At 47.2% G+C, this 141,781-nt stretch overlaps 4 protein-coding genes across 10 annotated transcripts; 2 read left to right on the forward strand and 2 right to left on the reverse strand.

The window, feature by feature from the left end:
• The first annotated feature begins 554 nt into the window (after positions 1-554).
• On the forward strand, positions 555-6,239 carry LOC101688284 (complement factor properdin). The gene is made up of 9 exons (XM_004754985.3): positions 555-712; positions 794-944; positions 2,393-2,568; positions 3,019-3,189; positions 3,322-3,513; positions 3,711-3,884; positions 4,091-4,282; positions 4,439-4,550; positions 6,008-6,239. The coding sequence occupies exons 1-9, from the start codon at positions 649-651 to the stop codon at positions 6,171-6,173; spliced, it is 1,398 nt and encodes a 465-aa protein (XP_004755042.1). The 5' UTR covers positions 555-648; the 3' UTR covers positions 6,174-6,239.
• Positions 6,240-10,440: 4,201 nt separating this feature from the next.
• On the forward strand, positions 10,441-57,313 carry SYN1 (synapsin I). 2 transcript variants are annotated; one of them, XM_004754979.3, is made up of 13 exons: positions 10,441-11,007; positions 22,053-22,110; positions 22,216-22,307; positions 25,545-25,701; positions 25,871-25,960; positions 51,549-51,611; positions 52,297-52,439; positions 52,538-52,612; positions 52,719-52,821; positions 53,874-54,020; positions 54,408-54,495; positions 54,590-55,175; positions 56,216-57,313. In XM_004754979.3, the coding sequence occupies exons 1-13, from the start codon at positions 10,631-10,633 to the stop codon at positions 56,349-56,351; spliced, it is 2,115 nt and encodes a 704-aa protein (XP_004755036.1). In that variant the 5' UTR covers positions 10,441-10,630; the 3' UTR covers positions 56,352-57,313. The 2 variants fall into 2 exon arrangements, with proteins under 2 accessions (XP_004755036.1, XP_004755038.1); XM_004754981.3 differs by having other exon boundaries at positions 10,442-11,007; positions 56,254-57,313.
• On the reverse strand, positions 43,726-47,432 carry TIMP1 (TIMP metallopeptidase inhibitor 1). 2 transcript variants are annotated; one of them, XM_004754978.3, is made up of 6 exons: positions 47,302-47,432; positions 46,361-46,502; positions 45,545-45,624; positions 45,266-45,392; positions 44,886-45,010; positions 43,726-44,002 (listed from the first exon to the last, which is right to left on the reverse strand). In XM_004754978.3, exons 2-6 carry the CDS (start codon positions 46,479-46,481, stop codon positions 43,832-43,834), a joined length of 624 nt encoding a protein of 207 aa, XP_004755035.1. In that variant the 5' UTR covers positions 46,482-46,502; positions 47,302-47,432; the 3' UTR covers positions 43,726-43,831. The 2 variants fall into 2 exon arrangements, with proteins under 2 accessions (XP_004755035.1, XP_044924303.1); XM_045068368.1 differs by having other exon boundaries at positions 46,361-46,489; positions 47,302-47,426.
• On the reverse strand, positions 52,051-68,755 carry ARAF (A-Raf proto-oncogene, serine/threonine kinase). 5 transcript variants are annotated; one of them, XM_045068367.1, is made up of 16 exons: positions 68,561-68,755; positions 67,086-67,280; positions 66,822-66,925; positions 65,949-66,051; positions 65,701-65,855; positions 65,494-65,592; positions 62,830-62,989; positions 62,699-62,726; positions 62,463-62,608; positions 62,167-62,369; positions 60,266-60,442; positions 60,115-60,161; positions 59,537-59,655; positions 59,163-59,294; positions 58,070-58,204; positions 52,051-52,433 (listed from the first exon to the last, which is right to left on the reverse strand). In XM_045068367.1, exons 2-16 carry the CDS (start codon positions 67,179-67,181, stop codon positions 52,425-52,427), a joined length of 1,713 nt encoding a protein of 570 aa, XP_044924302.1. In that variant the 5' UTR covers positions 67,182-67,280; positions 68,561-68,755; the 3' UTR covers positions 52,051-52,424. The 5 variants fall into 5 exon arrangements, with proteins under 5 accessions (XP_044924302.1, XP_012913025.1, XP_012913024.1 ...); XM_013057571.2 differs by lacking the exon at positions 52,051-52,433 and adding an exon at positions 57,305-57,885 and having other exon boundaries at positions 67,086-67,240; positions 68,561-68,752; XM_013057570.2 differs by lacking the exon at positions 52,051-52,433 and adding an exon at positions 57,305-57,885 and having other exon boundaries at positions 68,561-68,752.
• Between the last annotated feature and the right edge of the window lie 73,026 nt (positions 68,756-141,781).

Consider the following 141,781-nt stretch of genomic DNA (forward strand, 5'->3'; position numbering starts at 1 on the left):
CTCAAACCCTCTCCCCACACTCTTTTCAGTTCCCCTTCTCACTTCCCCCGCTGCTGACCTGCCCTGCCCTGGCTGACCGAAGGCAACCTCACTCTCAGGAAAGGGGATGAAGCAGTGATCTCGCTGCCTGCCCCACTCAGGAGCACCGCACTGAGCTCCTTTCACCCTTGTGAGGTTGACCCCATCGTGGTAGAGACCGCATTTCCGGGGGGCGGGGGGGAGGTGAGGCTCAGTGAGGTTCAAGCAACTTGCCCAAGGTCACACAGCTGGGAAGTTTATGCTCCATCTCCTCTCAGTAAGAATGTGCCCAGGGGACACTGATTGAGTGCTAAAGATATGGTGCGCAGGGCGTGTTTGCTGGGGATACAGTGACCAGCAAGATCGGACCAAGAGTGAGACAGGAAGTTGGTGGGAAGCAGGAGGCTTCAGGGCAAAGGTGCCAGTAGAAAAGTCGGAACTGCTGGGACCCTGCATGGCGCCCTTCGCACCGCCGCCGCCCCCCCCCCCGCCTCCCCCGCCCCCTCCATTCCCAGCTGCCCTTTACCCGCCCACTTCCTCCTGGTCCAGTTCCTCTTTGCCACGGATCCCAGAGCCAGGTCAGTCTGTACAAAGCCAGGCCTCCTCCCCGGTAGGGTGGCAGTGCTCAACATGAGCATCCGGGGACACGTTCCTCAGCTGCTGCTGCTGCTGCTCATCCTGCTGCCGGCCACAGGTGAGTGCAGGAGGGTCCAGCTGGCCCGCAGGGGCGCCAGGACTCATCACACCGCTGACCATGTCCCCCACCCTATTCCAGACTCAGCCACCGTATTCTGCTACACCGAGTATGAGGAGTCCTCCGGCATGTGCAAGGGCCTCCTGGGGGGAGGTGTCAGTGTGAAAGACTGCTGTCTCAACCCTGCCTATGGCTTCCAGGAGCCTGGCAGCAAGCTTTGTCAGGCATGCAGGTGAGGGGGAGCCTGGGGTACAAGGGCCACCCAGAATTGGGCCCTCTCCTTCTCTGGAGTTTCCAAGGGTGACTCCAAGTCTCCAATTGCCACCAGAGCTTGGGGTTTCTCAGCCTTGGCTCTACTGACATTGAGGGCCAGAAAATTCTTTGTTGTGGGAGCCTGACCTGTGCTTTGCAAAGCCGGTGTTTTGCAGCATCCCTGGCCTCCCATTAGACGCCAGGAGCAACTCCCCCCAAACCGATGGTGACAGCCAAAATCCTCCAGATATTGTCAAATGCCCCCCCCCCGCTCCAGGGCAGAGTCACCCCTGCTTGAGAACCACTGCCATAACTTACATTTACTGAGCCCCTCCTGCCTACTGGAAGCATTGCAGAGGTCAGGCATAGTTGGAGGATTTCTGAGGGTGGCTTTAGGCTCCTAATCATGATGCCAGCCTACATGTAATGAGCCCTTACTGTATGCCAGACATGTTTTCCCACAGCTTAGCATATATCCCAGATACACCATGGGAGTGGGGAGCTTGAGGGTTTTGGAAGGCAGCCCCGGACCCCTAGTAAGGTCAACAGTTGACAGCTATTTAGTATTATGCCGTGCATGGAGCCAGGGAGAGATCTGGAGTATTTCTCTTCTTTTTTTTTTTAATTTTTTAAAAGATTTTATTTATGTATTTGACAGACAGAGATCACAAGTAGGCAGAGGGGCAGGCAAAGAGAGGAGGAAGCAGGCTCCCTGGTGAGCATAGAGCCCGATGTGGGGCTCCATCCCAGGACCTGAGCCAAAGGCAGAGGCTTAACCCACGGAGCCACCCATGCGCCCCTGGAGTATTTCTTTTCTTAAATTTTTTTTTTTTTTTTCTTGAGAGAGAGCAGGAGGAGGGGCAGAGGGAGAGTTTCACATGCTCAGTGTGGAGCCTGATGCGGAACTCCATCCCACGACCCTGAGATCATGACCCGAGCCAAAATCAAGAGTTGGTTGCTCAACTGACTGAGACAGCCACCCCCCGCCGCCCCAGGTGCCCCAGACCTGGGGTATCTCTGACAGGGTCTCTGAGCTCACTGGGACCATGGCTCCTATTAAGAAGTTTCCATTTGCCAGCTACCAATCATGGTGGTGGCCTGGTAGGTTTCTGAAGCAGTTATGGGCCCTTAGTCCTACATTTGCTTACTGCATGTCTGGAACTAGCCTTGGGGGACTTCAAAGGGTTCCAGGTCCCCAATCATGAAGGTCAGTGGTATTATTAAGTACTTACTGTGTGCCCTCCTCTTCCCGTTCGATCCCCAGCATCCCTGAGGGGTAGGTGCTCTGATCAATCCATTCCACGTGCATTTATCCTGCACACCCGCCTATGCCTGCCCTCACCCTGCAGTCCCGTACACCGCCCACCCCCCCACCCCCCACCCTGGCCAGCTCAGGCTAGGGTAGCACACGTGTGCTCCCCTCGACAGGCTCCCACGATGGTCCCAGTGGTCTGCATGGGCCCCCTGCTCGGTGACCTGCACCGAGGGATCCCAGTTGCGGCACCGGCGCTGCATAGGCCACGGTGGGCAGTGTGCTGAGAAGGTGGAGCCTGGAACCCTGGAGTGGCAGCTGCAGGCCTGCAAGGACCAGCCGTGCTGTCCTGGTGAGGAGGCTCAGCGAGGAGGCCGAGCACTGTCAGTTGGCTGGCCCTGGGAATTCACAGTCAGGGCAGGGGCCCAGAGGGTAGGACCGCGCCACCTGACGTTTGCGAAGTGCTGAGGAAGAGGCCGGTGGGGTTGGAGGAGAGCTGTGGGAAGCAAGGTCCAAGGAGAGACCCCCCTCCCCCCTCATCCTTGTGGGCCATGGTGAGGACACTGGCTTTTACTGGGTGCTGGCGGGCAGAAGAGAGATGTGATCTGACTCCAGGTGTGACAGATCCCTCTCACTGTCCGGAGGAGGGCAGATGGTCTGTGGTGAGGGCTGAAGCAACAGGACCCACGGGAAGGCAATGGTGGTGGATTGTGTGTGGTGGAGGACGTGGGGCACACAAGGAAGCAAGGACCCCTGAATGATGGCCCCACTTCCCTCCTGTCCCCTCTCTTCTCTCCCACAGAGATGGGTGGCTGGTCCAACTGGGAGCCCTGGACGCCTTGCTCTGTCACCTGTTCCAAAGGGACCCGGACCCGTCAGCGAGCATGTAATCAACCTGCCCCCAAGTGTGGGGGCCACTGCCCAGGAACGCCACAGGAGTCTGAGGCCTGTGATACTGAGCAGGTCTGCCCCAGTAAGTGAAGGTCACTGATGCAGGCACCGGGGACGGGTCTGGGGGGTTACGGCAGGGAACTTCCAGGGTGGGAGGACTTCAGCACACTGTGACCATACTTGGTGTCTCCCCACACCCCCTATCCCACTACAGTACATGGGGCATGGGCCGCTTGGGGTCCCTGGGGCCCCTGCTCAGGGTCCTGCAATGGCGGACCCAAAGCGCCTACCCAGAGACGAAGCCGCATGTGTTCTGCACCTGAGCCCTCCAAGGAGCCTCCTGGGAAGCCATGCCCAGGGTCGGAGCACGACACCCGGCCCTGCTCCAGCCTGCCACCCTGCCCAGGTACACAGGGATGAGGCCCCTGACACTCTGTTTTTGATTCAGGCACAGATGCTCTGCCGTCTCAGGGGACAGAGATCTTCTAGCATGTGATCATGGAACGCTTCAGTTTGGGGCAGTCTGCTTCAAGGGTCTAGGGGCTGAGGGGGGTGGGGGATGGAGGTGGCCTTTCTTCTCACACCTATCCCCCACCCCCACAGTGGCTGGGGGCTGGGGGGCATGGGGCCCCATGTCCTCCTGCCCTGTGACCTGTGGCCTGGGTCAGACCCTGGAAAGCCGGAAGTGTGATCACCCTGCGCCCCAGCATGGGGGCCTCCCCTGTGCTGGTGAGAACACTCGAACCCACATCTGCAACACAGCCGTGTCCTGCCCTGGTCAGTAGCTCGAGATGTGCCGTCTCTGTGCCTAAGCCCCTCACCCACCCCTGCTGCCCGGTTCCCACTGCTGATGCTTTGTTCCTGCCTCAAATGCCCCCATTCCCAGCCCCAATGCCTTGGCCCCCATCTCTCCTCACTGCCACCCCTTACCCCAGTCATCATTCCTTCCTCCAAATCCCCTCACTGGCTCCCTGTCTCTGCAGTGGATGGAGAGTGGACCTCCTGGGAGGAGTGGAGCCCCTGCACCCGTAGGAGCGTAGGCAGTATAAGCTGTATGGAGATCCCAGGCCAGCAGTCACGCTCGAGGAGCTGCAAGGGCCGTGATTTTGGTGGCCGGCGGTGCCCCGGGGAACAGCAAGACATCCGTCATTGCTATGACATCCAGCGCTGTAGATGTGAGTGCCCCCCACAGACTCCACTGTGAGGATGGGGCCGCCTGTGTAGCGGCGGGGGAGGGGGTTCTGCCTTTCCCTTGAACCCCGTGTCCCTGCCACCTCTTTCCTTCTCCCTCTCACCACCCCACTGAGACCTCTCACTCTGACTCATTGCAGTGAAAGGCTCGTGGTCGGAGTGGAGTTCTTGGGGACTGTGCATGCCTCCGTGTGGACCCAACCCCGTTCGCACCCGCCAGCGCCGCTGCACGGCTGAGCTCCCCAAATTCGCGTGAGTCAGGGGGCAGAATGGGGGCAGAACGTGCCCAGGAAGGGGGTCACGAGATCTGTATGTGAGCAGTGAGGGTGGGAGAGTCAGCTTAGCTCCCCACAACCAGGACATCTGCCACTGGGTCTAAGGTGCCTGCCTTGAGAAGTATCTTTTATCTACCTCCTGCCCAAGAGGAGAGACACTGAAGAAGCAGCCGAGAAGGAGGCTCCTGAGGGGAGAATGGGTGGCCTCTGTGCCCTTCAGGAAGTTTCTCATTCAGTCCCTCAGCCAACACGGCCACTGCATAGTCCTTCCTGTGACTATGCACTCGGCCCTCTTGGTTACCTACACTTCCATTTGCTCCTTTGGTCACTCAGGCCTTGGTCCACTTACTCATTCCTTCAGTCCCGCCGCCTCTCACTCAACGTCTCACCACCCCGAGACGCTTGAGGCCTTTTCCACAACAGTTGCAGACACAGAGAACCCAGGTCCTGTGGGTTCCCTGAGGGCTCCTGGTCAGCAGGGCCCTGCCAGAAGGCAGATGCGGAGAGATGGTACAGGGAAAGGGGGCTGACACCCTGCCCTGGAGTGAGGAAGCTGATCCAGTGTCACCCTGCAGGAAGGGGTCAGGAAAAGCATTCCCAGTGTCAAGACTGTGTGAGCAGAGTCCTGGACCCTGGTGACCATTTCCCAAAGCTGGTTTCCTGGTGGCCCAGGTGTTAGAGAGCAGAAAAACACTCACTCCTCCCTTCTTTATTTCCACATACGTCAAGCCGCTAGATGAAGTGGGAGATTTTAAATTCATGGAAGGTCTGCCATCTGGGAAATAGTCTCCAGCTCTAGGGTTTCTAGTGGGTCCTGAAGAGGAGTTAGAGGTGTTGAGTGGAGGCAGGAAGCACTTGACAGAATAGAGAAATGAATGGATTTGATTGAGGGAACGGGGGTGAGAGTGAATGAATGGAATGCTTGTCTTGTGGGAGGAACAAGCCAGGCACAGACCATTCTGGATGTGGGACTAAGTCTGGATAGAGTGGAAGAGAGAAAGATTGGCTTGGGGCAGGCATGTGGGCCCCAAAACAAGGCCTTGAATACCAGGGCAAGGCATTTTGTTTTGTCTTGTTTTTTTCCCCAGTGGGCAATAGGGCGAGATGTAAAGGGATTTGGAGGTAGGAGAAGGTAGTTCTTGTTAACTAATAACAATTACTAGCATTTATTGAGTACTTAACTGTGTACCAGACACCACCCTGTGCACTTGACCAAAATGAACTCGCTTATCCTCACTTAGCCCAGTAAGCTGGGTCTTATTATTCTTCCAATTATTCCCATTTTTCAGATGAGTACAGGGAAGATAAAGAAATTGCCCAGTATCTCATAGCTAACTAATAGTGTTGGACACAGTAGGCACTCAATAAGAGTTTGTCGAATGCATTCTTGCCTTCCTTGAGTTTCTCCCTTCCATTCCCCTTCTAATGCCCCAGGCCCACCATTACCGTGGTCGAAGGTCAGGGTGAGAAGAACATGACCTTCTGGGGGACACCATTTCCGCGGTGCGAACCTCTGCAGGGACAGAGGTTGGTGGTGGAGGAGGAACGGCCATGTCTACACGTGCCTGCCTGCCAAGATCCTGCGGATGAGAAGCTCTAACACCTCCCTCTCCCACTCTGAAACGCTGCCCTCCCAGACCTCAATAAATGGGCCACTTCCCCAGGAGTGGGACAATAGCATCTTCTAGGCCAAAGGGTACAGCACAAGCAGGGTCACAGTGGCTTGTTGTGGAAAACAGTATTTTCCACTGTGGTCATAGTTTGGCAGAAGTGAAGTGGAGTATCAGTCCCTGTGCCGCTGCCTTAGCTCCAGGGTCTGCCTCCCCCACCCCCACCCCTTGCGCAGCATTGCGGGGCGTCCAGCACGTCCCTCTGCAGAACTCCGGGTCACAGGTTTTCTGGTTGGCTACTCGCCCTGGTGGGCACTTTCTGATTGGCCGGCATGCCTAGGTTCCCACCCGCCGGAGCCCCTTGGCTGGCGGGCTCCGCATCAATCAGGCACCGAGCAGAGGCGGCAGAGGCGTGGCTAGGGTTGGCACCCAGCCGCGTGAACACCTGCACCCACCCACTCCCAACAGCCCAGATCCAATGCCGCAATTAGCGGAGACCGAAATGGGGGTGGCGGTTGGCCGGGGGTGGACCGAGGAAGTGCCTGTGAGGTGCTCTGAGCTGGGGCGGGAGCGAAGAGAAGCCAGAGTCAGCACCTGCCAGAAGGGGCCCCTGAGACAAACCCAGACACAGATTCCTTTAGTATTTGTGCATTCATTCAACACTTTATAGCGTCTACTGTATACTAGGACGAAGTCTGGGCATCTGGGGTGGAGGAGGACTGGTAGAAGGAGAGGACATGTGAGAGAGGGAACAAACTCAGAATATGCGATCCTTTCGTTGAACATTTTTTTCAACACTTATCAACGCCTACTGTATACTAACAATAGTGCTGGACCTCATGGAGAATAGAGGAGTCAGAACAGCACGTGTCTCCACAGTGAAGGGAACAAACCCAGACACTAATGCTGTTAGCATTTGCTCATTCAGTGCTGCACTAATTAGCATTTACCGAACACTTAGCCCCTCATGATGAGACAAATCACAAGAATCATCATAGTTATGGTATTAGCTAATACTTAGAGAGTACTTACTGTGTGCCTGGTAGTGTTTTAGGTTGCACAGCATGAATTCATTTACTCCACAACAAGCCTATGAGGGTCGCTATTATCGTTATTCCCATTTATAGAGGAGTAAACTGAGGCACAGAAAGGTAGCAGGCTGGACACTTGAAGCATGATGTGTGGTGTGAGAGGAGGGACCCCTCTGTGGAAGAGTTCAGTTGGGAGATGAGTGACACCTGGATTCTGTCAGGGTGCTCACTTCTCTGGGTCGATTCCCCCCATAAGATAGGTCAGTTGATGGGTCATCTTGGGAGGAACGAGCTGAAAGGGAGAGGGTACGAGAGGTACATGTCTATAAGACAGTGGAACTTTGGGCATCATGAAACATATCTTTGTGTATGTGTGATATGCAGATCGATAGGTCTGTGCAAGAATTAAGGATGCATTGAGTGTATGTGGAGTGCGTGTAAAGTTACACCTATGTGTGTGCATAACAGTCTGAGTTATAGGTGTGTGTGTGTGTGTGTGCACGTGCCCACATGTACACGTGCATTGAGATGTCATGGACATATATGTGTGTGAGTTATAAACGTGGGTACAATACTGATTACAAACATATGTCAAGGGTGTGTGTTTGAAAGTCATGGTTCACCAATGCACAGCAAAGAAAATCATTCATGGAGCCCCTTCTATTTGTTCATTCCTGCTAGAGAAGATGGAGACAGTGCAGAGAAGCCCTACCTCTGCACCAGAGAGCTGAGACACTCCTAAGGGGAAATCCTCATTCTTCTGCAAAACAATCTCCAAAACATTAATTTCTGGAAACCGAGCCACCTGGAGAAAGGGAACGATGCTGGGGGCCATGAGTCCTAGAAACGTGGGAATAGGAACCCTGAGAAGAGGCATTCTGGAGACAGATTCCTAAAGGGAGCAAGATAGATCTATAAGACTTGCAGATGCTCCTGTGCCCCAGAGAGGGCACCATGGGTCCAGCACAGCTTGTTTACTTCAGTTACTGAGCAAAAAACTGAGAAGCACATACTTCTAAATGTTGGAAAATATGTGATTCATGGGAGTTCCCCATCTGGGCAACACTGGGATGCTGAATGCCTGAGACAGCATCCACGAAAGAGAGGGAAAGAATGGCCAAAGCAAAGGCCTTGGAGGTAGGACTGAAGCTGCCTGGCATGGAGGAGGGAGTAGAGAATGGTTTGTAAGTATTGGACTTGAGGACTGGAGAGGCTAGGGGAAGAGGGTATGGAATCTGAGTCCTGGGGATCCTGGCCAAAGATCATCCTTGAGAGAGAGGTAAAGGACATTACTGGTGGAAGTCACAGCACATGTGAAAATATAAAGGTTGCCTCCTCCCCCCACCCCTCCCACACCCTTAGAGATGGGTCAAGTGATCATCTTAAAAGATGAAACCAAGTCTCAGCGGGGATAAATCACTTTTCCAGGGATATGGTGGAAACCTAGTTTGAACTTTAAATACTCTGACTCTAGACTCCGCACCTTTACTACCTTGTTTAAAAAGGCCAAAGACTTAATGCATAAAGAATGAACAAATGAATAAATGGATGATTCACCTGAAAATCCTGCAGACAGAGAGACTCCAAATCTGCCTTTTTCTTATCGTACCTTCTTTTACCTCACTTGATCCACCAACCTCACTCACTATGGCCCACAAGAACCTGCTCAATGTGGTCCCTGCTAACCTCTCTGACCCCATCTCCTGCCACAACCCCCCCACACACACTCACGTTGTTTCAGCCACACTGACACCACTTTCTAGCACATTCTTTTTTAAAAAAATGCAAGGATCACAAAGTGAACATGACCCTTTGGGAATGAATTGGAGCTCCTGGATTCCTTCATTTGTAAAATGGGAACATTTCCCACCCCATTGTATTGTTGTGAGGGTTGGATGAAATAATACATGTAAACAGCTTAGTTGGGTGCTGTCAACAAATGATTGCTTTTAAATAGATTCACACTTTCATTGTAGTCAGGATCTTAAAGGAGCTGACAGGGTGGCTTCCACAGCCCCCACTGCCTGGACTATCAAGGTCATATGCTCATGTGGCAAACATCATTTGGCACCTACTGTGTGCATACCCTAGGATGGGTCTGCCTCTGTCTGTGGAAAGTTCTCTGGTGCGGGGGAGACAGCCATGGGCACTGATGATACCAGATGGTTATAGTGGGTTTTGGCTTTTCCAGGGCAGAGCAATGAGGGCATATAGAATGAGTCTGTGTGTGTGTAGGGCCTGGATTGGAGGGACAGAGATGGACACACATCAGGTCTGGAGCTTCAGGGAATGTGTCTTTGTGGCAGATCTAGGTTTATCGTGATCATCTGTGGGTATGTGATTTGTCTGGATGTGCATGTTCGTTTGAGTTTCCTTGGGTCTCTGTGTGTAGGTGTGGTGCCTGTGTGTGTGTGTGTGTAGGCATATGCGTGCATGTATGCATGCATGCCCACGTGTGTTACCCTGGGCATTTGTGTAGATACCTAGATCAGTGTGATCTCTGTGTATACGTGCCTCTGTGTTTCTTTACTTTTGTTTGTGTCTATATGTATCTCCACATGTGTGTCCTTCCTCTGTGCCTCCAGGCCCCAGCAACCCAGGGCAAGGCTGTGTACCCCGCCCAGGTGTCCAAGTCTCCCTGTCTGATGCTGTCTATGCCACCCCCACACCCTCTCTCTGCCTAGCTGAGCCCGTAGGATATGGGAAATTGATCTCCCCTTACAGGGTACTGCTTGTGACCCCCATCTGTCGCGGTGAGGAGGTTATTTTTCTACTTTTGATTCTCTGCGTGTGCCTCTATTCCCCCCACACCCCACATGACTTCTGTGGTGAATATCAACACTGGAAACTTGAGTATCTGCAGAGAAACCTGCGTGTGGGTGCGTCTGGGTGTGAAGACCAGAATTGGGCGGCGTGGGGGGGGGTCTTGCATGACCACTCACCCCGACCCTCCCGAGAAATATCTACCCCGCCCCCACCCCCCAAATTGCGCATCCCCAATCGGACGAGGGGGAGGGGAAACAGGATGCGGCGTGGCGCGTGCGCACTGCTGCCTTCAGCACCACGGACAGCTCCTTCGCCCCCGCCTGCCGGCGCGTGCCACCGCCTCCCCAGCACTGAAGGCGCGCTGACGTCACTCACCGTTCCTCCCCAAACTCCCCTTCCCGGTCGCCTTGGTCGCGTCCGCGCCGCCGCCGGCCCAGCTGGACAGCACCACGAGGGGCGCGAGATAGGGGGGTACGGGCGCGACCAACAGCTCTGCGGCGGCGGCGACTCAGCGCTACCTCAGTCTGCAGCGGGCAACCGAAGAGTCGCGTCGTGCCTGAGAGCGCAGCAGTGCTCTTGGGCCCCGCGCGGTCCGCCCCCGCGGCTCCTGATCAGACTGCCCCTAGGACCCCCTGCCCCGCGCCGCAACCATGAACTACCTGCGGCGCCGCCTGTCGGACAGCAACTTCATGGCCAATCTGCCAAATGGGTACATGACAGACCTGCAGCGCCCGCAGCCACCCCCGCCGCCGCCGGCTGCCCCCAGCCCCGGAGCCACGCCCGGTCCCGCGACTGCCAGTGCCGAGAGGGCCTCCGCGTCTGCCCCTGTGGCCTCTCCGGCTGCCCCTAGTCCTGGGTCTTCGGGGGGTGGTGGCTTCTTCTCGTCTCTGTCCAACGCGGTCAAGCAGACCACGGCAGCCGCGGCGGCCACCTTCAGCGAGCAGGTGGGCGGCGGCTCTGGGGGCGCAGGTCGTGGGGGCGCTGCCGCCAGGGTGCTGCTGGTCATCGACGAGCCCCACACCGACTGGTAAGCCACTGCCGCGGACGTCTTCCCGCGGGCCTGGGTCCCCAGATCGTTCCACGACGAGCACTTACCAAGCACGGCTTGTGTAACAGGCACCTGGCCCCCTAGCCTAAACCCTTTTCCTTTAAATTATTATACCGTGTGCATCCTCTGTGCCCCGCCCTTGCCCCCCACCCGGCCTTCTCGATCCATACAGGGAGCAGTTATCCGGCGCCTGCTGTGTAACTCCTTCCCCAAAGACTTGGCTTTAGGATATCCTGTGAGCGTTCGGGAGCCTAATGTGCCTTGCCGCCGCCCCCCCTTCCCCCCCCCCCGCCAACCCTCACCCCAAAGGCCTTGTCCTTTAATGAATCTTGTTAGCATTTTTCAAGTACCTGCAGTGTGCCTTCTCTAGGAATCCTTCCCCAAAGCCTTTGGCTTCCCTGAATTTTGTGAACATTCATTGAGAGTTTGCTCTGTGTCTTGTCCCCCTCAAGTCTTGCCCTAAGGCCTTCTCTCTAACAGATCTTGTGAGCATGTATCCAGAGTGTGGTATGTGCACCATCCCAACCCTCCCCCCAAAGACCTTTCAAGCTATTCAGTGAACGTGGATTGCCTGCTGTGTATCCCATCCCCTCTTCTCCCCGAAAGTGTTGCCTTTAATGGATCCTGTGAGCCTTTATTGAATGCCCTCTGTGTGTCCCAACTCTAAGTCCCCTCTCCAAGAGCTTATTTCTCCAAAGCACCTAGAAAACATTTACTAAGTGCCTGGTGTATGCCCTATCTCCAAACCCCTTTCTCAAACGTGTTTTGCTCAAATGAGTCCCATGAGCATTTTTGAGGCTCTGTGTGTGACTCATCTTCAGACTCTCCCCCAAATCCTTTTCCTCCAATGGATCTAGAAAGCATTTATTAAGGGCCTTGTTTATTCTCCATTCTCAGGCTACTCCAAAGACCCTTCTTTTGGTGAACCCACCTAGAATTTATTCCCTGCCTGCTGCGTGAGCCTACTCGAAAGCTTCTTTCCTCCAGTGTATTCAGCAAGCATTTATTGCCTGCTGTTTACCCCATCCCCAAACCCTTTCCCCAGTGACATCAGTCTGCATGTGTTGAACACCTTCTGCATGACCCAACCTTAGACCTTCTCCATAAAGACTTGTCTCCAGTTAATACAGTGATCAAATATCTAATACTTGGTGTGTGCACCATTTCAGTCCTCTTTCCAGAGGCCTTTTCTTTTTACTCACCCCTTGGAGCGTTTGAGGAGGACCACCGTGTGCCTGATTCTATGCCCTCACCACAAGAGCCTTTCCTTTCATGGATGGAGAATCAAGCTTACATAGATCAGGCTTCTGCAGCCCCATTCCCTTTCCCTGAAGACTTTTCCTCTAGTGGATCCAGTGATTGTATGCTTACCTCTAGCCCACCTTCCAGCAAAGACCTTTTCTTTTAATGGATCCAGTGAGCATCTCTTTTTGTACTGTCTGCCAGGTGCTTGATTCTAATCACCTTCCCCCAGAGACCTTTTCTTCCTATGGCTCCTGTGAGCATTTATGGAGTGCTGTCTGTGTGCTCTATGTTCACACACCTCCTTCCCAAAGTCTTTTTCTTTTAGTGGATCCGGTAAGCACATATGCAGTGCCTGCTGTATGCAGGGAGTAGACATCTCTTCCTTATCCCTAGAAGAAATTGTGCCAGTCATAAAGCCTCTCCCTAGGGTCTTTTTTTTTATTAATCTAGAGCCCAGTTTATAAGGATTACCCTTTTTCCACTCCCCTCAATGTCCGTAGGATTCCCTCTCCCAATCTTAAGTCCATACCCCAAAAGGTCTTTCTTCTACTTAAGCCAGTAAACACTTACTTGAGTTCCTACTATATAAGGGCCATTCTGAATGCCTTCTTTTCCAAGTCTGAAAGTTGCTGTCCTGTTTCAAGACCTCTCTCTCCAGGAGTCTACTTCAACCTAAATTTATTGAGTACCAGCTTTTTACTGTTTAGATCGCTCCTCCCCCGCTGCCTTTACCTAGCAGCCTTTCTCTCTATTCAGAGCCGTTTATTCACTCTATAGGTATTTACTGCATAGTTTCCATGTGTCAGAGTGTGGGAGGTATCCATTTAGCATTACTACATACTAGGAAGATCCCTCCTTCAGTTCCCCTTCCTTTTAACCCCAACTACCGGCTGGATTCTCTACATCTTTTTCTCCATTCAACCCCACAATTGTTTAATAAACACTTACTATATACTAAGGTCCCCATATTCAGTGCCTCTTTCCCTCCCCCTCTTGAAGCTCTAATTCCCCCTTTGACAATCCTCATCTGACCTTTGAGTCTATGCAATCTGGAAAGTTCACAATGTGCACCTACCGTATTCTGGCGAGGTCCCCTCCCTCCCTTCGCAGCCATCTTCCCAGCTGCTTCCCCCCACCAATTAATCCAAAAAGCATTTGTTAATCTCTGACCGTATTCTTTTCAAACAACCACCTCCTTTTCTCCATCAATCCATAAAGCAGTTCTTGAACACTTGCTGTAATTCCTTCACCAGCATCCTCTCACACAGGAGCCCTCTTCTTGGCTAAATTTGCTCCACTGAAGTCAACAAACATTAATGGGGCCCCTGCTGTGTACTGGTAGCCGCTCTCCTTTAGATTTCCCTTCCCCACTCCCGCACTCCAGGAAGTTCCTTTGCTGCATTTTCCTTTCGTCCAGCAAACATTTATTAATTATCTACGGAATACTGACAAGACCCTCCCCCTTTCCATAATTACAACTCCAATGTTTTCCATTGTTTTCGAAGTTGTCTGGCAAGCATTTATTGAGCACCTGTTAAATTCAGTGAAAGATTCTTCCCTTCTCATCCTGCATCTCAGAAACCCCCCTTTATCCAGCTGTTCTAGTCTTTTCTTCTGGTCAATCTAGCAAGTGTTTACTTAGTGTCTACTATAGTTGGGGTGTGATGGACTTGTATACGCACGGCAGGCTCAGCGTGGGGAACAGAGACCTCTGCATCACCTGCCTACAGATACTGCAAATACCATCCAGGCTTTGGGGATTTCAGCCTGGAATAGAGGAGGAGTTGTGCAGACTCCGTAATGGATTGGACTCCTAGATAAGAGTCTGACACCTTTTCCACCAAATCTCACCACTCTCACCCTTTCCTGGGTCTCAGGTCCTCTGTGGTGCACACTTGCAAACTCTGAGTTGAGAATCATCTCCCCCTTTTAAAGAGAAAGTAGCTGAGTGTTTAGTTCAAACTGCAGGTCACCTACTGGCTTATAACCAGGATTTTGTTTTCTTCATGCAGTAGTATAAATGAAAATAGACTCTAACAAGAAATATATTACACATAGTAAGTGGGATTATTACCATTTAGTGGAACTGTTACTCCAGGAAATATAATCAGTAATGTATGCCATGTATTACATGTGGTATATGCTCTATCATACATTTGCTATATAATTGGTTTATAGTACATAATACATATATATATACATATGTGTGTGTTTTTCTTTGTGAAATGGAAGAAAATGGAATAGAAAATATCAGACTCCATTACACATAGTAAAGGTAATCATTTACTGAAAGTTTCATTCCAGTTCTATAGGTATGTTTATGTACCTTCTAGGTACATACATGGTTAGTATGTAATATGTAATATATGATATATTACATAAGGCACACTATATTATATTTGCTGTGTAACAGTAGAGGTGTCATATAACATATATTACATATATAAGGTAGGTTATTATGTATCTATGTATACAGTGGGTTATATAAACTATATCTCTTCTTGTGGCTTCTTTTCTTAGACTTCCCTGGAAGCAGGCCCTGAGACTCTGAGGTTTGTGTGCAGATTTACTGGGGAGAGCTCTTGGGAACAACACCTGTTGCGGGGGAGGAGTGAGGGAAGCAGGATTTAGTGGAGGGAAAGGTTGATCTATGATGCAGCCACAACAGAAGCCTCAGCCAACACTTGGGGGGAGCTAGGGAGCTAGGATGACCCTTCAGAGAGACCTTCATGGGGGGGGGTGTCCAAGCTTTTGTATTCTTACATCAGTCAATCATTAGGCATGGGCTGCCCCCTGGAAGGAGGCCTTTTCTTGGGGAAGGCAGACCCCTGCTGAAGAAGGCAGTTCCCAGTGAGGGACTCCCAGTGAGCACTGAGAGCCTTCAGCAGCAAATCTCCCCGGAAGTTGGGAACTAGATAGGAAGGCTTGAAGGTGAGCGCATGGTGTGGCGGGTGGAGGCGGGGGGGGGGGGTAGAGCAAATGGGAGTGGGGGAAGATCTGAGGGGAGCACAGAGTCCACTCCTTATACTGCTCAGATTCACTTCTTAGATTAAGTTAATCGCCCCATCTGGGCACAGCATCTCCAGGATTGTGATTGGTCAGATTTTCCGGGGAGGTGGGGGAAGCTTGAAAGAGAACGGGTTAGTAGCCTCCACTGCTGCAGAAATAAATGATCTGCTTCTTCCGTTTTCTTCTTCTACCATACATTCTAGATTCCCCTCCCCCTCAGCTAGCGCCTCTCTTGGTCTCTCAAGCTTACCTGATGAGTGATCCATTCCCTCATCCTTGAGGGATCCCTGAGCCCTTGGTCCCCATGCCCTTCTCAGGCTGTGGCCACTGTCCTTGTTCATTTCCCTGCAGAGCTGTGCAAGGAGTACCCACAGACAGCCAAGAAGATCGCCTGTGTGCCAAACATATCTCTCCCCACCCCCCGCTCTTGCCGTGTAATAACAACCCCACCTCCTCCTGATGTTCAAGGCCACGTACCCCTGTGAAGACAGTGATTCATTCCGCTTCATATTCATTGGCGTGTGAAACCTAGGTATCCAGGTGTCATCCGTAGCTTCGAATGTAATAGGATTCTTGCTGTGTCCCCTGGTAGCGGTGTTCCCCCTTGGAGAACCAGGACCTCTAACCTTGCAGAGCCTTGAGGGAGCAGGAAACACCCGTTCCAAAAGTGGATCACTGGGACTGATGGTAAGCTGGGCCCCTCCTACTTTCTCCTCCGAGTTCCCAGACCCGTATGTTCTACCTACTGGAAACACAGCACAAAGAATGGGCCACTGATTTTGGGTGCTTTGGAGGACGGTTCCCCATTCTTTGACAGTATCATGTCCAAGCTAGCATCTTCGCCCTGGCTGCAAGCTGTTCCAGACCAGCAGCTCCTGGGTGCTGTGATGTATAACATCACCAAGCAACTCCAAGGTCATGGGCCCGCTTCAGGACCTCCTTTGCTATCAAGTGTGTCCTTCCATTTGATGCAGTGTTATGAGAGATCTCATACCGGTGGCTCCAACATTGGGTAAGCCCTCGGGCAGTGATACTGGCTATGACCCTGCGGTCGGCAAACCCCCCACATACAATATTTCTGTCAAAATGAATCCTTCATCTTTCCAGGGTGGATGGGGCCCAATGGAGTCAGCTCGCCACCAAGTGGCTAGCTAGGCTTCTTAAGGGATAGGGACAGTGCCGTGTCACAGGCTTGGTGTTGGTCTCTGCTGCTGAAAAATTGGACCTCAAGCAATAATGCCATTGGCCCCACTTAGAGCCACTCTCTCTGCTTGTCCTGCTACTTCATTCATGGGCCCATCTGCTCGCACTGGGGTGGCCGACTTGAGAGGCTGGCTGACATCATCGGGCTGACTCATTCCGTCTACCTGGTTGTTTAGTGCCTCTTCCATTGTGGATGCTGTCTGGTGGGTGTTAACACACAATGCACAAATCTTCGCTCCTCACTTTTTGCCCACTCCCATGTCCACCCACGTTTCTGTGCCCCAGACCTTCTTGTCCTGATCTTCTTTTTTTTTTTTTTAAGCTTTTATTTAAATTCCAGCTAGTTAACACACAGTGTGATATTAGTGTCAGGTCTACAGTCTAGTGAGTCAGCACTTCCTTACGTGGCCCGGTGCCCATCGTCTATTTCACCCTTGCCCTTCCACCCCTGTAACCATCAGTTTGTTCTCTATAGTTAAGAGTCTGTATCTTGGTTTGCCTCCCCCCCTTTTACACTTTGCTCATTTGTTGTGTTTCTTAAATTCCGCCTAGGAGTGAGATCATATGGTATTTGTCTTTCTCCACTGACTTACTTTACTTAGCATAATACTCCTTGTCTTGATCTCCTAATATTTTTCCTTCAAGGCCTCCAATCAGCCAAGCCACCCACCATGGCCCACCGGTGAATGTATATTCTAATGGTGGGCCATTTCCCTTTGCTTGCTAAGTAGATTACCAGGGGCCCAGCCCAAAGCTCTGCCCATTGGGAGCTCTGCCACTGTCTTCCACAATCACCCTGAGTGGGGCTATGACACAGCCTCTGTCCCTTTTTGGCTTCTCCCCACACACCAAACCAGTCCATTTGTGAACCAAGCTGAGGTTTTTTTCTCCCTTCCTTCAGCCACTGGCTGTGAGGGGTCCCCTTGGTGAGTTGAGAGAGACATCCGGGCACCAGGATGGGTGACACGGGCATCGGGATAACCTGTTCAGTTAGCTTGCTCAGTCCTGCTTAAGCCTGATCCCAGCTGCTGGGTCCATGTGACGTTATTATTTGGTGGGCCCGGCCAGACCCAGCTCACGAGGGGCACCCAGAAGCACAATCGCTTGGTGCCCCATAGCCATGCGTTCTGTCTCTTCCAGAGCCTGGTAGGGCACCAGAAAGTGGTTCTCAAGAGTCACGTGATTCTCTGCTGCAGATGGCCTGGCTTTGCTCCAGAACCCCCAAGGGCCTCCCACTCACACTTCCCATAAGCTCCACATTGCATCTTTTCCCACTACTGGCTTATCCAGTATCATAGGATCTGCGGGGTATATGGCCTAAGTGGAAAGATGGCTGGCACCATGGTCTGGCCCTCCTGCCAATCCCTTTCTGCTCTGGCCCCCGTTCAGGGAGGGCAGCCTAATGCTCCCCCTGAAATAGGAATCAGAGTAGTATCTTCAGGTGCGGGATAGGCTGCTTCTAGAAGCTGGTAATGCCTACCAAGTGTGATGCGCTTTTCCTCGTGGCAGGAGGTGCGAGATGTGACGCTTTGTCCTATTATTTGGAGGGGGCTGTCCTGGGCCTGCCTTGGGCTATTGGACCCCTGGAACTTTTACTAATGCTCCGGGCCCCTGAGTCTTTGTAGTGTTCATCTCCTGCCCTCTGGAGAGCATACATCTTAGCCAGACAACGTGCTACTCATCCCTTGCTTGTCTTGCCCAGTCAATAAGATGCCATTGATAAAGTGGTCCAGTGTGACATCCTGGGGGATGTCCACATGGCCCAGTGCCTTTGGACCATAGAATGACACATGGTGAGAAAGACAGCATGACCCCATGGCAAGACCTTCAACAGATATTGCTGTCAGTTCCATGTGAACGTGAAAGGTCACTGATCTTCTTTTCTGGTCAGAATAGAAGAGTGCATTCAGGAAGTCAGTGGCTACCTGCTGGACCCGAGTTCTGCTCTGACAATGGCAGCCTATCCAGTATAGCTGCTTCCCTTAGGGATACTGCTTGGTCGAGCTTTCAAGAGTCTACAGACATTCTCCAGGAGCCGAACTAGTCCATTCAATGGGAGATACGATGGGACTAACACCCCTGCATCCCTTAGATCTTTCAAAGTAGCGCTAGTTTCCACCATCACCCTTGGGATAGATATAATCTTAGCTTGGATTTGCTGATTTGATTGGGGGGGTGAGGGTGTGGTTCTAGAGGCGTCCATTTGGACCTTCCCACCACAATAGCTCTTACCCCACAAGCCAAGGAACCCACGTAGTGGTTCTGACAACTACAGATATGTCCAGTTTAATTATGCATTTGCGGACTGGAGAAGTGGCCGTGGGGTGGACCTGTGGACCCAGGGGACCCACTGTGAACAGGACCTGGGACAGGACTTCAGTTACCACCTTCCCACTTGCCACTCTTACCAGCATATTCCTTATTGATTTTGTGAGTTGGGTAGATCCTCTGGCCCTTCCCATAGAACATAGTCAGCTCATGAGTTTCCTAGACTCATGTAGCATAACTTCTCTAACATGTCTGCTTCTTTGAGTCCTTTGATCCTTTCTTCCACAGTCTGCCATGGAAGATTTGGCATTTCTGCTTCACTTGGTGTGGGCCACTGTTTTTTCCAAGCCTCCACAAGTCATCCAACGGTCCTTGCTAGGGTTTCCAGTTCTGGGTCCTGGGAGAGCGCTCCAACTTCATGTTCCACCTCCTTGTTCCATTGTCCTTAGGACTCAGCTTCTTGCATACTTTTACAGCTCTTGTCAGTACATACTGGCCAGATTTTTCAGCTTCTGTATACTGTTTCCTTCCTTTGCAAATATACCTCTTCAATCAGACGTACTAGGATTTGACCCTGCTTATTGATCTGGTTGCTAAGAGGGGAGGGAGGGAGGTTGTGAAAGGGGCGAGCATTGTTTTAAAAAGCACCTGCTTCCTTCAAGGCCTCTGTATTACCTTCAAGCAGAGGGAAGGTCTATATTTTAACAAGGAGGAGAAGCCTACCTCTGCAGGCCCAATCAGTTCAGGTGAAGCAGTAAGTTTAAGGTATCACATGCATCTTCCCAGATATCCCCATCCCAAGTCTAAGGGCTTCAATCTTGGCCTATTTGGGCCCTGATCATGACATAAGAGATGTGCTAGGCCTGAGAATTCAACCTCCTCTGAAGTTTTGTTACACTTAGGATCATGCCCTAAGTCCCTGGTCTTCCCCAATGCCTGCCCTCCAGTTGCAAAGGATTAGGGTTTCCTTAAATGTAACCAAGGGGATCCTCTGGCTTCCACATTTTGCTTTGGATTAGTGATCACTCACCCTGAACATATCCCATCTTTCTTCAGCTAATCATTGGCGTTTAGCAAACAGTCACTGGAGTCTGCTGACCATTTCCTCCAGGCCTTTAGAGTACCAGGGACATTTCACCAAACTGGTGCACTCCATTCTGCCAGATCTTATTACAGTTGACCTTCAGTAAAAGTTACTGATGGCCCCACACCCCAGGGGATGCCACACTGTAATTCTTATGCTCATGAGAATGAACTCCACACTGCCTCTTTTCCCACCACGGACAAGTCCAGTATCATGGAATGTGCCAGAACATAAGGGTGTGAGTGGTTTCCTGCTGGTACCACAGCGCAGACCTGCCGCAGAGTGTGTTATGTGGCTACAGTATGTGGGTGGCTTTCCGTGCCCCCCAACAAAGGAGGGTTCCTCCTTGCCTGCTGGCTGCTGGGTGACCCAATTCCAGAATGGCATTAGAGTCTTTTTTTGTGGTTTGACATCTCTGGCACACTGGTTTAGGCTGGGTTCTCTGGGATCGGATTTCGAGGTAGGCATTTGTATGCAGGAGGCTTGCGGAGGTGTGCATTTAGGATCAACCCCTGTAAGAAGGGCAGGGTTGGGCAGAGGGGACAGCTGGTCCACAAGGCAGCTGCATCAGAGACTGACCAGGGGGAAGGCCTGCGGGTGGGAGGGTCCTTCAGAGTCAGCCTATACTGAGGCCAAGAGGCTAGCCTTTGTATTCACCCATGGACCAGAGAGAAGACACGGGCTGCCTAAAGTAGGTCTAACCTTGGCCAAGGCAATTCTCTATGAGAGAAGACAGTTCCCAGTGGGACATAGCCCTAAGATGTCACCAGCTGACACTCAGGGTGCATTGGCTGTGAAGAGGCCATCTGAGCAGAGCACCACAGTATTCACTACACTTAGGGTCAAAAAAGTTTGAAATACGGGGCGCCTGGGTGGCTCAGTCAGTTAAGCATCTGCCTTCAGCTCAGGTCATGATTCTGGGGGTCCTGGGATGGAGCCCTGCATGGGGCTCCCTGCTTGGTGGGGAGCCTGCTTCCCCCTCTCCTCCCCACTCTTCTTCTCCTCTCTCTCATTCTCAAATAAATTAAATGAAATCTTTTTCTTAAACTTTGAAATACAGTGATAGAGTCTACACTCATCATTCTTTTATAAATGAAAAAAATGTGCCAGTCTCAGAGAAATTCCCCTCCAACGCTTGTGAGGGGACAGTGTCGGTAATGGAGTGTGCTTGTGAGAGAGAGGGAAGGAGAGGGAGGCGAGAAAATGGCTGTGCTTGGGGTCTTTGGGGTTTGTCCATGAAGTCTGTAGGGCCCGTTTATGTTGGGTGGGTGTCTGTGTCAGAGACAAGCCTGGGAGTGCCTCCTTTCCTCATCCCTCTTGAGTGAGACCCCTGACCAGAGATGATCTTCTGCGTGTAGAGAAGCCTGTTGGGTAGGAATCCTGCGCCTGGGGTAGGATGCCGCTGGAAACCCAGCCAGGCCCAGGGATAAGGAGGTAGGATTTCATGCTGCTCTCCTGGCTGGCTTCCCCTCGCACTGCCCTGGCTGGCTGGCTGCCAGCCACATCCCTCCCTACGCCCGTCATTGCTGCCCTCCCCTCCTCGCCGGTTCTAGTAGAACCACCGCCAGCCTGCACCCCTCGGATCTGCTCCTCTTTTATCTAGTCGCCCACCCACAGTTGGGTCCCTCAAAGCACTCAGGCACACATGGACAAGTGTGATCCTCCACGGGGAAGGGCCAGGGCATGGAAGGATCCTTCAGGACTCACAAGCAGACACAGGCGACTGAGGCATTCCCCAGGCACACTTCATATAGACATATTCTCTGCGGGGTTTTGGTTTTGTTTGTTTGTTTGTTTGTTTGTTTGGGACTTTTAGGTGTTTTGTTTTGTTTTGCTTTGTTTTGTTACCATTTACAAACCTCCATGCAATTCCAAAGTACATTACCACTTGCAGAGTGCACTCCTCCTTTGGCAAGGCTTTTTGAAGAAAAACATTTCTGGGAGCGGTGTGACGAGCAAACAACCCTCTGGGGAATGTCTGCCTGCCGGCTGTGGTTTGAGAACTTCGTTTAGAGTTCACAACGTCCTCTGACATTTACACACCTCCGGAAGGGATCACAACAGAACTTACGGTACCCCAAGCACTGTTGAGCTTTGCAAAGGGTTTCAACAATCACGAAGCACTTTATGGCTCTGAAAGATAAACGGGTCAAAGGAACTGGCCTGGGTTTTGACTTCCTGAGACTGATGGCTGTGCTCTGCTTTTCCTCTCCAGGGCAAAATACTTCAAAGGGAAGAAGATCCATGGAGAAATTGACATTAAAGTAGAACAGGTTAGTTGGGGCAGATGGATCTGGGGGTCGGCTGTCCAGACCGAAACCCGGGTGGTCGTTTTGGTTTGATGTGGGTAAATCACAGATATTTTTTCTCCTTCCTAGGCTGAATTCTCTGATCTCAACCTCGTGGCCCACGCCAATGGTGGATTCTCTGTGGACATGGAAGTTCTTCGGAACGGGGTGAAGGTCGTGCGGTAAGCAGAGAGGTGAACTTGGTGTTATGGGACAGGCATAAGGACTCCCTTAGAGCTGTGGGAGCGTCACCCCCCCCCATTCTCCTGGGAGCAAGAACTTAGGTATGTTACAATAGCCAAGATATGGAAACAATGTAAGTGCCCACTAGTGAATGAATGGATAAAGAAGATGTAGTGTGTAAATACTATGAAATATTTAGGCACGAGAGAGAAGGAAATCCTGCCCTTTGCAACAACGTGAATGGACCTTGAGGACATTATGCTAAGTAAGATAAATCAGAGGGAGAAAGACAAATACTGTATGATATCTCTTGTCTGTGGAATCTAAAAAAAGCCAACTTCATAAAATAGAGAGTAAAATGGTGGTTACCGGGGACTGAGGAGTGATAGCATAAAAGAGATGTTTAGGGGCACCTGGGTGGCTCAGTGCGTTGAGCCTCTGTCTTCGGCTCAGGTCATGATCTCAGTGTCCTGGGATGGAGCCCCGCATCGGGCTCTCTGCTCAGCAGAGAGCCTGCTTCTGCCTCTCTCTAAGCCTGCCTCTCTGCCTACTTGTGATCTCTTTCTCCGTCAAATAAATAAATAAAATCTTAAAAAAAAAAAAGAGAAGAGTTGTTTAAGGGTATAAACCATCAAATAAATAAATAAAATCTTTAAAAAAAAATAGAAGAGTTGTTTAAGGGTATAAACCTATACCTGGAAGATAGGTCCTGGAGATCCAATGTACAGTGTAGTGAATATAGATAACAATATTGTATCTTTTTTTAAGAAGATTTTTATTTATTTATTTGACACAGAGAGAGAGAGCACAAGTAGGCAGAGAGGCAGGCAGAGAGAGGGGAAGCAGGCTTCCCGCTGAGCAGAGAGCCTGATGTGGGGCTTGATCCCAGGACCCTGGAATCATGACCTGAGCCAAAGGCAGAAGCTCAATGCACTGAGCCACCTAGGCACCCCAACTATATTGTATCTTAACTATGGAAGTTATTAAGAGGCCAGATCTTAATTATTCCCACCACAAAAAGGAAGTGATAATTATGTGACATGATAGAAGTGCTAAATAATGCTACAGTGACAATTCTATTACAATATATGTGTGTCTACTTGACATCTTTTTTTTTTTTTAAGATTTTATCCATGGGGTGCCTGGGTGGCTCAGTGGGTTAAAGCCTCTGCCTTCGGCTCAGGTCATGGTCCCAGGGTCCTGGGATTGAGCCCCACATCATCCGGCTCTCTGCTCAGCGGGGAGCCTGCTTCCCTTCCTCTCTCTATGCCTGCCTCTCTGCCTACTTGTGATCCCTGTCAAATAAATAAATAAAATCTAAAAAAAAAGAAAAGATTTTATCCATTCACTTGACAGAGATCACAAGTAGGAAGAGAGGCAGGCAGAGAGAGAGAGAGAGAGAGAAGGAAACAGGCTCCCCGCTGAGCAGAGAGCCCAATGCGCTGGATCCCAGGACCCTGGGATCACGACCTGAGCCAAAGGCAGAGGCTTTAACCCACTGAGCCACCCAGGCGCCCCTAATCCGACATCTTTTATGCCTTAAATTTACACAGTGTTATATGTCAACTTAAAAAGAAATTAGTGGGGGCGGGTTCCTGGGTGGCTTAGTGGGTTAAAGCCTCTGCCTTCGGCTCAGGTCCTGATCCCAGGGTCCTGGGATCGAGCCCCGAATCAGGCTCTCTGCTTGGCGGGGAGCCTGCTTCCCCCTCGCTCTCTGCCTGCCTCTCTGCCTACTTGTGATCTCTGTCAAAAAAAAAAAAAAACTTAAAAAAAAATGAAATTAGGGGGGCACCTAGGTGACTCAGTCGGATAACCATCTGCCTTCGCCTCAGGTCATGATCCCAGAGTCCTGCGATCCAGTCCCATGTCTAGCTCCCTGCCTGGCATGAAGCCTGCTTCTCCCTTCCCCACTTCCCCTGTTTGTGTTCCCTCTCTCACTGTCTCTCTGTGTGTGTCAAATAAATAAATAAAAATCTATATTAAATAAATAAATAAACAAAAAGAAATTAGGGGGGGTGCTTGAGTGGCTCAGTTGGTTAAGCGTCTGCCTTCAGCTCAGTTCATGATCCTGGGTCCTGGGATCGAGTCCTGCATCGGGCTCCCTTCCCAGCCAAGACCTGCTTCTCTCTTTCCCTGCTTGTGCTACTCCCCCTGCTTGTGCTCTCTCATTCTCGTCTCTCTCTGTCATATAAATAAATAAAATCTTTTTTCTTCAAAGATTTTATTTATTTATTTGGCAGACAGAGATCATAAGTAAGCAGAGAGGTAGGCAGAGAGAGGAGGAAACAGGTTCCCTGCTGAGCAGAGAGCCCTATGCGGGGCTGGATCCCAGGACCCTGGGATCATGACCTGAACCGAAGGCAGAGGCTTTAACCCACTGAGCCATCCAGGCGCCCCTAAAAAAAAACCTTAAAAAAAAAAAAACGAGGTACAGAATGTGGGAAGATCGCCTCTCTTCTGCAGAGCCAAGGGTCCTAGAAGACCGCAAGCCAAACTTTTTAGATATTAAATCAGAATATATTACTTGAGCATCTACAGTATGCCAGCTGCTGCCCTCAGCATTTTACATTCAAGAAATATTTACTGAGTGCTGATTGTGCACCTGGACCTGTTGCATGTGCTGAGGACCTGGCAGTTAAGAAAACTGACACCCCCCCCCCCCCCCCCGCAAAGAGCCCCTGCTTCCCCCACCTCAAAAAAACCCCTCTGCCCTCACGGACCATGTGTTCTACTGTGGGATACATGCAATAAACAAATCAGAAAATGTAAAGTTGCTAAGAAAAAATATTTAGCAGCAAAGGGATAAAGGAAACGTTGGATGCTGGAGGGGTCTGCGGTTTGGAGGAGGAAGACCGATAATTGTGAGAGACATTTTTTTAAAGGTTTTGTTTTTTATTTGCTTGTTTGAGAGAGAGAGAGAGAGAGAGAGAGAGAGCCCGCGCAAGCAAGGGGAGAGGCAGAGGCAGAGGGAGAAGCAGATTCCCCGCTGAGCAGAAGCTCGCTGTGGGGCTGGATCCCAGGATCCTGGGATCACCAGAGAGTGGGAAAGTGTGACAAGGGTATTGCTGCGGAAGGAAACAGCTTGCATGTGTGTGCGCGCGCGCAGACCTAAGCAACCACTTTGCAATTTCTAGGAGCTGCAGAGAATTCGAGAGGTGGTTTTTGTTCTAAGGGTGGTGGGGAGCTCTGGGGGAGTGAGGTGAATATCCTCGACACCTCTTCCCCTGCCACCCCAGGTCTCTGAAGCCGGACTTTGTGCTGATTCGCCAGCACGCCTTCAGCATGGCTCGGAACGGAGACTACCGCAGTTTGGTCATCGGGCTGCAGTATGCCGGGATCCCCAGCGTCAACTCTTTGCACTCTGTCTACAACTTCTGCGACAAGCCCTGGGTGGTAAGTGGCGGGAAGGGCGCTGCTGGCAGAGGGACTATCTCCTGTATGCATGCGTGTGGGAGTTCGAAATCCCTGCGATCTTGGAGGGGGGTTACTCAAAGCTCAGAATCCCAGCTTGGAGACTGTCCCCGAGGAGGGCGTGCTGACCCATCTCTCCTGGCTCTCCTAGTTCGCCCAGATGGTTCGACTGCACAAGAAACTGGGAACAGAGGAATTCCCTCTTATCGATCAGACCTTCTACCCCAATCACAAAGAGATGGTGAGTCTGGGGACCGTAGGAAGGGCAGGAGGGGAAAGCGTCGTGCCTACTGCGACCTTATTGCCAGGGGACGCATTATTAGCAATGGCGACGGTGTCAGGGAGCGCAGCCAGTGTGTGTGTGTTGGGGGGGACGGTGAAGTTGCTTCGCGACCGGGTTTATTAATAGCATGAATTTACTGATGGGCTTACAAGTGTGATTGCAGTCATTGATCCTGTTTCTTATAGTATCTTTTCTCACCGGTATTAAAAATCAACTTCTACTGTAAACGAACAGAGCTGATGTAATGAATCAGATTATATTACATATAGAAATCAAGTCATGGCTACTTATATTAGCAAATATGCTTCGTGATAGAAATGTCACCCATGTTGCAAATGAGGATTGACAATGAAAATCATCACTAGCGATGTTACAAATTAAATTGCTTACCAGGAGCAATTGAATTGTGGGTTACTATGATTGTAAAATAAAATCACCAATATTACAACCTATCACTACTACTAAAAATTACTGTCATTGCAGCAAATTATGAGGATCCATGTTATGAATCAAATTGCAGTTCCTTACAGAAATTGAATAATCATTACTAGTGTTATTGAAGATCATAACTATTATTACAAATTATTATCAATATTACAAATTATGTTCTAATATAAATTATAATCTCTGTTTTGAATTATATTATGCTTACTAGAAATTTTATGATCATTACTAATATCAAATATTATAACTAGTATTACAAATTTCTGCCAATGTTACAAATTAAGATTACTAATGTGAATTATGAGTAACTATATTTTGAATTATCTGGTAGCTTCTAATAGAAATCATTATTAATATGGTTTTAACAACTCCAGTTTATATTATGAATAATTACTAATATTAAAGTTACGAGTACTAATATAATTTATGAGTACCACAGTTATGAATCAAATTTCAATTGCAAATAGAAATTGAATCACCATTACTGATGCCATCAAACTTTACAACTAATTTTATAACTTTATAAGTTTTTAACAATGTTATATATTTTGTTTGCTTATATAAATGATAACACCACTTGTGTGAGTTAAATTACAGTTAAATGTCAATATTGACCCAACGTTACCAACTTGGTTAAATAAACATTGGTATCAATATTAAAAATTCTTACCAGCATTACCAATTATAGCCACTGATATAAGTTAACAGTGTTACGAATTAAGTTTTCTTACAGATGAAGATGAAATCATTAGTTCTTAGGAAACCCAATTTGCTTATCATTATTATTATTCAAGTTCTTTGAGAGGACAGAATAGCTGACCGTGGTTGAGAGCGTGGACTCTGGCCAGAATTTCTATATTGGAATCTGACATAGAAAATGTTACTTAATGCTCTGTGCCTCAGTTTACCCACCCACAAAATGGGGGTAATAATAGGTCCTGCCTCCCAGAGTTGGTGTGAGAACTAAATTATTTAATGATTGTAAAGTGGTTAGAACAGTGCGTCTGACATATGTTAACTTCTCCCTCCGTGTTAACAAATTTCCCTTCTATTCCTAATTTGTGGTGTATTATTATCATGAAAGGATGTTGAACTTTGTCAAATGTTTTTTTCTGTATTTACTGATATGATCGTGTGGGTTTTTTTCTTTTATTGTGTGAATATGATGTATTACATTACTTGAGTTCCATGCGAGTTGAGGCGCATTGGCATTCCTGGACCATCTCTCACTTAGTCTGGTGTATAATCCTTTTTAGGATTCAGTTTTTAGTATTTTGTTGAGAATTATGGTATCTATAGTCAGAAAAGATATTGATCTACTGTTTTCTTGCGATGTCTTTGTTTTTGGTATCCAGGTACTAGTAGCCTCACAGAATGAGATGGATAGTGGTCCCTTCTCTTCTATTCTGGGGAAGAGCTGTGGAAGATTAGTGTTTAATCTTTTAAATACTTGTAGAATGTGCAGGTGAAGACATCGACATCTAGTCCTGAGCATTTCTTCTTCTTCTTTTTTTTTAAGATTTTATTTATTTAGGGTGCCTGGGTGGCTTAGTCAGTTAAAGATCTGCCTTCGGTTCAAGTCATGATCCAAGCGTCCAGGGATCGAGCCCCACATCAGGCTCCCTGCTCTCGGGGAGCCTGCTTCTCCCTCTCCCCTCACTTGTGTTCCCTCTCTTGCTGTCTCTCTCTCTCTCTCTGTGTGTCAAGGAAATAAATAAGATCTTATTTATTTATTTTTTAGAGAGAGAGAGAGAACGTGCACAAGTAAGGGGAGGGGCAGAGAGAGAGGCAGAAGCAGGTTCCCCGCTGAGCAGGGAGCCCAACATGGGGCTTCATCCCAAGACCCTGAGATCATGACCCGAGCCAAAGGTAGACGTTTAACCGACTGAGTCACCCAGGCGCCCCTTCCTGGCATTTCTTTGTAGGATGTTGTTGTTGTTATTATTATTATTATTACTGATTTTATAGGATTATTCAGATCTTCTAGTTCTTTTTCAGTCAGTTTTGGTAGTTTGTGTCTTTCTAGGAATTTTGTTGATTTTTTCAAAGAACCACCTTGTGATTTCATTGATTTTCTCTATTGTTCTTCTATTCTCTATTTCATTTATTTCCATTCTAATCTTCATGACTTATTTTTTTCAAGATTTTATTTATTTACTTGACAGAGAGAGAGAGAGAGAGATCACAAGTAGGCAGAAAAGCAGGCAGAGAGAGAGGGAAGCAGGCTCCCTGCTGAGCAGAGAGCCCGATGCAGGGCTTGATCCCAGCACCCTGAGATCAAGACCTGAAAGCAGAAGCTTAACCCTCTGAGCCACCCAGGCGCCATCACCCCTCATTACTTATTTTTTATTGAAGTATAATTAACATGCAGTGTTATATGTTAGTTTCAGATGTATAATATAATGATTCAACAATTCTGTACCTCTCTCGGCGCTCATCAAAGATAACTGTACTCTTAATCTCTTTTATCTATTTTGTTCATCCCCCCCCCAACCCACCTTCTCTCTGGAAACCACCAGTTTCTTCTCTGTATTTAAGAATGTGGGTTTTTAAAAAATTATGAACAATTTTAAAGATTGTATTTATTTATTTGTCAAAGAAAGAAAGAAAAAGGACAAGCAGGGGGAGCGGCAGGCAGAGGGAGAAGCAGACTCCCACCTGAGCAGGGAGCTCAACTCGGGACTCAATCCTAGGACCCTGGGATCAGACCTGAGCCAAAGGCAGATGCTTAAGCAACTGAGCCTCCCAGGCATCACTAGGCATTTTTTTCTATCTCCTTTATTCTTGTTTTGTTTCTTATTTTTATTTAAAATCAATTAATTAACATATAATGTATTATTAGCTTCAGAGGTATAGTTTAGTAATTCATCAGTTGCATATAACACTCAGAGCTCATAACATCAGGGGTCCTCCTTAATCTCCTTAATGCCCATCACCCAGTTACCCCATCCCCACATCCACCTCCCATCTAGCAATCCTGTTTGTTTCCTAGAGTTCAGAGTCTCTTATCATTTGTCTCCCTCTCTGACTTTATCTTCTTTTTCCCTCCCTTCCCCTAAATCCCACATATGAGTGAAATCATATAGTATTTGCCTTTCTCTGACTTATTTCACTTAGCATTATCCGCTCTAGCTCTGTACATGTCTTTGCAAATGGCAAGATTTCATTCTTTTTAATGGTTGAGTAATAGTCCATTGTAAATATACTGCATTTTCTTTATCCATTCATCTATCGATGGACACTTGGGTTGCTTCCATATTTTGGCTATTGCAAATAATGCTGCAATAAGCATAGGGATATATATATATATATATTTTAAAGATTTTATTTATATATTTGATAGACAGAGATTACAAGTAGGCAGAGAGGCAGGCAGGGAGAGAGGAGGAAGCAGGCTTCCTGCTGAGTGCTGAGCAAGAGAGCCCGATGTGGGGTTCGATCCCAGGACCCTGAGACCATGACCTGAGCCAAAGGCAGAGGCTTTAACCCACTGAGCCACCCAGGTGCCCCAGGGATATATATTTTTGAATTAGTGTTTTCCTTTCCTTTGGGTAAATACCCCATAGTGGAATTACTGGATCACATGATGATTCTATTTTTAATTTTTTGAAAAGCCTCCATACTATTTTCCGCAGTGACAGCACCAATATGCATTCCCACCAACAGTACATGAGTGTTCCTTTTTCTCCCCATCCTCGCCAACACTTCTTATTTCTTGTGTTTTTGATTTTAGCCATTCTGACAGGTGTGAGGTGATATCCCATTCTGGTTTTAATTTGCATTTCCCTGATGATTAATGATGTTGAGGATCTTTTCATGTGTCTGTTGGGCATCTGGATGTTTTCTTTGGAGAAATGTCTATTCAAGTCCTCTGCCCATTTTAAATTAGATTATTTGTGGGCTTTTTAGTGTTGAGCTGTATGAGTTCTTTGTATATTTTGGATATAAACCCCTTATCAGATTAACCCCCACTGATTTGAAAATATCTTCTCCCATTCAGTAGGTTGCCTTTTTGTTTAACTGGTGGTTTCTTTTGATGTACCAAAGATTTTTATTTTGGTGTAGCCCCAGTACTCTAATTTTGCTTTTGTTTCCCTTGCCTGAGGAGACATACCTATAAAAATGCTTCCATGGCTGATGTCAAAGAAATTATTGCCAGTGTATGTCTCTAGGAATTTTATGGTTTCGGGACTCATGTTTAGGTCTTCAATCCATTTGAGTTTATTTTTGAGCATGGTGTCCAGCTTCATTCTTTTGCATGTAGTTGTCCAGTTTTTCCAACACCAGTTGTTGAAGAGACTGCCTTTTCCCCATTGTGTATTCTTGTCTCCTTTCTCACCGATTAATTGACTGTATATGTGTGGGTTTACTTCTGGAGTCTTTATTCTTTTCCATTAATCTACATGTCCACTTTTGTGCTGGTAGCATACTGTTTTGATTACTGCAGCTCTGTAATATATCTTCAAATCTGGGATTGTGATACTGTTAGTTTTGTTCTTCTTTTTCAAAATTTCTTTGGCTATTTGGGGTCTCTTGTGGTTCCATACAAATTTTAGGATCATCTGTTCTAGTTTTGTGGAAAATGCTGTTGACATTTTGATGGGGATTACTTAAATCTGTATATTGCTTTGGGTTGTATGGACGTTTTAACAATAATGGTTCTTCCAGTCCATGAGTACAGAATACCTTTCCATTTGTTTGTTTCATTTTCCATTTCTTTCATCAGTGTTTTATGGTTTTCAGAGTATGGGTCTTCCATGTCCTTGGTTACGTTTATTTTATTTTATTTCATTTTATTTTATTTTATCACTTTTGGTGCAGTTGTAAATGGGATTGTTTGTTAATTTCTCTTAATTAGTTTCTTAGTTTCTCTTTCTGCTACTTCATTGTTAGTGTATAGAAATGCAACAGATTTCTGTATATTAATTTTATATCCTGTGACTTTTCTGAATTCAGCAATCAGTTCTAGTAGTTTTTTGGTGGAATATTTAGGGTTTTTTTTATATATAATATCATTTCATCTGCAAACATTGAAAATGTTACTTCTTCCTTACTAATTCAGGTGACTTTTATTTCTTTTTCTTGTCTGATTGCTGTGGCTAGGACTTCCAGTAGTATGTTGAATAAAAGTGGTGAGACGTCCCTATCATGTTCCTGATCTTAGAGGAAAAACTCTCAGTTTTTCCCCATTGAGTAAGATGTTAGTCATGGACTTTTCATGTAAGGCCTTAACTTATGTTGAGGTATGTTCTCTCTCAACCTGCTTTGCTGATGGACCCTGTGCACCTGTTGGGGCCTGCCTTCAATGCTCTGGCAGGCTGTTTGCAATTTTGTCTTAGCCTTTTACTTCCGGTTTTGCAGAGCCTCAAGGTCAGCCAGAGATCCTGAGCATGCACACAGCCTTGGGCATATTTGTGGTTTTCTAGATTCTTGGGAATTTGTCAATGTTTTTCAAAGCCTCCTATGAAGATCTCCTTACCCAACTTTTCCTGTTAGGTTTTATGGTCTGCTTGTAATGTTTGTCCTAGCTATAATCACTGCCTCCAGCACTTGCTATGCTAAACAATTGCTACTGATTGTTTTTGAAAAAACAAAAACAAAAAAACAGGGAAAGCTGTTCACACTAGGTGAACTTTGAGTCAAATCAAATAGACAAGCCCTGTGAATGGAGTTTTCTAGGAAAGTGCCAGATAGGTCAAATGAAGATAGTTCTCTAGGAATGGGACTTTGGGAGGAAATTCCAACCCTGTTCTTCCTCCCGCTCTGGCTGATAGGCTGCTGGTTTTCATCAGGACTACAAGACTGTTGATTTTCAAGGCTGTTGTGGAGGTAGGGAGAAGGTGATGGAAACAGAGAAAGTCCGAATGCCACAAAGCATACTGTTCTTACTGAGATTCAGCCACTTTTCTTGAATAGATACTTCCTGAATTATTATAAGCCTTTGGCCAATTTTTAGAGTTCTGAAAAATTAATTTTGACAATTTTTGCCAGTATTCCCATTGCTTTTATGGAAGAGAAGATTTTTATAGGCCCTTACTCTGGCATTCCACTGACATCACTTCCAGACACACCTTCCTCTTTCCCACCCCAGCCCTAAGATGATAGCATTTCAAAACCAGGGTGTGGAAGCCAGATGTACTCATTGATACTAGAATATCTTTGCTTCTAGGCCTTTCATTATATAGAGCAAAGAAATTTATATATATATATATATATATATATATATATTCACACTGATACCTCTCATTGTAACCCAACACATCACAGGGTCCCATCTAGCTTTCCCCAGTCTATACTTATATTTTTCTTCTATAACAATGGGAACACTAGCTTCCAATATCATCAGTGTGTTTACTCATTTGCTCAGTCCCACGATACACAGAATGTATTTTTAGAATTTCAACATCCACACCACTATGAAAAACAAATTAAAAGCCTGAGATTTGTTTGCCCTTTTTAGATCTTCAGATGAGGATGTATAGTCAAAGTGCTATATTCAAAAGTTTCTTGGTTATTTTATTTTTCATTCAGCACAAATACCTTATTCATTGTATTTTAAATATAATTTCTCTTTCTATTAAATTTTAGTCTTTTCCCTATCTATGACTTAATTGTATATTTTTTCATTTAAGACATTAGCATGATCCAAAAGTCAAAATATTAAAAAGCATACAAATTTTTAAAACCTAGACAGAACGGATAATTTCCTAGGGAAGCACAATTTACCAAAATTGACCCCATTAGAGCTTAAAAGACCAATTTCCATAAAACAAAAGAGAAAATGAGTAAGAAACTGCCTCATAAAAAAGCATCGGGCCCAGATGGTTTCACAGGAGAAGTCTCCAAACTTACAGAGCAGTTAATCCTAATGCCAAATAAATTGTTCCAGAGAACAGAGAATGAAAAGAAATTTCCACATGGTTTTTCTAGAGCAATTATAACGTTTATTGCACTCAAAAAAGCATGAACTATTTTCACTTGTTAATAACAGTGCAATAATCCTAACTGAAATTTCAGCAAATTAATTCAAAACTACATTAAGAAAATAATGTAGCATGACCCAGTAAGTGAGTTTCCTTCTGGGAATGCAAGGATGGTTCTTTATAAGTAATGTGTTAATATCATACAATTTATTAATAGATCTAAAGAGAAAACCATATGATGTTTCCATAGCTATTTAAAAAGACTTTGGCAGAATTCTGATATGATCATTCAAAAATAGAAATCAACTGATAACTTCTTAACATGATAAAATTTGTATACGTCAATCCTAAAGTTATCCTAATGAGACAACATGGAAGGCATTTCCACCAAGTTCAGAAACAAGGCAATGGGGTGCCTGGGTGGCTCAGTGGGTTGGGCCTCTGCCTTCGGCTCAGGTCATGGTCCTGGGGTCCTGGGATCGAGCCCCGCATCAGGCTTTCTGCTTGGCGGGGAGCCTGCTTCCCCCCCCACCTGACTCTCTTCCTACTTGTGATCTCTGTCTGTCAAATAAATAAATAAAATCTTTAAAAAAAAAAAAAAGAAACAAGGCAATACCCTCTGTCTGCACTCCTTTTCAAAGTTGTACTTAAAGGTATTAGACCAATGCAGTTAGACTAAGAAAAATAATTATAGATGTAAGAATGGGTAAAGAAGATATAAAAATATCTCTATTTTTTAAAGATTTTGTTTATTTATTTGAGAGAGAGTGTGTGAGAGAGAGAGCACTAAAGGGGAGGGTCAGAGGGAGAAGCAGACTCCCCACTGAGCAGGGAGACTGTTGCAGGACTCAGATCCTGGGACTCCAGGATAATGACTTGAGCTGAAGGCAGTCACTTAACTGACTGAGCCACCCAAGGTCCCTAAAAATATCTCTGTTTAAGACAATACCAATAGTATACCTGGAAATTTCCAGGAGAACCAATAATAAAGTTAATTCAAGCAATAAAGAATTCAGTAATACAGTAGAATATAAAATCAATATATAGAAATTAGTTTTCACACACACAAAGAACCAGATATATAATATAAGGGAAAACGCTATTTATGATAACAAAAAAGGATAAGATCTGTCATGATAAAGTCAACAAGGAGTAATGCAAACTTATATGAAGAAAAATTTAAAACACTTCCTGAAAGACACAAAGGTAGACTCACACAAAAACAAAGACATTCCTTGTTCTTGGATAGGATGAATTAGTATCATAAAGATGTCAGTTTCCCTTCTCAAGTCTTCATTTATAAATGCAATGTGATCCCCAGAAACATACCTATAAGCTTTTATCTGCAACTGATAAAAGTTGATAGTGAACTTCACATGAAAATGCAAACATGAAAGAATATTCATTAAAAAAAAAAAGAAAAGCAATAATGGGGGTGGGGGGTATTAGCCCTAACAGCCTTGAGGGAGTCTAATGCCTCTGCCAGCAAACATTCTATGAAGGTTTTCTAATTTAAACAATATGATGCTGACACATGAATGGGCAGTCTGGCAGACTAAAAGAAAAATTAAAGTCCAGATATAGATCCATGTACACATGGGAATCTAGTGGATGATAAAAGTGGCAAGCTTTGTTTTTGACATTTAAATCCTTTGTCTGAAATGACTTTTTCCCCTTTTTTTTTAACGCTGTTATGGACATCTCTATTACATGTGTTCTTGAGCACTTCTCTACATGCATTACAGGATGGTCGAAATGTCCATTCACTTATGTAACACTGTTCTTCACATAGCGAAGAAGTAGCACTCTCACAAATGTCTTTATTACGCATGTTCTTTAGAATTGATTTTCCTATACAGGATGAAGTAGGTTGAGATCCACTTTCATATCTTTCCTTTCCTCCCCCACAGATCTGGTATGCCACCTCCACCGTGTACCCAAATCTCATGTGTTAATGGGGGCCAGTTCTGGACTCTGATCCAGTCCATTGGTCACTTTCTTTACACCTGTCCTGGGGCAACCCTAGCTTAATGACTATATTTTCTCATTGACTACTGATACCTAGTAGGGCAGTCCCACCTCCTGGCTGTTCTGTAGCTATACATAGGCAGGAAGAACAGGACCGAAGAGGCCGGGAAGAAGACAGAGCTAATGGCGGGCGATGGATGATGGCGGCTGGATCACATGGGCATGGGACTTCCTGCAGGCTAGCTTGCCACTCACATTTCCTCTTTTGTCCCCCATCTCAGTGTGCAGCATGGAGGGGCATAAGATAGGCCTGGATTTGTGGAAGCTGTCTTCCCCACCCCATACTTTTGAAGCTCTGGTGGGAAGGTTGCCCAACCTCCATCACGTGGTGGGAGGTACCTATGGAGACTCTGACTCCACTACCCCATCTACTCCCGTCCAGGCTGCAGGGCACCAGGAATCATCAGGGTTGCTTCCCCTCCCTTGCTTCCTACACTCCAGGTGATATATGGCTCAGTGAGTATGTATGGAGGGTTCCCAGGAGAACAGGTGGAATCTGATCCCAGGGCTTGTCAAGATCCAGTCCCTTCTCTAGGCCCAGGATTCATGGATTTCGTGCTGTGGGGAAGGAGATGGGTGCTTGGGAGTGTGAGTCAACAGTCAGGCATGTAAGGATTGTGTGAAAAAAGAGAGGGCAGGAGTAAGTAAGGCAGTGAAGGAAGGCACGTGGGAGACGCATCAAGAGGATGGGGAGTTTTCTTTGGAGGGCCCAATCTTACGGAGATATGACAAGTCCAGGAGAGAGGACCCCGTCCCAAGTGTGCAGCTTCTTACATTGTCGCAAAGTGAACGCATTCCTGTTGTTTGTGTCCAGACAAAGAAATATGATGTCATCAGATAGATCCCTAGAACAGGTAGAAGGCGATGGTCTGTGGGAGGCTTGAGGGGCCAGTAGTGGGAAGTTGGTGGGCTTGAGGAGTCTTGCAAGTGAGAAAGGTGGAGAGTCCCTTACTTGCTGTGGCTGAGTAGAAGGCCGGGCTCCAGGCAGAAGGCTGTTGTACCTGAGGGTTCAAGAGCAGATACTGGGTCATCAGGGAAGGCAGCCAAGTTCGTGGCTTCATGCTCTTTTTTTTTTAAGGTTTTATTTATTTGAGAGAGGGCGCAAGAGAGAGCACAAGCAGGGGGGAGGGAAAGAGGGAGAGGGAAAAGCAGACTCCCCGCTGAGCAGGGAGCCCGATGAGGGTCTCGATCCAAGGACCCTGGGATCTTGGATTGTAACCTGAGCCGAAGGCAGCTGCTTAAGCATAATGACTGAGCCACCCAGGCTCTCCTCATGGCTTCATGTTCTTGCCCATGCTCAGATAAGCAGGTGTCCCTCCACAGACACTGTGCAAGGTTGGGACTTACGGATGTGGCTTTGTGGGGGGGGGGGCGCTGCTGGCAGGAAGGCATGTAGAAGTGGTTGGGCAGAGCACCCCTCCTCACACTTCTCATAGCTTTTTGCTCCAAGGAGAGCAGGGTGGTGTGCACAAAGGATGGGCAGAGGGGCCAGGGAAGAGGGAAAGGGAGTAGCTCATGGTGGGGAAGCAGGGAGGAGCAGGGTGGGAAGAAGAGAGCTAGGAGAGGGAGCAGGAGCAGGAGCAGGAGCAGGGAGAGGGGACATGGAGGAGAAGCAGGGGGCAGGGGACACGGGGAACAGGGTGAAGGGGCAGGGGATGCAGGGAGGGAGCGGGGAGCAGAAAGAACAGGGAAGAGTGGCACTGTGGCCACGCACACCTGAGAGACACACTCAACACCCAACCGCCCACCCTGGGGCACCCTTCCCTGTAGATACTGAGGAAGCCTCCCTGACAGGCTCCTCTCAAAGCCCCTTCCGAGGATACACCACTCATTTCCGGAAGTGCAAGTTCCCATCTCTTGCAGAGCCTAGAGAGGACAAATGCCATCCCTGACTCCCGGAGGTCAGTAAGGTGTGACCAGAAGTCCCTTGGCTAGGAATGTGATCCGCTAGTGGTCAATCCCAAAAGCTCAGAACACTATGGTATTGGGATAGAATTTGCTGGGATTAGTCTAAACTGGGGGCACAGTATCCTGGGGGGGCACTTGTGGGAAAAATATCCTGGGCAGGGGGTACGGAGTTCCAGGACTGAGATGGGGAGAAGCCTGAGGATGAGGAGTCCATGCAGGGTAGAGACTCTTCTCATGGGTGTCTCAGCTGTTCTTCATGAGCATGTAAATAAAATGAACCACATTGCTCTTTATATTTGGGTACACTTGTGAACCAGAGGTGCCCCTTTAGGAACCTTGATTGTTTGTGAAACAAGGAAGGAAAGGGAGAGGTACCCTGAGGAGCATTTATGGGGTGAGGGACTGAGGTCTTAGTATTACATCAGTAGCTTTTTGGTCTCAGAGACTCACCCATTTCCTCTGCCAGTGCAGGGTCAGGGACTTATATTTTGGTGGGGAGACAGGTGTGAGGAAGAGGTTGGCAAAGTCTCCCACATGATGGTCCCGCATGAGGAGGACTAGCCCCCGGAATCAAGCCATGAGAACTAGGAATGAGAGAAATGTGTCAGGGAACCCTTTTGGGTTGAGGCAAGATTTCCACCATCCCTAAAACTCCTGAAAAAAAGTTTGCAGAGCACCTCCCCTCCAGGTTCTCTCACCTCAGGGGACTTTACCTCCCCTTCTGGAACCTCACCATGAGCCCCTGTGTTGGAGGCCTCTCCAAGGTCTGGCCAGACTTATCCATGTCTGGGTTATGATAAATAGTATGGGTGTGTGGATGGTAGCATCCAAAGGCTTGCCCAAGGGTGGTCATGGACAGAGCCAGGAGCAAAGCAGGAACCAGCAGGAAGGTGGGACTCATGGCAGGTGCTTGAGAGACATGGGTAGGGGTTAGAGCTGAGAAATGGTCTTTCTCTGGCCCAGCTCACCCCTAAGCAGGAGAAGATTCAGGGAGCACCTCTCTAACACTACTGCTTTTCAGGGTCCTGGGGCCAGGGGGAGGCCCCATGGTGGGGTGAGGGAAGACACAGAGTCTGGGCCTCTGGCCAGCAGCCCCACCTCCATCCATCAGAGCTATAGCTCTCCTCAAAGGTTCAGCAAGAGACCCAAGTTCAGGGGTAGATAAATAGTCAACAAGAGGGGCACCTGGGTGGCTCAATGGGTTAAAGCCCCTGCCTTTGGCTCAGGTCATGATCCCAGGGTCATGGGATCCAGCCCCACACTGGGCTCTCTGCTCAGCAGGGAGCCTGCTTCTCTCCCTCCCCCCCGCCTGCCTCTCTGCTTACTTGTGATCTCTATGTGTCAAATAAATTAAAAAAAAAAAAAACTTTGTAAAAAAAAATAGTCAACAAGAGGAAGGTGTGGCGTGGGTATCCCTGCACACATAAGCTCTCTTTTCTTCTTTCAAGGAAGCGTACCTCCAGCCTTCTAGTGGAGTGGGGAATCAGGAGTTGGGCAGTCTATTTGAGGTTCCAGTGGCCTCTTAAAGAGACTTTCAACTTATCTTTTTTTTTTTTTTCAAAAATCTCCACCTTCATTCCCACACTGAAAGACAACCTGTGTCCTAATTGTTTCCTTTGGAGCAAGCTTTCCGGTGTGATAAGAGTTGGTTTTGGGGTTTTCACTACTGCCATAGAGGAGGCGTCCAGGGCTGGATGGTGAGACCTAGGTGTCCATCATTACTGAGGAAAAGAAAGGGCTGGTCTTATTATAGAAATCTGCTTCTTCATGTAGAACGCCTGGCTGGCTCTGTCAGCACAGTCAGTGGAGCATGAGGCTCTTGATCTCAGGGTTCTGAGTTCAAGCCCCAGGTTGGATGTAGAAATTACTTAAAAAAATTTTTTTTAGGGGCGCCCGGGTGACTCAGTGGGTTAAAGCCTCTGCTTTAGGCTCAGGTCATGATCCCAGGGTCCTGGGATCGAGCCCTGCATCAGGCAGAGTCTCTGCTCAGCAGGGAGCCTGCTTCCTCCTCTCTCTCTCTCTCTCTCTCTCTCTCTCTCTCTGCCTGCCTCTCTGCCTACTTGTGATCTCTGTCTGTCAAATAAATAAATAAAATCTTAAAATTTTTTTTTAAAATCCCCCCCAAAAAAGAAAAGAAATATACCTCTTCATCTGTCATTGGTGGGCTGGGGAGAGATATTTCAACATATATGGTAATACATTGGGAGCTGTTCCAGCAAGGACATTTTTCCAACTGGAGGTATCTAAGAATGGGGAAATTTCAATGAGGGTCGATCAATAGGGGGCTATATGGGGCTCAATGAATGGAAAGATTTTCAAGCAGGCTAATCAATGAGATAGAGATCAGTGGTGGGTATTTCTGAATGGGAAGATTTGACAAGGGGTTTATCAATGGGAGCATTTTTATGGGCCTGTCTGAATGAGGAGATATGTCAGTGGGTAGAGATACAGGAATAGGGTGATTTGTCGATAAAGCTTGTCAGTGGGGGATGGTGACTGGCTGGGTTCAGTAGACAAAGCATGTGACTTTTGATCTCAGGGTTCTAAGTTTGAGCTCCAGGTTGGGTGTAGAGATTTCTTAAAATAAAATCTGTTTTTAAAAAAGATTTTTTTTATTTATTTTTGAGAGAGGGACAGAGAGTGCCTGAGCAGGAGCGGAGGGGGAGGGGCAGAGGGAGAAGCAGGGAGCCTGACCTGGGGCTTGATCCCAGGACCCTGGGATCATGACCTGAACCAGAAGCAGTTGATTAACTGACTGAGTCACCCAGGCATCTCAAAATAAAATCCTTTAAAAAAAAAAAGATTGTCCATGAGAATTATGTCATAAATTGAGAATATACCATTTGCAAATAGATTTGTGAACTGGGTGGTCAGTAGGGGATATTCAGATGATGGGTAATTATGAAGAGAGATATTTGTCCCTGGGATCCCTCAGTGGGTGATAGATTGCTGCCAGGTATTTATAAATGGGGAGATTTGTCAGTGGGGGGTCACCAATGGGGAGATGTCAGTAGGGTATTTATGAATAAGGCAGTAGCTCAACAGAGATATTTGTTATGGGGCTAGTTGTGAAAGAGGGGATTTGTAGAGTGAGAAGAGAGAACTTTTCCAAGAAAAGATTTAGCAAGTACTTAGAAACTGGTCACCTGTGGTCTTGGCAACAGAAGAGATTTGTATGTGCGGTGATTTCGTCACCACAGTGAGGACTTGATAGCAGGGAACATTATCACTGACTTGGGGGCGGTTCCTTAGAAGGCTTTGAAAATGTTGGTGTTTTTCGGTCGGGGAGACTTGCTCACTGGGAAAAAATGTACAAGCTTCAGAGGAATAAGAAAAAACATCCCAAACGAGCATATTAAACATCTATAACATCTCTGGGGAGGTTACCAGGATCTCAAGTTAAACTAAGGTTTTCCGAGTGCATTAAATTATTACTACTGATATTATACATTATTTACAATACTGTAAATAATAGTTACTGATAAGAATGATCACTACTGTTGTTATATGTGAAATTATATTCGGCATACAGCTACTACTAATGATAACTAATACTTGTAAGTGCTACGTATGACCTCATTTATTGCAAACACTGTCCCTGCGAGTTAGGCATTCTTTCTATCCCCATTTTACAGATGTGGAAACTGAGACACAAAGAGATCATGTGATTTCCCCAAGGACATAGGGCTTGTATAGGGAAAGGGCAGGACTGGGATGCAAATGGCCTGGCTCCAGCCTTCATGTTCATGTTCTTATTCACTACACGTCACCTGTCTAGAAACAAAGTCACTGTTAATGATATTACCCATGAAGTTGTTATTTATGAGCGTTTTGTGTTTTGACCTGAAAAAAAATACCCATGGGACGAACGCACGCATTAACCATCCTCCAACCATAGCATGGACCTCAGAAGGATTCATGGGGCGCCTGGGTGGCTCAGTGGGTTAAAGCCTCTGCTTTCGGCTCAGGTCATGATCCCAGGGTCCTGGGATCGAGCCCCACATCGGGCTCTCTGCTCAGCAGGGAGCCTGCTTCCTCCTCTCTCTCTGCCTCTCTGCCTACTTGTGATCTCTGTCTGTCAAGTAAATAAAATCTTTTTTTTTTTTTTTAAAAAGAAGGATTCTGAGTAGGCACCTTGAGGCCTATTTTTTTAGGGAGAATTATTGAGGCTCAGATGAAGTTCAGATGAGGGCCAGCCCCCCGGCCACCTGTTAAGCTGGGACCGCCCCCCCCCAACTCCATCCTGCACACCTCACAGGGCTGTCATCCCCACGTGCTTCCTCTCAGCCATCCGTCTGTTCCGAGCAGAGATTCACACCCAGACACATGGAATGCTGGGGGTGGGGGCGTGTGACTCACTTTACTGGAGAAGCTCAGAAGAGCTATGGGGAGAATGTAGGGACCCCAGGACCATAGAAATCCTGCCAGGGGCTCCTGCTTGGGGAGGTGGCCTAGGATGTTGTTTTGGCCTCCACAGGGCCTGCTGGTCGGCCGGCCTTGAAGCCCTGCCGTCTGGAACCAGGGCACCACCTGCTGGCGGGCAAGGCGGCAGGAGACCGGCCTCCACGCTCGGCTCTGGCCTTTTCCGCTGCCTCGTCCTACCTCACCTTCCTCCCACGGATTCCAGCCCAGCCAAGGGCTCGGAGACTGGGCCCTGGGACCAGGGAACAACAGTGGAAGAATGCAGGGAGCTGCTACTAGGGTTTGGTGAACTGTTGGGAGCAGCTGAGCCCATAGCAATGAGGGCACCAAGGGTCCTTACCGTCACACGCATCAGCCAAGGAGCCATTTGCCCCTTCCAGGGGACGGGGTTCAGAGCCTGCCAAGGCATAACTGAGGTCTCAATGTTGACACAGAAATTTTCGGTGCAGTGGTTGTCCCCGGAGTGGGCAGAGAATCAGGTGCAGAGAGCTCAAAATCTACCCATCCTGATTTAGGACGTATGTTGGACCCTGGGGGCATCTCCCAGGAGTGCAAGAGCAGAGAGCCATAGAGGATCCAGGGGGCCAGCTTGCTGACCCCAGAACTCCCTGGAGGAGATCTGGCTTCTTGTTAGGAGCGGTGGGCAGTCCGATGGGAGGGCATTGGAGGGGGCCTCCTTTCCTTCACCTAAGAAGGTGCACTGGAGCCTTTTTGCAAGCAGGTTCGGATCAAGGGTGATGCTCAAGTGTGCACCAGTCTGAGGTTCTGGGTCCCAGGAGCTCACTTGAATCAGGATCTTTGGGGCATAAGGGACAGAAGCCAGAGACTGGGAAGGGCCGTGCTGGGGAACAAGAAGGCCTGCGGAAGGGAATGTTTGGAGCATCTGTCACTCAGGATTTATGGGGGAAGATGAGCCAGAAAGGTGAGGCTTGGGTCTAGAGGCCCCAGTTTGGATAAGGCAACGTCTGTATGGGAGATACATGGGCAGTGTAGGCTGACATACCTGGCTGGTCTTGATTTTGAACCCTACCTGCACTTCACTGCTGTAGTGCCTTCAGTGGTAGTCAAAGGAGTTAGGGGAGGGGCTCCTGGGTGGCTCAGGTGATGATCCTGGGGTCCTGGGATCAAGCCCCGCCTCGGGCTCCCTGCTGAGCGGGAAGTCTGCTTCTCCCTCTCCCTATGCTCCTTCCTCCCTGCTCCTGCTCTCTCTCCCTCTCCCAAATAAATAAATAAATAAATATTAAAAGGGGGGGGAGTTAGGGAGAAGTAGGGGAAGGGGATGAAGGGCAGAGGTTGGGGATTTCCAGATCACAACTTCTCCTCCTCCCTCCTATTCCTCAAATGGCCACTCTCCCGCAGGCCACAGGTGGGGAGCCCTGACTGCCCCTTCTTCCAGAGGCCCTGGCTGGGTCACGTGGTGAGATGGGACACTGGGGCGCTCTGAGCGACCCCCCCCAGCTTTCCCCTTTCACTTAGGGAAGACTCACAGTAGGAAACCTAAGGGTGGGGATGGCAGTACCACAGATGTGGAGGGAACAGGGCTTCCTCCTGGATGACATTAGGACAGTGCCCAGGGGAAGAGAGCTGTTTGCTGATCAGTCAGACATTTGTTGATGAGCTTGGCGACTGGAGAGGGGCTTGTGAATGGAGGAGGGGTCTGCCAGGGAGGTAGTGATTTGTCAGTAGTGGGATAATTTTCTAGAGGGCCCGGTGCAAACAGGATCAGAAATTAGCCTGGTAAGCTGTTCTTAAGTATCAGGGAAAGCGAGATTATCTGGTACGTTGTGGTGGGTAACGCAGGTGAAATGGCCATTGCTGGTGTGGCCGATCGCGGGTGCCGATGCCGATGCCGACGTGGAGAATGACTCCCAATACCTGAAATTTTAGGCGAAATGCAGATTTCCCATCCCTCACCCCCCTCAGCCTCGGTCCCCTGATGCTGCCACCAGGTCATCAGCGACATGGATTTGTTCCCAGACATGACACGGGGACACTACCTGCTGGATGGTAGTTCTTTATTTCATTGTCTTGTGGGATGAAGACAGACAGGAGTGGGAAGTGGGGTGAACACTGTGCAGGCTCCGGCTTCCGCCGGGGGTGGGATCTAGGCCACCCGAGACCGCAGGGACTGCCAGGTGCAGAGCCCAGGCTCTCTGGGCAGGCAGGCAAGCTGGCGGCTCTGGAAACCCTTGTCCGAGCCGGAGAGGAACTGGTCGGTCCACAAGCAATGAGTGTCACTCTGCAGCTTGCAGGGGAGGGATGAGCAGGGGAACACCTAGTGGAGGGAAGGGAGGCGTGTCTCAGGACTTCTCCCCCTGCCTCTACCTCCCCTACACAGCAGAATCTTCCCCTCCTCAGTTTTCAACACTGAGCTTCTAGGGAGACCTGGTGTTGCCCCACCTGGGGAGAGACTAGAGAACAGCCCCTCCTGCTGGAGGAACAGTCACTGGGCTTGGCCACAGTAATCCAGCCAACTGTGATCAGTTTCCTGGAATACTGGTTGGGGAACAGTTACGAGTGGGGGGCGGTCAGGCAGGCTTCCAAGGGAACTATCCCGAAGGATAGGGAGCAGCTGGCCCAGGGATGGGGGGTGGGGACTTGGGAATAGGAAAGAGCCATGGGGCTCAGACACAGCCACTGGGATCAGAGGACGTTCAGGGCCATAGGGAGAAAGCCTTGGACAGTCAGAAGGGCAACGTAAAACACACCCCTGTGTGTGAGGCAGTCAGAGCAAGAATCGGAGGTGCTGGGGAAAGAGTCAGTGGGTTGGGGGATCAGCACTTTGGGAACTTGGAGAACATTCTAGAGAACCAAGAAACAATCCCGGGGTGGGGGTGGGGGGATCAGGAATAGACAGGGGGACTAGAAAATAGTCACAAGGGGGATTAAGAGGGAAAAGCAGTAGCTCGACAGTCAGGGGAACAGCAGAGTCCTCAGGAATCAGACACAGCTAAGAACAACCAGAATTTTAAGGGAACATTGTCAGGTTCGGGGGAATAACAAGAGAGATCAGGGTCAGCCCTAGGGTTTGGGGAGCAGCCGTACGGACAAGGAATAGCCAGAGGGAGCAAGAAACAAGCCACGGTTTAGAGGAAGAGCCCCGAGGGTCGCTTTCCAGGGGGGGGGGGGGGGGGGGGGGCAGGGCCCAGGCTACTCACCGTGCACTCCTCGCAGCCGGCGGCATAGGTCTTGGTGAAGCCCCGACGCTGAGAGCTACTCAGTCCGTTCCAAGGAGCCACGAAACTGCAGGTGTTGATCTGCAGGTGTCCATTCTGCAGGTTTCCTGGGGTGTTGAGGGGGGGCAATAGGCAGCAGCTGATTGGCTGGGCTGGGGGGGGTGGGCAGGACGGCACCTGATTGGCGTCCCTGGAGCACAGACCCCGGCGGGGGCAAAGCCCCGGCTTTTCTAATAGGCTGAGATCGGGGCGATCCCCATTTCAACTGGGACCAGCCCCTCGGAGCCTCGCCTGGTCCTGGCTGCGGGGCAGCGTCGGAGGGACCGGCTGGCCTGGCACCGGGCGAGGGGGCGGGGCCTCACCGGCGATGAGAAACTCCTCGCTGCGGTTCTGGGACTTGTGGAAGTATCCGCAGACGCTCTCCAGGGCGGGGGTGTCAACGAACCGGATGTCAGAGGCATTCCCCAAGGCGCTGAACCCTTTGAACATCTGTCAACAAGAGTCTGTCTTACTGACAGCCCTCCCACTCCACGCTCTTCCCTGAAGTCCTCTCTAGCATCCTGACATCACAGCTAACTTCCTGGGCTTTGACTTTGACGGGAAGGTGTTAGGAAGTGCTGGGGAAAGGGCGGGAGGGATACCTTGGTCATCTTGATCTCGTAACGCCGGTTTAAGTCGGTCTGGTTGACTTCTGCGGTCCCCACGAACTTGGCCCTGATGACTGCAGGAGGGAGCGAGGGGAAGACGAGTCAAATGGACTGCCTGAGCCAATAAAGTAAAATAATCACAGTCCTAACATTCGCGAAGCCCAGACTTCAGTAGGGATCGCTGGAACACCAGCTGGCACGCCAACTGATGTACACCCTGGGTAATCGATTAATCTCTATATTGAGTGACTACTCTTTGCCAGGAGCTGCTTTAAGCCTTTCTCATATACTCGTCGTGTGTTCATTCGCACCACAGATATTTCAGAGCACACCGTGTGCCAGGCACTGCTATGGGTGTTAGGAACACCACAGTGAACAGAAACCACAGAAGCCCCGCTCCCTTGTGAAGCTCACATTCTAGCCAGGAAGAGACTGAACACAAGCGAAATAAATAAGCGTATGGGAGGTATTCAGTGTGTTGGGGAATTTTAGAGCTGGGATGAGGAGTACTAGGGGATGGGGGTTAAAATTTCGAACAGAGTAGTTGAGGAAGACCATCTGACATCTGGGGCCGCCCCACCCCAAGACCTTCGCAAAACAGTGTCCCAGGAAGAGGAAGCCACCAGTGCAAAGGCCCTGGGGTGGGACTGGGCCTGGAGAAATCAAGGAAGCCTGGGGATGCCAGGGTGTCTAAATCAGTCAGTGCAGGGCTGAGTGGGATTGCTCTAAAGGTAGGAGCCATTGTGAACCTTGCGGGACTGAGGGGAAACCAAAGCACGGAGTGTGGGGGGCAGAGTGGGGTGCACTCACCGATCTGGGAGTTGCAGAAGGCTGTCTGCGGGTGCGGTGGGGCACAGGTACAGGCCCTGCTGGGGGCTGTCAGCCACAGCAATAACAGGATGCAGGAGGCCAGGGGTGCCAAGGGTGCCATGGTGGGTGCTGCGGGTGGTTGCTGCGGGTTGGGGAGGAGTGGTCAGTGGTCCTCTGCCAATGTGTGCAGCACCCCCTCCGACTCCCACTGCCAGCTTGGAAGGCAACTAAGCCACTGCACTCTGGGCTTGAGGGGTTGGAGGTGTGTGGAGATTTTAAGGAAGTTGGGGATTTGGGAGTTGGGAGCCCAGAGGAGCTGAGAGGGCTGGGGGTTGGGAGAGTCTGGGAGTTGAGGTATTTGAGTGGGGAGGGCAGGAGATTGTAGGATTTAAAGATTAAGGGGGCAGAGGGGTTACAGGATTTAGGGACGCTGGAAAGTTGGAAGGTCGAGAAGCTGGGGTGAGGAATTTGGGGTTTGGGGAGCTGGAGGAGTTTGGGGTTTCAGGGTTGTGCATATTAAGATTGGAGGAATGGAGAGAAGCTCAGGAATGGGGAGGACATTGGGGGTTCAGGAAGTTTGGGGACTTAAGGGGGCGGGGTGCCTGAAGGATTTGGGAGCAGAGAACGTTGAGGAGTTGGGGACTTAGGAGTCTGGAGGGTTGGGGGAGCAGAATTTAGGGGAGCTGGTGGCCTGGAAGGCAGCTGTGATATTAGGGGTTCATGGGTTCAGAGGAGTCCGGGGTAGATGTCGGGATTCCAAGGAGTTTGGAGCGTGGGGATGGTGGGGGGGGGGAGCCGGTCCAGCACCCTCCCGCCCTCCTCCCATTGACCAGCCCAGGATCCCAGAGCCCGCCACCGGCCAGGCTGAGCGGCCAGGGGTCTGGCAGGAAAGCTCCAGCCTGGCTCCAGGCCCCGCGGGGCTGCCCAGGGCCCCAGCCTACCTCTGGTGTATCTCTCAGGGGTGCTGGGTCTGCGGCGATGGCGGCAGGGCCTGAGCAGCAGGGGATAAATGTCCACGCGAGGGGCGGGGGTGGGAGTGGTGCGGAAACCACAGGCCTCCAGGCTTCCTGGATGCATTACTCATCCGCCCACCCTCGGTGGAGGCCAAGGGGCGGGCCGAAAAGGAGATGCACCCTCCTCCTCTCCCTCCCTCTGGGCCTCGCCCTGGCCACCCACCCCCATCTCCACATCAGTCACCATCCTTCCAGGCAGCCTCTATGCAGGGCTTAGAGGCAGAACTAGCCCCCCTCCCAAGGCAATTCCCTAAATTCTCCAAACTCTCTCCAAAGTCTACCCAGTCCCCCGCCCAGCTCCCCATGGCTGAAGCCCCAGTGAGTTCATCCCTTTAATAAACATTGCTTGTGCGCCTACTGTGTGCCTAGCACAGCCGAAATCCCTCTCCTGGGAGATCTGACAGTCTGGTGAAGGGCAAGCAAGGCAGAGAGGAAACAAATGGAGTAGAAGCAGGGAAGAGAGATAAGGCAGGTGGGGGGAGCGGACGGAGAAGGGCGTGAGGGTCATGCAAGGCGCCAGCTTTTGCTTTGTCTTCAGCCAGCCTCGTGCTCCCTCATCAAGTGGAAGAGGAATACAAGGTAGGACAACTGAGGTACGGAGGGGTTAAGTGACTTAGCCAAGATCACCGCTAGTAAGTAGCAGAACTGGGATTTGAACTCAGGTGGCCTGAAGCCAGAGCCTGGATCTTAACCCCTCAAAAAAACACAGGAAGGGGCTCCTGGCTGGCTCAGTCCGTGGAGCTGACTATTGATCTCAGGGTTGTGAGTTCCAGCCCCACGTTGGGTGTGGAGATTACTTAAAATAAAATCTTTAAGAAAAGCAAACAAACAAACACAAAGACAAATGATCATAGATCATTTATAGAGCACCAATTGTGTACCAGGCACTCCGCATAACTTTTCTCACTGAAAGCTCACAGTAAAACCTCTGAGATGGGTACTGGTGTTATTCCCATTTTACAGATGAGGAAATAGGAGCATAGAGGGATTGGAGAACTTTCCCAGGATCACAGGACACGGCTGGGATTTGAACCCAGGCTAACCGGTGCTAGGCTCTCACTGAGGTGTGGCACAGCCCTGGCAAGTGGGGAATGTGCCAGTGAATTAGTGAGCATTGGGGGCTGGGGGGGGGTAGTTCACTGGTGGGGAAAGAGGGCAGTGAGTCAGGAGAAAACAGATCCGCTCCCATCCTGCCCTGCCCCTTCCCCACCAACCCTCCCACACCTCTGGAGGGGGGTGGTGGTGAGGCAATCCCTGCCCACCAGCTTCCAGATGCTGCCTGAATCTTCACTGGGGTCCTGGGAAAGGGCTCTAAGGGCTCATTAACGTCCTTTGTTAGTCAGGGAAGGCAGACCAGTAATAATAGTGATGGGAGCGATGCCGGCAGCCACTTACTGAGCGCTGTGCCCTATATTCTTTGTATAAATTCTCCCATTTGGTCTTCATTGCCCCCTTGCTCCTGAAGCTTGCGGAACTCAGGGAGGTAAGCTCCGCCAGCACCACCACCTCCAGCTGTTATGGGTATTAAACCCAGCTGTAAAATCTCGGTGAGTGCTTTGATCCCAGCTGCTTCCTTGTTAATCAATGTTGGCTGCCCCTCCCCCCCCACCACCCCAACCCGTGCTGATAACGGCGCCCCGAGCTTTTTGAGGATGGAGGAGGCTTCCTGTGCGCAAGATAGCGCGCTAAGCACTTTTCCTGAAATAACTAATCTCTTCCTCCCAACTTCCCTGGTAGGCACAGACTTGCGTCTCTCCCTAGGCAGATGAGGAAAATGCGACACACCAAGGGGTCAAGAGCCACCAAGCAAGGAATGAGGATGAAGAAATGACCCTGATGGGGGGAAGGAAAGTAAACCAGGAATTTGGGGAAGCCGGTTGTGAAAGTGGGGAGGGAGAGTGAATGAGGCAGGGGCTGAGTAAGTCAGCGCTTGGCCGGAGGGAACTGCGCAGGAAGGGAAAGCCCCTCACGGACGCTGCTTCCCAAGGCCGGCTCTGACTCCCCAGCCTGAGTCAGCCCCAAGTCGGGCTGCATGTCTACACGTGAGGGGTTCTGGGCTTCTGGTTTGTAGTGCGGGCTTTGAAACCGGGGCGGGGGTGGGGGGGTGGGGGGCGGTGCTGTCAAGGAGGGGTATCCAGGTGTGTGGTCCCCGGGGGGGAGCCCGATGGGTGGTGAAGAAGGACCGTGGGGCCGGCCGGGTGTGCGGAGCAGACGCCCCATCATTGCCCACAGCGTGCCAAGTGCTTTGGGCCTCCGTGGTACCCCTTGTACAGATCAGGAAACTGAGGCCCAGGGAAGGTTCAGCGACCTGCCTGGGGGTGCCATGTGGCCTGAGGAGGAGGAGAGGCCGAGAGTCAAAACGCAGGGCTCTCCGGGGGAATCCTAGAGAGCAAAGCTCCCTGCCCTCCTGCACACATGGGCCAGCACAATCGCGCACCGACACCCGACACCCAGGGCTGTGTTCAGGCTCAGGTCCAGCGCAAACAGGGAATGTTTATGAAAAGAGGGGCCTAGAAACCTGGGGGATTGGCGGTGGGGTGCGGGGGGTGCGTGTGCACTAATGCGCAGCTCTCCTGTGTCTCTGCCTCCAAGAACTGCGTGTGTGCCTTTAGGTGGCGTGTGCCCCTCTGCGTGGTGCAGGCGTGCTCCATGTCACTTCAGGGAGTTGCCCGTCAGCCTCTGCAGAGCGGGGCGAGGTTGCACGTGTAATTGTGGACGTGGTGTTCGGCTCCGAGCTGCGTGTGCGCTGGAGCCTTGCGTCAAGCGCCGCCTCTGCATTGTCACACTGGAATGCTAACTAGAGGATCCCCGTAACCCCTGTCCCAACACCGTGCCTCTCAGGGCCCCGTCATGACGCCAGTCATTTGGGAAATGAGGAAGGTGGGGGTGCGGCGAGAGAGGGTGAGGCCTGAAGGTCAATCGGTCATCCTGAGCCTGCGGGCTTCCTGTGCCTGTCGGGAACTGGGAACCGCTGCCGCCGCCCCCAGCAGCCCCTCCGGGAAAGCCATTTCTGGGGGCGAGAGGGCGAGGGGGCGGTGGTGCAGGGCCCCCGAGTTGGGGGCGCCCGGCCCCGGCCCCTCTCCCCAGCCAGGGTTGCAGGGCACTCGGGGTACCCCCACACTCAAATGCGTGTGTGTGTGTGTGTGTATTTCCGTTTGTATAGATGGCAAGGCATGTTTTGTGTGTGTGTGTGTGTGTCCCTAGATGTACGTTTTGCTCCCCGGGGGGCGTGGTGTGGGTGGTTATGTGACTACCTAGAAAGGTGGGTATCTCTATAGGAGGCATGGGTTCTGTTCTTTGTGCAGATGCCTGGGAGTGTTGCGTGTGTGTCTGTGAGTGTTGAGTCTGTGCCCGGTTGTGTCATGTGTGCCTGTCAGTTGTGTGTGTCTCTGGTGCATTCTGAGGGTCGTCTCTGTATTGCGTGGGTAATCCTCCATGTTGTGTATCCTTCTGTCTGGTAGGTTTGGGTGAGAGGAAAGGGGCTGCACGCATGTGTGTGTGTGTGTGTGTGTGTGTGTGTGTGTGTCTGCTGCTGGGCAAGGAGGCTGGCCGGGAGTGCCTGCCCCAAAGTGCGAGCACCCGGCTGGCTGAACGACTATGTGGATATCTGTAGCCAGAGAGCAGAGTGTGCCCAGAGCCTGTATTGGTTCTGGGTCTTTCCATCTTGCTAGTGTTGACATGTGTGGGAATCTCTGGGTTTGGTTGTGTAGGTCTGAGTTCTGAGGGTTTGTGTGCAGGTCTGTAGGTTGCGTCTGTGTATGACTGATGCTCACACGAGGCCTGGCTGAGGGGTCTGGTTACTGTGTGCTCACCACCACACCCCCGTGCACGCACAAGTACACACTCACTTCTCTATTATCCATTCACTGTCAAAACAAACTTTCCCTTTTCCGGAAAAGTCCCCCACCCCTATCCCATGCCTCTGCCCGGGAAAGCAGAGGCGGAATGTCTGGCACTTGGGGGTAGTGGAGGGAGGGATGGGCAGGCAGGGCTCAGAGTTCGATTCTGGGCTCAGAGACGCTGTGTGACACCCTTGCTGCTGTCTGTCTCTGACTCGCCTCTTCTGGGAAGTGGCTCCTGATGTGGCTCCCGCTAAATGGGCTTCTCTCAGTGCCATCCCCCTGGCGATCAGACCCCCAGCCCTGACCATGCTCTGCCCTCCCCTCCCCAACCAGCTCAGCAGCACGACGTACCCTGTGGTGGTGAAGATGGGGCACGCACACTCCGGGATGGGCAAGGTGAGTCCCCAGACGGGTGTGTGTGTGTGTGTATGGTGCACACTCCTGGCATTGTGCATATATGTGTACATGTATATTGCATAGTCAATGCACCGCAGTCATTCTGTATGCTTGTGTGTCCTGGGGCATCTTTATCAATGTGTATTGTTTCCCTTGCATTCTTAGATTATGGTGGCCCAGTCTCTGTCAGACATTCGGCCAGTTCTGTGTGTCCTGTTCTTTTGTTCGTGCATCCTGCTTCGTGCCTCTGTGTATGCATGCCTCTGGGTTGAACATACAGCATGTGATCTTTCAAGTTCAAGGGTTTCAAGGTCCTGTATGCTTTCCATCCCCCTGACCCTGGCGCTGTGTATGTAGGAAACAGACTTGGGATGTGTATGTTCGTGTCTGTGCTTCTGCGTGCTTTCCTGTTGTGTGGACCACTGACTTTGGGTCTGGGTACTCCATGCACAGCTTTACTGATATAAAAGTCACTGCCCATAACACTTACCCACTTGAAGTGGACAATTCAATCGTTTTCAGTATGTTTCAAGTCGCATCTCCCCACCTGTGTGTCTGTTGCGTCCATGTGAAAACTCTACTCAGCTTCCCGGGCCGTCGGCGTGCATGCCCCCACCCAGAGGCCTCCCCAGGCCCACGGCTGCCCTGACCTCAGCAGGCCCTGATCCCCACCCTGCCCCCACAGGTCAAGGTGGACAACCAGCACGACTTCCAGGACATTGCGAGTGTTGTAGCGCTGACCAAGACGTACGCCACCGCCGAGCCCTTCATCGATGCCAAATATGATGTGCGCGTCCAGAAGATCGGGCAGAACTACAAAGCCTACATGTGAGTGAAGAGACCAGAGCCGGGGTCAGGGTCCCCTTCCCTGGGCAGCCCAGGCTCCCCTGAGCTTCTGTCCTCTCTCCTCTTGCCCCCCACCCCAGGAGGACGTCAGTGTCAGGAAACTGGAAGACCAACACTGGCTCCGCAATGCTCGAGCAGATTGCCATGTCTGACAGGTAGGGGTGGCCCAGGCCTGGCTGGCGGGCAGGTTGGGGGAGGGGGGTAAGCGTGGCGCGCCCCAAGCCAGGCGCTGACAGGCTGCCTTGCTCCCCATCTCGGCAGGTACAAGCTGTGGGTGGATACATGCTCAGAGATTTTTGGGGGACTGGACATCTGCGCAGTGGAAGCACTGCACGGCAAGGACGGAAGGGATCACATCATTGAGGTGGGAGCACCCAGAAAGTGGTGGGAGTAAGGAGGGAGCGGCGGGCGCATGAACCCTGCAGCTCTCCATGGCCCAGCCGGGGGCTACTAAAGCCCTCTGCAAACTGTAAAACACCTTATAAAGCAGGAAATGCCACGGGAACAGCAAAGTGCCTTATAAAACTATTAAAAAAAAAAAAAGGAGCTCTGTAAACTGGGAGGGAGGTCCCTGTTATCGGAGCAAAGCACTTCAACATTCCAGAGTTCTTTATAGACAGCTGTGCCTCTGGGAAACAGTAAAGCCATTTATAAACTCTAAAGCGCCTTGAAAAGTGGAGAGCTTGGTAAACGGTAGGTAGCACTTTATCCGTGGTAAGGCATTTTGTAAACAGTGGTGCCCTTGCAAAGCACTTTCCAAAGTCTAAACACACCATGTATCTCCTAGTCCCTTGAAAAGGATAGCGGCATTGTAAACTGTAAAGCACCATATAAGCCACAGAGTTCTTCGCGAACGAACAAGCACCAAGCACACTGTAAAGCAGGAGTTGGTAAAGGTTTTCTGTCAAGGGCCAGAGAGCGCACATTTCAGGCTTTGTGGGCTGCAAAAGCAGCTGAAGTCAATATGTTAAAAGAAAGTAAGAAAGAAAAAAAAAAAAGGCACGGCTGTGTTCCCCTAAAACTGTATGGACATAGAAATTTAAACTTCATATATTTTCACGGGGCATGGAATCTTCTTGTGGTTTTTTCCTCCCCAACAATTAAAAAATGTAAAACCCAACCCTTAGCTTGCAGGGTCATCCCCAAACGTAGGGGGAGGTGCAGATTTGGTCCCACACTCCACAGGCCTGATTGTGGAACTCTACTCTACGCTGTAGGTCCCCCACGCCCCTTCCTGAGCTGTAAGTTACCTTGTGAACAACAGGCCTTCCTTACACTGCGAAACTGATGCCTCTCAGCCTGAATCTGCTTCCTTGGCAGCAGCCCATGCCTTTCAAAACAAAAGGCGCTTTGTCACTGTCCCCCTCCCAGGGACCTGCCGCCTCTCTCCTCACTGGACCCCATTTCCTTCCCCAGGTGGTGGGCTCCTCCATGCCGCTCATCGGGGACCACCAAGATGAAGACAAGCAGCTCATCGTTGAGCTTGTGGTCAACAAGATGGCCCAGGCCCTGCCCAGGCAGCGGCAGCGGGATGCCTCCCCTGGCCGGGGGTCCCACAGCCAGGTCAGGCCCCCAGTGCTGGGAGAAGGCCAGGCTGGCCCGAGGAGGCTGGTGGCAGGCCAGCCAGCCCCGGTCACACCACCACAGAGCTAATCAGTAGCAGGCAGAGGGCACAGCCATGACCCATGTGTGGCGGCAATGACCAGTGGTTTTAAAAAAAACATGATAAAACAGCTGCTATCCTGCTCCCCCCCACCCGCCCCCGAGTGCCTCACAGCCACCCCCTGGGAACTAGCCCCCCGCCAAACACACACAGCCCCACATCCCCTCAGCTCAGCCACAGACTCGACAACACCCAGCACAGGGGGAGCCCATGTCATTTTGATTGGCTGAGGCTCAGGCTGGCCGGTAACTATTTTGAACCTCTCCTGCTCTGCTCCTCTGCCACAGACTCCGTCCCCAGGGGCCCTGCCCTTGGGCCGCCAGACCTCCCAGCAGCCCTCGGGGCCTCCGGCTCAGCAACGACCCCCACCACAGGGTAAGTGAGGGACCAGCTTCTGGGACCCCTACGGGACTGGCAACCACCCCCCCCCCGCCACGCCTCTCACGTGTGTACTTTTTCTGTCCCTCAGGTGGTCCTCCACAGCCGGGTCCAGGCCCACAACGCCAGGGACCCCCGTTGCAGCAGCGCCCACCCCCACAGGGCCAGCAGCACCTTTCGGGCCTTGGACCCCCAGCTGGCAGTCCCCTGCCCCAGCGCCTACCAAGTCCCACATCAGCACCCCAGCAGCCTGTGTCCCAGACCCCACCGCTGACCCAGGGCCAAGGCCGCCAATCCCGGCCCGTGGCAGGAGGCCCTGGGGCACCTCCAGCAGCCCGCCCCCCTGCTTCCCCATCTCCCCAGCGCCAGGCGGGACCCCCACAGGCTACCCGTCAGACATCCGTCTCTGGTCAGGCTCCACCAAAGGCCTCAGGGGCCCCTCCGAGCGGTCAGCAGCGCCAGGGCCCACCCCAGAAACCCCCGGGCCCTGCCGGCCCCACACGCCAGGCCAGCCAGGCGGGTCCCATGCCCCGCACTGGGCCACCCACCACGCAGCAGCCTCGGCCCAGTGGCCCGGGCCCTGCTGGACGACCCACCAAGCCACAGCTGGCCCAGAAACCCAGCCAGGACGTGCCACCACCCGCCACTGCCGGGGGACCCCCGCACCCCCAGCTCAAGTAAGAGGACCCCACGGCAGCCCTTGCTTTGCTGCTCACAAAACAGGCTCCCGAACCAGGAGAGTAGCCCCAGCTCCCAGGCTCCTCGGACCCAGGCCCTATACAGGAAGTCCCGAGAGTTCCATCTCCAGTCTGAGCAGAACCCTCCTCCGAGCTATCCACCCCCCAACCTTGCCCCAGTTCCTGGGGGGGCCTGCCCTCCATCCCAGAGATTTGTTCCAGAATTCCAGAGAAACTTGTTTTTCTTTTTGTCCTCCCAATAGGCCCCTGGGAAAGCCCCCTCCCCCAGCCCCTCTAGGCCCAACCCAGGCGCCTTGCTGACCCTCCCTAAGTATCTCCCAGCCCAACAGATCTTCCTCCCCGCCTGTCTGGAGCCTTCCCAGCAAAACGCACCCTTCTCCTGCCCAAACAGACTCCTCCCAGGCAAACCCCCAAACTCCTCCCAGCCCAATTCACAGTCCTCCAATCGCTTCGTGCTCTTCCCAGCTGCCCTCATGCTTTCCCTAGGCTCCTTTCTGGGCCATCTCAGTCTCCCCCCAAATCATCACACCAACCTCTCTACCTCTTCTGGTCTGCTCCAGACCTCCCCCGCACCTTAGCTTGAAAGTCCTCTGTGCCACACACAACCACTCCCCTAAGGGAGACCCCCACCCCCCACCAGCCTGTCCTGGGTGCAAACCCCACCGCCCTCCCTCCAGGACTCCTCACCCAGACTGGAAATATCCTGGCCTGTCTTCACCTGCCACTCCTCCCAGTCCAGCCTAGAATGTGGAGGCGGTTCAGCCCAGGGCTCTTCCCATTAAGCCCTGACTTCCCCCTAGAGCCAAGTCCTCCCAGCCTGGCCCAGGGCTCCCCCACTCCACCTGAGGATCCATCAGGGTCCAGGCCTGTGATGGTGGTGGTGGGGGGCGGGTCACAGGCACAGCCCCAGGACTAGAGGGGCAGGGCTGGGCTGGGCCTGGGGTAACATTGTGTTTCTCTCCCCTTCCTCCCTTCCTCCCCCCCCCTTCCTCCCATGCCTCCACCTTGTCTCTCTCTAGCAAATCCCAGTCTCTGACCAATGCCTTCAACCTTCCAGAACCAGCCCCGCCCAGGCCCAGCCTTAGCCAGGACGAGGTGAAAGCTGAGACCATCCGCAGCCTGAGGAAGTCTTTCGCCAGCCTCTTCTCCGACTGACACCCCACCCTGAGAACCCTTAATTCTTCCTGGGCAACCCCTCTCTGGGCCCTGAATCCATTTCTCACTTTTGGAGTCTCCAAATCCCTTGAGAAGCCCTCTCCTGGTCCGAGACCCCTCTTCTCACTCCGCTGAATGCCCTACTCCCTGGGGAAACCTCACTCTTGGTCCTAACTCCAACTCCCACTTTTGGAATCCCCAAGTCCCTTTAAAAGCCCAGTCCCTACCACCTCAAGACTTTTCAGTTTTAGAACCTCCAAATTCCTGAAGACCTCTACTCCTGGCCTCCCAGAGGGCACTTTCCTTCCCAGAAGCTCCCAAATACCAGGCAACCCATTCTGGTCCTCACACCACTCAGTCCCCTTCCAGAACCCTGGAATTCTCAGAAAACCATATTCCTGGTCCTGGATCTCTCAAGTATGCCTTGTTCCCCATCAGAATTTCCAAAATCCTTAAGAAACCCCTGCCCTGGAGCCCCTCCATGAATGTCCCATCTCTGGAGAGCCGCCTCATCAGATGCCACTATCCAGCCCCACAAAGATTTCTCCTACCCGCCCCCAGCCCCTTTCCGACACACTGGGAGGTCCCCCACTGCTAGGACCCTTCTGTTCCCCAGGGACCCATACTCCCACTTTCCTGCCTCTGACAGCTATCTTTAAATATGCAAACTCTAACCATCCTCCCAGAATCCTTTGCACATGGAGGGCCAGTGGTCCTCCACTTCCCCACCTTTGCCGTGATGTCTGTGTCTGTGACTGATGTGGCCTCCTCTTGTGCCGTGCTTGGCATATGTGGTCTTCGTTCATCGTGCCGCCTGTGGTGATGCGTGCAGTGGCGCTGTTTGTGTGGTCCGCACTCCCCCCCCAACCACTCCTTGCCTGGACTTACCCCCACCCTTCAGCGGCTCTGAACCCCATGAGAAGAGTCGGGAAGCAAAATAAACAAGCAAAGGCCCAGCAGAATTCTGTGCTTCTTGGTGAAGAGGGGAGTCCTTGAATGGTGGGGAAGACACAGAGGGGACCCCCCTAAATCCACAGGGGGTGCTGGGGACCCCAAAATCCAGTGGAAGGCACATCAGGCACAAATTCCAGAGAGGTTCTGAGTGGAACCCCTGCCACAAATCCCAGCCATTGCAGATGGAGGAGCTCCCAAATTTAGAAGTATCCCCAAAGCCAAGAGGAAATCAAATTACAGAGGAAGCAGGGGTGTTGGTCTTTGGGGGTTCCCCCAATTCCAGAGGAGCTGGAAAAGCACATGGGGACACCCTCATCTCCCGGGATGGGGATGGGGGGGGTCCTGAGGCAGTTATCAGAGCAGAAACAGAACACTGGCTGGCTGGTGGGCAGGGCTCCTTGGCGTGGCAGGCTGAGATGGGTTCCCTGGCCGCTGGGGGCAGGGCCTAAGGCACGAGACGGGCAGCGCTGAGGAGGCAGGCAGGCAACTCATCAGCCTGGGTGCGGTGCAAGGAGGGTTCAGAGGCACTCCGCTCGATCTTGGGGAGTGACCGCTGCAGCAGCTCAATCGTGGCCAGGATCTGGGGGCAGGGGCAGGTTGGGGGGGTGTCCAGAGCTATGCAGGCACCCCGACAGCCACAAACCCCAGCCTACAGGGGAAGCACACATGCATGCGCACACACACAATTCCCGCGGACACCTCAGAGTCGTCCTCCTCCTCACACTCCCCCTCCCCAGTGTGTCCAACCCTCCTGCCCAGCCCACCTGGGGGAAGAGGGGACGTTCCTCCCGCTGGAACTTGAGGCAGTCAGACAGCAGGCGCCGCATGGCCTTGGGGCAGTTGCTGGAGATTTTGCTGAGGTCCGGGGACAGATAGCCACGGCCCACCATAAAGATGATCTGGAGGGACAGGAATGGGGTGGTATGGAGGTGTGGGCTGGGAGGCTGAGGGAATTGTGGCTCTAAAGGGGCTTTGGGGGCTCCTTTTGGGGGAAACTAGGGCACTCTGGGTATTGGGATCTGGAGTGCTATGGGGATCCAGTGGATCCAAGGACACTGGGTCTCTGAGCACAGGGCTTCTCTGCAGAACAGAGGGATTGAAGCTTGGGGGAAATCCAAAATTACAGGTATCCCTGACCTCACAGGTTTCTGGGGGCTTACAAGCCTACTGAGTCAGGGGAAACATGAAGTTCTGGGTCTGGGAGGAGCCAGGGGAGTCAAAACCTCAGGGGCCTATATTTCTGCAGGGGTCTGGGGCCTAGAGAACTATGGGTCCATGTGGCCTGTAGGATTGTGAGTGCTTGGTTCTTAGAGCCTAGAGGACCCCAGGTTTCTGAGGGCCTGGAAGATTCCAGGTTGAAGAACCTGGAGAACTCGGGAGAGCCTGGGGCCCAGAGTACCATGGGTTCCAGGGCCCCAAAAGCCTGGCAGATACCCAAGGCCTGAATGACTGTGGTTATCTGTGAGTAGTCCAGAAGCACAGGTGGTTTCTGTCATTAGGAGAAATGGGATGCTGGGCTTTGGGACTTGGGAGATTTGGGGTACTGCAGGCACTGGAGGACTGTAGGTATCCCGAGCCCCAGAGGGCTTCTGGGTGTTTGGGGGCCATGGCGGGTTCTGGATAGACGGGATTCCGGGGGTTCTGGACCTCAAGGACCCAGAGGATTGTCGATGTGTAGGGAAGGAGGGGATTCTAGGTAGGGAAGACCAGAGGATTCTGAGAGTTCTCAGCCCAGAAGATTTTGGGTTTCTGGGGGCAAGTGTGGCATTCCTGGTCTTTACAAAGGAGGAAGTCTAGGCTTTGGAGGCTGAAAGGAATCCTCTGCCTGGGAGACTGTGGGTGACGCGTGGGACTCACCTGGTCACGGCTGCCAATGTGGCTGTAAGGCAGCGAGCCGGTCATGAGCTCATAGAGCACAACCCCATAGGCGTAGACATCCGACTGGAAGCTGTAGGGGTTCGGGTCCTGCATACGGATCACCTCAGCCGCCTTCAATGGGGCAGACCAGACCAGGCAGGGGGACCACGGAGGTCAGCCAATGGCCAGCCGCACTCCCAGATCCCACCAGCCACACTGGGTACAACTCAGATCACCGATGTGAGGCAAAGCACGAGCAGTCTAGACACCCCCATCTGGCACAAGCATTCCCATCCCCACTCAGCTCCCCACATCCCACCCCAGTCACCCAAGCTCCTACCCAGATGGCCCCAGTCCAGCCTGGCCCAACTCACCATCCATAGCACGGAGCCCGAGGGCTGCTCCAAGGGCTGGGCCCCACTCCACCGTGTCTTCACTGTGGCCAGGCCAAAGTCACCAATCTTCACTGTGAGCCCCTCATGTAGGAAGATGTCCACCAGGGTCAAGGGCCACTACAGGAGCTCCCAACAGCCACATCTCCCATCCTGACTGGGTGGTTCCCACTCATGCCCCCACACCAGTCTTGCCCCTGACCCTGACCAGAAGCCCTCCATATCATACAAACTAGCTACAATCTTGACTTGGGTAGGGAACTCCCAATTATTGCCCCTTATGCTACCCCCCCACCCCATGACTCCTGACCAGGAAGCACCTCGCGTGGGACTTCAGACTTGCATGGTTCACCAAACCTTGGACCCCGTCCAAAGTCCCCAACAACAGTACCGAAACCAGCCACAGCCTTGAGCCTGACCAAGAGACTCCCCCTGCCTTAGAGGACCTATTAAGCCACATGCCATGTGACCCTTCCATGCATCCCCAGAAGGCCCCCAACAAAAGCCACCCCGCTAAGCCCCCACCCCGGCCCAGCCTGCGCACAGGGACAGGCAGATACTGTTAGACTTGAGATCTCGATGAATGATGTTCTTGGCGTGGAGGTAGCTGTAGGGGTGGAAGTGGAAGGCAGATTGGCCGGGGGGTTACCTCCTCTCCCCACCCCAAGCCTCCCACCGCCCCCCATTTTGTCCCCAGGCCGGGAGGCTCACTCCATGCCCTGGGCAGTCTGCCGGGCCACATCGATGAGCTGGACCATGTCGAAGCGAGTGTCGGCCACGTGCAGGTGGTGGTAGAGGCTGGAGCCCTCACACCACTGCGTGATGATGGCAAATCCCGGCCGGGTCATGAAGCCCATGAACAGCAAGATGTTGACGTGACGGGTCTTCCTACAGGCAGCGAGGGCAGTACCAGGACAGGAAGGAAAAAGAGCAACAATCACTCACTTCTGGAGCATCAGGAACAGGGCTATTCACTGCTGCCCTCTGTCAGCACTTCTGCCCTTTCAGGAGGCTCAGGGCCAGACTGCCGCCAGACTCAGTGCATTTGTGAGATACACTTGATGGGCAGGGATTCCCTCCTGGTGGGGGTGGCGTATGTCCCCAGCTTCCTCAGCCGAGTCTCTCAACAGAAGCAGGAGAGACTACTGCCCCCTCCCCGCCCCTCTATCGACCAGTGGCTCTATGTCATCAACACCTGCCAACCTCCAATCTTGACCGTGACCTGGGCCTGTGACCATTTTATAGACAAGAGAGTGGAATGCCAACCTTCTTCATTGATACAGCAGCCTGATACTGACATGCCAGTAAAGATACCCAGTAATGTGTGGCTATTTCCTGTTAATTGCCACAAGAGGCTCAGAAGTATAGAGCTTGGAGTTAACACTTGGATTAGATCCTGTGTTCCAATCCAGGCTTCCCCAGGTACTCACTGTGCAACCTCAGGGATGACACTTAACCTCTCGGTGCCTCACCTTTGTCAACTGCAAAACTATGATCATTATACTAGCTACCTTATAGGGAATGTTGGCAAGAATGGGTACCAAATGATCTGTAAGGCACTTGGAACAGCACCTACCAGAGCACCCCGAAAATGTCACTGTCCTCGTTATTGCCACTGGGTGCCTGAGTCTACCTCAAAGAAACTGAGACACGGTGAACAGACGCCACCGCTCTAGTTTAGGAGGACACCTTCCCTCCTTACAAAAGGAGTCACCATGGGTATAATGGCAACACAAATGCGAACACCAACAGTGCTCTGCGATTTTGCTCATGTCACAGTGGGTAACGGAGGACAGGAGTGCTCTTCACAGTGGTCCAATTACAGTTAAAATATTAACATGATACAGGCTAGCAGTGGGCTCAAATCATTTCACAGAGAGGAAGAGAATAAAAGTTTTCTTACTGCGGTGTCCATAATGAGGATAAATGTTAAAATGGCACAAGAAATTATGAGAACATCAACTCTGTAATGTACCTGTACCCATTGGTCAGAGGGCACGCCCATGTCAGCAAGCCCAGGACTGGTAGGTAGTAACCAGAGCGGCAGAAGAGGAACACCAGGGCTTCTCAGGGCAAATGAACTGATATAGTATGAGGGGCTTATTAAGCAGAGAATTACAACTGTTAATGAAAACAAGGACTAAATCCTAAGTGAAACAACACCCACGGTTCTTTAAATCATGGCATGACTGTGATTAGTAACAGGAATCCAGTAGGATAAACCTACTGCTAACAATGTAACACAAGCAGAGGGGAAGGAGAGGCCCAAGCTTCCTGGCAATGTGCTTAACATCAAGCTATGAATGTGAGGGCACGTGGTAACGTGGCCGGCCTCGGCCATATCCACTTCAGTGCCAGGCAAATAAGAAGATGCACGTTTTGGAGGCGGAGACATTAGTTAATATCAGTATCAACCGGAACACAAACAGTATCATCATCAGAGGGCCTTGAAACGAAGCCATTTCCCAGAGGAGAAAGGGATATTCCCTGATTGAGAAAGAGCTCATTAACACAACGCAAACGTGGCTGACCTGCGGGAAGCGCCCCAGCTTGGCCCTTCCCCGGGGAGGTGCCCCGTCCCTCTGCCCCACCCCACACACGTGTCATCTCACCTGAGCACCTGCATCTCGTTCTTGAAGGCCTGGGCCTGCTCAGCTGTGGGTTGGGCCACCTTGAGCACCTTCACGGCCACATCGCCATGCCACCGCCCGCGAAACACGGTGCCGAACGAGCCTGTCCCGATCCTCTTCAGCAGCTGCACCTCGCTGGGCGGTACCTCCCAGTAATAGCCCGAGTCCCGGTACCCCAGATTCTTCTGTGGGCCACATGGGCGGCATTTCAGGGGCCTGCCCGCTTCCCTCATCACTCAGCCTGTGGCGCCCCCATCAGAGGCTCCCCTGGAGCTTACCACTTTCTTCTTGTCATCGGCCAAGGACTTCCGCTCCCGCTGCTCCGACGGGGACTTGGAATGGGGGGACTTCCTCCCCGAGGGCACGCTGGCTGGGCTGGGGCTCCCCCGGGGGGCTCCATCACCACCACCTCTACTACCGGCAGCTGCGATCATTGTGGGGGAGGTGTGAGCAGAGGTGGCACAGGGGTGAGGGGGTGTGATGCAGGGGCATGGGGTGGGCGGGGTGGACTCACCATCAGTGCCGAAACTCTGGGTAGTGAGCTGGAAGAAGAGGGCCAGGAGTCAGAGAGGGCACACGGGAGCCAAGAGGAACGGCCCTCTTCTCAGCCCGGTGCCCTCAGGCAATGACCCCCTTGCCACCAACCTGGATGAGGCTGGAGTCCGTGGCGGCTGTGGTGCTGACCATGTGGACATTAGGAGTGGATGTGGAGCGGATGCGCTGGAGCGGGGCATTGGCCGGCGCGGGGAAGGGAAAGTGCTCGGGGTCTCGGTGCGGGGCGCAGGAGCTGGAGGGGGGGTAAAGGCTGGGAAATCACTGTGGGATGAACGCAAGAACAAGGAAAGCTGCCCCCCTAGCCCTGTAAACGTATGTGTAGACCAGAGTCACCATCTACTGTTACTATTGCCATTCGTTTCCTCAAGAGCCACTTACTGGGGGCCTGCCCACTGGCAGAAAGCATTCTAGGTAGTGGAAATAAAACCATGGGCAAAATGAAAATAAGTTCCTGCCCTCATGGGGCTCATTTTCCAGTGAGGAGAGCGCCCCCCCCCGCAAAAAAAAAGAAGAATATTTAATATGTCCATTGGTGACAGGTACAATAAAGAAAAAAAAACGAAGCAACACAAAGAGAGAGAAAGTATCATGGGTGATATCTGGAAAGGCTTCCCCAAGGGGACATCTGAGTAAAGACCTAAAGGAGGAACAGCAAGCCACACAATATAGGGGGGAAGAAAGTAATATGTAATATCTTCTAACTGTGTGCACTATTCAAATATGTTGTTATATAATATATAACACATTATCTGTATTAAGATACCAATGTTTCCAAATATGTGTACTGCAGTAACATTACACAGCGGACCCTTGAACAATGTAGGAATTAGGGGCACCACCGACCCCTGCCCAGGTGAACGTCCATGTATAACTTCTGACTCCCCAAAAACTTAACCACTAAGAGCCTACTACTGACCAGAAGCCTTAGTGATAACATAAACAGTCGATTAAGCACGTATTTTGTATGTTTTATGTATTATATACTGTATGTTTACAATAAGAGTAAGCTAAAGAAAATGTTTCTAAAAAAATCATAAGAGAAAATACATTTATAATACTGCACGTAAAAAATCCACGTGTAAGGTGGACGCAAGCAGGTTAAGCCCATGCTGTTCAAGGGTCAACTGTGTATGTTATATGTAGATGTAAATACATAAAGATACATGTTATATATATTTTGATGTCACAAATGCATTTTTATTTTGAATTTTTATTATATCTATTTTTTAAAGATTTTATTTATTTATTTGACGAGAGAGAGATGGCAAGAGCAGGAACACAAGCAGGGGGACTGGGAGAGGGAGAAGCAAGCTTCCCGATGAGTAGGGACCCCAATGTGGGACTCGATCCCAGGACCCTGGGATCATGACCTGAACCGAAGGCAGACACTTAACAACTGAGTGACCCAAAAGCCCCACAAATGTATTTTCACTATCCTGAAATGAAATGCATAGGTAATCCACATATACCCATAATTAAAAGTAACATAATGCCCTACACTATTTTATGTTGCATAAAAATGTGTTTTATATTATAGAGTGTACATAGAACACATGATATATTAATATAATGTACCATATGAATACATCCTACAATATACAGACAAATACAATGTATATCTTATAAATTTGTGCTATCTTAGAGCAATAATATACTTTAATATAGAAATACTACAGTATTGGAGCGCCTGGGTAGCTCAGTCGGTTAAGCGTTTGGCTTTGGCTCGGGTTGTGATCCCAAGTTCCTGGGATTGAGCCCTGCATCAGGTTCCCTGCTCGGCGGGAAGCCTGCTTCTCCCTCTCCCGCTCCCCCTGCTTGTGTTCTCTCTTGCTGTCTCTCTCTATCAAATAAATAAAAAAAATCTTAAAAAAAAAGAAATACTACAGTATTATAATACTGAACATAAAAGAGAAATAAAAGGGAATTTATGATAAAAATAATATGTATTGGGCGCCTGGGTGGCTCAGTGGGTTAAGCCGCTGCCTTCGGCTCAGGTCATGATCTCAGGATCCTGGGATCGAGTCCCGCATCCCCGCATCGGGCTCTCTGCTCAGCAGGGAGCCTGTTTCCTCCTCTCTCTCTCTCTGCCTGCCTCTCTGCCTACTTGTGATCTCTTTCTGTCAAATAAATAAATAAAATCTTTAAAAATAATAATAATAATAATATGTATTTCAAAATGGAAAGACTTGAGCATGATTATACTGTAAGAATTAACGAAATAGTTAGATGCTTATATATATGTCCTTGTAATTAATAAGGACTTTTTTTAAAGATTTTATTTATTTATTCGACACACAGAGAGAGATCACAAAGTAGGCACAACAGCAGGCAGAGAGAGAGGGGGAAGCAGGCTTCCTGCTGAGCAGAGAGCCTGATGCGGGGCTCAATCCCAGGACCCCGGGATCATGACCTGAGCTGAAGGCAGAGGCTTAACCCACTGAGCCACCCAGGCGCCCCTTAATAGGGACTTCTTATTCTCTACCAGATCTCGTTCTAAGTACTGGATACACCTCAACACATTTAAATTCTCACCAGAACGCTATGTGGTAAAAAGTATTATTATCCCCTCTTTGTAGACAAGAAAGCTGTGGCCCAGAAAGATTAGGTGACTTGCCAGATGTCCTACAGCTCCACACCTATAGGTGCTCAATAAATGTATGCAAATAAACAAATGAATGAAGTACGGCTTGTGATCTACAAAGGCCTCCAGATCTTTTTCTCCTAACAACAGGCCTTCAGCTAAGGCATCCCTACCTGGGACCCTGAGGGGTTAGCGGCTCATTCAGGGGACGGTTCGAGGGAACTTCGTGCTGCCTGGAGCCTCCGGACAAATCCTGGACACTGTGGTAGAACCTTGAGAGCATTTAAGAGGATGGAGCAAGAGGACAAGGGTCAGCTATCTGTAAGAACCCTGTGGTGTCTGTCATCCCCATTCCCCCACCCACCATAGGCCAGGCTCACTGTCGGCAGTTGGTGCTCATGTCAACACAGACTGTGGGGACTTTAGAGGAACAATGCTGGTGGAACTTGTAGCCACAGGTTTGGCAGCGGAAGCCGTGGAACAGAAACTTAAGGCAGAAGTCACAGAATGCCAGGCTGAAGAATGTCTTCCGTACCTGCTGCCACAGAGCAGGGAAAGTTGAGGCCTGGTCAAGGAACCTCCCCACACCATGCCCACAGTCTGCCCCGACTCTCCACTCCACACTCACAAAATTGTGCATGGTCAGTGGAACATCTTCGAGGACCTCTACAATGAGTTCCTCTCCATCCAGGGGGGCAATGGCCGTGTCCCAGGCGGTGACTGTCTTTCGCCTGTACGAAGCATGGAAGGCAGTGAGTGAGAGGGTGGACAGAGACTGTGGGAGGAAGGGAACCCCTAAAAGTCCCTCCACGCCCACCATCCATGGAGCAACATCTGACGTGTTTCATTTTCATCACAGCAACTTTAGGAACTAGTTACTATCCTTGCCCCCATTTTACAGATGAGGAAACGGAGGCTCAGAGGGATTCAAGTCACTGGCCCAAGGCCACAAAGGACTGTGACTGGCTGGTCCGTGTCAAGAGTCCATGCTCTTAACCACAAGGTGAGGGGGAATAAGCCACGAAATCCCAGAAGCACTCAGCAAGCCCCTGAAAAAGTGGCCGACTGGCACTGAGACAACAAATAAAAAACCATGTGGGCATGGAATAAAACAGTTCAGGAAGCCCAGGACAGAGGAATAAATGGAAGGCCGGCATGGCCCAGCTCAGCAGACCAACCAAGAATGAGGAAGCGGAGGACGCAGAGAGCTGGCAAACAGATGAAATCGTGAAAGAACACCACAGACGAACTCCCACATGGGGTGCAGGAGCTGGGCAAGGACCTGAGGGCCAAGGAGAGACGAGCTGCTGGCCTCAAAGGCCGGTGAACAAATGATGTTATGAAACAAAAGCTGCATGCACTCGTGGATTCACTGAGCTTAAGGAAAGACTAACGGGACACTGCACCACAGAGGGAAGGAGTCAGGGGCCTCCGAGGAGGGGATGGGAGGCTGGGGAGCCCAGTAGAGGGAGGCGAAGTGGCAGGGTGGGGGCACACTTACCCCTCGATGAGCCGGTAGACCACACAGCAATCCTGATTGAGACCCCGTACCTTGAGGGCCTTGTCTAGAGAGTCGTAGACACTCATGCCATCCCGGACAGTCACCTATGCATTTGTGTGTGCACACGGGGGATGGAAGGGGTGGTCAGTGCCCAACATGGACCCCAGCTGACTCTGCCTGGCCTCTGTAGAAGCCTCCTCCCCCCACCCCCAGTCATAACTGGATCTGCCCCGACCTCCTGCCAGCTTTGCCCGTCAGACTCACCACCGTGCGTTGCTTGTTGGGCAGATATACTTTGACAGTGCCCACTGCCCGGGACGGCTCGGCCCCGTTGGCAGGGGGGCCCCGTGGTGGCTCCATGGAGCCTAGGACTTTGTCAAGACGGGTTGAGGTGGGGCTGAGCAGGTGCCATGGGGCTCCTAGAACACAGGAGGAATTCAGAGGTCCAGTAATGACAGTCTGGAAGCAAAGTGGCAGGGACAAAAAAAATTTCAATGTCCAGGCTCCACATCACCCCCTCCCCGCTGTTGCCCAATCTACACACAAAGGCCAAGGGATCTTGTAAACACCTCGAACTCATCCAGTCTCTCCTCTGCTCAGGCTGCTCTCCTGTTGTTTGTCTCACTATTTTAAGGGCCAAGGTCTAGGATTCACTGCATAGGGTGGGGGCAGAGGAGAGGGGAGTAACGAACAAGGAGAGGCAGCACATACTGTCCTGGAGGGCACAGGCGTACCCAGTCTCTGTGCTGGGGGGTTAACAAGGAAGTCAAACCACACTGCAGTTGGGCGTGTTACGTCCATAAAGGACATGAACAGGCTGTCCTGGCTTTTTAATGGAGAAAGGGTGGTTACCAGATACTGTGGTGAGGGAGGAGTCACAGACAGGATGATGGGAAAGAAATGGAAGAGATCATCAGATACTGCCCTTAGTTGGGGGGAAATGGGAGCCGCACCAAACGGTGTTCTTAGGGGCACTGGGGGAATCCCTAAGCCCTGGGCTGTAACGATAGCAGGCTCTCAAACACTGTTAGGTGGCTAATGGCTGTCATCAGACTATGATGGGGACTTCATAGGGCCTCAGCAGAAACTGTGCTGAAGGGACTGTAGTGGGGAGAAGTATGGATAATGGACATCACCAGACACTGTCATGGGGGAATGGAGGGACATGGTGCATTACCAAACACTACTGAGGTGAGATAAACAGTTTGAAAGCGAGGGTGGAGGGGTCCAAACTCTACCCTAACTAATGAAGGGGTCACAGACCTATTACTGCTGACAATGGAAGGAGGCTGGGTAGGGTTAAAGAGGAGTAACGGAGAAATCCTCAAACGTTCGCCCAGTTCGCGACTAGTAAACCACAGCTCCACGCACTCCCCATTGCCGGCAAGGCAGGGTCATCAAGACATCTCAAGGAGGTTTAGAGGGAGTCCGGGCACACCACAGCCCAGGCCCCATTCAGCCCGGCCCCGCCTACCGAGGGCTTTCCAGCTCTGCGCAGGCGCACTGCCACACGCGACGGGCGAAACCATCCCCCGCAGCCTTGCACCCCTATTCCTGTCTACCCACCCCACCCCCGCTGTCGACGATGGTCTCGCCCCAGGTCAAACCACTCCTCCGGTTCCGGGCGGGGGGCGCCGGCGTCCAGGCGAAGCCATCCTGGAGCTAAACTTTCGGTCCCGGCTCCCTGCCCGTGCCCGGCGGTCGCTCCAGAAACCTAACCCCGCCGGACCCGCCCTCACCTGTCACGCCGCTACGGCCACCGCCGCCTCCATCTTGGGCCTGTCTTCTTGTTTCCTCGCTGAGTCCGCCTCCACCGCCCCTCGGACTTTCACCATTGGCTCCGCCGGATTCACCTCTCCATCCTTATTGGGTTAGGGTCACGCCTGTCAAAGCAGGACCGGCGGAATGTGGGTCGTGTTCCGGATTAGGAGGGACTGCCTGAAACGTCAGGGTCTGAGGGAAATTCGCCTGTCCGGACTCGCGCAGGCGCAGTTGGGTGGAGAGCGCCGCGCGTTGGACTTTAACCCACATCGTGCCGAGCTGGAGTAAAGCTGAAATTTTTTTCAACAACTTGGGGCTGACTCTAGGGGTTCTTGAATCTGGGAGGGGAATCTTTAAGTGCCCTTTTTTGGGCCAGTGACCCGAAGCCCTAGGTAGCCATTTGGACTTTCCCTGTGTCTCGGTTTTACCATATTTGAAGTGAGTTGCCATCAGACCGCAGAACTGCAACGTTTGCCAGTTCTAAGAAATTTGTAGTCATAGCTTTTGATAACAGCGGGTCTCAGGTCGGGCCGGGGCCGGGGTGTCTGGCCCTAGCAGAAGCATCCTGCCCCATTCTGTGCAGCTTACTTGAGGAATGGCTTTGGTAAGGATTTGGGGGGAGATTAGTCATAGGTGACCATGTTAAAGAGGGGAGGGGAAGTGTGGACCTGGAATGGGGCACAGAGCAGGGGAAAGACCTTGTAGGGTGAAGAACTTTTCAAAAGCCGAATTTTCCCTGGTGTCAAAAGTGAATGAGGCTTTCCATCCTCCTTTTTCTTAGAGCTTTTCCTTTAGAAAACTTGTAGAAGTTTTTCCTTCTCCCTTCCAGATGTATGTAAATCTTGTAAAAAGCTAAATAGGCCTCCTGTCCATATCATTACCCAGGAATGTTGTTCTCAAGGGCCTTGGAGCCATCTCTTTGAAGTGTAAACATCAGCGAGTCTAGTACCCTTATCTTCACGTCTGGGTAGGAATTTGACCTAGGCTCTTGGCCCCATGTTGTTAACCTGCTTGTCAAAGAGATAGGTGTTTTATTTTTCCTTTGAGTAAGGGCAGATGGCGACCCCGATCTCCAGGTGGATTGGAGATAAACTATGGATAGCAAACAGTGCTGTCAAGTTTTCTTGCTGGAGGACAAATTGCCATTCTTGAGAACGTGTATATAACGGGTCAGAGCTGCTCGGCTGCATAGAAGATGTTTCTTTCTGTCTTCCAAAGCTTTTTTTTAAAAGGTCTTTAAAAAAATTTTTTTTAATTCTTTCTTAAAGATTTTATTTATTTGGCAGAGAGATATCACAAGTAGGCTCCCCGCTGAGCAGAGAGCCCGATGCGGGGCTCCATCCCAGGACCTTGAGATCACGACCTGAGCGGAACGCAGAGGCTTAACCTGCTGAGCCACCCAAGCGCCCCTCTTCCAAAGCTTTTTAGCACATTGCTTGAGTTGCACGTTGCCATCTGGTTTAATGTTTATTCAATAATAAAACTATTTCAATCTTTTCTACCTTTGTGGAAGGGATTCACAAGCAAGCACAATATTTTTATTTTCTAATTATTTCCCCAACAGTGTGAATTCTGTGGTGTTTGAACTGGCTACATTCTCCTGTTTGGAGCCTCAGCTTCCTTATGTGGTAAAATGGAAAAGAGCAAGAGAAAAGTCAGTAGGTGCGGAGACAGCAACATGCTTCAGTGTGTATTTAACGTTTCTCTGCCTATAAAGAGAGAGACAAGTTTGGCTTACTGGGCTGACATAGAACCTCCATTTTTCCACCGCCCCATTCTATTTTGGGATTTTCACCATTCAGTGGCAAAAATTAAAGACTGACAATAGGGGTGGCTGGGTGGCTCAGTGGGTTAAAGCCTCTGCCTTTGGCTCAGGTCATGATCCCAGGGTCCTGAGATCGAGTCGCACATCGGGCTCTCTGCTCAGCGGGGAACCTACTTCCCCCTCTCTCTCTGCCTATTTGTGATCTCTGTGTGTCAAATAAATTAATAAAATCTTTAAAAAAAATAAAAAGACTGACAATAAAGACCACATGTCATTGAGAATGTGGAGCAACTGGAACTTTCATGCATTGCTATTTGGGAGTGTAAAAATGGTGACCCACTTTGGAAAGAGATCGAAAGCTTCCTATAAAGGTAAACACACACAATCCAGCAATCTGACTCCTAGGTATTCAAAGAAATAAGAGCTTATGTCCAGTGATGTGCTGGTAGATGTTCAACAACCAGCTCTCCAGGAAAAAAAAAACCCTCTAATTTGTAGCATTTGCCAACTATGGTGTAAACACTCCCACCATGACTTATTTCAAGCTAGGAATATGACATCGCTTAACCACAGTTGAGATTTGAAAAATTAGCTCAGTGAGCCATCCACAGCATGCAATTGCAATATGTGCATACAAAAACTTGCATGCAGATGGCCATATTAGCTTTATTCATAATAACAAAAAACTGGAAACATCCCAGGTGTCCAGTAACAGAAGAACTGACAAGAAACTCAATAGTGGGATCATGGAATACTACTCAGTAATGAAACAGACTACTTCCTATGTCTCTGAATCTTGTAGACATAAGGTTCAGTGAAAGAATCCAGAATCAGGGGCGCCTGAGTGGTTCAGTGGGTTTAGCTGCTGCCTTTGGCTTGGGTCATGATCTCAGGGTCCTGGGATCGAGCCCTGCATTGGGCTCTCTGCTCAGCAGGGAGGCTGCTTCCTCCTCTCTCTCTGCCTGCCTTTCTGCCTGTTTGTCATCTCTCTCTGTCAAATAAATTAAAAAAATCTTTAAAAAAAAAAAAGAGAGAGAAAATCCAGAATCAAAGAAGAAATATTGTATTATTCCTTTTGCATGAAATTCTAAGTCAGGCAAAACTAATCTACAGTGAGGGATTTTCAGACTAGTTGTTATCTTAGGGGAGAAGAACTCGGAAGCATATGAGGAAACTTTTGGAGGTGATTGGGCTGTTCAGTATGAATCTGTCCAAACCACTGAACTCTGTACTGAAACTGGGGACATTTTATTTTATGTAAAGCATACCTCATAAAAAAACACATGGCAAAGAAATGGCTTCAAACATAATTCCAAACATCGTGATTTCTTGCAAATTCTTACTGGTTAGAGAATTTTTTTAAAAATTCTCTTTTCTGAAATTGAATCCCTGGACCCCAAATTTCCATTTCTCAGTCCAAGAGCCCTGGCGCCCACCTCAGCACCACATGGGGTCAGGAACAACTACTGGAGCTCAGCAAAGGGCTCCAAAATACTCCGACTAAGAATAATTTCCAGGGTCGGGGAGATACATTTTAAATTCCAATTCACTGAAATATTATTCAGTTATATATTATTAAATTTGTTTAAAATTTTTAATTTCTAGGCAGTATTTGAAGACAGACTTCCTGATTGTTGCTCGACCATTGCAAAGAAAATCCCTCCATGAAATCACTGCACAGGTGCCAGGGGGTGCGGTGGCAGGAAGGAATGGATGGTTCTCTCCCGAGGACTCATAGACTCACTTCAAACCTATCCTAACTGGCACGACTTTAGCCAAGTGTCTCACAGGTACCTAACAAAATATGGAGGCCTTTAGAGTGACTGGGGGGGGGGGGGAGCCTGGGTGGGTCAGTCGTTAAGCGTCTGCCTTTGGCCCAGGTCATGATCCCAGGGTCCTGGCTTCGAGCCCCACATCAGGATCCCTGTTCTCCCACTCCCCCTGCTTGTGATCCCTCCCTCTCTGTCTCTGTCTCTGTCAAATAAATAAATAAAATCTTTAAAAAAATTAAAGTGATTTGGGTTTTTAACATCACTGTCTTCATACATTTAAAACCATCAGAAGCACCATGTATTAAAACAAAAATTAAAACCGGAACTAGCTGATAACGATTTTTTCAAAATTACCCACCTAGAAATTTTAAACGATTTAAAAGTGGTTGTTGGTTTTTCTTATTGTTGATTTAAAAGCCTTAGAAACGTGTCTAAAAACAAAATTACAGGGCGTCTGGGTGGCTCAGTCTGTTAAGTGTCTGCCTTCTGCTTAGGTCATAATCCCAGGGTCCTGGAATCTAATCCCACCTGGGGCTCTCTGCTCATCCGGGAGTCGGCTTCTCCCTCTCACTTTCCCTCTGTGCTCTCCCTCTCTCCCTCAAATAAATAAATAAATCTAAAAAAAAAAAAAAAAAAGTGTTCCCTGACTGCTGTTGCAATGCTACCCATTTTTCAGATGAGCAAACCGAGATTCAGGGTGCCCTAACTGGAGGGAGAGAGAAGAGAGCTCAGTCCAGGAATTCAAGTTTGATAAAACTGTTTAACAAGGGTGGAGGCCAGGGACACCTCCTTAAGGAATCTTGGATCCACACCAGCAGTCCAGACTCCCTGAAGCCCGCCTCCAGAACCTGCTACACCCATTTCCCTAAGCCAACGCCCTGACTCCCGCCGCCGCCGCCGCCCTGAGAATGACATCTTTGAGACCTGATCGCAATGCCTCCCTCTCAGCTAACCATTTTCGGAAGAGATGACCGCGCATATATACATTTCACTGAGGAGGGAGACTTGGCTGGGCGCCCCTCACGCTTTACTCAGGACCCTCACCTATCGACTCCGCTAGGCCACTCCGCCCTCCAGCCCTCGACAGGCGTCGAGATCAGCCAATAGCAATGGAGAGGAGGGTGGACTTTGGGATGCCGCGGGCATTGATAGGTTCTACCTCAATCCCTGGTGTTTAAGAATGAGAAGGGAGGGGACGTCGGGACGCTGAGGAGCCACTGACAAACCAATAGGTACGCACAGGAGGTGGGCTTTGGGCCATCCCAGCCAATGGGAGGTGATGCAAGCCTGAGACTTACTACAAACCAGCAACTTAACGTTAACTTTTAAATTAATGGCAATTGTCCGTAATCGGGTCCCTCTAAAGCAGAGCGTGGAAGTTTCCACTTCTGAATATTCCTGGAAGAGATTTTTAATATACAACCCAGGGGTAAGAAGTGTGAGGAATTCACATGTGAACCAAAACATTACTTTTAACATAAATTTTCCTCATTATAAAGTCTAACAAAATGCTTTGAGCAGGAATTTGAATTTGCTATCCCTATGATCCAAATGGATGAGAAACACCATTAAACCAACACGGGATTCTTTTGTTTTTAAAAAAAAAAATTATGTTCATTATATGCTACATATGGCATTCCCATGCTTTCATAAAATTAAACAAACGTGCTGGTTTATTATGTATTTTCAATTTCCAAAGGATCAGAGGAGTAAAAAAAAAAAAGTCAATTATTCCTCAATAAAGAGGGGGAAAATAATTAAACCAAATAACAGTCCTGTAATTGTTATTAAAAATTTCCTCTGGTGGGGGGCCTGGGTGGCTCAGTGGGTTAAAGCCTCTGCCTTCAGCTCAGGTCATGATCCCAGAGTCCTGGGATCAAGCCCTGCATCGGGCTCTCTGCTCAGCAGGGGGCCTGCTCCCCACCCCCCCACTCTGCCTGCCTCTATGCCTACTTGTGATCTCTATCAAATAAATACATAAAATCTTTAAAAAAATTTCCTCTGGTGATGGAATCCTTTGGTCAGTGTGTTTATTTTTTAGAAATAAAACAAAGAAGTATTTTCAAGTATGAAAATATTTAATACTCGGGCAAAAGAATCAAAAAAACCCTACAAACAGCAATGGATCGACCTTTGATGTGCCATAAACAGTAACATTCACCTCTGGTCCTCCTTGGTAGCTTCCTAGGTAGGAACCACTATTTAATATGGTTGGCAATTATTTTTAAATTTTTAATTAACTGAACAGCAAACAAAAAATAATTTCCCCAAAGAAAATGATTCAGGGGACACCTGGGTGGCTCAGTGGGTTAGGCTTCTGCCTTCGGCTCAGGTCATGATCTCAGGTCCTGGGATTGAGCCTGGCTTTGGGCTGTCTGCTCGGCGGGGAGCCTGCTTCCTTCTCTCTCTCTGCCTGCCTCTCTGCCTACTTGTGACCTCTGTCTGTCAAATAAATAAATAAAATCTTTTTAAAAAAGTGATTCAGAAGGGTCTACTTTGGATTTCATCAGAAATGCATCTGGTAAAATTTTTCTTAAGGTTAACAGATTTATTTCAAGCACATATACACTGACCTACAGACCCATCATAGGTGAAAGAAAAAGTTTAGTATCTGTTGGTTTACATCTCACATACTTAATAAATTTCTAGTCAACATCTAAAACCGTTGTAAATGAGATTTCACGCCAATGTACTTCAAGTAAGTTTTCATTATTTCATTCATTAAATGACCCACATGTTGTCTTTTCTATACCATTCCTGATACAATATGCATATTATATGTAGTCCTTTGTATATGTAAAAGAATTCCTCATAGTTTTTATGCCACTTAAGTCAATGTTATGTATGGTCACGTGGTTTGAGAAAATCAATTCTAGATTACCTAGAATGCCTTAGGATTTGACCACTTGTCTAGTTAGTGTGCAGGTATCCACATGTCCTGCTCTGTAACTGTGTGACCTTGGACAAGTTGATTCCTCTCTCCACGTGTCTCAGCCTTATCTTAATATTATCTTAATATTTCCTAAGTACTGATGTCATTTAAGGACTTCCGTAATACTCTGTGAACTAATCTATATCAAACTTTACACAGTGCCTGATACACAGTGACTAAGCAGGAATTATTAGCTTTTCCCGTTATCACTATCATCACCATCAGTATTGTTAAAGTATTAGAGCAATGATCTATGGCCCCTGGCAGAACTTGGTATGACCCAAGTTCAAGGACGCTGACAGGATTATAGAAGGTTAAACATTCCAAAGAACCCAATATGAAGACTAGTTTCATTTCAGAAGGCTCAGTACCCATTAACAGATGTGTGAGCCATTCTGGGTTACCAGCCTGTAACCAGCTCAGCCTGTGCTAGGGTCTTGAGAAGGTCTTCCATTTCTTCTTTCCTTTTCCTTTTCAAAGATACCCTCTAGAAGGTTGATAAAGTTCCCTTTTATGCTAATATTCTGGGAGTTTTTATCAAAATGAGTGTTAGATTTTGTGAAATGCTTTTCTGCCATATGGTTTTCTCCTCTAGTTTGTTATTGTTATTGTGGTGCATTCTGTTCAATGATTTTCAAATGCTAAGCTAATGCTACATTTTTAGGGTAAACCCTACTTGGTCATAATGTATTATCATTTTAATAAATTATAGAATTTGATTTGCCAAAATTTTGTTTAGAATTTTTGCATCTATGTTACTGAAGGATATTGGTCCATAGTTTTTTTTTTTTTTCTTTTCTGTTAATGTTTTTGTCTGATTTTGGTGTGAGGGTAATGCCAGCCTCATAGGATGAGTTGGGAGGTATTGCCACCTCTCCAGTTTTGGGGATGAGTTTGTGTAGAATCATTATTTCCTTTTTTTTTTAAGATTTTTATTTATTTATTTGATAGAGAGATCACAAGTAGACAGAGAGGAGGGGGTGGGGGAGCAGGCTCCCCGCTAAGCAGAGAGCTGGATGCAGGGCTCTATCCCAGGACCCTGGGATCAAGACCTGAGCCGAAGACAGAGGCTTTAGCCCACTGAGCCACCCAGGCACCCCTCCTCTTTAATATTTGATAGACTCACCAGTGAAGCAACCAGCACCTGAAATTTTCCTTGTAGGAACATTTTAGATTTTTTAGAGATTTATTTATTTATTTATTTGAGAGAGTGACAGAGAGCAAATGAGGGGAGGTCTGGGGACAGATAGCCAGTCCCCACCATAGAGATAATCTGGAGGGACAGGAATGGGTTGATCTGGGGGTCTGGGCTGGGAGGCTGAGGGAATTCTGGGTCTCAAGGGGCTTTGGAGACTCCTTTTTGGGTAAACTGGGGTACTCTGGGTATTGGGACCTGGAGGACTGTGGGGATCTTGTGGATTCAAGGATTCAGGGTCTCTGAGGACTTGCAACTCGGGTTCTAAGGATAAGAGTTCTCTGCTTGCAGAACAGAAGGCTTGAAGCTTGAGAGAAGTCAAGAATTATAGGTATCCTTGGCCTCACAGGTTTCTAGGGGGCTTACAAGCCTAGAAAGTACTGAATCAGGGGAAACATGAAGTTGTGGGTCTGGAGTTTGACTGGGGGGCTCAATCCCATGGCCTGTGAGTTCATGACCTGAGCTGGACCCTTAACCAGGTGTCCCACATTGAGTATATTTTCAAAGATTTTTTAATTTATTTTAGAAAAGGAGAGAGAGAGAGAGAGAGAGAGAGAAAGAGTGAGCAGGGGGAGAGGCAGAGGGTTAGAAAGAGAGAATCTACAAGTAGACTCCCCACTGAGCACAGAGCCTGATACTGGGTTTGATCCCAGGACCCTGAGATCACGACCTGAGCCGAAACCAAGAGTTGGCAGCTTAACCGACTGACCCACCCAGGCGCCCTGTGGATTGCATATTTTTATGATGATTCCATGTATCTCCTTGAGGGTTTTTGTGGTTGCTTTAGGCTTTATAATAAACATACTTAACTTACTAAAGTCTGCCTCTGAGGGACAATATACCACTTCATAGGTAGTACAAGAACCTCACAACAGTATACTTCTATTGCTTCCCTCTTGAGATTTATGCTCTTGTTGTCATGCATTATATTTTCACATTAAAATCCCCATAACACGTTATTATGATTATTTTTAAGCAAGCAAGTATCTTTTAAAGCTATTTAAGTAGGGGCGCCTGGGTGGCTCAGTCGGTTAAATGTCTGCCTTCAGTTCAGGTCATGATCCCAGGGTCCTAGGATGGAGCCCAGAGTCAGGCTCCCTGCTCAGCAGGGAGCCTGCTTCTGCCTCTCCTCACCCACTCCAACCCCCATCCCCAGTCCAACAAATAAATAAAATCTTAAAAAAATAAAATAAAGAGATTTAAGTAACATCTTAAAAAAGATTTAACTATATGAAATCTTGTTTATTTACCGATACAACTATTACTTCTCTTGTTCTTCTTTCCTTTATGTAGGTCTTGATTTCTATCTGGTATCATTTGCTTTCTGCCTGAAGGATATCCTTTAGCAGTTCTTATACTGAAGGTCTGCTGGTGATCCATTCTTTCAGCTTTTGTATATCTGAAAGCAACTTTATTTCTCCTACCTTTTTTAGAAAAGATTATTTATTTATTTATTTGACAGGCAGATCATAAGTGGGCAGAGAGGCAGGCAGAGATCGGAAGGGAAGGAGGCTCCCTGCTAAGCAGAGAGCTCGATGTGAGGCTGATCCCAGGACCCTGGGTTCATGACCCCAGCTGAAGGCAGAGGCTTTAACCCACTGAGCCACCCAGGCGCCCCTTCTCCTACTTTTTAAAGGAATTTGTTCGTTTATTTATTTATTTGAGAGAGAGAGAGCACAGGCAGGGGGTGGGTGGCAGAGAGAGAAGCAGACTTCCCGCTGAGCAGGGAGCCCGACGACTCAGGGCTCAACCCAGGACCCTGAGATCATGACTTGAGCCTAAGGCAGATGCTCAACCACTCAACCAAATGAGCCACCCAGACATCCCTCTCCCACTTTCAAAGTTAAGGGTTTTGGTTTTTTTTTTTTTTAAGGTTTTGCATTTTGAGATAATGGTAGATTCACATGCATCTATAAGAAATAATACAGAGAGGGACGCCTGGGTGGCTCAGTTGGTTAAGCAGCTGCCTTTGGCTCAGGTCATGATCCCAGCGTCCTGGGATCGAGTCCCACGTCGAGTCCCACGTCGGGCTCCTTGCTCGGCAGGGAGCCTGCTTCTCCCTCTGCCTCTGCCTGCCATTCTGTCTGCCTGTGCTCACTCTCTCCCCCTCTCTCTCTCTGATAAATAAATAAAATAAAATAAAATTTTAAAAAAGAAATAATACAGAGAGATCTCTGTTCCATTTTCCAAATTTTCCCCAGTGGTAACATCTTGCAAAACTATAGCGTGCGATCATACTATAGCATGCTATCACAGCCAGGAGCTCTCCTCAACTCAGGGAGTCCACTGGGCTCCATCTCATTCGTTGGTCCTTTGCTGGGTCTAGAAACTCTAAAGACAGTAAGCTGGGGCAATCACAGGGCTGATCTTGTTTATTTTCCATTTCTCAGGTATCATGGTCCTTCAGTGCGTGATGTCCAGTATCTTAAAAACCATTGTTTTATTTATATTGTCTGGGATTTTTTGGTTCTTTTGGATGGGAGGTTATATTTATTCCCTCTTACTTCATCTTGGTTGGAAACAGAAGTGTTTACTCCCTTTCTTAATGACTCCACACAATCCCCAAAACCAAGACCTTGGGTGTTTTTTCCAAAAGAATGATATTACTGGCCAAAGTTTCTTTAAAAGCTGCTGCTTCCCCGAAACTGTGTGTTGTTTTGTTTTGTTTTGTTTTGTTTCTCCTCACACTGGCAGAGTTTCTTCCTCTTGAGAAGATTCATCTGTCATCCCCAGGATTTAATTCTGAGCTCACAGTTAAATGCGTGTTCTAGAAATAATCTGGGAGCACCTGTCTGGCTCAGTCAGTGGAGGGTACAGCTCTTGATCTCAGGGTTGTAAATTTGAGCCTCTCGTTGAGTGTAGAGGTTACTTGAACATAAAATCTTAAAAAAAAAGGAAAGAAAAAATAGGTATACAATATGCCTCCACACAATATTTCTGTCCAACAGCTATTTTGAAAAACAAATACCTTTGGGCATAGGATGAATATTCTCTGAACCTTCTGAAAAAAATTTTCCATGTTGTGGAATTCCATCATCAACCTTAACATTGAAAGAGATTTATCAATATATATATATGGGAAACCAGCACATCTAGTACATCCAGCTTATTTATGGAAGAGAACGTGGACAGCCTCACTGTATGTTACGGACTGAATACTGTGTCCCCTCAAAATTCCTGTGTTCAAGCCCTAACCCCCAGTGTGGCTGTATTTGGATATGGGGCCTCTAAGGAAATAATTAAGGTTAAGCAAGGTCATTAGAGTGGGGCACTGATGTGATGGATTAGTGTTCTTATAGGAAGAAAGAAACACCAGAGAACACTCAGGTACTCTCTTCTCCAGCCCTCACCCTTCTTTCTCTCTTCCTCCCTCCCTTCCTGCCTCCTTCTCTCCCCTCACAAACAAGAGGTTCTGTGAGCTCACAGTGAGTTGGTTGCCATCTACAAGCCAAAAGAAGAGGTGTTGGGATGAAACCTATCTTGCCAACACTTTGACCTTGGACTTCCAGCCTTCAGAACAGTGAGAGATACATTTTCATTGTTGAATTCCCCCAGCGTGGTATTTTGTTATGGCAGCTCGGGAAGACTGATACACCCTATTTCTCACCCAAGGATGGGGATTTGGGAACATTTCTTTCCTCTAGATTACACAGTTCTGTTTCAGAGTCATGTTCCCAATACCTATATGAGCAAAGACAACATTATGAAAAGGCATGGAAGGAAACTATTCAAAAATGCCTTTTTATCAGTGATTCTTTTGGGAAATCACTAACAGAGTGACAAGTTCTTGGTACTCACAAATGCACACACATTTGAAGATCTTTACAATTTTATAGATGATGCCTATTTTTCTAGTCTAAATATCATGCTATCTCATGGGCACCCTTTTGCAGTACAGAAGGAAAAGGGATATCTCATGGCATTAATTTAGTGAGGTGTCCAAACTGGCGATCAGTCCAGGCAGAGGCTGGCAAAGATAAGTGAGAAAATCAGACCCCTCTTCTTCCTTCCTTGTTCCCAAGGATGAGGAAGCTGAACTTGCCAGGGACAGAATGAGGGGACCTAGAGCTGCCTTTTCCAGCAGGGCCTAGCCTAGGTCTCGAAACTTGGGTCCCTTCCTTTATTCCCAGTATTACTCCTAACATAATGTAATTTGCATTGTAATATGAGAAGAATTTTAATTGAGACTGAAGACAAATGGTGCCAGAGCTTCCAAGAATGCCTCAGAAGGGTGAGTTTCTCTCAAAACTTTCTCTTCAAAAAAGTTTGTGTTTCCCCATCATGGAACAGTGGGTGGGAATGCAAACTGGGGCAGCCAGTGTGGAAAACAGTATGGCGATTCCTCTGAAAGTTAAAAATAGAACTCCTCTACAATTGAGCAATCACACTGCTGGGTATTTACCCAAAGAATACAAAAACACTAATTCAAAAGGATCCATGGCCCCCTGGTGTTTACAGCAGCATTGGCTATTTACAATAGCCAAGATATCGTAGACAATGGAATATTACTCAACCATACAAGAGAAGGAAGTCTTTCCATTTGTAACAACATGGATGCAGCTACAGAATATAATGTTAAGTGAGATAAGAATGATGTCACTCACATGTGGAATTTAAGAAACAAAACAAATGAGCAAAGGGGGAAAGAGAGAGAGACAAATCGAGAAACAGACTCTTAAAGACAGAGAACCAACAGATGGGCACCAGAGGGGAGTTGGGTGAGGGGATGGGTGAAATAGGAGACAGGGATAAAAGAGGGCACTCCTAGCCAGGAACACTGGGTGCGGTTTGGACCTGTTGACTCACTTGGAACTAATATAACACTCTATGTGACCGACATGGGCATTAAAAGAAAAAAATATAAAAAATTTTTAAAAAGTACAATTAGGAAAGTCCAGAAGGGGGGCGCCTGTATGGCTCAGTCGGTGAAGTGTCTGCCGTTGGCTCAGGCCATGATCTCAGGGTCCTGGCCTCAAGCCCTGCCTTCGGCTCCCTGCTCAGCGGGGAGTCTGCTTCTCCCTCTCCCTCTCCCCCTTCCCCTGCACCGGCTTATGCATTTCCTATCTTTCTCTCTGTCTCAAATAAATAAATAAATAAATAAATAAATAAAATTTTTAAAAGCTTTTAAGGCTCTTAAAACCAGCAGTTGTTAAACCTAGCAAGTTCTCTGGTACCAAGTGTTTGCTGCTCTGTAGGCCCTCTAGTGGCACTATTGAAAGATTTCTACAGAGACTCGCACTAAAAATTTATAATTTTATAAATATCTATTTATATTCCACGAGATGGGTCATTTATATTGCACTAAAATACTATTTCAAGAAGATTCAAGTATTTTATTCTGATATTAAATGTCTCTATTCAGAATAATTTTAAATTTTATGTCATATAAAAGAATAAGAAACAAAAAAGACTAAGGTGGTGAAAATTACTTTCAGCCTCAAAATGAGGGTTTTTTCTTTTTTTTTTTTTAAGATTTGATTTATTTATTTGACACAGAGAGAGAGAGAGAGAGCACAAACAGAGGGAAGCGGCAGAGGGAAAAGGAGAAGCAGACTCCCCACCGGACACAGGGCTCCATCCCAGGACCCCGAGATCATGACCTGAACCAGAGGCAGATGCTTAACCAACCGAATCACTCAGGTGTCCTAAGAGTTTTTTCTTAAAGATTTTATTTGTCAGTAATCTCTACACTCAATGTGGGCCTTGAACTCATGACCCCGAGATCAAGAGTCCCATGCTCCACCAGCTGAGCCAGCCAGGCACCCCCACCACCCAGTATGAGGTTTTAATTCGTATAAAAACCCTTACATTTCTAGAGCACTGATGTTCTTCACAATTAGCAGGCAAATTTTCATGGTTTTTTTTTTTTTAAGATTTTATTTATTTATTTGTTAGAGAGAGTGAGCACAGGCAGACAGAATGGCAGGCAGAGGCAGAGGGAGAAGCAGGCTCCCTGCCGAGCAAGGAGCCCGACGTGGGACTTGATCCCAGGACACTGGGATCATGACCCAAGCCGAAGGCAGCTGCTTAACCAACTGAGCCACCCAGGCGTCCCAAATTTTCATGTTTAATCCAAGACTCTGTGTGCCTTAGTATTTGTACAAACGAACAGAAATCTGAGCTGGGTTAAAGGATATTTTCCATTTTTATCTTTGTTCAAAATGCCCCTATTTCACAGTAGGCTGAAGCTTTGTGGCTTGAGGCACAATCTAGATACACAGTATTAACTATATTATATACAGAAGTTTATTGAAACCATATACCTTGAAGCCAAAGACTAGTCCATCTGCTCTGGTAGTCACAATGTCTGTCATTTCCTTTAAAATCTGACAGCAGAGGCCTCAAGATTGAAAGGTGACTGTGCAAGTTGGGTTTTCTAATAAACAGGCCCTGTGGTGGAGTTTAGTTCATGGACTGTTTATTCGGGAATGTTCTTGGCATCGGTGCACATGGAAACAATGGGAGAGGCTGGATTGGACTGACGGACAAGGAGAGCTCTTATGTGCAGTGCCTTGGACAGCCTTGGCTGATCACGCAGAATAGCTCTAGATGGAGGGTGGCCCATCAGAGATTTCCAGAGCAGGGCCGAGATAGCCAGGCCTTTCTACCCCCTTATTAGTCAGTAACTGGGTGTGGACTGCCCTGGGGAGGGCATAGCCTTGTGCAAAGTGGCTCTCTGCAGCCATAAGCACCCTTCCGGGGTTTGATGGCTAAGGACTGTGTTCTCAGTGCTCCCAGCAGCTGGGGCCACGAGTTCTTGCTTGAAGGGGCATCTAAGTGCCACATCAGAGTATCCCACCATAGCTGGGTTGGGGACTTTTTCTAGCTTTATTGAGGTATAATTGACCATAAAAATTATATATATTTAAAATGGACAAGGTGGGTGCCTGGGTGGCTCAGTCGTTAAGCATCTGCTTTCGGCTCACGTTATGACTCCAGGGTCCTGGGATCGAGTCCCGAATCGGGCTCTCTGCGCAGCGGGAGCCTGCTTCTCCCTCTCCCGCTCCCCCTGCTTGTGTTCCCTCTCTCATTTTCTCTTCTCTCTGTCAAATAAATAAAATCTCAAAATGGGAAAGGTAATGGTTTGATATACCTATATGTTACAAAATGATTACCACAACCAAGGTGACATAAGCCATCACTTTCCATAATCGCCATCTTTTTTTGGAGGGGGGTTGTATTACAGAGACAGAGCATGAGTGAGGAAGAGTGGGGACAGAGAGAGAGAGAAAGAATCCCAGGCAGGCTCCACCCTCAGCATGGAGCCTGACGTGGGGCTCCATCTCATGACCCCCAGATCATGACCTGAGCCAAAACCAAGAGTCGGATGCCTAACTGACTGAGCCACCGAGACACCCCCTTATCGAGATCTATAATGCCTTGTTAGTTGATGTTTCGTAGATAGTGTGAAATAAAGAACCAATTTCAGTTTTTTTCCATATAGATACACAACTGGCCCAGGACCATTTATTGAAAAGGCCCACCTTCCCCCAATGCTCTGTAGTAGCACCTGGATCATAGATCAAGGTTCTGTGCTGGGCGAGTTGCCATGCTTTCCATTCAGCTAAATTTATTTGCTTGTCTATTCCTGTTTCATTACCACATTGCCCTAATTTATAGACATTCTGACACCTGGTGGAAAAAAGTCTTCCAAACTTGCTCTTCTTCGAGAAGAACATCTATACAGCCCAACACTCCCTCCCAGCAGGTCCTAAAGCGAAAACACAAACACAGGCCAATTGGGTAGTTGAAAGTTATAAGTCAATCAGAGAAAGATAATTATCATGTGGTTTTACTCATATGTGGGATATAAGAAACAGCACAGAGGATCATAGGGGATGGGGTGGGAGCACTGAATGGAAAGTCAACAGAGAGGGAGACAAACCACGAGAGACTCTTAACTCTAGGAAACAAACTGAGGGTTGCTGGAAGGGAGGTGGGTGGGGAGACAGGGTAACTGGGTGACGGGCATGAAGGAGGGCACTGACGGGATGAGGCCTGGGTGTTGTACGAACCTGATAAACTGCTGAACACTGCGTCTGAAACTAACAATGTACTGTATGTCGGCTAGTTGAATTTAAATTAAAAAAATAAAAAGTTATAAGGCAAATTAAAAATCTAAATAAATATGCAAGAATAATCAATGAATACTAAGCGGGAGGGAGGATTTTGGTCTACAAAACGTCCTACCCTAGGGCACCTGGGTGGCTCAGTGGGTTAAAGCCTCTGCCTTGTGCTCGGGTCATGATCTCAGGGTCCTGGGATTGAGCCCTGCATTAGGCTCTCTGCTCGGCAGGGAGCCTGCTTCCTCCTCTCTCTCTGCCTGCCTCTCTGTTTACTTGTGATCTCTGTCTGTCAAATAAATAAATAAATCTTTAAAAAAAAGAACCCTACCCTCATCAAAGTGTCTATGTACCATTCTTGCAAGTTTTCTGTTAAATTTAAAAACATTTCAAAATAAACATTTAAAAATGTAAAATAGGGCCATGCACCTAGGTGGCTCAGTCGGTTAGGCATCTGCCTTCGGCTCAGGTCATGATCTCGGGGTCCTGGGATCGAACCCCACATCGGGCTCCCTGCTCAGTAGGGAGTCTGCTTCTCCCTCTCCCTCTGGCCCTCTCCTGACTTGTTTCCTCTCTCTCTCTCTCAAATAAATAAATAAAACATTTCTAAAAATGTAAAAGAAAATATGGTGGGAAAGAGAAGAAATACCCTATCTTGGAACTAGAGAATGCGTACAAACCTACTTATTCCATAAGTACAGCCCACTCAGGCATACATGGCATTTCCATGTCCGCAGGTTTGGCTCCAGGGTTTCCTGGCCTTCCTTCTTGATGCCCACAGTTAAGCAGAAGACCTGGTGTCTGCAAGGAGTTTGAGGAAGGTGCCCATCCAGGGGTACAAGAGAAAGCAAATGCCTGAAGGGCAGAAGCCAGCTGCGATGGGAGACATGAGAAGGTCTCCCTGAAGCGCAGCTGAAGAACTAAGGAATGAAGGGGCCTTGGCCAAGTGACAGCTGGGCTTTCGGAGAGAGAAGATCTACCAGAGGGAATGAAAATGGTAACAGTGCTGGTTTCCTGAGATGTAGGGCTTGCAATCTACATCAGTCAGGGAAGTCTTTTGGGGGGTGGGGTGGGGAGAGAATTAATGGAATGATAAGCGCCTAGTACCTCAAAGGAATTTGTAAATATTTGTGGAAAAAAATAAATAAATGATCTCTTAATTCAAAACACACTTTAACGACAGAGAGTCATTGGACAGTTTCTTCCCCCCTCCTTGAAATCAAGATAAAATTTCTTTGGTGAGTGCTGTGAAGTGTGTAAACCTGGTGATTCACAGACCTGTACCCCTGGGGATAAAAATATATGTTTATAAAAATAAAAAAATTAAAAAAAAAAAAAAAAAAAAAAAAAAAAAAACAAAATAAAAAAAAAAAAAAAATTTCTTCCTGGAAAAGTGATCCATGCCGTCTTCACATAAGTACATTCTTCCACTTTTTTGCTGAAAGGATAAAAATGACCAATGAGTGGCGCCTGAGTGGCTCAGTCGGTTAAGTGGCTGACTCTTTAGTTTCTGCTCAGGTCATGATGTCAGGGTCCTGGGATGGAGCTGGGTGGGGCTCTGTGCTCAGCACGGAGTCCACTTGTCCCTCTCCCTCTGTATCCCTCTCTGTCTCTCTGCCAAATAAATAAAAATTTTGAAATACATAAATAACAAAAAATCAAAAATTAAAAAATTAAAAATTAAAAAATGACCAATTAGGTAAAGGCTGAATGAGTCACTCTCATGCACATTTTAGACTGTTCTAAAAAATGTTCTTAATAAAAATTTTAAAAAGTTGGTCCAAATGTCTTGAATTTTTTAATTTTAATTGAATTGAATTATTATTTTTGAAGCAGGCTCCTTGCCCAATGTGGGGCTTGAACTGATGGCCTTGAGATTAAGGGTCCCGGGCTCTACTGACTGAGACAGAGAGGCACCCCTTGAATTGTTTTGATAGGCATGTATTTACTTCCTGTCTCTTGATGTTCCCTTTTGTGTTTTCTCTTTTTGAAAACGGAATATTCCAAACCAAAAAAAAAAAAAAAAAGTGCTATGTTTAAAATCAGGAAAATAAAAGAATGCGGCAAAATCAGCCATAATCTCTTCAGGAAGACATTGTGATGTCTTCCTTTTTAATGCATTTTTCCTAAGCATTCATATTATGCGTCTAGATATCTTTCAAATACATTTTCAAATGCGGCTAGGAGCCCTAGGGGAATAAAAGCTGCAGTATAAAATACTTGCATGGTAATTCACATAATAGGGATATTTTCCCAAGCTGGTAGTTATTCTTAGAAACCATTTCTTCTGCCTCCTTGATTAAAAGGAAGCTCAGAAGCCATCTGTTGTTAGCCAAACGGCTGTAACTGGAAACTGATGAGCCTGTGGGTGGAGTGTGGGAGGTTGGAAGCCCTCATTCCTCATTTCCTAACTGGTCTCTGCAGTCTTAAATACGTGCCTGATTGTGGCTCAGAACACAGGGCCCTCTACTGGGCTACGTGCAAAATCCCATCCAGGGAATTTTCTGGAAGGAAACAGGCCATGGCCAGTATAAGGGAAAAATTCTGAGAACCAAAGAAAACAAAGAGGTATTCGTTTGATTTTGTACACATTTTGAAAACTGCTTAGAGGATACAATATTTAGACCATAAAGTAGCTGCTTTTCCCTCTCTCCTTCTGGTTAACAACACCTGACCTGTACTGATGTGTTGTTCATTTTTTTTTCAAGTTAATGACTAAAATGGTACACTTTTATCATCACTCTGGAAAGCAAAACTTTGTAATTTTCCAACCTTTGTAACTTTATGGTCTTCAGAATCTTAATTACTATTTTTTTTAATATTAAAATTCATATCTACCTGAGAGGTGGTGAAAAAATATATATGTTCTGTGACTCAGCATTTTGTTTTTCCAGAATCCTTTATCTCTAGTTACACACTGGAGCAGAGGATGTCAGAAAACCTTTGGATTAGGTCCTTTGAAACCCTTTGATAAGATTCTCTGGGCATTATAAATATCGCTGTGGGCTTATTTGTTGCTTCTCCTGTAACCTAGTTAGTTAAGATATTAACAAAAGAGGAGAATATGAAAGAGAATACATTCTCAGTTCCAATGTAATGAGATACTTCTACATCCATTAAAACAAAGGCACTAACTTGGAAAGATGCCATTATTCCATTGCCAAGTGAATAAAAATAAGTTGCAAAGCAATAAGCATTCACTGCTCTCATTTTTTTTTTAAATTATATTGGTACAAGAATAGCAAAATGCTCAGAAACATCCATAATTATATTTTTAGGAGGCTAATTGAGCCATTTTTTTTCTTTCATGACAGCTGATTTGTCAGTTATAAAAATTTTCGCGTGTGTTTTAATTTAATAGTTCCAATGTGTTTTTCTTTTTCTTTAGGCTTGTCTGGGTCGTTTTGTTTTGTTTTCAGCATTTAAAGCTTCTATCCTAACGGCATTTATTTTGGTATGAAGCATAGGATAGATCTCGAGTTTTCTTTTTTTTTCTTCTCCAAAATAACTACTAGATACCCTGGAAATGTCTGAAATTTCTTGGAACCGGTCAGGAAAATAGCATGTAGGGAAAATAGTGAAAACTTTCAATCGAAACATTTCAGAGCACTTTGAATTTCTGCTGTTTTACAAACAGTGAGATGTAGAGGAAGAAAGGCCACAGAACGGGTAATTCAACTAATCACCTCCCGAAACAGAAACATGTCAGGGTATTACCTGAGGAGGGAAAAGCCACAGCACTTGGAAATACATGCCCTTTTGGCATCAAAATCTCCAAGCTGGTAAGGCAGAAAAACGCCTTCATCTTGAGGTCTGTAAGAGAAGAGTCATTTAAAAATAATTAACAGTTGGGGCACCTGGGTGGCTCAGTCATTGAGTGTCTGCCTTTGACTCAGGTCATGATTCCAGAGTCCTGGGATCGAGCCCAGCATCAGGCTCCCTGCTCTGCAGGAAGCCTGCTTCTCTCTCCTGCTTCCCCTGCTTGTGTTCCTTCTCTCGCTGCCGTCTCTCTCTCTGTCAAACAGATAAATACAATCTTTAAAAAAATAAAAATAATTAATAGTCCAAGTAAGTTTTGCTCTCTGGCTATGAGCCCACAGAATGTAAGGCAGCTAACTGTAATATGTGTTTCCTTTACCCATTTGTGAGGTAAAACTGTTGGGTAAAGAAAATATTGCTGGACATACATCACTCACCAAAATGAACTCGAAATGGATTAAAGACTTAAATTTAAGACCCAAACCCATAAAACTCGCATAAGAAAACACCAGGAAAAAGCTCCTTGATGTTGGTCAGCAGTGGTTTCCTGGATGTGACCCTAAAAGCACAGACAACACAAGGAAAAATAAACAAGGAGAACCACATCAAATTAAAAAGCTTTTGCATAGCAAGAGGGACCACCAAACATGAAAAGGCAACCTAAGGGTATGGGAGAACATATTTGTGAATTGTGTATTTGATGAGGGGTTAATGTTTAAAACATATAGAACTCCTATAACTCAAAAGGGGAAAATGAACAATCCAATTTAAATTGTGGGCAGAGGATCTGAAGAGACATTTTTCCAGCAAAGACTTACAGTGGGCAATGGGTACGTGAAAATTGTTCAGCATCACTCATCATCAGAGAAATGTGGGAAAACCACAATGAGAGATTACCTCCCACCTGTTAGAGTGGCTATTCTCAGCAAAGATGAGAAAGAACAAGTGTTGGCGAGACTGTGGAGAAAAGGGAACCCTCGTGCACTGTTGATGGGAATGAAAGTTGGTGCAGCTGTTGTGGAAAACAGTATGGAGGCTCCTCAAAAAATTAAAAATAGAACTAGCATATGATCTACCAATTGCACTGTTGGGTATTTATCTTAAGGAAATGAAAGCACCAACTCTAAAAGATTTATGCACCCCTGTGTTTATGGCAGGGTTATTTATAACACGTAGAATTAACCTAAGTGTCCATCAATGGATGAAAAGATCAAGAAAAAAATAGATAAACACACACACAATGAAGTATTTACTCAGCCATATAAAAAGAAGGAATTCCTGCCATTTGCAACAGCCTGGATGGACCTAGAGGTTACTAGGCTAAGTGAAATAAATCAGACAGAGAAAGACAAATACTGTTGTGATATCACTGATATGTGGACTCTAAACAAAGACAGAGAAATGGAGTAGAGTGTTAATTACAGGGGTAGAGAGGTGAGGGTAATGGGGAGACATTGGTCAATGGGTAAAACTTCCAGTTATAAGATTAACAGTTGGGGGATCTAAGGTACAGCATAGTGCTTCAAGCTGATGACACTGTATCATATATATATATATATATATATATATTTTTTTTAAGGATTTTATTCACTGATTTGATGGAGAGAGACACACAGCGGGAGAGGGAACACAAGCAGGGTTAGTGGGAAAGGGAGAGCAGGCTTCCCATTGAGCAGGGAGCCTGATGCGGGTCTCTATCCCAGGACCCTGAGATCATGACCTAAGCCAAAGGCCCACTGAACCACCCAGGTGCCCCTTTATATCAACTTTTATATGTCAATATTGTCAATTGCCTGTTTCAATTTCTTGTTCATTTTTCTATGTAGTTGTCCAACGACTTTCTCTTTTTTCTTTTTTAAGGATTTTTCAAAAAGATTGTTTATTTTTTTATTTGACAGAGATCACAAGTAGGCAGAGAGGCAGGCAGAGAGAGGAGGAAGCAGGTTCCCTGCTGAACAGAGAGCCCAACGTGGGGCTCGATCCCAGGACCCTGGGATCATGACCCGATCGGAAGGCAGAGGCTTTAACCCACTGAACCACCCAGGTGCCCCAATACATGCTCTCCTTAATACCCATCGTCGGGCTCACCATCCCCTCCCCCCAACACTCGTACTTTCTAATCCTCAGACCCCGTCAGTGTTCACCTCTTGTTCCAACAGTGTTCAGTTATGTTTAGTGTTGAGTGTTCGTGTCTCTTTAGTGTTATTCAATCAAGATTAGTTCTCCAGGGCACCTGGGTGGCTCAGTGGGTTAAAGCCTCTGCTTTCAGCTCAGGTCATAATCCCAGGGTCCTGGGATCGAGCCCCACATCGGGTTCTCTGCTCCGCGGGGAGCCTGCTTCCCCCCCTCTCTCGGCCTGCCTCTCTGCCTACTTGTTATCTCTGTCTGTCAAATAAAGAAATAAAATCTTTCAAAAAAAAAAAAGATTAGTTCTTCAGTCTGCCTTTGTCTTTCATAAACTTTTGAAGATTGCAGGGCAGTTATTTTGTAGAATGTTCCTCAGTTTGAATTTGTCTGATGTTTCCTCATGGTGAGGTTCAGGTTATGTATCTTTGCTAGGGATAGAACAGAAGTGATGCTGTGTCCCAAGGGCATCCAATTAGGTGGCACATAATGTCAATTTCTCCCCTTACCAGTAATATTCATTGTAATTGCTTGATTGAAGTATATCTGCCAGGCTTCTCCCCTGTAAAGTTACTCTATCCCCCTTTGTAATTAACATGTAATTTATGGAGAGTCCCCTTGAGATCATGCAGATATCCTCTCCCTCATCAAATATTTAATTTATTCATGGCTTTATATCAGGATGCACTCACAATGCCCTGTTTTAGTCTATGGGCTATAAGTTACTATTATTATTTATTTTTATTTTTTAAATTTAATGTTGTTTTTATTATACAAATTAGGATAAAGGTGGAGAAGAATGGAGTAATACAAAAAGAAGACAGCAAGTCTGAACAGTCACACAAATGGGTACATATAGTATACGTTAGTTATCCCCAGAATAATGAAATTTTCATAAGTTAAATATTCATCTGATGTAGTTTTACGGTACTTTTTTAAGATATCAACCTAGCATTTTTTTAGTGCGCTGGGGAATCAATGTCAGAAGTTGAGCATTATCCTTCCTAGGTGAAATAATAGAAATAATAAGAAATCCTTGAGTGCTAACTATGTATCAGGTGCTGTTCTAAGTGATTTATACATATTAACTCATCTACATTTTATAGATGAGGAAACTGAGGCACGGAGGAAGGGAGTTAATAGCCAGGGCTGTAGAACAAGTATGTGGCAGACTCAAGATTCTAGCCCAGGCAACGTGACCCCTGCCACCACATGCTTGCTTGTTTTCTCTGTTGTTTCCAGAAGATTCCTGCCTTCCCTACTTTATTCTCATCACCCTCTGGTGACTACTTTGTAGCCATGATCTAAACCAGAGATATATGACCATCAAATGTGAGCTATGCATTTTTAAAAATAAAACTTATTTTGAGATCATTATAGATTTACCTGCAATTGCAAAAAATAATACAGAAAGATCCTTTATCCAATTTCCTCCAATAGTACACCTTTCAAAACCATAGTATGATATCACAACCAGGGGATTGACATTGATATAATTCACAGGATCTCTCCTGCTGCCCTTTAATAACCACATCCGCTACCTTTTCACCCTCCATCCTCACTTCCATGTCCCTGTTCCCTGACATGAATCTGTTCTCTGTATCTATCATTTTGTGACTTCAAGACTGTTACACAAATGGAACCATAGAGCATATGACCATTTGGGTTTGGCTCCTTTCACCCAGCATCATTCCCTGGAGGTTTACTCAAGTTGCGTGTTCCTTTTGGAACATTTCATTCCATTTTATTGCTCTGTAGTGTTCCATAATATGGATGTACCACAGTTTATTTACGTGTTCGCTGGTCGAAGGAATCTAAATTGTTTCCACATTTTCACTATTACTAATAAAGCTTCTGTGAACATTTGTGTACAATCTCTTCATTTGAACATAAGTTTTTATTTCTCTGGAATAAATGCCGAAGAGTATAAGTGTTGAGTCATATGGTAATTACGTTTAGTTTATAAGAAACTGCCCTACTGTTTTTCACAGTGCTTGTACTTTTTCACCTTCCCACCTGCCATGTATGAGTTATCCAGTTTCTCTGCATGCTTGCTAGCATTTGGTATTACTATTTTTATTTTAGTCATTCTGTTAGGAGTGCATGGTGAAAGCTCATTCTGGTTTTAATATTCATTTCCCTAGGGATAACAGCGTTGAACAACTTCTCATGTGTGTATTTGCCACTGCATATCCCATTCAGTGAAATGTCTCTTCATACCTTTTGTTCAGTTTCTAATGGGATTTTTTTTTTACAGTTGAGGTTTTTTTGTTTGTTTGTTTTGTTTTGTTTTTAGTAGGCTCCATGCCCAGTGTGGAGCCCAACACAGGGCTCAAACTCATGACCCTGAGACGAAGACCTGAGCTGAGATTAAGAGTCAGACAATTAGAGCACCTGGGTGGCTCAGTTGGTTAGGCATCTGACTCTTGATTTTGGCTTGGGTCATGATCTCAGGTTCATAAGATTGAGCCCTGCAATGGGTTCACTCTCAGTGCAGAGTCTGCTTTCCCTCTCCCTCTCCTCTTCCCCTCACTTGCTCGCACTCTCACATGCACTTTCTTTCTCTCTCTCTTTAAAATAAACAAATTTTTAAAATCTTTAAAAAAAAAGAGTTGGACAGTTAACCAACTGAGCCACCCAAGTGGCCCTTTACTGTTGAGTTTTGAGAGTTCTTTATGTATTCTAGCATGTTATCTGATCATGTTTTTTTTTAATTTTTTTTATTTATCTATTTGACAGACAGAGATCACAAGCAGGCAGAAAGGCAGGCAGAGAGAGAGGAAGGGAAGCAGGTTCCCTGCCGAGCAGAGAGCCCGATGCGGGGCTCGATCCCAGGGCCCTGTGATCATGACTTGAGCCGAAGGCAGATGCTTTAAGCCACTGAGCAACCCAGGCGCCCCTATCTGATCATGTTTTTAATCCACTCTGCCAATCTCTCTTAATTGATGAACTTAGATCATTTACATTTAAGGCCATTATAGATATATTACAGTTTAAGTCTGCCATGTTAATATGTTTTTTGTATGTTTTCTCCTTCTTATTTCTTTCTCTTATTTTCCTGTGGGTTATTCGAACATGTTTTAGAATCCCAACTTGATTTATTTATAGTGTTTTGAGTATATCTCTTTGTATAGATTTCTTAGTGGTTGCTCTAAGTAACAAGTAGATACACATAACTCATCTGTCAGTATAAGCATTTACTAATTTGAATGAAGTATAGACACCTTACTTCTTTCACCCTTCCCCCTTTTTATTTTTTATTATTTATTTAATTTATTTGAGAGAGAGCAAGCACAAAGAGAAAGAGAAGCAGACTCACTGAGCAGAGAGCCCAATGTATGGCTTGATCCCCGGACCCTGAGGTCACGACCTGAGCTGAAGGCAGACGCTTAACCAACTGAGCCATCCAGGTGCCTCCCCTTTCCCACTTTTTAAATATAATTCTCTTAAATCTTTTTTTTAACATTTTATTTATTTATTTGAGAGAGAGAGTATGAGTGGGAGGAAGGGCAGAGAGAGAGAGAGGGGGACAAGCAGACTCCCCATGGAACAGGGAGCCTGATGCAGGGCTTGATTCTAGAACCCCAGGATCATGACTTGAGCTGAAGGCAGTCGCTTAACTAACTGAGACACCCAGGCGCCCCTTAAATCTTTTTTTTTTTAAGATCTTATGCATTTACTCAATGGAGAGAGAGAGAGAGATCACAAGTAGGCAGAGAGGCAGGCAGAGAGAGAGGGGAAAGCAGGTTCCCTGCTGAGCGGAGAGTCCAATGTGGGACTAGATCCCAAGACACTGAGATCATGACCTGAGCTGAAGGCAGAGGCTTGACCCTGAGCCTCCCAGGTGCTCCAAATTAATGTTTTCTTTTTTTAAGATTTTATTTATTTATTTATCTATTTATTTATTTATTTATCAGGGAGAGAGAGCACACAAGCAGGCAGAATGGCAGGCAGAGGCAGAGAGAGGAGGCTCCCCGCTGAGCCAATGTGGGACTCAATCCCAGGACTCCGGGATCATGACCTGAGTCGAAGGCAGCAGCTTAACTGACTGAGCCACCCAGGCATCCTTATATCTTTTTTTAAAAAAATATTTTATTTATTTATTTGACAGAGAGACAGCGGGAGAGGGAACAAAAGCAGGCCAGTGGGAGAAGCAGGCTCCCGGGGGGGGGGGCAGAGAGCCTGACATGGGGTTTGATTCCAGAACCCTGGGGTCATGGCAGACGTTGAAGGACTGAGCCACCCAGGTGCCCCTTAAATCTTCTCTCTACTTACACTGAGCACCATATCAGATATTATCTTCAAGAAATTCACCGCAAACACAATGACATAATTAGATTGAAAGTAAAAGAATGGAAAAAGATATGCCATGCAAACATTAACTTTCTTAAAAAGTAGTGGCTGTATTAATATCAGATTAATAAAACCTTAATAAAAACAAAGAGGGATATTGCATAATGATGAAAGGATCAATATACTATCCTAAATATGCAAGTACCAAACAAAAGAGCCTCCAAGTACATAAAGCAAAAACTGATGCCCACCAGTCAGAATGGCTAGTATCAAAACCACAAGAAATAACTAGTGTTGTCATACATTACTGGTGGGAATGTGAATTAGTGCAGCCACTATGGAGATTTCTTTAAAAATTAGAAAACAGGGGCACCTGGGTGGCTCAGTCGTCAAGCATCTGCCTTTGGCTGAGGTCATGGGATCGAGCCCTGAATGGGGCTCCCTGCTCCACAGGGAGCCTGCTTCTCCCTGCTTCTCTTACTGGCCCTGCTTGTGTTCCCTCTCTTGCAGTGACTCTCTCTCTGTCAAATAAACAAAACTCTTTAAAAAATTAAAAATTAAAAACAGAAATACCATATGATCCAGTAATTACTACTGGGTATTTATCCAAAGAAAACAAAAGCACTAATTCAAAAAGATACATGCACCCCTATGTTCACTGCAGCATTATTGTCAATAGCCAAGATATGGAAGCAGCCCAAATGTCAGTCCATAGATGAATGGATAAAGCAGATGTGATATACATACTCAAAATGAAATATTACTCAGCCATAAAAAATGAAATCTTGCCACTCACAAAAAGATGGATAGGCCCAAAGGGTGTTAGGTTACGTGAACTATGTCAGACAGAGAAAATCAAATACCATATAATTTCATTTATATGTGGGATCTAAAAAACAAAACAAAAGAAACAACAACAACAAACAAAAAAGGACTCAGAAATACAAAGAAGAAATTGGCGGTTGCCAGAGAGGAAGAAGGGCTGGGGAGATGATTGAAAGGTGAAGGGGATTAAGAACTACAAACTTCCAGTTATAAAATAAATAAGTCATAATGTTGAAAAGAACAGCATAGACAATATAGTCAATAATACTGTGATAACACTGTATGCTGACAGACGGTAGCTACATTGTTTGTGCTGAGCCCTGCATAACGTATAGAATTGTCAAATCGCTCTGTCACACCCGAAAGTAATGTAACATTGTATGTCAACTGTACTTCCAACAGTATTTTAAAAATCAATGGAGGGGCACCTGGGTGGCTCAGTGGGTTAAAGCCTCTGCCTTTGGCTCAGGTCATAATCCCAGGGTCCTGGGATCGAGCCCCACATCGGGCTTTCTGCTCTGCGGGGAGCCTGCTTCCCTCCTCTCTCTCTCTCTGCCTGCCTCTCTGCCTACTTGTGATCTCTGTCTGTCAAACAAATAAATAAAATCTTTTAAAAAAATAAATAAAAATCAATGGAGCTGAAAGGAAAAATAAACAAACACATTGTTATAGTTGAGGACTTCAGCACCCGCTCTTATCAACTGATAAAACTACTAGACAAAAACTCAGCAAGTATATGGAAGCTGTGACCCGCCCAACACCTGTAGAATGCGCATTTCTTTCCAAGTGCCCCGCGAAGACGGAGCGCTTATTCACACTGCCTCCTTCTACTGCAGGTGCAGTGGAAACTCATCTCCTCCCCCAGCAAGAAATTTGCCCCCAGCAAAATTAGGGCCCAGACAGGCACCACCCCCTTATCTCTGTGTGGGATTGTGAGCTCATCTGCCTGCTGGGTCCTGTTCACACCGGAGGTGAAGGGAATGTGGAATCCAGCTTAGAGCCCTCTCTCATCTGTTCACGTGGCTGGGGGTAGAGACTCAGTTCACTTCCTCCTGCTGAGGGGTGGGGTGGAGCAGGAGCGCCACATGCCCCTGATGAAATGATGAAATCTGGCTGTTGTGAGGGGAGCAGTGCTGTGGATTTTCCATTGTGTTTGGCCTTGCAGGGCTGGTATTATCTAAAAACATTTCTGTTGTCAGTCCACCTGTTTTCCCAGACCTATGGCTAAGGGGAACAGGCTTTCTTTGTAGCCTTTCATTTTTTTATATCTCTTCGGTGTCTTTCGGTGGTTGGGAATTGGAGGCTTCTGGAGCCCCTGTCCAGGATGCACAGGTAGCAATCGGAAGCTGAGGAAATTCACTGTTGTGTCCCTAGGAGTCCTGGAGTCCCTAGGAAGTTTGTCTTCTTTCCACCTTTTGGAGCCTTCCCATGTTTGTTGTTAATTACAGGGGTTTTTAGTTGTAAGAGGGAGGGCTTGGGAGGAATGGGGCTACTCCAACTTGGTGGGAACTAGAAGTCCTATTATTATTTATTTTGGTGCTTACATGGTCCAGATTTGACCCAGTGAGGCCCCCTTTGATCTATTTCCCACATCATTCTGATATGTCCCCATCATTCCTGAGCATTCCCTTACTTTCTGGTGCAAGATGCTGCAAGCTTATCTTATACTTCCCTTGCTCAGCCCTAGAATAAGCGATTTCTCCAAAGGGCCCTGTATCCTTTTGTGGAGAGTAGCATTTAGAAACCACTGATGAGGTTAGCAGATATCCCCTTCATCCCCCTGGGGCTCCAACACATTTTTTTCCAGATATAAGGTGTGGGAAGGCCAAGGTTAAATGTAAATACTCCTCTTGCAGCCCCTGAGCACCGACCCCCAACCGGCTCTCCAACTCCATTCGCCCTGGCATTGGTCGCTAAGGAGGTATGGCTTTGATTCTGGGGGTGACCTTGTGTTTGGCCAACCCCAGACATACCTGGAGGGTTCTGGAAAGATCTAAGCGTTGAACGAATGAATGCCTTAGTTTGTTCAGGGGCGGGGTTAGGTTACGCAATGGGCAAGGAGGCTGCTTCATCCAGAGATTGGTGCTTTTCTAGTGTTTCCCTCCCTGGAGCCTTGTCGCCGCCCCCTCCAGCATACACCCCCACCTCCACCCCCCACCCCCGCGCCTCTCTGGCCTCCTTGAGCACCTCGGGGCGGGCTGTTCACGTCCCACCCAGCCCCTCCTTTCTAGGTTTCTAGGTCTCCCCCAGCCCTTCGCGATCCACCCCCCCCCCTCCACCTTTGTGTCGTTCATTGGTGCGGGCGGCGCCGCTGCGGGGACGGGCTGCGCTGCCCACTGCCCAGGAGGCACATCTGACGCACCTGTGCCCTTGGCGACAGGGGCAGCGCTTGGCTTGTCGGGGCTGCAGGGAGCCTCGCGGACGGAGAGTTAACCCTTATCCCCTAGGTAATACGCAAGACAGTATTGATTGCTTCCTGAGCACCAGCCACCTCGGACGCAGCGGATACAAGTTTAAAACCTCACAAAGTCTCATGTATTTACCCTTCTTTTTTTTTAAGCTTTATTGAGGTAGAATCGATATACAAAATATTGCACATATTCAACCTACACACCTTGATGAGTTTGGACGTGTGCCATTGGACCTGATGCCATTGTTTTCCAGCAAGATGCTAAAAATATCCATCGCCTCCCAGAATTCCCTTGTGTTCTTTTGTGTGTGTGTCTGTGTGTTTTTCTTTGGGTGATAAGACTATTCAACGTGAAATCCTGCCTCTTAATATATTTTAAAGTGCCCAATAGCTTTTTGTTAACTAGAGATGGCCTATATAGTTACCTATATGGAGATACTATGTTGCACCACCGATCTCTAGAACTTATTCCTCTTTGCATAACTGAAATTTTATAGCCTTTAGGCAACACCTGCCCATTTCTTCCTCCTCCTCACCACCCGCTGGCAGCTCCTGACCAGCACCATTCTACTCTCTGCTTCAATGAGCTTAACTATTTTAGGTTACTCATATAGGTGTAGTCACACAGTCCTTGTCTTTCTGTGACTTGCTTATTTCACTTAGCGTAATGTCCTCTAGGTTCATCGTGTGGTTGCAAATGGCAGGATTTTCTTCTTTCCAAAGGCTGAATGATATTCCATTGTATGTATGTATCACATTTTTGTATTTTTTTTTAAAAAGATTTTATTTATTTGACAGTGAGAGAGCATACACTAGCAGGGGGAGCAGCAAAGAGAGAGAGGGAGAAGCAGTCTCCCGCTAAGCAGGGAGCCCGATGCAGGACTGGATCCCAGGATCCTGGGATTGTGACCTGAGTGGAAGGCAGATGCTTAACAGACTGAGCCACCCAGGCGCCCCCAAACTACCCGCTTATACCACATTTTCCTTACGTACTCATCTGTCCGTGGATATTTAGGTTGTATCCCTAAGTTGGCTATTGTGAATAATGTGAACATAGGAGTGCAGAAATCTCTTGAAGATCCTAGTTTCCATTCTTTTAGATAAAACCCAGAAATGGGGTTGCTGGATCATATGGTAGTTGTGTTTTTTTATTTTTTGAGGAGCCTCCGTACTGTTTTCCAGAGTGGCTACAATTTACAATCCCACCAATAGTGCACAAGGGGTCAACTTCTCCACATCCTCACTGATACTTGTTATTTTTTTTTAATAATAGTCATCCTGACAGGTGTGAATTGATATCTTATTATGGTTTTGATTTGCATTTCCATAATGATGTACGATATTGAGCATCTTTTCGTGCGCCTGTTGGTCATTTCTATGTCTTTAGACAGATATCTGTTCAAGTCCTGCCCATTTTTACATTGGGTTATTTGGGGGTTTTTTGCTATTGAATTGTAGGAAATTCTTTTTTTTTTTTTTTTTGAAAAAATTTTTTATAGATTCTGTTTATTTGAGAGAGAACGAGGGCAAGACACACACACACACACACACACACACACACACACGAGGACGAGTGTGGGGCGGGGGCAGTGAGGGTGAGGGACAAAGGGAGGGAAAAGCAGACTCCTTGATGAACTCTATCGCAGGGCCCTGAGATCACGATCTGAGCCAAAGGCACGTGCTTAACTGACTGAGCCACCCAGTTGCCCCCTCCTTTTTAAAATTTTTTTGGATATTAACCCCTTCTCAGATAGATAGTTTGCAAATATTTTCTGCCACTCCATAGGTTGCCTTTTCACTCTGTTGGTTGTTTCTCTTGTTGTGCGGAAGCTTTTTAGTCTGATGGAGTACCACTTGTCTACTTTTGCTTTTGTTGCCTGTGCTTTTGGTGTCAAATCTAGGAAATCCTTGCCAACACCAGTGTCCAGGAGCCTCTCCCCTATGTCTTCTTTGAGGAATTGTACAGTTTTACATCTTCCGTGTAAGTCTTTAAACCATTTTGAGTTCATTTTCGTGGATGGGGTAAGATAGAGGCCTAATTGCATTCTTTTGCATGTGGCATTTATTTCAAAATGAAGGGTCTGGCTCAAGGATTTGGTCAAATTGACCAAATTGAGCCACATTGACCTCACTGAGAGCAAAGAGAACTGGGAAACCCCAGCCTCTGCTTTGCTCCGTTCTGTCCTCTCCTATTCTCTCCCCATCCAGTCCAGGAAAACCAATTGTTGTATCTTTGGGGCACCCTCTCCCGATCCAGGCTTTGCCAGGATCTGTGGGACTTTGACCTATAACTAACATCATACTTAATAGTGAGAGACTATCAGGAACAACACTAGGATGTCAACTCTCACCACTCTTATTCAATACAGTAATGAAAATTCTTGCCAGTGCAATGAGGCAAGAAAAAAGAACAAAAGGCATAGAAATTGAAGAGGAAGAAATAAAACTGACCCTACTTGCAGGTAACATGATGGTCCAGATAGAAAATCCCTAAGACCCTACACAAAAACTTCTAGAAGAAGGGCCGCCTGGGTGGCTCAGTAGATTAAACATTTGTCTTCAGCTCAGGTCATGATCCCTGATCCCATGGAAGGGATCACATGGAAGTCTCAAGTGAAATGGATTCAGGGTCCTGGGATGGAGCCTCACATGGGACATTCAGCGGGGACCCTGCTTTCTCTCTCCCTCTGTCCCTCACCCCTACTCATGCTTGCTCCTGCTCTCTCAAATAAATAAAATCTTTAAAAAAGAGAAATTCTTTTTTTTACCCTAAGTTTATAAAGTTATTCCCTTACCATCTCTGATTTTTAGAGTTTTGGGTTTCACATTTATGTTTCAATCCCTGTACGACTGATTTGCATGTTGGATTGTATATGGATACCGGATTGTCCCAACTGTTAATTAAGATATCCATTCTTTCCCCACTGATCTGCTGTCTGGCTCTGTCATAAATCAAATGGCTCTAATCAGTTCTGTTTCTGGGCACTGTTCTTTATTTGGGATGTTTGTGTTTCCTTTCAACACTATCACACTGCCTTGGTTACTACAGTGTTTACAATCTTGAAATCTGTTGGGCAATTTCCCCATATCATTCTTCTTTTTAAGACTGTCTGAGGTCATTACACTTCCATGTAAATTTTAAAGTCTGCTTGTAAAGGTCCTCAGGAAACTTTTTTCCTTTTCACGTTGTTAAATTCAAGTTTGTTAACATATAGCATCATGTTAGTTTCAGGGGTAGAATTCAGTGGTACATCACTTACCTGCAACACTCAGTGCTCATCACAACAAGTGCCCTCCTTAATCCCCATCACCCATTTAATCCATCCCCCCACCTACCTCCCCTCCAGCAGCCCTCAGTGTGTTCTCTATCGTTAAGAGTCTGTTTCCTGCTTTGCCTCTCTTTTTCCCCCTCTGTATTCATCTATTTTGTTTCTTAAATTCCACATGGGAGTGAAATCATATGGTGTTTCTCTTTCTCTGACTGATTCATTTCACTTAGCATAATTCTCTAGCTCCATCCATGTTATCGCAAATGACAAGAGTTCATTCTTTTTGATGGCTGCATAATAGTCCATCAAAGATATACACTTCTTCTTTATCTGTTCATCATTTTATTTACCTGATGGATACACAAATTATGGAAAGAGTCCAAAATGTCCTCAGGCAAACTTTTTAAGCTTTTGCCTGAACGTGCATTGAATATGAGATTAATTTGGGAACTCTCAACATCTTATTGACGTCGAGTCTCCCTGTGGATAAATGTAGTATGACTCTTCATTTCTTTCAGTCTCCTTTTCTGTCTTGCTATAAAATGTCATAATTTGGCCATCAAAGTTGACTCTGCAGACTGTTGCATGAATCAAGATCCTGACTCTGCTCAGTTGTTCGACTGTGGGAAGGTTGCTTAACCTCAATGCTATGGCGCCCTCATCTGCAAATTGGGGATAACATTACTTATGCCATAGGACTGCGTTAAGGATTAGATGCGTATATAAAGTACTTGCTATCGTGCAGAGCACGCAGTAATTGCTGTAATTATTTTTACAATTCTTCCTATATTTATTTTTTTTTAAGATTTTATTTATTTATTTGACAGAGAGAGAGAGAGAGATCACAAGGAGGCAGAGAGGCAGGAGGCAGAGTGGGGAGCAGGCTCCCTGCTGAGCAGAGAGCCCGATGCGGGGCTCGATCCCAGGACCCTGAGATCATGACCTGAGCCGAAGGCAGAGGCTTTAACCCACTGAACCCCCCAGTGCCCCTCTTCCTATATTTATTTATAGGTTTTTTTTATATTTGGGGCTGCTATTGAAGATGCTATGTATGTTTTTTGTTTTTTTATTTTATTTTTAAAAGAGTTTATTTATTTATTTGACACAGAGAGAAAGAGAGAGCAAACACAAGCAGGGGGAGTGGTAGAGGGAGAGGGAAAAGCAGGCTCCTCACCCAGCAGAGAGCCCGACGCGGGGCTCAATCCCAGGACCCTGGGATCATGACCTGAGCCAAAAGCAGACGCTTAACTGACTGAGCCACCTGGGTGCCCTGCTATATATATTTTTAATAGACTTTATTTTTTTAGTGAAGTTTTAGGTTCACAGTAAAACTGAGGAGAAAGCACAGAAAATTCCCCTATAGCCCTCTGTCCCCCTCCCCCCCCCACAGCCTCTCTCCCTATCAACATGCCCCCACTGGAGAGGTACGTGCTCCGTGCTCCGATCAGTAAACCTACATGGACACATCATTATCATCCCAAGTCCATAGTTTATATTAGGGTTCATTCTTGGCCTTGTACATTCTATGGGTTTTGAGAAATGTATAATGACATATATCCACCACTGAATGGAAGAGCTGTCTTTCAGAGCACCTGGACCATTTTGCATTCCCACCAGCAATGTATGAAAGTTCTAGTTGTTGCACATGTCTGCCAGCATTTGGTATGTCGTTCTGAATTTTCACCATTCTGATAGGTGTGCAGTGGTATCCCATCACATTCATTTGTAATTCTCCCAGGACGTGTGATGTGGCAGCATCTTTTCATATCCTGATTCGCCACCCATGTCTTCACAGCTGAGATGTCTGTTTGGATCTCTTGCTCATGTTTTAATCGGGACGTTCATTTTCTTATTGTTGAGATTATATACTTTGGACAGCAGTCTTTTATCAGATAGATAGGTTTTATTTAAGATTGTATTTATTTATTTGACAGAGATCAGAAGTAGGCAGAGAGGCAGGCAGAGAGGAAGGGAAGCAGGCTCCCTGCTGAGCAGAGAGCCCCGTGGGGCTTAATCCCAGGACCCTGGGATCACAACCTGAGCCTAAGGCAGAGGCTTTAACCCGCTGAGCCACCCAGGGGCCCCCGATAGATGGTTTTTGCAAATATTTTCTCCCAGTCTGTTGGGGAAGTTCATGGAAGAGACACAAGTGCCAGTCAACCCATCTGTGGGCTCTGCTTAACTTTCCCTCTCCCAGAGGCTGCTCTAAGGACACAGGCTTGAGATAGTGATGTTGTGTTGACACCCCCTGCAATAGCATATGTGAATGAACCTACTTAAGGCCTCTGCATAAATTTTTAAGATTTGTGGGGGGTGGGGATGGGGTGCCTGAGTGGTTCAGTCGATTGAGCGTCCTGGGATGGAACCCTGGGTCGGGCTCCCTGATCCACAAAAGTCTGCTTCTCCCTCTCCCTCTGCCCCTCCTCAAAACTTGTGTTCTCTCTCTCAAATAAATAAATAAATAAAATCTTAAAAAAAAAAAAGATTTGGCAGGTGGGTGCAGGGATTCATTCATTTGCGGCCACCCAAGACAAGCCTGATCCATAAGCTGCTTTTGCTTATTAAACCTGTTACCTACCTGGAGGGTAGGTCCTATCTGGAGGGGCCTGCCTCTTTCTTCCATCTCTCCCTGCCCCATTTGGGGGCCAATTTCCAGTCACACCTGGGAACCTCCCAAGGAGCTTATAAACCAACAGTTGTTGAGTCATCCAGGAAACCAAAGAAATGGGTCTCGGGAATGAGGCATCCCCAGAGGGGAAATACTGAATTGGCCATTGATCTCTACGTGGGGGAGCCAGGGGTCATATGTCCGTCGCTGTGGACCGCCGCCTGAGCACAAGGTCACCCCGAAAATGCCGACTATTTTAAGGGGTTTGTTTGAGGAACTGCGCAGAGCACACAGCAGCGAAGAAGGGAAATGCATGGTTGCCACAGTGGGCTGGGCTCTCCTGTGGGCAGTCGAGCTGGCCACCGACGCCCAGCTAAAGGCAGAAGCTCAGGTTAGAAAGTTAGAAGAGCTGAGTTAGAGAACAACCCATGGTTGTGCACTGCTCTACCAGCTTTGGGGCTGGCAGAGCAGGATGGGGAAAAGAATCATGAGTCAGAGGTCTTTTTCTTTTTTTAAGTAATCTCTGCACTCAACATGAAGGTTGAAAATTCACCACCCTAAGATCAAGAGTCACACGCTCCACCCTCTCAGCCAGCCAGGCGCCCCAACTTAGAGGTCTTATTGTGTGACTTTGGCAAAGCTAGGAGAGCCTAACATTGGCTCAGATTACGATCTGGGTACTTGGGACAAAGCCTGATGAGGATGTTAAGAGGTGGAATCCCTGAGAAAGTTTGGAAAGAGAGAAGGAGGATGTCGTGGTGATTGATGCTGAAATGCATGAACTGCCCCACGCCTTCTGACCCCTCATACTAAGGAACATTTTAAATAGCAATTACCCCAACACTCCTAGGAGAAAACTTGCGTTCTTCCTCTGTCCCAAGAAGTTGTAAATCGCATGTCTTTGAAACATAAACACCCCAGGAGACAACAAAAACATTGACGAGAGACCAGAGAAAAACAAACGGGGAAGCTTTTTTTTTTTTTTTTTTTAAATACTGACTGTTGCAAGAGTTCCCTTGCCCCAAATCCAGCCCACAGCCTCCATAAGATCACAGATATCAATAAAAAGCCCTAGCCCTGTGAGTGTGTACCTGATTCATTAGTTTTGGGGTGAAAGCTGAATGGGTAGAAAGTTGTAGAAGGTCTATGGAAAAGGAATACAGTGAAAGGAATTTTATGGGTAGTCAAGCTGAGAGGTTGGAATGGACTTACGTAGGAGTTGAAATGAACTTACACAAATTAAAAAGAAAAAATAAGAGAGTTTTAATATCAAAAGTACACTGTTGCCAGATTAGAATTTTATTTTCTCTCTGTTAAGAAGACAGTTTTCTTGGATTATTGGCCTCTTCTTAATAAGAAATTGTAGGGGCACCTGGGTGGCTTAGTTAAGCATCCGACTCTTGATTTCGGCTCAGGTCGTGGTCTCAAGGTCATAGAATAGAGCTCTGTGCTCAGCATGGAGTTTGCTTGAAATTCTTTTCCTCTGCACCCCCGCCCCAGCTCGCATGCTATCTCTCTAAAATAGTTTAGATAAATAAAGTCATTAAAAAAGGAAACCATAAACAATGGTTTTTCTTTACTTTTACTGTAATCTGCCTGAAAAACAAAGTTTGTTTTGTTTTTATCTGGTCTTTGACTACTTAAAAAACAGAGTTGTCTCTATTCAAAGAGCTAATTTTTTTATGACTATGCAGCTTTTTGTATATGCTACATTTCATGGGAAGCTTGTCAAAAAAGGGTGCTGAAAAATGTATTTGTATGAAATTCCTAAGATCAGATATGTCCTGGTATGTTATCAGTCATAATTTTAAAATGTATGTCACAGAAATACCCAAATTCTTTTGTCAATTGCATTGTCATGGACTCTCACCAGATCTTTGACCATGGCCATGTTAAGTCTCTTGTCACTTTCAGATAGTTACTGTTTTACTCTGAGGCTTTGGCAGAAAGCATTTTTGCAAAAGTGCTTCATGTTGGGGCACCTGGGTGGCTCAGTCGTTAAGCATCTGCCTTAGGCTCAGGTCGTGATCCCAGGGTCCTGGGATCGGGCCCCGCATGGGCTCCCTGCTCTGCGGGAAACCTGCTTCTCCCTCTCCCAGTTCCCCTGCTTATGCTCCTTCTCTTGCTGTGTCTCTCTCTGTCAAATAAATAATAATCTTTAAAATAAAAACAGTGCTTTATTTTAAAAGAGATTCATGGAAAAGACTTTGACAAGTTTCTGATAACTAGGCTCAATGTGCCTTCATGTGGGAAGGAGACTAATGAACCTTCCAAGTCTTCCCCCAAGGTCACCCGCACAGCCCACAGTATGTCATGAGATGGTAGCCCGAGACCTGTCCTTGCTCTTCTTCCCCACATCTGTAATATGGGTCCATTATGTTGATGATATAATGTTAACATGTGAAGATTTGCTTCTGCCACAGGACACACGGAAGGCTTTGCTGGAGCATCTGTGAGGGAGAGGGTAGGAAGTGAACCCACAGAAAATTCAAGGCACAGACACTGCTGTAAGGTTTTGGGTGTCTAGTTATGTTAAGGTCTAGTTAAGTCTCATGTTGTTAAGTCTAGTTAAAACTCATGTTGTTCCCAAAGCTATGATTAATAAAGTCCAGGTCTCTGTAGGGATCTGGGGGTCTGGGAAGATTTTCATTCCCCTTCTGGCAGGGTGCCTCCATCCCTTATACCTCCTGGTAAAGAAAGAGCACACGTGGGGATCAGTGGTAAGCTGCCTTTGAGAAGGGAAAAATACCAGGGAAAGAGATTAAAGCTCTGGGCATCTCCCAAGCAGGGTGACCATTTGAATTACATGTGTCTGTGACTCGAGAGGGTTTGGGTCAGGCACTATGGCTCAGAATACCCCTAGGATTTTGATCCCAGCTCTGGAAGGGGGCAGAAACGCCATATACCCCACCGAGCAGCAACTCCTAGCAGGGAGACCCCCCTCACAAGGCAGTCAGTGCAGCAGACAATGGGTTGGCCTTGGAGCGGTTTGTCTGCCGATTACTCTTGACCTCTGCCCATTAACTCTTTGCCCTGACAGTTGGACTGTTCTAAAGGAATTAATTCTATGGCTTGGATAGTGGAAAACCAAGGGGGTAAATAATCATAAATAAGCCCTTGTGGGGTCAGGGTGTATGTGAAAAGATATCTGAATTTGCCTTCAGGAGCCTGAAACAGCCTTCCCTTTTTCATGGCTCAGCTCATAAGGCACTGGCAGCCCACCGGCAATGAGAAAGCTGGGATGCTAAACGCGGGGATGAACCTTAGCTACTGAGTTTTCAGTGGTTACGGCAGACCGGGTGCATATAAAGAGTGGCCACCACAGGGCCGGAGTAGGATGGCACATTGCCAAGGGCGCCAGACTGCCCTTGAAGTATGGTGACTTGGTTAAACCAGTGAGAGATTAGCAAATGATTATATTGCCCCCCCCCATCGCCCCAAGTAAGGGTTCTAAATATGCCTTGGTTTGTTGTGGACAATTCATCTGGCCCAATCCACATTTTCCCCTATTGCCAGGCAAACCAGACTACGGCCATTAGGAGATTAAAAAACAAACAAACAAACAAACAAAAAACACGAAACTATGTAAAGATACCATCATTGTGGGGCACCTGGGTAGCTCAGTCATTAAGCGGCTGCCTTCAGCTCAGGTCATAATCCCAGTGTCCTGTGATCGAGCCCCAAATTAGGCTCCCTCTCCAGCTCCCCCGAGCTCGTGTTCTCTCTCTTGTTATCTCTCCCTGTCGAATACATAAATAGAATCTTTTAAAAAAAGGATTAAAATGGACTAAACAGCGATTGGGAGTCCTGTTTCAAATGTCATGACATACAAGACTGGGCATAGAACATGACCTTGAGAGGCACCTAGGTGGCCCAGTCACTTAAGTGTCCCACTCTTGGTTTTGGCTCAGGTCATGATCTCAGGGTCATGAGATGAAACCCTACATTGGGCTCTGCACTAGGTGTGGAGTCTGCTTAAGATTCTCTCTCTCTCTCCCCCTTTCCCTCTGCCCCTTCCCCTTCAAGCACACCTGCTGTCTCTCTCTCTCTTTCTCAAAAAAAAAAAAAAAAGAAGAAGAACATGACACTGAGCAGAGGTTCCATCTCTCCTGCAACCAACAAACAAACAGCAGGGTTGGTGAAAAGGAAGGATGAAATATTAAAACGACAGATTAAATTATTAACAGGTAAAACCACCTTGGTCAGGTGGATTAAAGTACTGACCCAGGCTTTAATACATTTGGATGACCAACCAGTAGGACCTATTGCCCCATATGCCAGACTAGGGTCCCCTGTCGAAACACCCAACACCTTAAAGTTGCGGGAGTCTTGGAGAACAACCATTACCTCGACTCTCACTATGGATCAACGTGCTGTGCTGCTGAGAACACTAAGTCCCATCAAAGCTGGAAAACGCATTATCTGCTGGGATTTACAATGGACATCCCACCAGGATGGGTGAGTTACTCTGCACCCCTGCATGGGGGGGAACTACTCAATCTCCCCTGGGATCCCATTGTCTTGCTGCAAGCCAGAACCATTGGAATGGATTGTACCTGAAATGGAGAACGCACCATTGAATGAGAGGAGAAGATGGAGACCCTGGTCTGACTTATCCCATCCCCAGTCCATCTCCTCACACTGGATAGTGCTGCCTCCCCACGCCAACACGTATGGTGTGCTCAACCTGGTCACATTCCTAAAGTTGCCATCTCCCTCTCCTCAAGGCCAGATGGACACATCCTGTTTTCCATGGGTCCATTTGGCCACCTTCTTTGTCCCCACCATTGGAATGGCCGATATTACAGCACACCTAGAAACCTTCACCCAGCAAGCCTTAAATGATAGCCAACAAAGCCTGAACACTTGAAATGTGTCTGGTGAAAAAAACTGTCCTCCAAAACAGGATGGCCTTAGATATTATTACTGCCTTATAAGGAGGCACCTGTGCCATTATCCCAACAGAATGTTGTGTGTTCAACCTGATGAGTCTGCTAATGTGTCATCTTTAATAAATCTCACGAGGCCACGAGTAAACGCCTTGAGTGATCCAATCCCCAGTCTAGGGGACTTAATAAATCAGTGGTTCAGATAATGGAGCTCTCATGGAAAAAGTTGTCACTGATTTTGGTATCGGTCTTTTTTTAAAGATTTTTATTTGTTTATCTGAGAAAGAGAGGAAGAGAGAGTGTGAGCAGGGGGAGTGGCAGAGGGAGAAGTAGCCTCTCCGCTGAGCAGGGATCCCAACGTGGAGCCCGACATGGAGCCCGATCCCGGGACTCTGGAATCATAACCTGGGCCCAAGGCAGATGCTTAACTGACTGAGCCACACAGGGGCACCTGGAATCATTGTCTTAATCGGTGTTTTCTCTTACATTTACTTACATTGTTGTGTGGCATTTGCCTCTAATGCAGCCAAAGAGATTGTAAGAGCCTGCTGTGATGGGTAGAGTGTTGGGGAAGGTCATGGACAAGACATGATAGCTGACTGACCCATGAGCTGGACCTGGGCACTCAGAGGCTCCTCACCACCTCCCCTGTCCTTGGAACATGGGTTCTGCTTGCTTTTCCCTCTTCCAGAGACTGGTCCAAGGGCAGAGCCTTGAGATAGTGATGGGGTGTTGTGAACTCCTACACAGTATATGTGATTGAACCCAGTGAAGGCCTCTATCTACATAAACTTTTCGGATTTAGCAGGTGGGTATAGGGATCCACTTGTCTGCTGCTGCCCAAGACAAGCCTCGTATATGAGCTCCCTTTGCTTGTTAAACCTGCCACCTGAGACACCTGGGAAGCTCAGTCTGCTAAGCATCTACCTTTGGCGCAGGTTATGATCTCAGGGTCCTGGAATTGAGCTGCTGGTCTGGCTTCCTACACAGCGGGGAGTCTGTTTCCCCTTCTCCTCCCTCTGCCCTCTCCACCTCCCAGTTTCAGAGTCTACCTGGAAAGCTCTCCAGGAGCTTATAAACCAAAACAGCCTGTGGCTCATCATCTTATTCTCTTGAGATAATATTTTTCAGTTATGTTTTCTAAATGTTTATATCTAGTGTACAGAAATGGGATGGATTTTGGTATGTCTAGCCAATATTACATCAAATTAGCTGTCTATCACTACTTCTTCTTATTACTATTTCTTATTCTTCTGATCATCATTATTTTTATTATTTCTCATTCTTTCTCTGTAGTCTTGGAATAAACAATCATATGTGCTCATAATGACAATACTTTTTCTTTTTTCTTTGTTCTTCCACACACATAAAAAAAAAATATATTTTAGTAATCTCTACACTCAACAGGGTTCTTGAATGCATGACCCTGAGATCACAAGTTGTGTGCTTAACCAACTATGTCAGCCGCATGCCCCGTTCTCACACATATTATATCCCCCTTTTTTCTTCTTGACCTAGTTAAGACCTCCAGTAGAATACTGGATAGAAGCAGGTGGTAACGGTTACCCACATGTTTGCCAATTTCTTCTTCATCATTTTTCCTTTCATCTCCAACCTTTCTTGTAGTATTACTCTCACTCTTCTTCATCACTTAGAAGGTAGTTTAGTAATAGTCTGTTGGTAATAAACTTGCTCTGACTTTATTTTCTGAAGTGTCCTTATTTTGCTTGCATTTTTAGTTAGGTAAGCACCCTTTAAAAATAACGTCTTTATTGAGGTAGACTTGGCATATAATAAATTGCACATATTTAAGGTATTTAATTCAATAAGTTTGAGGTGTACACTAGTGAAACCATCACCACGGTCAGGAGAGTGAACATACCAGCCTTCACAAGAGTTTCTCTTGCCCCTTATTTATTTATTAATTTAAAGATTTTTATTTTTAAGTAATCTATACCCCCAACACGGGACTCGAACTCACAACCCTGAGATCGAAAGGTGTGTGCTGGGGGCACCTGGGTGACTCAGTCCATTAAGCCTCTGCTTTCAGCTCAAGTCATGATCCCAGGGACCTGGGACGGAGCCCAAAGTCAACTCCCTGCTCAGCAGGGAGTGTCCCACTCCCCCTACCTCTCCCTGGGCTCATACTTTCTCTCTCTCAAATAAATAAATAAATAAAGTAAAGTCTTAAAAAAAAAAAAAAGAGTTGCGTGCTCTACTGACTGAACCAGCCAGGTGCCTCTTGCCCCTTTTTAATTATTCCCTTTTGCTCCTCCCTGTCCCCACAACCACCACCCCTAACCAGACAGCCACTAATCTGATTTCTGCCACCATAGATTAGTTTGCATTTTCTAGAATTTTATATACACGGAATCCTACAATATGTATCCTTTCTTGTGTACCCTCTTTCATGCAGCAGTATTATTTTGAGATCCATCAATGCCATTGTGTGTACCAATATCCATTCTTTGTATTGCTGAGCACTGTTCAGTGCATGGCTATTCCATAATTTGTTTTTTCATTCATCTGTTGATGGGTGTTTGGTTCATTTCCAGGTTTTGTCTGTTACAAAGTCTCATGGGGTGTAGAGACTACTTAAATAAATAAACTTTAAAAAAGAAACCTTTTACAAATAACTCATATTTGAAAGTCACTAAAGTCAATAACCTAGAAGTGTATTTTTAGTTTTTGTTCATTTTAATAAACCATTTTTTGAAGATTTTATTTATTTATTTGACAGAAAGAGAAAGAGAGCACAATTCAGGGGAGGAGCAGAAAGAGAGGGAGAAACAGCTTCCCTGCTAAGACCGGACGCTGACACAGGGTTCTATCCCAGGACCCTGGGACCATGACCTGAGGCCAAGGCAGATGCTTAAGCCACTGAGCCACCCAGGCACCCCATATGAGCATTTTTGAAGTTAGGTATGGTAGAGGAAACAGAATCACTCCCAAGGCTCTGGGGGCACCGAGCTCTTGATTTTTCATACATTTCTCAGTACCTTATTCAAAACTTCATTCATCAAATAATTATTGGAAAGCTGCTCTGTATCAGGCACTGTTCTAGGGAGTTAAATACATAGCAGCAAGCAAGTCAGACACAGTCTGTTTTCTCATGCATCCAACATTCCCATGGAAGGTAGCTTTCCCTGGAATTTTTGATAAATTCATACTAATCTTTATACTTGTGGGTTTCTGAGCCTTCTGTTTTTGACCTTTCGTTTTTTTTCTCTACATGCTTTCCTTAGGCAATCACATCCTTGCTCATTGTTTTAAACTTCAACCTACATGCATCTCACTACCAAGTGTAGTCTCCAGCTCTGATCTCACTCCTGCTTGACTCATGGGAATGTCCCATAGATCTTTCAAGCCCGAGAGATCTAGAATGATCTTGTCACCTTACAGCCTGACCCCCCTCTACTCCCTTCCCCATCCTCCTCTGATACTAATACACAAATCACTCTGAAGTGGAAGTATTCCAAATCTGGAAGCTGAATTCTCCTTGCTTCACATTTCAAAAACCAGCAAGACCTGTGGTTCTTACATCCACAGGTGAATTGTGTTCCAGTCCCTCCTTTTTTGTCTGTCCCTCCATGGCTCTAGTTCAAGTCCTAGGCTGTTAATCTATCTCTCCTCTTGGTATGGGCTGAATTGTGTCCCTGGAAAATTCACATGTTGAAGCCCTAACCCCCAGTACCTCGGAATGTAACAGTATTTGGAGATAGGGTCTTTACAGAGATAATCACCTTTCTTTTTCCTTTTTCTTCGTTTATTTATTTATTTTTTAATAATCTCTACACCCAACATGGGGATTGAACTCGCGACCCCGAGATCAAGAGTCTCATGTTCTGACTAAGCCAGCCAGGAACCCCTGGGGTTAATCAAGTTTAAATGAGGTCAATAGGGGGCGCCTGATTGGCTCCGTAGGTTAAGCAGCTGCCTTGGGCTCAGGTCATGATGCCAGGGTCCTGGGACCAAGCCCCAAGTCAGACTCCGTGCTCAGTGGGGAGGCTGGTTCTCCCTCTCCCTCTGTCCCTCACCCTGCTCGTGCTCTCTCTCTCAAGTAAATAAATAAAATCTTTAACAAATACATGAGGTCATTAGGGTGGACTCTAATCCAATATGATGTCTTTATAAAAAGGGGCCATTTGGACACAGAGAAACACACATGGAAGAACACCATGTGAAGATGAAGCTAGAGTTTGGGTGATGCTTACACAAACCAAGGAACACCAAAGACTGCCAGCAAGCCACCAGAAGTTGGGCAAGAGGCATGGAATAGATCCTTCCTCACAACCTCAGAAGGCACCAACCCTGCTGACACCTTGATCTTGGACTTCCAGACTCCAGAAGTGAGACAACGCATTTCTGTCGCTAGGCAACCCAATGTGTAGTACACCACTACATTAGCCCTAGCAAACTAATATGCCCTTCTATTTGGGGATCCCTCTCCTATTTATGCTCAACACTGCAGCTGAGGGAATCAGAGCTCAAGACAGATATTCCCATATCATTCTCCCACTAAAAGCCATCCAGTTTAGTTCTTCCTCCTCCCCCAAAAGTGGTCCAGGCTCCTTTAAGTAGAGCCCAACACCATTCATATTCTGCCCCCTCCTAGCCCCAACTGCCTCATCTTTCAAGCCCTTCTGCCCTCCCACCTTAGCCCCCAGCTGGTGGGCCTTCTCTACCTAGTACTGCTTTGTGCCCCTGGACCTTTATTCCTGCTGTTCTTTCTGTCTGTGAATTCTTCCATGTTTTCTTCTATTGGTTCATTCTTTTTTTTTTTTTAAGATTTTATTTATCTATTTGACAGAGAGAGAGAGCGCGTGCGTACAAGCAGGGGGAGCAGCAGGCAGAGGGAGAGGAAGAAGCAGGCTTTCCATGGAACAGGAGCGTGATGTGGGGCTCTATCTCAGGGTCCTGGGATCATGACCTGAATCGAAGGCAGATGCTTCCCCCGCTGAGTCACCCGGGTGCCCTGGCTCATTCTTATTTTGTCTGTACCTGGCTCCAGTATTTTCTTTCCAGGGAATGTGCTCCCTTTCCCTGTGCTTGATGCAAACCTTAATCTTATTACAGTATTAAAATGATCTCATTAGGAGCCCTGTTCTCCCATGAAGCCTGTCGTCCAAAGGGTTCCACATGTGTTAGCTTCATCTCTACACCAGACTGACCCCCCACCTGTTTCTGGATAACACAAAATAGGAACTCATTAAAAGCTCATTTAACAGAACTTAAAAAAAAAAAAAAAAAAGAAACACCAGTAGATGCCCCAAATTAAAGTGCCAAAGGGTCTGAGCAAAGAAACGAGTATTGGACCATGAGAAAAACATTCATCTCACTAGTGGAAACAGAAATGAAAATGAACACCACCAGAAAACAATCATTTTCAAATACCAAAGTAGCATTAATTAGAAACAATAATATTTGGGACTGAGGATGGAGATAACGAGGGTTGGGAGTATCAAACCACTCCCTTAGAAAGAAATAAATGATTCTCTAGGCAGAAAGAAATGATTCTAGACAGATAAATAAGAAACCTTAAGGGATCTTGTGCCCTTGGGCCCGGTAATTCTTCTGTGGCTATCAAGCTTAGGGAAAAATGGAAACACAGGAAAACCTTTCCACATGCAAGCAGTTCGCTCCTACTGTTCACAGAGACCTCAGCGCTCCTGTCCTAGCCTGGCCCCGGGCCATCCCGACCCAAGGCCTCAGGCACAGAGAAACTGAACTGTTCCTTCCCTGTGATTCTGAGAGTTGGAGGGCAGAGCCCCAGAGAGAGGTATGGGACTGAGCTCAGGGGCCAAAAGAGCCTGACCCCCGGCGGGGGGAGAGGGGGCGGCTAACGAAAGGAGCTCAGGATGACCCCACAGAGGGACTGCCTTGTCTGTGGGCCATGAGGAGAGCGCCTGGAATGGGAGTCACGCCAAATGTTGCCTCAGCCTTCTCCATTACACAGTGGGCCAGGGAATATATGTGGGGTAGTGGGGGGAACTTTCTGTTTGGTTGTGGGGGGCTGAGTAGGGAAGAACTGAGGAGAGAGGCCCAGGAGGAAGTGACCCAAGTCCCTTCCAAGTTATGCGGAGCTGTGAACTCTGGGTCGAGTAGCATCAGAAGCTTCCACGTGGATGGGACTTGCTGTCCTTCCTGATGGGGGAAGGAGGCCACTGATTTATGGGGACTCTCCTCCTCCTTGCAGAGACACCTGGCTTCTTTGGGGCCTTAATCCCCCTGACCGGCCTGACAAGACCAGACCGTTCCCATGCGGTTCTCCCCCCATGTTCTCCTCCGAGGACATGGCTGTCTGCTGCGTGGGACGCTGACGCCATCTGACTGTCAGCCAGGGGACTGCCAGCCCCTTGAAGGTCTGGGCCGCTCTTTTTGCGGGAGGACGCTTCTGAACAAGTCACTGTGACCTGCACGGAGCAAACAACCAGGACATGACGCTAAAGAAATGTCTGTGCTCCCAGAATGTTTTTAAATGTAATAAAATCACATTAAATCATATTCCAGGGCTAAGAAAAATGAAAGAAGAAATGTCTCTGGGATAGGGGCCATCATTTTTCAGTGGAAGTTGCCCTGGATGGGAAGGTGTGTGTGGTAGGGGCAGTGGGGCTGGGCGGGTGGATTATGACGGGTCTCTGACGAAGCCCCTTACTCCCTGTACTTGCACTTCCCTGAAGAGATGCTTAGGTCACTGAGGGGTCATGGCTGAATCCAGAAGGAGAACTGAGCTACAGGCCCAAGAACCTCCCTCAGCCTCCCTCTCCTCTGAGACCCCTCTGGAAAATCTTCCCTCCCTTTCTCTTCCCTCCTCTCCCTCTGTCCTTTCTCAATGAAAGGCTACAGCGCTCCTTCTGCCCCACAGATAGCTCTAGGTTGCATTGCTCTGTGAAAGGCGATGGTCGGGCTGAGATGACAACACTTGAGTTATGGGATATTACAGCCTTCGCCTCCCATTTCTTGGCATCCACGTCCCTCCCTGTGTTGTGAAACCCAGGCCCGCATGAAACTTTTTCTGGGAAGGGTGGGTGGCGGGTTGGCTGAATTTGAGATGGACAGGTGGTTAGTTAGGAGAATGCCCAGAGAGGGCGAGAGGTCATTGGGGCAGGATGATGGGAATCTGAGGTCTCCGAGAGCGTGTGGAGGGTCCCCATGGTTTCGCCCACCCTTGGATTGAGCCCTGAATGGCAGAAGACAAATCACCTCACTAGCTTGGAAGGAAGGCTGCTTGGGAAGGGGGTGTGCGCTTGGCTAACTGGGTCATCTGCTGCACTACTTCACTTCCAGAATCCCCCCCAGAGCTGAAAAGAACATGGTGTCCCTTTGGAATCCCAACACTGCCAGGGGCCAGATCAAGGCTTTCCTCCTGGCCTATACTGCAGGGTCTGTTTTCTGACAGAATTCTCCCACAGAGAGAGAGGACCACAGCCCAGCCCTTACTCGATGTATCTACTGGACGCCCAGGCACCATGGGGGCTGTATTCTCCCTGGCCCAACCTGATTTGAAGCTCCCAGGAAGCTCGCGAGGGGAGTTATGTTTATCGGCCTTCCCACACTTCCTGTCTCAGTTCCTTCACCCCTCCTCACCTGGATTACAATTTGTATTTCCCAAACTGTTCTCTCTGCTTCCAGACTTTGGTTCGGTTCTGTGTGTTTGTCTTTATAGACCTAGTTACATTTCAAACTTTATTCAAACACACCAGTGGTGGCCAAGAGCGCTGACAAGTGACAGCCATGGTACCCAACGCCTCGATCCAAGACGCTGAGGGAGCCTGTGAGCGCCTACCAGCCCCTGCCCCTTCCATAGTGCTCCTCCTTCCTCTCTGATACCTGTTGTTTCCTTTGAGGTTGGTTAAACCTGTACAGGAAACCAAGGTGCGTTCAAGGAGCCTGGGCTGCTCCCCATGACCAAGAAGTACCTCAGGTTCTGAGAAAAAGCGGCAACTGGAGACGCCAACCCGCCTCCTTCCGGCACCTGGCCTGCTTCATCCCCAGCCCCATGATTTCTCTGGGCCCTGGCTGGGGCTGGGACTCAACAGAGGAAAAGACAGGAAAACACTCTGCACTCAGTGGCACTAAGAAGCTGGAGAGATTGTGTCATGGATTAAGATGATATTCCTAAACCTACAGGCAGAATTCCAGGTAGTTCCCAGTCTTTTCTGGGGGAGGAAATCCTCAATTTATATCTGAAAAGTAAATTCTACACCCGACCTTGGGCTCGAACTAATGACCTCGAAATCGAGAGTCACATGCTCTAGGACTGAGTCAGCCAGGCGCCCCTTTTTGGTGAGGTGGGGCAGGGAAGGAAAGGAGGAAATCGTTAAAGAGAGAATGCCAACTTTATTCACAGATGACTTGGGTCCAATACTTTCACAGAAATCCTAGCAAATGACTCATCGGCAGATTCCTGGCATGTTGGAATTTTTAAAGGTTGTCGCTGGTGATTTTTTTTTTTCACCCAGTGTTAATGTTTGTTTTTTCCCTTCAAAGAGTATTAAAACCATGACTGTGTTATCAAAATGATAACTGACTACCCTCAAAAAAGAATCCACATAAACCCACTTATAATCTGTAAGTTGCCTTTGGACAGAACCAATAAAGAGGTTGCAATATGCTGAAAAAAATGAAATAAAAGTTGTCACTGGGGGTGGCAGTGAGAGGGGAAACTTGGTGAAAATCAGTCCTCTAAAGGCAGAAAGATGACCTAGGTCTGCTTGTCAGGATGTTAGGTTCAATACCAATACCAGTCCTAGCATCCCCCCTTTCCAATCTTGCTACCCTAGATGCCCCTCCACACCGCCAGTGGTCAACCTGCCCAATCCAAGTCCAACACACTTCCTCTAATCCTTGTGCTGCCCTCCGTGTTCAAGCTAGTGCCCCCCTTGTCCACCTCCCCTGCTCTGGGGCAGACTTGGTCATGTGAGCAGGGACCTGGGGCCACAGGATCCCTGCTTCTTTTGCCAAGAGACCCCAGCCTTCCTTGCTTGGTCTACTTGGCAAATCCCTGCTCAGCTCACTGCTCACAGCTTAGTTCTGAGGTGACCTCTTGGGAGCCGCATTTTCTGCCTCCCTTCTGACCGGTTCTTCCAAGTTTCCCCTGCACAAGCTCCCTGAGTGCCCTTGGCCGTAATACCATCTTCCCTCCTTCACCCTCAGAGCTCCTTCTGGAAGGAGCTATGCTCCTCAGGCAGCTGGAAGCTCTACAGATACTTGGTGAATGTATGGACAGAAGAATATAGGGGAAAAAGGTGTGGCGATCCTGAGTCTTTGTAAGACTGGCCCACGTGTGTAAGCTTGGTGCTCCAAGATGTGTGACACGAATCAAGCTTCGTGTCTGACTACTGGGAATCATCCCCGGCCTGCAAACCATGCTTAGGTGGGTTGGGTCAGGCCATGCAATCCCTGGTCTGGGACAGCAGGAGCGATAACCCCGGTCCAAACACAGGAGGCTTAGAGAGGCACGTAAATGGGGATTTCAGGTGACATAGGATGCTAATTGAACCTCATGTGGAGATATTTGACCCTGGCTTTGTGGAGGGTCACTAAGACGCCTTCTGGCCCCACGTGGTTTAAGTCTGGAGGCTGGACCATGAGAAGTTCTTCAGGCCAGGAGCCTGGCTGGAATTCAAGAGTGGGTGGGGCCCCCCATGGCCAGAATCCCTCATACCCAATCACCCTCAATATATGATCAGGCTCCTCAGGCTCCACCAGCCCTGCCCAGTGAGGGGTGATCACCTAGCCTGCCCTCAGCAAGAACCGTCACAGGTCCGTTTAGCGGGAGTCCTCCTGACCCTGCTATTTCTTCTTAATAATGTTCATCCACAGACACACCCCCTCCTCGTTCCTTGGCTGTGCATTGCCACTGGCCGAAACCGTATTCAGAACTGAGGCCGGTTAACTGCCGAAGTTTCTTTTCCCCTATTGCCATAGTCCTAAGTAAAATCTGTTTTCACCACTCTAACTACTCTCCAGCTCTGGCTTTTCTTCGACGATGGGAGGTCCCGGCCCCTGACACCCCCAGGCCTCTGGCTTTCCTGTCCGATTTCCTCTGCCCGAAGTGGGGGCCCTGCAGGGACAAGGCTGTGCAGTCCCTACAGCAGCTGGGTTCGGTCCCTTCCAGCACCTCCACCCGGGACCACAGAGACTGAGAGACCAGGATCTGCAAGGAGGGGCCCCAGGCCCCGGCAGCTAGGGGCGACAGTTCAAGATCAGCCACAAAATGCCGGGAGGGGAACTGGACCCCGGCCGAGTCGCCAGCCGGCCCGCCCGGGCCCCCTCTCGGCCGGCTCATTCCCTTGGGTCTAACAAGCAGCCAGGTCCGCAAGCTCCTCGGGCTGGAACCCCCACATTAACAAGCGGACGGCTGGAGAGAGACAAGGGAGAGAGGGGTGAAGGAAGAAGCTGCGGCAAAATGGAGGAGGCGGCGGTGAAAAGCAGAGGAAGAGCAGCCGCCCCTTCCAAGTTTACGGCGAGAACGGCAGGGGGCGCCAGAGACCGCCGAGGCCAAGGCCAGGTGCCACTGCGGCAAAGGCGCCCGCCCGGTTCTCCGCAGTGTGGAGGGCTGGCCTCCGCCTTCGGACGCTGGTCGCTCCGCCCCGTTCCGCAGCCTCGGCGCGGTGACTGTCGTGCTCACTCCTGGCTCCGCTCCCCGCGACCAGGGTTCCTAACGTGAAGCAATGGTCCTCCTCCCTTCGTCCTCCCTCTCCTCCCACGCCTCCTCCATCTTCTCGTCCATCTTTTTCCTCCATCTTCTCGACCGTATTCACCTGCCTTCGATACATAGATGGTAGATAAAGAGATAGGTGCGTGCGTGCGTGTGTGTGTGTGTGTGTGTGTGTGTGTATACACAGGTAGCTATCCTATACATAGATGGTAGATAAAGAGATAGGTGCGTGCGTGCGTGTGTGTGTGTGTGTGTGTGTATACACAGGTAGCTATCCTATACATAGATGGTAGATAAAGAGATAGGTGTGTGTGTGTGTGTGTGTGTGTGTATGTGTGTGTGTGCGCGCGCGCGTGCGTGTATACAGGTAGCTATCCAGGCTTTATTTGTAAAAACGGAAACATTGAAATCACAGTTGAACAGTAATGAACTAAGGAACCCAGGGCAGACTGCCTCTCTAAAGATTCTATGAAACCATTTAAAATACAGTTTCTCAAGACTGTGTAACATGACTGGAAAATGATTTTTCATGCAATAGTAAAGCAAAAAATGCAAGAAAATACGTGGATTTCCATGTAAAAAAATGTTTACTTGAAGAAAAGGAATGACAACAAATATTCCCCCCCCACACACAAAATATGAATAATGGTTTTCTGGAAGTATAGTAATGCTCTTCCAGAGCTTACACATTTATAGAGTATGTATGAATTTGTACTAAAATAAAAGGAAGTCTTCTCTCTTTGCAAATAGAGGAAGCAGGCTGCATCAGGGCTATGGCTGGGCGGGAGAGGGAGCCTGGGCAGGGTGTGAGTAGGACACCGGGTCTCCTGAGCAAAACCGTGGCTGCTGTCCTCCACACCCTGGGGTCTACCCCATACATCTCTAAAACCCGCAGTTCTCAGGGCCCTCTTCCTCTGTGTGCAGGTATCTCATCCTTAAGACCCACCCCCCACACACACGCATATACAAACCCACCCACACAAACCCAGAACATTGCTCTAGAAGCTTCTCGAAGTAACCTGTTAACATTTCTCTGCTCAAAATAGTTTTAAAATCTTTTCATTGACCTAATGAATTGAAGAAGTCTATCCATGTCTGGCATTAGAAGCATTAGCACATTTGGCCCTGATTTATAGTTTCCTGGTAACTGCAATTTTCCCCATAGGTATATGTATCAGACAAAGGAGGCAAGTGGCCATTCCTGAATCCTCCTCACCTTGCCAAAGGTACTTAGGGCCATCTATGCCCCTGAGCCCTGGGCTCAGAGCCCTAACGGGGAGCTCAGAGCCCCAGGGTGTGTTGTCTTGGCCCCAGGGAGTCTTGAGTCTAACGGATGGGATTGAAATGAAAAGACAGGTAACACTTCCTGTTACAGATCTGGCCCCTGCCTTCAGCAACTAGGCAGGTGGTTGGGCGGAGAACACTGGCAAACAGCAAAGCAAGATTTTAAAATAAGCATTTCATTTCCACGCGTATGATACACTTTATAGTCATGTTCAGGCCCCACCCAGGCCCCTAAAAGTAATTTTCACTCGAGTATATTGGGCCCAGGATGGCAAGTAAGGAATTTGAAAACGGCCCTGATCTACTGCTTCCCGCGGAGGCGCAAGAGGACAAACTTGGCCTCTTCTGTGTGTATAAGAAGGGGCTCTGTGTCTTCCGCCTTCCTAACTCACTGGGACAGGCAAAGAATGGTTTCACACTGAGCCTGTGATCTTGATTTGCCGCTCTGGCTACGGTGGAGCTGAAATACAGCTTCTGATAAACTGCTACGGGGTCGGCCAACTTTTTGCCCAAAGTACACCTGCCCGCTAGGCTGGGGCTCCCTGGGGGATGGAGCAGAAAAGGCTGTGCTCCCCTTCTCCCTAGTCACACCCTTTCTTCCTGTGTTCTCTGCACCTGACGTGTCCCTTCTCTTCCAGCTTGTCACCATGACTGGAATAAATGAAGGGATGAGTCAGGACCTGGCAGTGATGGAGGAGTTGGAGGGGAGGGGCTGGTCCTCGGGCTCTAACACTTCCTGTTACAAATCTGGCCCCTGCCTTCAGCAACTAGGCATGTGGTTGGGCCGAGAGGATTGAGGCACCAGGAGTTGACACTGGTCATTTTTTGCCCCTCCTCCTCCCAACTTTCTTTGGCTGTTTTTTCTGCTTTATGTCCCAGATCGACCTGACATTCAGTTGCACTGCTCCAGGCACCCTTTCAGGACCTCAGTCCCCACCCTGTTCACTGTACATCAAATTCGGATCCACAATATTTTTAGGATGCGATGTGTGTGTGTAATATATATATATATATATATCAGAAAGAAGAACACATGGTGTTTCTCTAATTGTCAGAATTAAGAATTAAGGTTCAAATGGCATTTTTGATGAGCACCTGGGTAGCTCAGTTGGTTAAGCATCCAACTTTTGATTTTGACTCAGATCATGATCTCAAGGTCATGAGATGGAGCCCCATGCCAGGCTTGCGCTGGGTGTGAAACCTGTTTAGGATTCTCTCTTCCTCTCCTTTGCCCCTAGCACCCCCCCCCACCAAAAAAAAAAAAAAAGGAAGGGAGGAAGGAAGGAAGGAAGGGCATTTTTGAGTCCCATCTATTAAAGAGAAGATATCTGACATGAATCTGGTCCTTGTTATACCCTTCTCTATTCTAGTTTTTTGTTTTTAATTAATCTATGGGTTATGACTCACATAGTTATCAATGTGTTATTTTAGATAATCTTTTAAAAATTTTTTGAAGATTTTATTTATTTGAGAGACAGAGAGAGTGAGAGAGAGAGAGAGAGATCACAAGGGACGGGAGGGATACAGAGGGAGAGAGAGAAGCAGGTCCCCCTCTGAGCAGAGAGCCCAATGCAGAACTCCACCCCAGGACCCTGGGATCATGACCTGAGCCAAAGGCAGATGCTTAACTGACTGAGCCACCCTGGTGCCCCTACATGTGGAATTTCAATGATTCAGTATGAAAACAGAATACAGTATCTCATTAATATTCTCAGATCCATTGCATGTCGAAATGGTAATGACTTAGGATGTGTTTGGTTAATTGAGATACATTCTTTGAATTAATTTCACTTGTATACTTCTACATTTTATAAAGTGGCTGCAAGAAATTTAAAGTTACTTATATGGCTTGCATTATATTCCTATGGGACAAAGTGCTGGTCCTGGTGGGGTCTGGCCAGTGAAGCTTGAAGCTGGTTAGACACAATCATGGTTTATAAAAGTCTAAATCCAGTTATAAAACTGAATGTCAAAATATGATCAGAAGATTATTTTATAGGGGCGCCTGGGTGGCTCAGTCAGTTAAGCATCTGCCTTTGGCTCAGGTCATGATCCCAGGGTCCTGGGGTGGAGTTCTGCATTGGGCTCTCTGCTCAGAGGGGGACCTGCTTCTCTCTCTCCCTCTGTATCCCTCCCGTCCCTTGTGATCTCTCTCTCTCTCTCTCACTCTCTCTGTCTCTCAAATAAATAAAATCTTCAAAAAATTTTTAAAAGATTATCTAAAATAACACATTGATAACTGTTTCCTGCTCAGCAGGAAGCCTGCTTCTCCCTCTTCCAGTCCCCCTGCTCGTCTTCCTTCTCTCGCCATCCCTCTCTCTGTCAAATAAATAAGTAAAATCTCTTTGAAAAATCCCACGTGTATTTTACATATCTCAATTCTTGTTGGCCAGCAGCTGCTATATTAAACACTGCAAGTCTATGAACCTCCATCCCTTTGTAGGCAGGATGAGGAATCAACAGAACTGAATTTGAAGATGAAATTCTAGCCTGTCATTTTCAACTATGTCATGTTAGGGAATAAGCACAGCCAGTCGCAGTCAAAATACTTGCAATTCTCTTTAGTTCAACGACTTAGCGTGTTGAAACAGAAAGAAAAGTAGCAGAGATTTATCTACTATAGCTAATTGTTTTATTATTCATTTTAATAATGATGACCATTTTTTAAGCACTCACCTCATGCCTGCTCGTGTGTGTTTTATGGACCTTCTGGAAGCATCCTGTTAAGCACGTGGGGTTCTGGAGCAGACTGCCTATGGATTAATCTTGATTTGATCCTTTATTAGCTGTGTGCCTTTGAATAAGGACATTGAATAAGGACAATCCTGTTTTCTCAGGATAATAATGCCTAATGCACTGTTGACATGAGGATTAAATGAGGTAATTCTCGATAAGACCTTACTCCACTGGGGTGCCCGAGGGGCTCAGTCAGTTACGCATCTGCCTTCGGCTCAGGTCATGATTCCAGAGTCCTGGGATCGAGCTCAATGTCGGGCTCCCTGCTCAGGGGAGAGCCTGTTTCTCCCTCTCCCTCTGCCCTCCACCCCAGCTCATGCTCACTTTCTCTGTCAAATAAATAAATGAATAGAATTAAAAAAAAAAAAAAAGACCTTACCCCATTGCCTGGCTCGTAGGAGTTCCCCAGTGAATGTTCACCTGCTACCATTAGTGTCCTACTCAACCCTTAGGACAATCAAGTCTATTTGAGGGATAAGGAACCTTGGCTTAAGTGGCTTTCCAGGGGTTACAGGAGCTGTTAGATGACTATGGAACTGGTCTTTAAGTCTTTGTTACCCTGCCCCAGAATCCAGGGGGTTTTAATTCCCACGATACTCCTGGTCTCTACTCTCATCATCAGCTTCATAACCAGAGGAATTGGTTGCATATGATTTGGAATCTATCCAATACAAAGTCTACTTTTTTAAAGTTTTATTTTTTAAATTTTTAAAAAGATTTTATTTATTTATTTGACAGAGATCACAAGTAGGGAGAGAGGCAGGCAGAGAGAGAGGAGGAAGCAGGCTCCCTGTTGAGCAGAGTGCCCAATGCGGGGCTCCATCCAGGGACCCTGAGATCATGACCTGAGCTGAAGGCAGAGGTTTAATCCACTGAGCCACCCAGGTGCGCCCCCACCTTTTTAAAAAAGATTTATTTATTTATTTATTTGACACACACACAGAGAGAGAGAGAGAGAGAGATCACAAGTAGGCAGAGAGGCAGAGAGAGAGGGGAAAGTAGGCTCCCCACTGAGCAGAGAATCTGATGCAGGGCTGAATCCCAGGACCCTGAGATCATGACCAGAGCCGAAGGCAGAGGCTTAACCCACTGAGCCACCCAGGTGCCCCCAATACAAAGCCTTCTCATGGGATTTCCAGGCAACAATGAAGAAAAGCAATTGCAGAACCTTAGGGGAGTAACAATCCAGAAATGAAATAGAAAAATTATATATAAGTCATTTTTATTGGCGGGACTTCAGGGTACAATTTTTCTTACATGTGAACAGCCATACAACTTTTTCTATTCATAGATCATTGTCCATTCATTATAAACATTCAGAGTAAACAGAACAACAGAAAACATTTTTAACAGGAATCTGTATTCTCACTACCACAATAAAATCACCAGGCTTCTTTTTTCTATATATTTGTTAGGCCAACCACAGAGAAACAAACCAATGGTACAGGTACATATAAAGATGGAACTGAACAGAGAGGGAGAGAGAGAGAGTGCGCGTGCGCGTGTTCGCTTGCGTGCACATGACACTGATCTCATCAGGTTTGGAGTTATATTAAGCAGCAGGAGATGCTGGAAGCTAGAGGGTTAGCTTGGGATGGGCAGCTGATGGGAATGGGAGGGCAAGACCATTTGGGTCTGGCTAGGAAGCAAGTGGTGCTTGAGAGCCCCATGTGCCCTTTGCTATCTGGGGACATCAGGTCCCTGGGGAGTGACACGTGCTTCATGTGTTCACATTCCCAGTTCCTGGCAGGCCCCCCATGGCTCTGTCTGTCTCCCCTCCGCACTCCAATCCCTCAGCTGGTCCTTAATGGTTCTGTGTTTTCCAATCCAAGATATATACACCCTCTCGTGGCTTCTTACCTCCGCCCACACTTTTGCCATTTTCTTAGACCCTTCTCATCACCCAGTTTGAGGGTGCCATCTGTTTTCTGCCAGGACCCTGACTGGCAGGATAGAAATAGCCCAAAAGTATTTTTCTTACTTATATTCCCTTCCCATTTGCATTTCGCATACCTATTTTCGTATACTGTGTTGTCGAGATGTAACTGTTCTTTTTTTTTTTTCAGGTTCCACATTTTCTATTGCGTTGTTTAATGTATGTGTTCTGAAAGTGTGCCGTGTGTCAATAATGTGCCCCATCCCCCACTGTCTGGAGAGTGCGATCCTCATGGCCTTGGCCTTTGAGAAGTATTTGAGTCTGGGCATGTGAGAGCAACTGATAGGAGTACAGGGCCTTTTGCTGGGACATCTTATAGGAGAACCACAAGATTATGACCTTTTGGGGCACCTGGTGGCTCAGTCAGTGAAGCGTCTGCCTTCCTCTCAGATCATGGTCCCAGGGTCCTGGCATTGAGCCCCACATTGGGGTCCCTGCTCAGCAGAGAGCCTGCTCCCCCTGCTTGTGTTCTCTCGTTCCCTGTCTCTGTCAAATAAATTAATTAAATAAATAAAAATAGATAGTGGCCTCTTGTGTTCAGACCAGCTCTGAGTCAATAGTTGAGAATTTTGCAAGACAATGAGGTGATGTCATCTCCTTCCATGTTTTAATTGGCATCTCTCTACCAGCCATCACAAGATTTACAATTGCGGCCCAGACCTTTCTTGTCAGCTTCGGTCTCCTGGGTATTGTTCTTTGAACATTTTGCTGTTTTTAAAGGTACCTAAAAACTCAATATTAACCTCATCTGGCTCCTAGGATGTAAGCCTAGGAGCAGGGCAGGGACTTCATTTCTGTTTGTTGTTTTACTCCTGTACGGTCAACGCCATATGGCAGTTACTCAATAAAAATTTGTTCAGTTCTGAAAAAAATAAATGTATTATTCCTTTTACTTATTTTTTATTTAAAGATTTTAATTTATTTACTTATTTTGAAAGAGAGAGAGCATGAGTGGGGGGAGAGGCATAGGCAGAAGGAGAGGAGGAAGCAGAAGGGGAGGGAGAAGCCGGCTTCCCACTAAGTAGGGAGACTGACGCAGGGCTCCATCCCAAGAATTTGGGATCATGACCTGAGCCAAAGGTAGATGTTTAACCGACTGAGCCACCCAGGAGCCCCTGTATTATTCTTTTCAGCCAAACTCTATCAAAGCATACGGCCATAACACAATTTATTTAAAAAGGTATATAGAGCGTTTTCCATATTTCAGGGTCTCTTGTAAACAATAATTCCCTAAGTTTTATACTTGTGATTTTTAGTGGTGTTAAGTCATTTCTAAAGGATAAATTATGAAACATGAGGCTAACGTGCTAAAAGCTGTGAACATTTGTATGGTAAATGATATGTATGATCAAATTTTTTTCCCAATGGGGATTAGGAAAAAAACACCAGAGCAATGCTAGACTAAAACGGGTGAGTTTTAAAATATGTTTTTAAAATATCCCCATTAATAGAATCAGCATACCATCTTGTTTCCATTTTCTCCTTCCTTCCTTCCCCCCCCCTCTTTCTTTCTTTCTTTCTTTTTTTTTTTTTTAAAGATTTTATTTATTTATTTGACAGAGAGATCACAAGTCGGCAGAGAGTCAGGCAGAGAGAGAGAGAGAAGCAGGCTCCCGCTGAGCAAAGAGCCCGATGCGGGGCTCGATCCCAGGACACTGAGATCATGACCTGAGCCGAAGGCAGCGGCTTAATCCACTGAGCCACCCAGGCGCCCCTCTTTCTTTCTTTCTTGTCTTTTTTTTTTTTTTTCCTAGAAAAAGACTGGCTGGTCAGGTATTTGAGATGTCAGAGTAAATGGTCATCTATTCTGGAACCAAACAATAAACAAATGAAAACACAAAACCCTAGAGTTAAAACTTATGCTTAGATGTCTAAAATGCCTAAGATCTCTCCAAAGAGAATTTCAGACAGTTCATCCCTGAACCTGTAAGTAACTAGTGTCTCAGAGATTTGAGAAAAGGAATCCATGTCACTGTGAAATTTACCAGTAGCAGGAAACAGTCACAACAATGTGTAAGCTCTTGTCACAACAAACAGCAACTATACCAGTGGTTCAGAGAGGGTAAGGATAGAGGGTAAGGATCTGAAGAAGTCCAATATGTCTCCCTTCCAGACTGGATTACTGGTAGATTTTAACATCAAAAGGTATCTACATTATACTGATGAGCAAAGCAAAAGTTTCAATACCCAAGGTCACTGGTCAATATTGGTATCATGAAAAGGAAAACAATGCTGTGTCATGTGTGTATCCGTAAGTACAATTAAAAAAATGCACATCTCCTATGAAGTATTCTTATCAAAATATAACACGTGAATCTGATCAAGCTTCTAACATCTGTTCACAGGAACTTGAGGGGATAGAGGTACACATTATAGGCCACAAGGAAGATGCGGTAAGCTAAATCCAGAATGTGAAAAATTCCAGGCCAAGGCAACAGGATGCTTTCACAAGTAAAACACAAGGATAAAAGAAAAGGAGGGGGCCCCTGGGTGGCTCAGTGGGTTAAGCCTCTGCCTTCGGCTCAGGTCATGATCTTAGGGTCCTGGGATCGAGTCCCGCATCAGGCTCTCTGTTTGGCAGGGAGCCTGCTTCCTCCTCTCTCTCTCTACCTGCCTCTCTGCCTACATGTGATCTCTCTCTGTCAAATAAATAAATATAATCTTAAAAAAAAAAGAAAAGAAGGGAATGTGTTATTGATTAAAAGACACTTAAGAGGCATATTGACGACATGCTATGTGGACATTAGGTTCTTATTGGAACAACCCAGTTGTAAATAAGAGACTTAAGAGACAATCAGGGAAACCTGAACACTGATAATATTAAGGGATTTTTGATAGATTTTGGAGTGTGTTAATGGCATTGTGGCAATGTTATTAAAACAAAGAGTCCTTGCGCTTTAGGACGCATAATATAGTATTTATTTATTTATTTTTCTATAATGTGGTATTTATTGACAAACTGTTACAGTGTCTGGGACTTACTCTTCAATAGTCAACAGTGGAGTTGAAGCCCAGAGAAAACAAGTTACACGTTGATAGTTGTTGAAGCTGGGTGACAATAAACAAGGGATTATTTTACTAGTATTTTCTCTTTCTTAAATTAAAAAAAATTATTTTAAAGTGGGCTCCACACCCACTGTGGGGCTCGAATTCACGACTCTGGGATTAAGAGTCCCATGCTCTACCAACTGAGCCATCAGGTGCCCCTAGCATTTTCTCTTTTATATAAGTATTAAGGTACCTATAATAAAAATAATAAGCGCTTTTGGGGTGCCCAAGTGGATCAATTGGTTGAATGTCTGACTCTTGATTTCGAACCCGAGTCCAAGTCCAGCTCTATGCTCAGTGTGGAGTCTGTTAGAGATTCTTTCTATCTGACCCCTCTCAAATAAATAAGTAAATAAATCTCTAAAAAATAATAAACACTTGTAAGAGTAGGTTTCAAAATAATGCATAATATTAGAGATTTTTGGAATAATGTTGGGTCTTTAGGCAAAAGACAGTCTGGGAAGATACATACAAAAACAATAACGGGGGCATCTGGGTGGTTCAGTTGGTTAAGCATCCGATTCTTGATTTCAGCTCAGGTCACAACCTCATGGTTGTGAGATGGAGCCCCACCTTGGGCTCCACACTGGGCCTGGAGCTTGCTTAAGATTCTTTCTCTCTCCCTCTTTCTTTGCCCCTCTACTCCTCTAAAAAATATTAAAATAAATATATATATATATATATATATATATATATATATATATATATATACCAGCCAGAAAAAAAAGAGAAATAAATAAGAGGCATCCAAATAGGAAGAAGTAAAATCATCTTTGTTTGCAGATGATATGATCTTATATAGAGAAAATCCTAAAGACTCCACACACACACACACACAAACCTGCTAAAACTAATCAATAAATTTAGTGAAGTTGCAGGATACAATATCAACATACTGAAAAGAATTGTGTTTCTATACGCTAGTAATGAAACCCCTGAAAAAGAAATAAAGAAAAAAATTTTATTCACAGTAGCATCAAAAACAACAAAATACTTAGGAATAAATCTAACCAAGGAAGTGAAGGACCTTTACGATGAAAACTCCAAGACTTTGATGAAAGAAATGGAAGAAGATACGAATAGAAAGATATCCTGTGTTCGTGGATCAGAAGAATTAATGTTGTGAAAGTGCCCATATTACCCAAAGCAATCTACAAATTCAATGCAATCCCTATCAAAATTCCAATGTCATTTTTTCACAGAATTAGAACAAACAATCCTAAAATTTGTATGGAGCCGCCAAAGACCCCGAATAGCCAAAGCAACCTTGAGAAAGAACAAAGCTGGAGGCATTACACTTCCTGATTTTAAACTATAGTACAAGCCTGTAGTAATCAAAAAAGTATGGTAGTGGCATAAAAATAGACACTTAGACCAATGGAACAGAATAGAGAGCTTAGAAATAAACCTGTGCATGAACAATCAACTAATATTTGTCAACGGAACTGAGTACTCAAGGGGGAAGGAGAGTCACTTTAATCAGTGGTGCCAAGAAAACTGGATACCCACATGCAGAAAAATGAAAGTGGACCCCTGTCTTCCACTGTGACAATAATTAACTTGAAATGAATTAAAGATTTAAATTTAAGACCTGAAACAGTAAAACTCCTAGAAGAAAATATAGGGTAAAAACTCCTTGACATTGGTTTCCCCAAGAATCTTCTGGATATAACAGCAAAAACACGATCAACAAAAGCAAAAATGAAGAAAGGCATTATATCACACTAAATATCTTCTGCACAGCAAAGTAAACAATTGAATAACACTAAAAGGCAACCTCGGGGAGCCTAGCTGGTTCAGTCGTTAAGTGTCTGTTTGCCTTCCGCTCAGGTCATGATCTCAGGGTCCTGGGATAGAGCCCCGCATCAGGGCTCCCTGCTCATTGGGAAGACTGCTTCCCCCTCTCCGGTTGCCCCCCCCCCGTGTGTTCCCCCTCTCCCACTGTCTCTCTGTCAAATAAATAAAATCTTTTAAAAAAAAGAAAAGACAACCTCAGAAATAGAAAAAAACATTTGCAAATGATATATCTGATAAGGGGTTGGTACCCAAACTATATTCAAGAACTCATACAACTTAATGGCAAAAAACCTAACATCCCAATTACAAAGTGGACAGAGGAACCGAGGAGACAGTTTTCCACAGAGGATCTACAGATGGCCAACAGGTATATGAAAAGGTGCTTGACATTACTCATCATCAGAGAAATGCAAACCAAAACCAATGAGATATCACCTCCCACTAGTCAGAATGGCTGTCATCAAGAAGACAAGGGATAAGCGTGGGCGAAGATGCGGCAAAAAGGGAAGCCTCACGCACTGTCAGTGGGAATGGAAACTGGCACAGCCTATAGCAAGCAGCACAGAGGTTCCTCAAAAAATAAGAAATAGCACTACCATATGAGCTAGCAATCCCACTTCTGGGTATATATCCAAAGGAACTGAAATCAGAATCTTGTAGAGAGACATCTGCTCCCCACGTGCTTTGCAACATTATTCGTAATAGCCGAGACACGGAAACAACCTAAGTGTCCATCAGTGGATGAATGGATAAAGAAAGTGTGGTATATCTATAGATGTATCTACATCCATATATGATATATAATGGAATACTATTCAGCCACGAGAAAGAGGGAAATCTTGCCACCTGCAGCAACATGGGATGAAATTCAAGGGCATTGTGCTAAGACAGAGGAAGGCAGCTAGTGTATGATCTCACTTGTATGAGGAATCTAAAAAAGCCGAACTCATAGAACCAGAGAGTAGAATGGTGGTTACCAGAGGCTGGAGGGGTGAGGGAAATGGAGTGATATTGGTCAAAAGGTACACTCTCCCAGTTAGAAAATGAACAAATTCTGGGGATCCAATGTATGGCATGGTGATTCTGGCTAATGATACTGTATCATGTACTTTAATGTTGCTCAGGGCATAGACCTTAAAAGTTCTCACCACAAAAAAGAAATGGTAACTATGTGATGGAATGGAGGTTGTAGATATTGCTATGATGGCGATCATTTTGCAACATGTAAATATATCGAGTCAATGTGCCCTACACCCACCCTAAACATATACAGTGTAATGTGTCAATTACGTCAAAGCGGGGGCGGGGGGGGTAAAAATCACCTAGGATAGGAATAGTCTTTCTTAAAGAAAATCACAAAAGTACAGTTTATAAGGCAAAAATTTGGTAAATATCTACTTCAGAGGAATTTCTGCTCAATTAAGGGGCCCATAGACAAAGTTAATAGACCAATGAAAAATTGGAAGTCAATATTTAAATGTCTAACACCAACCAAGGACAATATCTACTATATATCAAGGAACTTCCTCAAATCAGTAACCACAATGAAAAGGTAGGAACTCTAATCGAAAAATGGGCAAAACATGACAGGCAGTTCCTAAGCCTGATGCCAAGAAACATATGAAGCAATATTTGAACTTTTTAATAGTTAGAGAAGGGTAAGTTGAAACAACTACGATATAGAGGCTCCAAGGTGGCTCAGTCATGATCTCGGGTTCCTGGGATCGATTCCCATGTCGGTGTCCTTGCTCATCGAGGAGTCTGCTTCTCCCTCTCCCTCTGTACCTCCCTCTACTTGTTCTCTCTCTCTCAAATAAATAAATAAAATCTTTTTTTAAAAAAAACTATGATATGTTATTTATACCCATGAGGTTATCATAAATTGGAGAGTTGGATCATGCCACATTTTGGCAGGGATGAGGGGACAGATGAACTCCACGCCCAGTGGGTGACAGCAGCCCTTTGAGAATGCCATCTGACAGTCCTCATTTAAGTATAGCTAAGTCCTATGACTTAGAAATCTGAGACCTAGGCAGAAATCCCCGGGCAAATCCTGTCCTCACAGTGGACATAGATGAGGACATAGGTTGCTTGCTAGGGGGCAGTACGGGTGTCTGACCCTGGTGGAGAAGCACCACAAGGGACTAAGTAACATTGGTGAATCCTGAAAACACACGCTTCACAAAACAGAAATTATCCAACCAACCGCATGACCAATACCATCTCTTTCATTTTTTAACTTAATAAACTATGTTTTTAGAGTAGTTTCAGGTTCGCATAAAATCGGTCAGATAGGGCAGAGTTCCCGTACGCCCCCTCTCCCCACAGCTCACAGGTTCTCTTGCTAGTAACATCTCGCCTTTGCGTGACACATTTGTTACAACTCATAAGATAATGTTAATACCTGATTATTAACTGAAGTTCATGGTTTACATTATGGCTGACTCTTGGTTTTGTACAGTTTTAGGAATTTTCACAAATGGTCATGACATGTATCCACAATCACAGTGTCATACAGAATAATTTCATGGCTCTCAACCTCCCCTTGTCCCACCTGTTCACCCTTCCCCCTCTCCCCATGAAACTCTGGCAACTGCTGATCTTTTTACAGTTTTCATCATTTTTTAAAATGTTTTTTATTGCGGAAGGCCTGGGTGGCTCATTCGGTTAGGTGTCTGCCTTCAGCTCAGGTCATGGTCATGGGGTCCTGAGATTGAGCCCCGCCTGGGGGGGGCGGGATCCCAGCTCAGGGGAGAGTTGACTTCTCCCTCTCCCTTTGCCCCTCCCCCTGCTTGTGCGCGCGCTCTCTCTCTCTCTCTCTCTCAAATAAGTAAAATCTTAAGTAAAATAAAATAAAGTGGTTTTTATGGTGGCAAAAGATATGTCACATAAAATTTACCGTTGTAACCATTTCAGGGGCACAGTTCAGGGGCTCTAAGTAGATCCACAATGTAGGGCAACAGAGCTCAAGAACCTTTTCATCTCACAAAACCGAAACTCAGCCCTCATTAGACAACAGCTCCTCATGGCCTCCTCCTCCAGCTTCTGGTAACCACCATTCTGCTTTCTGTTTCTATGAGTTTGACTACTTTAGATCCTCCATGAAAGTGGAATCATACAGTATGTGCATTTTTGTGACTGATTTATTTCACTTAGCAGAATGTCGTCAAGGTTCACACACACTGGAGCCTGTGCCATAATTTCTTTCCTTTTTAAAGCCGAATAATGTCCCATTATATGTAAATACCACATTTGGTTTATCCACTCATCCATTCGTGGCATCTGCCTTGTTTCTACCTCTTAGAGAATAATGCAGCTACGAACATGGGTATACATGTCTCTACTTTTTTTTTTCCAGAATGTCAAAAAGTTGGGACCATATGGTATGTAACCTTTGCAGATTGGGCCTCTTCCACTAAGCAATGTGTATTTAAAGTTCCTTCATGTAGGGGCGCCTGGATGGCTTGGTTGGTTAAGGGCCCAACTCTTGATTTCATCTCAGTTCATGATCCCAGGGTCTTGAGGTCAAGACCGGCATTAAGTCCTGCATCAGGCTCTGCACTGGATGTGAAGAGCCTGCTTGGGATTCTCTCTCTCTCAGTATCCCTCTGGTCCCTCCCCCACCTCTAAAAAAAATTAAATAAAAAACAGAAATCAATTTTAAAAAGAAAAGAAAGTTCCTCCATGTCTTTTCATGGTTTGATAGCTTGGTTTATTATTATTATTAATAATTGAATAATATTCCATTGTGTGGATGTGCCACGTTGGTTTTTTTTTTCATTCACCCTTTGAAGGACATTTTGGTTACTTCCAGTTCTCAGCAATGGTGATGAAAGTACTATAGACGTTCCTGTCTAGGTTTTAGCGTGGACATGATTTTCAGCTCATTTGGGTTACTACCTGGGAGCACAGTGCCTAGGTCATATGGTGAGCTTACATATAACATTGTAAGGAAGTGCCAAATACTTCCAATAAGGTTATACCATTTTTCACTCCCATCAGCAATAAATGAGAGCTCCCACTGCTCCGTATCTTCACCAAGATTTGGTGCTGTCAGTTTTGTGGATTTTAGCCATTCTAATGGGTATGTAATAGACTTTCACTGTGGTTTTAATTTGCAATTCCCTAAGGAGGTATGGCATGGAGCATCTTTTCATGTGCTTGCTTGCCAACTGTATATCTTCCTTCGTGGTTAATTTTCTGTGGGGGATCAGAGATGGACTCTGTGGCTGTCAGTGATCAGTGGACTTCAGAGCACACTGTGTAAGAATCTATGCAACTATTCGTTGTCTGTTGAGTCCGAGGTAGAAGTCCCTGGATGTCACGTTTTGGGTGTCTCTTGGATCAGTGATTTGGGATCGGTTGATATCAAGGGCTGGAGATCCGCGAGGGCCAAGAAAACAGAGCTCTGTTGCTTAAAGCAACCGAGGGCCTGTGAGAGTTGTTGGCTGGGGTGGGGGTGATGTGTAGGTGAGTAATTGGGAGGCCTATGGGTTAGTGAGTGTGGTTGTCTGCAAGTAGTGATTGGGGGCCATCGGGGGTGTGGGTGCTCTCGTGGTCGATTATTAGGAGCTCTACGTTCTGTGGGGTCTGTGTGGGACCAGTCTTATCAAATATATGTCTCTTAGTGATTAATAGTCAGTAATTAGGAGGTTTGGGGGTCACATAAGTGGGTTTCCTGGGGTACCTAGATGGAGGCAATTCCTATTTTGAAAGATTTTATTTATTTATTTATTTGGTAGAGATCACAAGCAGGCAGAGAGGCAGGCAGAGAGAGAAGTGGGGAAGGAGGCTCCCCGCCGAGTAGAGAGCCCAGTGTGGGGGCAATCCCAGGACCCTGAGATCATGACCTGAGCCAAAGGTAGAGGCTTAACCCACTGAGCCACCCAGGCGCCCCTACGGAGGCAATTCTAAGATCGTAGTTTTCAGCCAACACCAGATTCTGGGGGTAGCAATGCTGAGCATATGATGAGGTGATTAGGAGGCTTTGGAAGTCAACAGATGGAACATTCCTGGAGGTCATTTTCTGGGTGTGTAATGGGTCAGTGATTCACAGCCCAGCAATGTCCATGACTGCATCCCAATGATATAGTTACTGAGAAATCAAATCTATAATCCCCCAAACATGAACAACTTCTGTGTTGCAGGGGACCATACGGTGCATTGTAGGCTGTTTACCAGCATCTCTGGACTCTCCCTTTTACACCCCAGAAGCACAATCACTACCTAATTGGAAAAACTAAAGCGTCTCCAGACATTGCCAATGTCCTTGACGGGGTGTGTATTGCAAAACTGGCCCCTGTTGAGAATCACTGGTCTAGAAACAAGGCCCAGAGAATCACGCTGACTATAAATGATTCACCTCATCCCTCATAATGATAGAGAATCTCAGAATGAGATATGGTTATATTCGATTGACAGTGGGAACGTTCAGTGTGAAATGGGAAAGTTGGGAAGGCTAAGAAGGATGAAGTGTTGTGTAAGCCTGTTGGGTCTGGTTACACAGCTCGCTGTTGGCCCGCACGTTCTAATTTGGGAAAGTGACTGGCTTTCTAGAGGTTAAAAGTCCATGGAAATTCAGTTCTGAAGTTCAGAGGAAGGTAATGGTGGGGGTGTAGTTGTATTCGGGATAAGCGTGTGGTTGATGGGAAAGTGTGGGGTCTTGATCTTGCTGTCAGCAGGCACTAGATGTTTTGTTTTGAGGATGTCTGTGATAAGACCAGCTTCCTGCCCCTGTGGACTGCCTCCATCATAATTTAAAGTTTCGGTCTCGGTGGCAGGCATGCTGCTTTCTGCTATTATTTTTGCTTATAAAACTCTTGAGGGAGATGTTGATTCTGGCAGGATCGAGCTGATGAATTCTCTTCCCAAAAAGCAACTCTAAAAGCTGGAGGGAAAGAAATGGTCAAAACAAACCAACCAACTGACAAAAAACAAACAAAAAAGCCCCAAAACAACCACTTGGGTCCCCCCAGAATTAGACTAAATGCATACTACAAATTGAGAAGTGGTTTTTTTAAGGATTTTATTTATCTATTTGGCAGAGAGAGACCCAGCAAGAGAGGGAACACAAGCAGAGAGAGTGGGAGAGGGAGAAGCAGGCTTCCCACGGAGCAGGGAGCCTGATGCGGGGCTCAATCCCAGGACCCCAGGATCATGACCTGAGCTAAAGGCAGACGCTTAATGACTGAGTCATCCAGGCTCCCCGAGAAGTGTTTTATTCATCAAAACTGTTCAACTGTGTCTCAGAGCAGGATAGTTTGTGGGTTTTTTTCCCAGGGGGGTCCCATCCTTCAAAAGTCATTCAAGCAGGGCAAAGCAGACTGGGAAAACACGTTTCACAGTGGCTTCTGGAGCTGGCTAGAGTGATGTGGAGTCTGGCCAGCTTAAGAGACTCTCTCAGCAGCAAGCAAAGGGAGGGGGCCAGCAGTGCCATTTATCAGACCTGACAGCCTGTTGGGGGCTATCAATGGACTGATCTGCTGGGAATTGAACTTGGTGGTCTGGGAGGTAGGACATCCATAGGAGACCAGTTGTCTTGGGCAGACTGGAGCCCCGTAGGCATGGGCAGCTGAGCTGGGAGCATACCCAAATCACCCACATAGTGTGCTCAGGGTGGGTCATGGGGGGAGACACGAGCAAGCCCCATGGCGGGGAAAGAGTAGCCAGGGAAGATCTGCACGCACTCTCCAGCCGTAAAGCGAAGTCTAACACGGCCTGACCTGTTTTCACACAACCTCTGATCAGTCTTTGGCTGTACGCTACGCTGTACAGACAGGGGGTGACCTTCAAAAGTCACCTTAAGTACAAAACAAAACAAAACAAAAAACCCAGCGGAGACATCCATGGCTGCACATTGCTGGATTTAGCTTGGCAATAAAACCTGAGTGAAATGCATGGACCAGCCATTGGAGAGTTCTGAAAAGTACACAGAGCAGGAACCCCGAGTTTGAGGTGCTGTTGAAATGGCGCTGAGCTTACCATTTTTTATTTCCTCCTCCAGGATGCCCTGGCTTGAACTAAATGCAATTGAAATGGGAAATGAAGGCTGTGCTATAGAAAGATCGGGAGAAGCCCTTTAGTTCTGGGGCGAGGAATAGAAAAGAGAATGCCTAATGCTCGGAGAGGGCATGGAAAGCCCCCCACCATTTCATTTTTATTTTTATTTTCTCTGCTCTCCTGTGCCCAGGCCTGGAAGCAACATCACGGTGTCTGTCATCAGAGTGGCCAAAGGAGCCAGAACCCGGAGGGAGGGGCTCCTTCCTTTCCAGCAGGTGGAGCTGTGGGCCCAGGAGGGCGGGACCGCCCTCCCACCGCAGAGGGAAGAACTCGGTAAACCCCATAAAATGATTTATGAACTCCAGAGGTCAGTAAACTTGTTCTGTAAAGGGCCAAGCAGTAAATATTTTAGACTTGGTGCACCACACAGGTTCTATCACAACTACCCCTCTCTGCCATTATACCGGAAAAGCAACCGGTACAGGAAGAAACGAGTGTGTCTGGTTCAAATAAAACTTTATTTCCAAACACAAGCAGCAGCCTGGTTTTGGCTCACAGGCTGCAGTTTGCTGGCCTCTGCCATAGAGGAGTGAAGACTTACGTGCACACCAAATAAGAATGCTGATCACAGCCCTATCCATACTTGTCCCAAACTGGAAACAACCCCAAAGGTCCTTCAATGAGTAAATGTGTAAACAAGTAGGATACATTCATACAATAGAACATACAAACTATGCTGAGTGTACTCAGCAATAAAAAGAAATGAACAGGGCGCCTGGGTGGCTCAGTTGGCTAAGAAGCTGCCTTCGGCTTGGGTCATGATCCCAGGGTCTTGGGATCCAGCCCCACATCAGGTTTCCTGCTAGGTGAGAAGCCTGCTTCTTCCTCTCCCTCTGCCTGAGGCTCCACCAGCTTATGCCTTCACTCTCTGTCAAATAAATAAATAAAATCTTAAAAAACCTGAACATGCATACATGCATCGACATGGATGAATTTTAAATATTAAGTTGAGTGAAAGAAACCAGGCTTAAAACGTTAGGTACCGTAACCTGAACGAATATTCCTGATGATTCCATTACATGGCATTCTGGTAAAAACAAAATGATAGGGACGGAGACACATCAGTGGTTGCCAAGGGTTGCCAAGGATGAGGGAGAGGTTTGATTATAAAGGAGAAGCATGAGGGAATTTTTCAAGATAGGAAACCGTTGTGTATACCGATTTCAGTGGTGAATCAATATATGGGTTAAAACTCATTGAACTGGGGGCACCTGGGTGGCTCAGACAGTTAAGCAGTTGCCTGCAGCTCAGGTCATGATCCCAGGGTCCTGGGATCAAGCCCTGCATCAGGATCCCTGCTCAGTGGGAAGCCTGCTTCTCCCTTTCCCACTCCCCCTGCTTGTGTTCCTTCTCTCACTGTCTCTGTCAAATAAATAAATTGATTAAATCTTCAAAAAAAACCTCATTGAGCTGTACAATGGAATACATCAATTTTACTGCATGCAAATTTTAAAACAATCATATCCTTGCATAAGAAAAATTAAACTACACTCCAGGTGGGCAAAAATGCTGGCTATAAAAATGTTGGATGACAATATAGAACATTACTAAATAATTTCAGTTTGCAGAAGGATTTTTACACTAAGATATAAAATATAAAAGCCAGAAGGAAAACTATTGACAAATATTACCACATCTAAGTTCAAAACTCCTGCAAAATAGAAGATCGTAAATAACATCGAAAGATAAGTCACGAGGCACCTGGGTGGCTCAGTGGGTTAAGCCTCTGCCTTCCGCTCGGGTCATGGTCTCAGGGTCCTGGGATTGAGCCCCACATCGGGCTCTCTGCTCTGCCGGGAGCCTGCTTCCCCCCACTCTCTGACTGCCTCTCTGCCTACTGGTGATCTCTCTCTGTGTCAAATAAATAAATTTTAAAATCTTAAAAAAAAAAGAAAGGATAAATCTCAAAAGGAGAATGAGGTTTAATATCTAAAACTCAGGAATTCCAACCAACCAATGGGAAAAAGTTTTTTGTTTAAAACCCATAAAAAATGGGTATGTTATGTGAACAAGCGATTTATAGAAAAAGAAATACAAATGTCCAGTTAATTTAGAAAATTTGCTCCACAATAGAGAAGTGCAAAGGTATTTAGAGACACGCAAAGTAAAACCAATATATGATTTAGTTTTGCTTGAGCTAAGGAGTGATTGCATCCAACGTTGGAGATAGAGTGCATAATTAGCAGAAACTTCCACTCATAAACATTGCTGATTCTACCTTTTGTTGGATAATTTGGCTGTTTTTTAAAATAAAAATTTATTTAGTTTAGAGGTGGGGAGAGGCGGAGGGAGAGAAGCCTCTCCAAGCAGATTCCCCACTGAGCACGGAGCCCCGCATGTGGGGCTGGAGCTCACAACCCTGAGATCACGACCTGAGACAAAATCAGGAGTCAGACGCTCAACCCAGCGGGCCACCCAGGAGCTCCTAATTTGGCAATTTTATTACAATTAGTAGTGACCATCTTTGTCCTAGGAATTCTATTTCTAGATATCCCTTCTCCTAATAAAAGATTCACATGAATACCCACAGAATTGTGCACCAGGGAATCTGACGAGCATTCAAGTGAAAACTTAAGAGTGACCTACAAGTTCACGGGTAGGGAAATGGCAGAGCAAACAGTGGCATTCCCCTACTATGGAGTAATGACAGAGTAGCAGTTCAAAATGATGAGGTAGTAAGTATATTCACTTCCTTTTGCTGCTGTAACAAATTACCACAAAGTCTGTGGTTTACAACAGCATGAAGTTATCATCTTAACAGTTTTGGATGTGGAAAGTTCTAAATGGGTCTCACTGGGCTAAAATCAAATTGTTTGCCAGGCTGCATTCCTTCCGCGGGCTCTAGGAAAAATTCATCTTCTTGCCCTTTCTATCTTCTAGAGGTCACCTACATTCCTTGGCTTATGATCCCATTTTTCATCTTCAAAAGATCTGCATAGAAATCCACCCCCACCCCGCCCACAGCCCTTCTGCTTCTCTGTCTTTTAAAAAAAATTTTTTTCTATTTCTTTGCTGAGAATGCCTGGGGTTTTGGGTTGGTTTTTTTTGTTTTGTTTTGTTTCTTGTTTGTTTTTTTTAAGTTTACTTATTTTTTTCAGTTATCTATATGCCCAATGTGGGGCTTGATCTCACGACCCTGAGATCAAAAGCTGCACACTCCACCAACTGAGCCAGCCACGCCCACTGCTTATAAGGACCCTTGTGATTATACTGGGACCAGCCAGATAAGCCAGAATAATCTCCTTGTTTTAGAAGATAATTAATCTAATCATACTGCAAGTCTCTTTTGCCTCGTAAGGTCACACGTTGCTAGGTTCCAGGGATTTTGATGTGGGTATCTTTTTTTTTTTTTTTAAGATTTTATTTATTTATTTGACAGAGAGAAATCACAAGTAGATGGAAAGGCAGGCAGAGAGAGACAGAGGGAAGCAGGCTCCCTGCTGAGCAGAGAGCCCGATGCAGGACTCGATCCCAGGACCCTGAGATCATGACCTGAGCCAAAGGCAGCGGCTTAACCCACTGAGCCACCCAGGCGCCCCATTGATGTGGGTATCTTTGAAGGCATCATTATTCTGAATACCACAGATAGCTTTATGTGTATCAATATGGAAAACTCTCTGATCCATATTCAACCTAGATTTTTATTTTTTTATTTTTATTTTTTTAAAGATTTTATTTATTTATTTGACAGAGATCACAAATAGGCAGAGAGGCAGGCAGAGAGAGAGGAAGGAAAGCAGACTCCCTGTTGAGCAGAGAGTCCAATGTGGGGCTGGATCCCAGGACCCTGGGACCATGACCTGAGCCGAAGGCAGAGGCTTTAACCCACTGAGCCACTCAGGTGCCCCTCAACCTACATTTTTAATTGGAAAAGCAATTGGCAAAAAAAAACAAGAATATCCCCAGAAAAGGAAAAACACAAACTATATATATGTGTGTGTGTGTGTGTGTGTTATATGTAAATGCACAGAAAATGGTCTGGAAGGACACCCAGGAAGCTGACCCACAGCAGTGACCTCACTAGATTCTAGCATTGGAGTGGGCGGCCAAGTGTAGGACAATGAGCTCAGACTGGGGCAGGTTAGAAAGCTGCAGAAGAGATTTTTTTCAAGATTTATTCAAGGGATTTCTTCAAGCAGATGGAATCTTCAAAAGATTCCATCAAGCAGATGGAATGAATAACCTGTGTTTATTATTTGAATCCCAGCACCAGCACTTTCTAGCCTGCGATTTGAGATGATAGGAGATAATAGAAAATATCGTTTGGTTTCTGCTCCCCATTCCTGGCACAGAGCTCCAAAATTCCTTGTAATTTCCTAAGTGATGAGAGCACTAGAAGCACCTTTTGTTCTAATATTTAGTCTTTGACCTTGCTTCCTGACACTTGCCTCCTGAAACTCGTCATTTCCTGGGTGATGGGCGTGTCTTTTGTTCTGGCGAGGCAACTGTGGGTGGCCTCCCAGATGAGGGCTGGTCCAGGGAAAGACCAAGCCATGATTAGATACTTGGGATTTTCAGCCCCATCCCCCATTGTCTCGAAAAGGGCGAAGGGCTAGAAATGGAGTTAATGAGCAGTAATGCCTATACAATGAAGCCTCTGTAGAATCCCAAGAGCTTAGGGTTCAGAGAGATTCTGGGTTGGTGAACACGTGGAGGTGCTCGAGAGTGGCACCTGGAAGAAGGCACGGAAGCTCTGCCCTCTCTCCCCATACCTGACCCCTCCATCTCTTCCATATGGCTGTTCATCTGTATCCTTTATCATATATTTTTTT

Source organism: Mustela putorius, unplaced genomic scaffold, assembly GCF_011764305.1.
Source record: "Mustela putorius furo isolate JIRA1106 unplaced genomic scaffold, ASM1176430v1.1 tig00003903_pilon_pilon_pilon, whole genome shotgun sequence".
Classification (NCBI taxonomy): Eukaryota; Metazoa; Chordata; class Mammalia; order Carnivora; family Mustelidae; genus Mustela; species Mustela putorius.

Bases quoted from the DNA above. Each gene is read 5' to 3' on its own strand.
- ARAF (XM_013057571.2), bottom strand. From the start codon at position 67,181: ATGGAGCCACCACGGGGCCCCCCTGCCAACGGGGCCGAGCCGTCCCGG. The intron at 60,162-60,265 runs GTGAGCCTCCCG...CCACCCCTACAG, and splicing joins CAGACTGCCCAGGGCATGGA to CTACCTCCACGCCAAGAACA. The intron at 59,656-60,114 runs GTATCTGCCTGT...TGACCCTGGTGG, and splicing joins TCGAGATCTCAAGTCTAACA to ACATCTTCCTACATGAGGGG.
- SYN1 (XM_004754979.3), top strand. From the start codon at position 10,631: ATGAACTACCTGCGGCGCCGCCTGTCGGACAGCAACTTCATGGCCAAT. The intron at 11,008-22,052 runs GTAAGCCACTGC...TTTCCTCTCCAG, and splicing joins GACGAGCCCCACACCGACTG to GGCAAAATACTTCAAAGGGA. The intron at 52,822-53,873 runs GTGGGAGCACCC...TTCCTTCCCCAG, and splicing joins GAAGGGATCACATCATTGAG to GTGGTGGGCTCCTCCATGCC.
- LOC101688284 (XM_004754985.3), top strand. From the start codon at position 649: ATGAGCATCCGGGGACACGTTCCTCAGCTGCTGCTGCTGCTGCTCATC. The intron at 713-793 runs GTGAGTGCAGGA...ACCCTATTCCAG, and splicing joins CATCCTGCTGCCGGCCACAG to ACTCAGCCACCGTATTCTGC. The intron at 4,551-6,007 runs GTGAGTCAGGGG...CTAATGCCCCAG, and splicing joins GCTGAGCTCCCCAAATTCGC to GCCCACCATTACCGTGGTCG.
- TIMP1 (XM_004754978.3), bottom strand. From the start codon at position 46,481: ATGGCACCCTTGGCACCCCTGGCCTCCTGCATCCTGTTATTGCTGTGG. The intron at 45,625-46,360 runs GTGAGTGCACCC...TCCCTCCTGCAG, and splicing joins CTTCTGCAACTCCCAGATCG to TCATCAGGGCCAAGTTCGTG. The intron at 45,393-45,544 runs GTATCCCTCCCG...TCTTGTTGACAG, and splicing joins ACGAGATCAAGATGACCAAG to ATGTTCAAAGGGTTCAGCGC.